We start from the raw sequence: 144,179 nt of genomic DNA, 5'->3' as shown, positions 1-144,179 counted from the left end.
TCTTCATATTTAGAACCGGATCAATTTTTATGGTATAAAGGGTTTTGTTCTCGTAAAAAACTTGTTACGTGGTCAATTCTCATGGAGGAAATGATAGCACATTATGAGGATACAAAGAGCAACACCTTCTTTAGAGCAACACCACAACAATTGGAAAGAGTAAAAGGGCTTTGTGACATATTTGAAAGTAAAATTATGGAAACAAGGAAGTCTACCCCTCACAACTATAAATATGGACGTGTTGTTCCTCCTAGCCTTCCACAACCTACAAGGGTTACACCACAACAATTGGAAGAAAAAAGAGAAAAAGGGCTTTGTTACAATTGTGATAGAAAATGCACTAAAGGTCATAAGTGTGTTGAGAAGAAATTATTTTTACATAGAGTACGAAGAGGAGGAAGAAAAGGATCAAGAAACATCAAAAGAAGAGGATATATGCCAGGACCCGACCCCAGAGAAAGAAGAAATGAATCAGAACATATCTTGTAAACTATTGGTAAGAATGACCACTCCTCAAACTCTCAAGATAGAAGGAAATATCAAGAAGAAAAAGGTGCAAGAAGTGAAAGATCACATCAAGAAAGAGGAAATGAATCCAAACATATCTTGTAATTCACTGGTCGGAATTACCACTCCTCAAACTAGCGAGACAGAAGGACACATCAAGAAGAAAAATGTTCAAGAAGTGAAAGATCACATCGAGCGTCAAGAAATGAATCCGACCATATCTTGTAAAGGATTGGAAGAAATTACCACTCCTCGAAATCTAAAGATAGAAGGACATATCAAGAAGAAAAAGGTTCAAGCAGTGAAAGATCACATCGAGCATCAACAACAAGTTCTCCAACTTTTAAAGGATAGCGCCACTTCGGTGCAAAATCAAATGAAACAACAGGTAGATCAACATCATAGTGAAAAATGTTTTGATGTAAGTGATTGGTTATTTTTACTGCTACATCAAAAGCAAGCTATTTATGAGAAGGAAACATTGGCAATACTACATGCACTTAAAAAATGGTGACCTTACCGAATGGGAAGACTCTTCAAGGATGAGGATGTGGAAGCATTGTTTTGTGCTATTTCTATTATCCAACCAGATTGGATAACGAAGCAAGGGATGAATGGAAGAAGGACAAAGAAGTATGGCCACTTATTCAAAACTTGCAAAAGATCCCAATTCAAACAATATTGCCAGATATTGAAAAGGAAGGAAAAATCATATTGGAACCTGGAGCAGTCACAGAAACAAGAACCCGACAACTACGAAATCGATCAATTTCAGAGTATCTCATCAAGTGGAAGAACTTACCCGCTGAAGGTTCCACATGGGAGGACAAGAATTTTATACAGAAGCATCAAGAACTACTCAAGCGTTGAGGACAACGCTTTTTGAAGGAGAGGTGCATGTTAGGCCCCTATACTACTAGTGATTACGCCATTACTATTGTAGTTATACCCCTTATTTATATTGTTGGGCCCCTATTACCCCCATATTGTTACTTCTGTGCCCCATAGAATCCCTCTATTGTTATTTTTGTGGCTTTATATTATTATTGTTAGGTCGGATGGATTATATTGTGACTCCTTAGACTCCTATATATAGAAAGGAGGTTTTGTCATTTGAATCATCCAAGAATTGTTCGTTTATGTAATGTAAAGGAGGCTGCCCCCTCGAAGAGGCTGAATTCTAAGGCGTTGATCTATATTTTATATCTTTTCTTGAGCTGGTTTCATAACATTCTTTCCACATAACTGGCAACAAATATTTATTCAGTGAACTAGACGAGAAAGATCTCAAGATGCATATTGAGATGGGTGATGATGGTAAGTATAGTGTTACTAGTGTGGGAACTATTACTTTTCAAAGGGAGCATGTGGATCCAATCACCTTTAAGAATTTTATGCATGTACCTGGACTGATAAAGAACTTGGTATCCGTTTCCATGCTTGAGGATATAGGCTATGATGTGATCTTTTCGAAAGGAAAGGTGTTCCTTTGACACATAGCCACAGGTCAAGTAAAGAAGATAGGGATTCGATTTCATAATCTCTATAAGATAGCGGTAGAGAATTATGCTGCTTTGAGTTCAAAAGTGGAAAAGATGTTGAGCCAAGATGTCAGTGAGTTCTGGCACAGGCGATTAGGCCACTTGCATCATGTGGCTTTGAAGATATTGCAGCAAATCTCTACCGATCTTCCCAAAGGTATGCTTGAGAAAGTTGATACATGAAAGGGTTGTACTTTGGGAAAATACACTAAGTCTTCCTTTGGAGATAGAGACAGTTGAGCAGAGTCTATTCTAGAGAGAGTCCATTCAAATGTGTGTGGACCATTCTCGACAACATCCACGGCCAAACACAGGTATTATGTTATATTTGTTGATTATTATTCTCGTAAATGTTGGGTATTTTTTATGCAAAAAAAGGATCAAACTTTCACAAAGTTTTGTGAGGTCAGAGAATTGGTAGAGAAAGAGTCTGGCAAGAAGGTTAAAGCTCTACAATGTGATAACGGTGGTGACTATATCTCCAATTATTTTAAGAACTTTTGTGCAGCAGAAGGAATTAAACGAGAGTTTATGACACCCCATAAACCTCAACAAACTGGGGTTTCCAAGAGGAAGAACATGAGCATAGTAGTGGAAGCAAGGGTGATGTTGCATGATCAAGGCCTACCACTACACTTGTGGTTGAGGCATGTAACACAATGGTTTAAGTTAAGAACTGTAGCCCACATCAAATACTTGAGATGAAAACACTAGAGGAGGCTTATTCCGGTAAGAGGCCAGATGTTGGTCACTTTAGTATTTTTGGGCCATCGTTTTATTGCCATGTGACCAAAGATGTATGGAAGAATCTTCAGGCAATAAAAAAGTTGGGGATCTTTGTGGGGTACACTGATACACCCCACAAATATCAGGTGTACATGCCAACTATTCGGATGACAGTGGTTCGCAGGGATATCAAGTTCGATGAGGAGGAGGCCATGCAAGTATCCTTTGAATGGGAGCTTGAGCTACATGTGGGTGAGGAGCTTTTAGATCCTAAGGTTGAGGGACCTCATATTGATGTGGAGCAGCAACATGCAGAGGTTCAGAGAGTGGAGACATCCACTCAGGCAGAGTCTTCAAGAGAGGGAAGAAAGCGCACTAGAGAGGTTGATAGATTGTTGGATGATGCACAGGAGAATGTGCGAGCACCCTCTTCTCAGTGCAGATAGAGGAGGTCACCAAAGAGGTACACTGGATACATGGCACTTATGGGTGCATGTGTTTTGTCAAAGCCATCTTCTTTTCAGGAAGGAGTGCAACAGTCGGTTAGGGTTGATGCAATGGTGGAGGAGTGTGACTCCATAGTTCGAAACATTGTTTAGGATGTGGTCTCGAGACCAGAGGACAAGTCAATTGTGAGCTCCCATTGGCTTTACAAGGTAAATCAAGCTGCAAATGGTAGTGTGGAGAAGTATAAGGCCAAATTTGTGGCCCGTGGCTTTTCACATGTAGAGGGGATTGACTATGATGAGACCTTTACTCCTGTTGCAAGGTACTCGTCAATCAAATCTATTTTGGCACTATCCATCAGATGGATGTGAAGACTGCCTTCCTTAATGGCATGATTGAGGAAGAGGTGTACATAGAGCATCCTGAAGGTTTTGAAACCTTGGACTGTGAGTCACATTTGTGCTGACTCAAGAGAGCGTTGTATGGACTGAAGTAAGCACCTCGTGCTTGGTACACGAGGATAGATAACTACTTCACTTGGTTGGGCTTCACAAAGAGTGAAGTGGATGCGAACCTGTATCACATAGTGGTGGAAGGTAATTTTTTTATCATTATACTTTATGTAGATGATCCTATACTGACAAGTGATGAGAATCTCATCAAATCTTGCAAGGATAACCTTGCAAGAGAGTTTGAGATGAAGGACATGGGGCTCATGCATTACTTTCTTGGCATGGAGGTATGGAAGGGAGATGGGGAGTTTTTTGTATCTCAGGGCAAGTATGCCAACGAGATACTCAAGAGATTCTGCATGGAGAGAAGTAAACCCATGGAGACTCCTCTAGCTAGTAACTGGAGGAAGGCAGATGCTACTTCAAGGGAAGTAGTGGAAGCTATTGTTTACATGCATCTTGTGGGTTCACTCAGGTACTTGGTGAACACACAATCGGATAATATGTGCTATGCATTTAACCAGCTTAGTCAAGTGATGGTTAGGCCTACCAAGATGTATTGGAAGGCGAAAAAGCATGTATTGAGATAACTCAGGTGCACTACTCAGTTTGGTTTATGGTACAAATGGATAGAGGGAGTGAAGCTTTAAGGCTTCATCGATGCAGATTGGGCAGGGAATCCATCCAACAAGAAGAGCACATCAGGAGGGATCTTTAGTATTGGGTCAGCGACAGTTTCTTGGTACAACAGGAAACATATATCGTTTGCACTTAGTTTGGTAGAGGCAGAGTACATGGCTGCAAGTCATGCAACATGTGAGGCTATGTGAATGAGGAAGATCTTGGTTGGTTTGTTTGGCCAGAAGATGGATCCAATAGTGATTTATTGTGATAATCAGAGTTGTATCAAACTCTCTAAAAATCCAGTCTTTCATTATCGGTCTAAGCATATTGATATTTGGTATCATCATCTCAGAGATTATGTATCAAGGCATATCATGTTGTTATATTACATTCCCACAAAGGAGAAATATGCTAACATCTTTACAAAGGCATTGTCAAGATGTAAATTCGAGTTTCACAGAGATAGGATTGGGGTAGTTGATAATCCCTTTCTTGTTGAGAGGGAGTGTTGAGAAATGGCAACAAGAAATTCTAATTTAATTTTTCCTTGAATTAAATTTGTATTCTATTCTCATAGAAACTTAAAATTAGTTAATTAAGTTTATTAAACTTACTTAACTGAGGAAATTCAAGTTGGAAGTCTTTATGTCGTCATGTGTAAGTCCTCCCTACTTTTTAGGAGTCCAATGTGAGTTAATTGTGACTTGTAAAATAGAAGACTCAATTTCATGAGTCAGTTCAGTTAAATTAGTTCTCAAACTAATTGAGAGAACTAATAATGAGTTAACTTTAGTGGTGTCAGTAATGAACTCCACCAATGCTACTCTAGTTAACTGAATATTTACTCATCAGAAACTCATGCATGTCGATTCTGAGAAAGACCCAGTTGAGACTAGAGTGCAGGGATAGTGTACTATTTCTTTTAGATTTTTCTGAGTTGCACTAACAATACATGCATTCAGGAACTGATCCTTAATGGATTGCACAGTTTTTAGAGGCTTTATTTCCCTTTAAATACAAGCTATCCTCCATAGGAATTATGCATTGGAATAGAGACTTAGAGAGCTTATGAAGAGGCTAAGCTTTGGCCTTAAGATTTCTTATGAGTTGGAGATTGAATTTGTTGAGTTTTGGGATTCTTCTAGAGAGAACAAGCATTGTAATTTCATCTTGATTTTCCAGATTAATACAAGACAGATAGTGGGGTTTTGAGTTGTTGATTTCCCCAGATATTTATTGTGTTATGTGCCTTTTATGCTCTTCCTCTATTGATTTTTTTTTTATGGGCTTCCGTTATAAAGAGTAGAAGTAGATTCTTGTCTCTTGCTTTAGCAAATTGCATTAGCTTGTGAATCTACAGGATTTTCTACACAGTTGAATGAGATGGGGATCAATCAATATTTAACCTCCCAATTATGTCAATCAAATCTCTCAAAGTGTCATCTTGATCAATGGTTGGGGCTTCATGTGGGGGAGAGAGTGCTTCATAAGGAGATTCCACAAATTGATCCAGTATAGGGATCACCCCTTCAAGATGTGGAATCCCATTATCAAACTCTTGAAAATATTTTTCATGTATGAATCTATCCAAGAAATCAAGTTCCTGCTCAACAACATTGTTAGTCTTGGAAGATTCAAGAAAGATCACATATCTAGATATTATAAAATTATTTTTAACTTCATCATAGAAACGGTATGCTTTGGAGGTATTTGAGTATCCCAAGAAGATACATTTGCAACTCCTTGCACCAAGTTTTTTTCTTTGTTCCTTAAGTATCAAGGCATAACAGGTGGAACCAAAAACCTTGAGATGTTGTTAGAAATTAATTAATGGAGAAACGAAATACACAAAATATTGCAAAAACACATATACAAAAATGCATAGAACAAGAGAGACACAAAAATATGTGGTTCACCCAATTTGGGCTAAGTTCACGGAGAAACAACCTATCCTTCCTTTTATATTATCTAACCAAATGAAGAGATGCAACCTACAATAGATATGTTGTAATTTTCTGTTCGCTCTCACACAATCTCCTTTCTCTTTCTCACTCAGAATAATAATGCATGTCCACAATACAATTCCCTCATATAAACTGATGGGTTTCCTTCTAGCGCAAAAAACCATAAATTAAACATAAATTCTTCCGTAAGATCATTTTCCTAATGAACGGCCCAGATTGACTACGAAATTACATTATTTTACAAGGCAATTTTTCATCTATTTTTAGCTTCGGGGGCGTTTCCCCCGAATCCCTGCCAGGGGGGTCTCCAAACATGCAGTCCCCCCCCCACCCCTTGGACCCCCCAGGCATCAATAGTGGGGGGTGGGGGGGAGGAGAATCCCCCCCACACCCCCAAGTCAAGGATTGGGATCCAAATGTGGTTGAAACAAGACCTTTGAATCAGGAAGATAATCAAGCTCCAAATCCAACAATCTCCCACTTGGAGACGGACTATATCAACTCCATCATTCCTTCAATTTCTCGACAATGCTTCCACTTTGAACCTGGTTGCTTCTCATCTTCACCATCATACTTGAAGACCAATTGAAACTGCGAAGAATCTCAGTTTATCCCTCGTTACAACTTTTGTTAACATCTCTGTAGGATTCTGGCTAATGTGTATCTTTTCCAGCTTCAACTGCCCATCTTCCAACACTGACAATATGAAATGGTACTTGAGTTATATATGTTTAGTCTTGGAGTGAAATGTTGAGTTCTTTGCAAGATGAATGGCAATCTCGTTGTCAATGTATAACCTTCCCATCTCTTGCTTCTTGCCCAATTCATCCATAAACCTTTGTAACCAAATCATTTCTTTACTAGCCTCTATAGCAACAACATACTCTTCTTCCATTGTTGAAAGTGCAACAATGTTCTGCAATTTTGAAACCCAACTGAATTTTCCAACAGTAAGTGAATTTTCCAACTTTCCTTTTAGAAAATTTATTCCTACATGTTAGACCCTACAACAAGCATGTCCTCTACATACAATATAAAATATAAAATAGTTTCCATCATTTTTCTTTCTTAAATAAACACAATGGCGAGAGTGACATCTAGTATAACCTTGTTCAGACATAAACTTGTCAAATTTTAGATACCACTGCCTTGGAGCCTATTTTAAGCCATGCAAGCTCTTCTTCAATTTTCACATTAACTTCTCCTTCCCTTTGACCACATACCCTTGTGGTTTTTGCATATATATTTCCTCCTCTAAATCCTCATGGAGAAAGTTTGTATTTACATCTAACTGCTCAAGATGCAAATATTTTGTCGCTACTAGACTAAAAATAGTTATGATTGAAGTCATTTTAATAATAGGAGACAAAATTTCATCAAATTATATATTGTTCTTTTGTGTAAACCCCTTCACCACAAGTCTAGCCTTATACCTCAGTTTACCTCCATCTTATTCCTTCAACCTGTAATCCCATTTATTCTACAATGTTGTTTTACTTGCAGACAACTTGACTAAGTCCCAAGTTTGGTTATGCATCAAGGAGTCCATCTCTTCTTCCATGGTTTGCTCCCACTTCTTCCTGGTTTCTACCTGCATTGCTTCTCAATATATTTTCGGTTCACCATAATCAATCAACGATACATAACATAATGGACGAGAGTATCGTTCAGGGGGTATACTTATCCTAGTAGATCTTATAACACCACTTTAGGTTTTTGAGGTGTATGTTGTTGTTGTTGTTGTGGCTGCTGATCATTATGATTTTCAGGCACCTTTACTTTTTCAGTGATCTCATCAAGCACTGCGCATTTTTTGTTTTCTTTTCTTGTTTCTTTCCCTGCATTTGAACCTTATATAAGACATTTTCATTGACTATGAAATCTCTACTCCTAATGATTTTGTGATTTTCATAATCATATAAGCGATAACCGACCTTGTTTACACCATATCCAATAAAGGTACATTTCTTTGATTTTGCCTCAAGATTTGTTATGTTTTCTTTATTGATGTGGACAAAGGTTTCACAACCAAAAGTCTTCAAAAATAAGTAGTTTACCTTTTTACCTGTCCATTCCTCCTCTGGAATACCACCATCCAATTAACTTGAAGGCCCTCTATTTATTAGATAAATAATAGTATCTACAACATCTGCCCAAAATTGTAAGAGAAAGCATGCCTGTAATCTCATGCACCTTGCACGCTCCATGATTGTCCTGTTCATCCTTTCTGACACACCATTTTCCTGTGATGCTCCTGGAACTATCTTCTCTCTGTGAATTCCATGCTCTAAATAGTATTTATCAAAATCTTTGCTACATTATTCACCTCCATTGTCTGGTCTGATACACTACAACTTCTTTCTTGCCTCATTCTCAATTAAAGATTTCCATTTCTTAAAAGTATAAAATACATTAAATTTATTTTGAATACAATAAATCCAAGTTTTCCTAGTTGCATCATCAATAAAAGTAACTTAATAGTGAGATCCACCAAGAGATGAAACATGAGCAAGTCCCCATACATCTGTATTCACAAGCTTTAATTTTTCGCTCTAATTTTCCTTCCCAACTCTGGTAAATCTTACTCTCTTATGTTTTCCATAAACACAATTTTCAAAGAAATCCAAATCAACATGCTTCAAACCTGGAAAGTGAAGAATCCACATCCCCTTCTCACTAATGTGGCCAAGCTTATGATTCCAGAGTATCATATCTACTCTTGTGGAGGTTAAAGCATTAACATAATTAGAAATACTATTGCATAAATACAATGTACCAACATTTTCTCCTTTTGTTATTACCAGGGCTCCTTTAGTGACCTTCCATGTTTTGTCTATAAAAGTAATTACATAGCATTCACTTCCCAACTGCCCTATTGAAATTAAATTTTTCTTAAGATCTAGAACATGCTTTACCTCTTTCAATAGCCATTGGTTTCCATTCTGTTTCTTTATAAAAACCTTACCCATTCCAACAATTTTAGAGGGTTTATCATCACCCAGACGAACCTATCCAAAATCTCCTTGAACATAGTCATGAAAATGTTTCCTATTAGGTGTGGCATGGAATGAGGCCCCTGAATATAGCACCTAAGCATCAATAATATTCTCTAATGAAATAATCAATTCATCTTGCAACACATCACCTGTAACATTCACTTAATTATTGTTCTCGTGTTGTCCATCTCCTTCTTTTCCCTCTAAGATTTACAGTGTTTCTTCAGGTGTCCTTACTTCCCACATTTCTAGCACACTATCCTTGATCTGGATTTGGATTTTTTTTTCTTGACTTACTGCAAATTCCTAGGCTCCTTCCTCTTTCCATTTTTATTCCCCTAGTCTCTGCAATCAAAGCACTATCTGATGTCTCACAAGATCTTTGCCATCATATTTCCTCGCTAAGGATGGCACTAAAAACATCATCAAACTTTAACATAATAGATCCAAAGATAGAGTTGCTAATAGCCATAAACAGGCCATTCCAACTTTCTGGAAATGAGCACAGAAATAACAAAGCCCTAACTTCATCATCAAAATTTACCCCTACAAAACTTAACTGATTGGTAACCATGTTAAATTCATGATCAGCAACAAATCCATCTTCTGACATCTTCATATTAAATAGATGCTTCATAAGAAAAACCTTATTTGAGGCTGAGGGTTTTTCATTTAGTTTGGAGAATGTCATCATTAAACCTTTTGTTGTCATTTCTTTTGAAATGTTGAATGCCACCCGCACTGCCAGACACAGTGGTATTGTTCCTAGTGTGTTTCTGTCGAGAATCTCCCATTCTGCATTTGTCATACTCATTAGAATATTTGATTTTCCACTCAATGGTAGGTACATATCTTTTTAATACATATAATATTCCATATGCATCTTCCACAGTTAGTAGTTTTGGTCGTTAAATTTCTCGACCCTAAACCTACCATCTTCCGCCATTTCTCACACTCGAACTAGGAACCCTTGTTTCCTGCGAGTTTATCAGCCAAATAAACCTTGAACTCTAATACGAGTTATTAGAAATTAATTAACAGAGCAATGGAATACATAAAATATTGCGGAAACACAAATACAGAAATTCATAGAACAAGAGAGACACAGATATACGTGGTTCACCTAGTTTGGGTCGCGTACATGGAGAAACAACAAGTCTTTCCTTTTATATTATCCAAAAAAATGAATAGATACAACCTATAGCAGATCCACTTTAATTTCCTCTTTGCTCTCACACAATCTCCTCTCTCTTTCTCCCTCAAAATAATAATTCACATCTGCAATACAATTCCCTCATATAAACCAAGGGGTTTCCTTCTAGGACAAAAAACCATAAATTAAACAACTTCTCCTATTAGATCCTTTGTCTAATGAATGACCCGGATTGACTATTAAATTACAATATTTTACAAGGCAAATTTTCATCTATTTTTAGCTTCAGCGGCGCTGCCCTCGAACCCTTGCCGGGGGGCTCCAAACATGCAACCACATGCCCTTGGACCCCCCAGGAATAAATAGTGTGTGGGGAAGCCCCCCCACACCTCCCCACCCTTAAGGGATTGGAATCCAAAAGCGGTTGAAACAAGACCTTTGAATCAAGAGATATTCAGGGTCCACATCCAACATATGCCTTACCGAAGGATCGTGGCCATACCACATTTCATAGGGAGTCTTGTTTGTATAGCATGATATGGACACCTATTATATATATTCACAACACATAGAACTGCATCAGCCCAAAACATCAACATAACACTCTTGAAGAACATAATTGAATGTACCATATTTAAGATTGTCTTATTTATTCTTTCAGCTACTTTGTTCTGTTGGGGATTATAAGGCACAATTTTTGGATGTTTGATCCCATGCTGGCAAAGATAGTTTTCAAATTCATTTGAAGTATATTATTTTCCATTATCAGTACAAATAGAGCTAACATGAGATTATGCATCATTTTCAATCCATGCATGAAAGTTCTTGAATGTTTCAAAAGCTTCATATTTTTTCATAAATAAGCCCAACACATTTTGGTGTAGTCATCAATAAATGCCATCATATATTTTACCATTTGCAAAAGCAACAAGAATTGAGCCACATAAATCAGAATGAATGAGTTCAATTTTTTTATGTGCTCTAGAGTGAGAATCATGAACTTAACGGATTTTTGTGCTTTCCTAAGATACAAGAATCACATTACTTAAGTTTCCTAGGAATTGCAGGCAAACTAGTAATGCCATTTTTATTCAACAAACAAAGGCTTTCATAGTTCAAATTTTCAAACCTATCATGTCATAAAATAATTGATGGAAGTCTACCTTCATCATAGTGATAATTGTACGAAATTTATTGAGCACTAGTAGAGGTTCCTTGCAGCTTCAAAAGCCTTTCTTCTTCTATCCCAGTCACGATGAGTGACCTGATGCTTTTCTAACCTCAACCTTGCCATCAAATATGTGAGTGGAGTGTCCTTGTTGGCAGATGTGAACCAAATACAAAAAGTTTCTCCTCAACTCCAGGAGTTATAGAACATCATGTAGAAGAAAGTCTGGAAGACAATGGAGTTTGACCCTGATGGTGCCAAGCCCTGATGGCTTGAGGTTTGACTTGCTGCAAGGTAGACTGCTCCATCAACATTTTCAATAATTCTTCAAAGAAATATCTTCTGAAAGTCATGTTACAGTTTGCTCCTAAATCAAGCAACCTATCATCTTTCCATGAAGCAAGTGAAGCATTGAATAAGTCTTCAGTTACTCCAATGTTGCAATGTGCCACAATATAATGAGTGGACTCAGGTGCTTTTCCTTCCATTTACCAGGTTTTTTACCTTTTTATTCATTTATTTCTTGCTCGATTCTCTCCCAAGGTAGCTTACATGTGGAAGCATCATGTCCATTTCTATTGCATCCTATATAATTAAGATCAGACCTTTCTCCTAGGAAATGTCTACCCCCCTCCCTCTAAAATTATTCCTTCCTCTACCTCTTTGGCCACCTCTTCCTCTAAAAGAATCATGTGCATGATTATCCTCTTTCTTTGCAAGGCACATAACTTCATCAGAAGTCTGAGGAGTTTTCTTCTTCCCAAAATCCTTCTCTCCTTCTGTAAACTTATTCTCAAGGGAGTCAAAGGAAATCTCTTTAAGTTTTCCACTTGCTTGCAATGACTCAAGATAATGTGAATAAGTAGGATATAGTGCCTTGACATAGGTTATGAGAGGAACATCTATTTCAACACCAATGAATTTTATGTCATGCATAATGGATCTTATTTATGATCCTAAGGCAATAGGGCATCATTTTTCAAATCAAGATTGAACAATGTGATCATCAATTGAACAACTTCGAGTTCAAAGTGCAAGTCATATAATTCCTTTAACTTCTTTAAGGCTTCAAAGGCATTTGAAAATGGAAAAATGTGATGACTCATATCTTTATTTACTGACGCTGCAATCAAGGCAAAGGCCTTGCTATTTTTATTTTCCCAAATGGAAAGCTCCTTGTAAGAAGTAGGATTTTCAGGTGCATTGTATCCTTCTCCTTCACAAATTCCTTTCCACAACTAATTAAATATCAAGGCGTGCTTTATCTTCCAGGACCACTCATGGTAGTTCTCTTTCTCAGCGAGAACTACTCCCACAATAGAGATTAAGGAGTGCATTATGTACAAAAAAAAAACTCAATTCAAAGGTAAAAAATATGATCCAACTCTCACTACACCATATATTAAACATATCCATAATATATTTAGGGCATACATGTGGGGTTCATAATGGGAGAACTTGTTATGCTCCTATACCAATAGGTGTCATATTTCATGACTGACTTGATGAGCTCTATAATATGTTCATACCTTTTCTAGTTGTAAAGGTTTTCCATATTATGACAAAATCAAAAAATTAAAAAATGTAAAGATGGTATACCCTAAAAGAAAAATCAAAGGGTGAAAAAATAAAATGGTCAAAAGAAAAAATGAAAAGAAATGAACCCCAAATAAAAAAGACCAGGAAAGTGTGCAAGTCCAAATGCCACTACTATTTCATTTTCTGTAAATAAAGCATCATGTACAACTTGTTGAATGTTTTGCTACAATTGATGAATGGCCAAATAGCTTAATCTTGGCTAGTTCATGTTTGAATTTCCTGTTTTAGAGATAGAGAATAAAATCTGACCAAACTGTTTAAAATTGGCAGATAAGTAGATAGGCAGAGAAGCTAAGAAGCTCAACTGTTTAATCTAGGCCCTTGGATGAAATAAGTGTAGACTTAGGTAGGCTTACCATGAAAAGAAAAGAAAGTTGAAGAGGGTTTTCCAGTCTAAGTGCACCCAAATGTAAAGAAGAAAAAATGTTAGGCAAAGTAGGCTGGATCGGTAGATTGCTGTTGCAGAATGAGACTTGTGATTAATTTTGTCTCTCGGAGTGTTAATTCTACCTCTATCACAAGTGCCATGGCAAATATTTCTCTTGGAGCAGCTCAAGCGAAGGCATGACTAACACCCCTTCATCCTTTTTCCCAGTCATTTACTAATATCCCTCTTGAAGCCACTCATTCCATTTTTCATTCATTGCCTAAGTAAAACCCTACTTTACTTAGGAAATTGACCATATTCCTTGTAAAGACCCCTTTTTTCTCCTTTCTAGCCTAAGGTTTAAATGCCAAAAAGCATGTTAACTTAGCACTTTTCTATTTTTGAATTCATATTAACCATTAACTTTATTATATTAGCTCCCGGATAAAATCATTTACCAATCCCCGTATTGTATAAATATAATAAAAAACCCCATGTATTAATATCCCTGCCCCGGTTAAAATATAACCGTAGTCACTGTATATAAAGCTGGGTTAATAAGTTCATTTGGAGCTTATTAATAACCATTCCCCGTGCACATGAGGGATTAATTAACCCCATGTTAATTAATAACCTACACCCCCCCTCAAAACAATAGAAACGCACCCAAAAACCATTATATATTATATTGGGCCCCCGCGAATTAAACCTCCTTCACCTCCATTAACTGCCAACCATCAGATCAATGGCCCCAAATCCAACGACAGAGATCCATTTTGCGAACCCTTCGCCGCTGAACTTTACCGCCCGGGGAAATGGTGGTATTGCGCCCATACCATGGACGCGTGTCAACCGCCCACGGTGTTCGCTGCCCCTCTGCTCGAAACCGCCCTAGCCCATAAGCGGTGTGGGGTAAACCGCTTACCACCCTCCGCTAAATGACAAGATGTCCCATCGCTCTGACGTCATCCATTCAATAAATGCCAAAAAATACCCGCCAAATCAATTTTCGTTAAATAAACAATAAAATGTCATTTTCACCCTGATTCTCTGCAAACTGTGCTCCATGCAAAATATGTCCAGTCGACTGTCCGAGCAGTTAGCCCATCACCCAACCAAGAAACTCTAGTGTCATGCTCTGCAGTCCGCCATTCGACCTACAAATACACAGTTTACCTCTGTAGTTTAGGTATTTATCCGTTTTTGCCCTGCAAACCTGCAATTTCGCTTTTCCACTGAAAATTCTATCTGAGAAAGCCAAATTCAAGTTAAAAACAGTCTGTTTAGTCCATAAAAAGACTCCTAAACCTGCTGTTTAGTCCAATTTTCCACAGAAATCCCGAATTCCAGTTTGAAAACACAAGAACCAAATATGGAAACCCCTGCAGCTCTGAATGTCGCACCCATCAATGCTCCCCACAAAGACTTAGATTATCTGCCTCTTGCAGATAAAGATTTTCAAATAAAGGACTTAACCACTGATTATAATCACTTAAAAACCTTTTGCCAAATCAGAAACAGTTATCTGAATAAGTCTGATATTTTTGGACTATGGGAATCTAACCTTCCCATGTATTTCCTCTCCTCAGTCCATGTTTTCCCAGACCTCATTCATCAATGCTGTGCCAATTTTGACCCTGTCCAAAGAACAGTGTCCAAAGAGCAGTTATGTCCCCATCCCAAACTGTTCTTTTTCCCATAATTGCTAACTCTATTAATGAAATGTTACAGTTCAATCCCACTCAGCCCCTTTTTCCTCTTTCCATGGGGTATTTACTCGAAAAATCATCTCAATTTTCCACATCAGATATAAGCCGTATTTCTCAGACTTTCATGCTACCAGGGTTCCAGCCAAAAGGCCCACCTCCTTATCTGCACGCTTTTTTCACTAACACTGGCAGACTCATTGTTGACATGATATCCTTGGTCATGGGATTTAAAACAAGTGAATATGTTGATGATATCACCTTAGTTTTACTATCAATCTTTACTCCAAGAAAACCCCCTGTTGTTGAGATTGCAACAAGATGATGGAGCTTAGTGAAAAGAGTCGCCTTCACTAAGTGGGCCCGCAGGAAAATTATGGCGCAATTTCTATTTTTGGATCCCAACAGGGATGATCACAGCAGGAGTGACCACAATAGGGATGATCACAGTAGGAGTTATCACATCAGGAGTGATCACAGTAGGAGTGACCACAGCAAGAGTGATCACAGCAGGAGTGATCAAAGTCTATTTTTAAACTGGCTGTCAAAAATAGAAAAGTCAAATATTATTGTCTCATAATAATATTTGGACTATAAACTTGATCTTGTTCTCTTGGAGCACTTCAGTTTGAGCTACAGATGTGGCCCATGCAGCTGTCAGAAGGAAGTACGCTTTTCTTATGAGTCAGTTGAGTTGTTGCATGCATGACTTCAGTTAGAACTCAATCAGTTGAGTTTGGTGGAGTTGATTGTGGAGTTGATGGAGTTGTGTTCAGTTTGAATTTGTTAAACTAGTTGTAGTTAGTTTAACTGCAAATAGACTAATGATGAGTTGTTAAAATAATTATTAACTCATAATGCAACTATAGAATACATCAGTTAACTCAGTTTCATGTCAGTGCATGTTCAGTTCAGCAGGGACAGGTGTTAGAGAATCAGATTGCTATCAGTTGTGACTATAGTTGTGCATCAGATCTTGCACAATCAAGGGATTGAGTATGCCAATGAGTTTGCTTATGTTTTTGCCCAGTATTATAGCCTCTGCTCACGTCTAACACAATTTGAGTGATTCTTTGGAGGTGAAATACGAGTTTGGTAAACCATTCTCATTCATTCTTGAGAAGGTATTGAGTAGTGGAGGCAGGCAAGCAGTGGAATAGATTTGGAGATCAGAGCTTAGCTGTATTGTGTGTAACAGGTGGAGTTGGTACTGGATTGCTTTTGATAAGCATTGTACTTTGTAATGTTACATGGTCTCAATCATTAATATACAGATAGTGAGGGTTTTTAGCGAGATGCTTTCCCCGGGTTACATACTTTGTTAATGTGTGAATGCTCTTGATGTTTTATTGTTATTAATGTTGCTATATTGATGATCAACGTAGAGGAGCTTATGTATTGTCTATGTATTCCGCAATAGTACATGATCAAGATAATCTCCATTGAATATGTGTTAAATTATTCAAAATTTCTACATTATATAAGAGCTAGATGATTTGTAGAAAAAGTTTCTACATGGTATCAGAGCTGTTGATCATCAGATCTACTATTCAGGAAGTGTTTACATTATATTTCTTCAGGCAGAGTCTGTAATCGGGCCAGGTAGCCTCTAGATTCATCGTTCCTTTGGAAGGTGAGATATCCGGTGAATGCCCATACAGTCAATCTCTGTACGAGAAATATTGTGTTCTCACGAATTTTAGATCGGAAGCGGTTGAGTTTGAGCTGGTGGAAATCGAATTTGCAGCAATGTTGTTGAAATGTCTTTCAACGGATTGCAAATGTTATTCCAAAGCAAGAGCGACCTGGCGCTCAAGGATAAACTCAGAAACAATAAAGGTGAGAATGGATCTTCATCAAAGGTATCTGATGAAGAGAATTGCGCTTTGGCTGCCAAAGCAAAGAAAGGGAAGAGCAGGAAATCTTCTCAGTCTGGTGCGAAAGGCAAGAAGCAGGATATGTCCAAGGTGAAGTGTTTTCACTGTCACCAACACGGACACTATGCCACTAATTGTCCGCAGAAGAAGAAGAACAAGCAGGCTGCTGGATCTTCAACAGGAGAGGCTCTAACCTCACAGTTTGAGCTTGATTTTTCATTGATCGCATGCTTGGTTTCAAGTGTTATGGGATCAGTGTGGTTCTTGGACAGTGGTGCGTCTTTTCACATGACGGGAGATAGAGATTTGTTCTCTGATCTGGAGGACAAAGATCTTGGAGTGCACATCGAGATGGGCAATGATGGTAGATACAGTGTGACCGGTATCAGTACCATTTCCTTTGAGAGGGAGTCTGGTAAACCCTTTGTATTGAAGGAAGTCATGCATGTTCCAGGATTGAAGAAGAATCTTATCTCAGTGGCGAAGTTAGAAGACAAGGGGTATGATGTTGTTTTCAACGAGGGAAAGGCCTTCCTGCGCAGCAAGACAACTGGTGAGACCCGGAAGATAGTGGTTCGAGTGAGGAACCTTTATCAGTTGCATGTAGATGGATGCGCAACAATGGCAGGCAAGGCAGAAGGATTGGTGAACCGAGATGATGGCGAGTTGTGGCATAGGAGATTGGGTCACCCTCACCATGGAGCCTTGAAGATACTGCAGTAGATCACTACAGGGCTTCCTAAAGGCACTCTTGCGCAGTCAGATCAGTGCAAGGGGTGTACTTTGGGGAAGTTTGTGAAAGCCACCTTTCATGAGAAGGATACTCACGCCACGATGATCCTTGAGATAATTCACACAGATGTGTGTGGACCTTTCTCAATTGCTTCGACATCAAAACACAGTTATTATGTGATTTTTGTTGATGATTTCTCTCGTAAGTGCTGGATCTTCTTCATGCAGAAGAAGAGCGAGACATATTCAAAGTTCTGTGAATTCAAAGCACTGGTCGAGAAGGAGTTGGGGAAGAAGGTGAAGGCTCTTAGGAGTGATAATGGTGGTGAATACATCTCGGAAGAGTTCAAGGGTTTCTGCAAGGCAGAAGGGATTCGTAGAGAGCTCATAGCTCCCCATAACCCACAGCAAAACAGGGTAGCTGAGTGGAAGAACAGAATGATTGTGGGTGCTGCATGGGCAATGTTGCATGATCAAGGCCTATCCCTTCACTTGTGGGTGGAAGCATGCAATACAGCAGTTTATGTGCAGAACCGTTGTCCTCATAGGATACTTGGCATGAGTACACCCGAGGAGGCTTATTCTGGTAAGAAGCCTGATCTTTCTCATTTGAGGATTTTTGGTGCTAACGTTTACATGCATGTGATGAAGGATGCTAGGAAGAAGTTGGAGCCGACCGCAAAGGTTGGGATATTTTTGGGGTACACTGATATGCCCCACAACTATCGTGTGTATTTGCTAGACAGTGGTAAAACTGTTGTGCGACGGGATATAAAATTTCAGGAGGAGAAAGCCATGAAGTGTTCGCTTGAGAGGGAGCTACACTTGCATGCAGATGAGGAGCTATTAGTTCCTAAGGATGAGATTCAAGATGTGGATCAGCCACAGGACGAGGTTCATGGAGTGGAAGAGACCACTCATGCAGCGCCAACCATCAGAGGGAGAAAGCACTTGATAGAAGCTGAGCGACTGGCTCAAGATGCAGAGAAAGTTGTAGGACCACCTACAGGCCAACGCAAGCAGAGACAGTCACCTGATTGGTATACTGGATACATGGCTCTTATGAGCAAGTGTGTTGTGACTGAGCCATCCTCTTTCTAGGAAGTTGTGGAGGATCCTGCATGGGTAGACACCATGGTGGAAGAGTATGATTCTATTGTCAGAAACAGTGCATGGGAGATTGTTCCTAGACCATAAGGGAAATTAGTGGTGGGTTTGAGATGGATCTACGAAGTTAAGCAGGTAGCTGACGGGAGTGTAGAGAAGTACAAGACAAGATTTATTTTCCAAGGCTTTTCACAGATAGAGGGGATTGATTATGAGGAGACCTTTGCACATGTCGCAAGGTATTCTTCCATACGGACGATTCTTGCTCTCTCAGCGCAGATGGGATGGCACATTCATCAGATGGATGTGAAGACTGCATTCCTCAACGGAGTCATTGAGGAGGAGGTGTACATTGAGCAACCCGAAGGCTTTGAGGTCTTCAGCAGCGAGTCGCATGTGTGCAGGCTCAAGAGAGCGTTGTATGGGTTGAAGCAAGCACCACGTGCTTGGTACACTTGGATAGACAACTATTTCACAGGATTTGGATTCTCCAAGAGCGAGGTGGATCCTAACCTATACCAGATTGTGGTGGAGGGTAAGTCGCTTATCATTGTACTGTATGTTGATGATTTGATTCTAACGGGTGATGAGCTATTGATACTGTCATGCAAGAAGGATCTTGCTACAGAGTTTGAGATGAAGGACTTAGGCCTCCTTCACTATTTCCTAGGATTGGAAATATGGCAGCGTAGTGGTGGACTGTTTGTTTCTCAGGGCAAGTATGCTCGGGAGATACTGGAGAAGTTCAACATGCATGGCTGCAAGCCTGTTGATACTCCTCTTCCTGGAGGTTGGAGGAAGGAGGATGCCACTGTTTATCGACAGTTGGTGGGGTCGCTGATGTATTTGGTTAATACACGATCCCATATATGCTATGCAGTTAACCAGCTTTCACAAGCTATGGTTAAGCCTACCAAGCTCTTCTAGAAGGCGGGCAAGCATGTATTGCGCTACTTGAGAGGCACATCGGGATATGGATCTTGGTATAGACAGGGAGCTCAACGGATGACATCAGGACCATCATATCAGAGATTTTGTGCAGCGGAGGATCATGTTACTTTCATACATTCCAACGGAGGATCAGGATGCTGATATTCTGACGAAGGCTCTCACCAGGAGCAAATTCGATTACCACCAAGGAAGGATAGGGGTTGCTGATAATCCATATCTTGTCGAGAGGGAGTGTTGATATTGCAACAAGATGATGGAGCTTAGTGAAAAGAGTCGCCTTCACTAAGTGGGCCCGCAGGAAAATTATGGCGCAAGTTCTATTTTTGGATCCCAGCAGGGATGATCACAGCATGAGTGACCACAAAAGGGATGATCACAGCAGGAGTGACCACAGTATGAGTGACCACAGCAGGAGTGATCACAACAGGAGTGATCAAATTCTATTTTTAGACTGGCTGTCAAAATAGAAAAGTCAAATATTATTGTCTCATAATAATATTTGGAATATAAACTTGATATTATTCTCTTGGAGCACTTCAGTTTGAGCTACAGATGTGGCCCATGCAGCTGTCAGAAGGAAGTACGCTTTTCTTATGAGTCAGTTGATTTGTTGCATGCATGACTTCAATTATAACTCAATCAGTTGAGTTTGGTGGAGTTGATTGTGGAGTTGATGGAGTTGTGTTCAGTTTGACTTTATTAAACTAGTTGTAGTTAGTCTAACTGCAAATAAACTAATGATGAGTTGTTAAACTAATTATTAACTCATAATGCAACTATTGAATACATCAGTTAACTCAGTTGCATGTCAGTGCATGTTCAGTTCAGCAGGGACAGGTGTTAGAGAATCAGATTGCTATCAGTTGTGACTATAGTTGTGCATCAGATCTTGCACAATCAAGGGATTGAGTATGCCAATGAGTTTGCTTATGTTTTTGCCCAGTATTATAGCCTCTGCTCACGTCTAACACGGTGTGAGTGATTCTTTGGAGGTGAAATATGAGTTTGGTAAACCATTCTCATTCATTCTTGAGCAGGTATTGAGCAGTGGAGGCAGGCAAGCAATGGAATAGATTTGGAGATCAGATCTTAGCTGTATTGTGTGTAACAGGTGGAGCTGGTACTGGATTGCTTTTGATAAGAATTGTACTTTTTAATGTTACATGGTCTCAATCATTAATATACAGATAGTGAGGGTTTTTAGCGAGATGCTTTCCCCGAGTTACATACTTTGTTAATGTGTGAATGCTCTTGATGTTTTATTTTTATTGATGCTGCTATATTGTTGATCAACGTAGAGGAGCTTATGTATTGTGTATGTATTCCGCAATAGTACATGATCAGGATAATCTCCATTGAATATGTGTTAAATTATTCAAAATTTCTACAACTACTGTCAAATATGACTATGCCACTTTCATTGACAACAAAATTCATGCTCAATTCATGAATTTAGATAGAGAAGGAGTCCTCAAATACACATCTTTCATATACCATCTTTTGTTATGTCATCGGCCAGACAACTTTCCTTTCATAATCAAGAAATTAAACTCAAAAGGAAATCAGAGGTCTGTGATCTTTTAGAGCTCAGTCTTCCATAATACCTATGAGTGCCCTTATACTTATAACGAATTCATTGACTGGTTTGTACATCCAGCATCCACTTTCCTGATAGGAGCTTCCCCTCCTAGGATCACTGGTGATATGAAGAAGATTCTGCAATTTTCTAAACAGTACAGGATAGGTGACTAGTACCTCTACCAGAATCACGCAGAAATCAGAATGTATGGATGTGAACTTTGCCCTTTCAAGTTGCCTAGATATGTGCCCATGAGGTTATTTGCATTAGAATATTTCAGGCAGATCATCAATGCAGACTTAACCCAATTTTGTAATGCAAAGAAGAAGGCTCAGCTGAGAATAAAAAACCAGTTAAGCCCTTATATCATCAATTCTAGGGATGCATGGGAAGATGCTAAGAAGATATTAGAAGATCACCTTAGATTGAAGAAGAGTTTTCGGTGGGTTCCATATGATCCAAATAGTTTCATAAGTAATAGAAGGGTAAGAAACAGGCTGTCATTTTATATACATCATAATATCCCAGAAATTGAACATTTTGCAAATCAAGATGAATGGGTAGAAGGGACTTTAATAGAAGAAGTTAGTGAGCAAGAAAAGATGGAAAATGCCATGAAAGATCTTGAAAAAACCCTTGACCTGGACTCTTTTGGACAGGTATCTTTCAAGCTGCCTCAACAATTAGGAGTTGGTACATCCTCTGCTGGAACTTCTCAGCAGCCTGTACAGGAAACCAGTGCACCAGTTACAGGAACTTCAAAGGGCAAAGAAGTGGCAAACATAGAGCAGCCTGCAATGACATATCAGCAAGAACAAATTCCTTCAGCCCAAACTAAAGCAGCAGGAATTCCAACATTGCAAACTCCTCTAAATGAGAAAAGAAACAGGAAGAGAGACAGACAAGCCACTCCCCCCACAGGTGGACCTGCAGAATAACCAAGTGCAAAGAGGCAAAGATTGAATCCTCCATTAGAAGATGAAATTATCGAAGAAACCACAGATGGACAGAGGAAAAAAAGGGTAGTCAGCCAGTAGACTTCCCCAGTGGTAGAAACATCAACTCACTCACATAGGCAGGAGCTAGAAACACAGCACAGTGTAGGAGTATCATCTACCAGGCCACAAAGAAAACAGGCCTCAGACATTAAGAAAACTTTCGTAGAGATAAAGGCCAGGAATGATCCCGTGAGAATTGAAATCTATAATCAATACTTGAAAATGGCCCCCTTAAACCAGCAAAGGTTAATGTCTGCCTATGACATTAAAGAAGTCAAAATGTTAATGAGTTATTTTAAGCCAAAGGTACATCAACCCCAATCGGTAGCAGATTACATCAGAACAAACTTGGAGGTCCTGGCCAAAGGCATTCATCCAATGGACCAGATTGAGCTTCACAAACAGACTGGGGAAATGATTTATTCCACACTAACTAACAAAGTAATGTTGGCCCACCAGTTACAAAGTTCCTTAGACAACACAACAACTCAGTTACATTGGGAGCAAGCTTCTTCTTTGGCCAAGGATAACAGAATCAAATCCTTAGAAGAGATCATCATGGAACTGGGACATGACCCCAAAGATGCTAAAGGCATAAAGGCACTAATCAAGAAGAAGGAAGAGGACATTGCTGCCCTGAGGAAAAAGTTGAAGCTACCTCCTTCAAGGCACCCTTAAACTGCAGAAATTATAGAGTAGAAATCAGAGGAAGACATGATGGACCTGCTCATGAAACTCAATGAAAAATTAACTGATACAGAGCAGGCACTGGAAAAAGCATTAAAAGAGAAGCAGGGAGAGTCGACCTCCAGCCACCTGAGGTAATCCCCATAGTCTCAACTGCAGTCCCCTCCACACTGGGAACATCATCAGCTCCAAATGTCCTAGCAGCTACAGCAGAGGCAATTACAGGTACATCAATAGCAGGAACAACACCAGCCAGCAGTATAAGTATGAGCACAGAAGAATTGATAAAGGCCATGGAAGAATTGAGACTCCAAGTGTCAGAATTAAAACGAGTGAAAGAACAATTGGCAAAAGTAGAAAAGAAGTATGATAAATCCAAAATAAGTGTGGTAGAGAAAATAAGGGAGGTTAAAACATTAGAGAACAAAGTAAGAACATTAGAAAAGCATCTCACTCTTGATAAGCCTATGGCAAAAATCAAAGGAATTCTTTGGGCCAACATCACTCAATCCATGAGTGATGTTTGGCCATCCATCCAAGTTATCTATGAGCAGATTGACTTAGTGAATGCATCACATGGAGAAATTCAAAAATCAAGAGCTTTATTAGGACAAATGCCTGATCAAGACAACCAGCTCATACATTTTTTAAATAACAGAAATAGGGAAAAATTGGAACAACTCGGCATCCCAGACAGGACATACATCATTTTGGAAATCAAAAGAGTTCTAACCAAGGGAAATTTAATGCAGAATTTGGAAAGAAGATGCCAGGATATGCAAGTAGAAATTAATTCTTTCATGGAAAGGTTTACAATTTTTCAGGATAAAGGGCTACCAAGTCCTTTAGGAAATAATAATCGATTAATGAAACACACAGATTATGTACACAAATTGAATAAATATGCTGCAGATCGAGCTAGTGCATTGACAAGTTCTTCAGGAATAAAAGAACCCCCCATAGGACAAATTCTCTATGATAACTTAGAGAACTTATTTTATATTGAGCATGAGGTAAAACATCTGTTTCAGTGCCAGCTTAATTTTTTCAGATATACAGAAACTGATGAAACCCTGAGGAAACTTCAGAAGCATAAATTTCCAGAGAAAAAATGGTGGGAAGACATGTTGGGGATTTTGTAAATTTCTCTTAGGTGAAACGTAGATTTCGGGCTATTTTTCCATGATAAGATAAACATAGATAAATGAGGTTCAACTGGGTCGAAGTGTACCTGATCAGGGACAAAGAATATCCGACAAAGACGGAGTAGCTAGCACAGAGTATCAGTGGAAGACAGCTGTAAACCGACTCACAGAACCTACCTCCAGTACATCCGATAAAGATGGAACAGCCAGCACAGCATCAATTTATCTTTTCCCTGTTTTCGAGACTATTTGTCTCTATCTTTTGTAAAAAATGGATTAGTCATCACTAGATATTATCTCCATCAGATATTTTGTAAGATATTTTGTATAAATACCCCCCAAAACGAAGTATTTGGGGTTGGTGGGCATTCCTAGATTTTGCTGTAATACTGAACCTTTGGAATAAAAAGTTGTTGGAACCATCTGTTGTCTGGCTTACTGAATGAGGAATTAATGCAGAAGACTTGTCACAAAATTCTTGAATCAAACTCCAGATCAATAAGTCCCCTGTATCTCATGTTTTACAGTTTTCTCGTTTGCTATATCATCTGTGTTTCATAATCTGAATGGTAAAGAAAATGATTAATTCAGAATTTGCTTAAACTGCACTCCGTTTTCAGTCTTTATTATTTTCTGTGTTTTCTTCAGAATTAATATAATCAATGAATTCTTAATTGCTCCTGCTTCCTAGTTCTTTCATGTTGTCTATTTGCTAAGGAATTCTTAACTGTTGCTTAACAGTAATTATCCATTTTCCCTCTTTCAATATGTTGAAGGATTCTTAACTGCCCTTCAACCATTTGAGTCCATTCCATTTGATTTCAGCTTTAATTTGTTCCATGTTTGACTACCTTGCTCTGTGATGTCATCCTCTGTTAAGAAACCAAATCCAGCAAGCCATCCTTCTTCAACTCCATCATGCCCAATGCACTGAACTATTTTGTTTTACATCTCTGTTCTATTGAATCTCACCACCCAAACTCAAAACAAAACCCTTGAACTTCATAACTAGCCTAATATCCTTAAAAAACAAAGCTAAAACATAAAGAGAGAGCCCTCTCTAGATACAGATTGGCTAGATTCTGTATCTAAAAGATTGGTCTGTGGTTACCTCAGCCGTATTCCCTTTCTCACAACTTTTGGGAACAACCTGAGCGATAACATTTTGGCGACTCCACTGGGGACCTGAATAATTTGTTTGTTACTGCTATCTACTTTATAAGTTACAGACAGAGCTTGAAGTTAGCCAGGTAGCCTTTGAAATGCTTTTGCTTTGCAATGGCAGAAGTAAATAAATGCTACTTCAGTTTATCTTCTGTCTAGCTTATAGATTGAACAGTTGGTTTCAAATACTTGATCAGTTCCTCTCTTATAAGTCTTTAAGAAAATTCACAATTCCCATATCCAAAGTCTCTTAAATAAACTGTTAAAGTTGTAGGGTCAAACCCATTTACAGAAAAACCAATAATACACCTAGAAGCCTGGCTTCAGAAAGGATTTGTTACACCAGATCAAATCCTGACCCAAACCCCTCGCCTGTGTTTGAAAATCCTAACCTGATTCCTAGGATTTTTAGAAGACAAGAGAGCGAAGAAAATTTTATTATTTCTAGGCCTCTATTGAGATCAAAATCCTATCCTGTGAGGTGGGTCCACCATGAGGCGAACCTTTTACTAGCTATTTTGAAGCTCTCCGTTTGTGACCTTCTCGGAATCTGGGTTAACCCACACAGTTCAAGATCCAATATTCATTGAAAATTTGCAGGTTGAAGTTGTTACCTCACATCTTGATAGATATCTGCAGAACTCCATCCCATCTTAGCTTACCTCTCAAAAAGTATCAATTTTTTTTGTGATTACTACCGCTTCTCCAACTTCACCATCAACACCTCATACCTCCCAACCTCAAGCTACCCCTTCCACTCATCCATCTAGGATCCATATTCCCATTGTCGTTCCTACTGCACCAGTTGTCACATATATTCATGCTACCATGGAAAACCGGTATGCTCCTCTGAACTTACCTGCCAATCTAGGGGCTATGCCCCAAGACTATCAAAGTAAAATCACTCCTTTTGATGGCACAGGCACATTTATAGCTCAACAGCATACTAAAAAAATGAGAGATTACTTTAAAATATATGAAGTTGATGATGATGATGTTAGAATGAAAGTATTTGTTCAAAGTTTGACTGGAGATGTTAGAACATGGTTTAGAGTCCTCCCTGCAAATAGTATAAATGACCCACAAGCTCTTTATCAGACCTTCTTGAACGGATGGGAAAATAAGAAAGATCCTCCCCACATTTTATCAGAATATGAAGGCTTAAAGAGAGGTACCCACGAAACTGTCGAAAATTACTGTACCAGATTCAATATTGTCTACAATGTTATTCCTCAAAATCTCAAACCTCCTCCAAATTTGGCCTTGATCAAATTCCCTGATGGATTCGACTCTAATATGGCATACCAACTTAGGAAAAGAGCTCCTCGAGACTTAGAAGAGATGCAAAGTATAGCTGTCAGCGTTGAGACCAACCTGATTTCTAAATGAGCTCGAGCTAGCACTGAAAGGAGGACGCCTTTCAAAGAATAACCTTCTACATTTGAACAGAAATTAGACGCTATTATTAAAGGAATGGATAGACTTGGTGATAGAGTAGAAACAATTGAGAGGAAATCCCCTTGGGATGTTCAACTGAGCAATACTGGGAGAAATCCAAATTTCAAAAAAAACCAAAACCCTAATACTGGAAATACTGGGCCTGACCAAAACATTAGACCCCTATTCCAAGAAAATTATGTTGAAAGCCTCAAATTCTGATGAACCAACAGAAGACACTCAAATTAACTTAATGGGCATCAATAATGAACAACAAGTTTTCTTGACCCAAGAAGACCAAGAAGCTCACACTCTTAAACAATTCCAAACTCAACCAGGTGAATCATTTGATTTTAGGGATGGATATGATACAACCATTTATGAAGTCCACAAGCAATACAATCTGAGGAGTAGAAGAATAGATGTCCCTGAGACCAATAAACATAAAGATACCAAGAAACCTAACAAAGCTAAGATCAATAACCCCCCTATACAAGCCCTTCTTAGAATAGGTCCTAACCCAAATAATCCAATAGTTGAAGATGTGTCAGACAATCAGCGACCTAACAGACAACCTTCCACTTCCATTCCCCCCAAAGGAAATGTGAAAGAACCTCCAGAAATTGACTTAGACGCAACTTCAGCCCATAACACCACTCCTGAGAAAGAGAAAAACACTGAAAATACAGCAGAAAAAGAGAATTTCACTGTCCAAAATACAAAAACTCAAACTAAAAAACCTTTCAATATTGAGATTGAAATAGGCAAATTAAAGATAGCCATTTCATTGTCCGAATTGGCTAAAAATGATGTCTACAGAGGTCAAATTAGTAGATCACTCCAAATTTCGGTGAATAAAGATTCAGTAAATCTCTTTGATGACTAGCCTGAATTAATTTCTGGCCTTGAGGTAAACGGAAAATCAATAGATGGAGGGGTCCCTCCTTTCTATGTGAGTCTAAACATACATGATAAAATACTTCACAATGCCATGTTTGATTCTGGTGCTTCTCATAACTTAATGCCTAAATCTGTAATGGGGAAGTTGGACTTAGATATTACCAGGCCATACAAAGACTTATTCCTCTTTGATTCAAGCCAAGTCAGATGTCTAGGATTGATCAAAGATTTATGTGTATCATTAGTTCAATACCTCACCAAGACCATTTTAATGGACATAGTGGTAGCTGACATTCCACCAAAATATGGCATGTTGTTGTCTAGATCATGGGGTGCAAAGCTCCAAGGTTCTTTACAGTTAGACATGTCCTATGCTACTATTTCAGTATTTGGTCAACCAAAGCAATTGTACCGGGAAACTTTAATGAAATATGTGGTAAGTAGCCAGGAGAAACCCCATAATTTTCCCATCTACTCCATGCACTCTGACATGGACTCCTTCATCCTCTACAATGTTGAAATTGATCCTCCAACTGATGTCAAGGTTTTAGCAATTGAACAAGAAGAAATTATAAACGAAAAATCTAGTGTTCAAATTCAAGAAATTTCCGAGAAAAATGATATATCAGACACTCGAGAGAAACTAGATGAAACTAAAGAAACATATCTTTCTATCAAGCAGATTATTGAAACTCCTGATACCAATTATGAACATGAAATTCTCTAGTACTTAGAATTTGATGGTTCAGTTAATAAACTAGGGGCAGAAGCAGGGATTTGGGTACACAATATAGAAAATGATCATGGTGAAGGGCATGCTTACAGATTAAAATTTAGATGCACCAATAATATGGCTGAATATGAAGCCCTGTTGTTAGGACTTAAATTGATCAAAACTTTAGGGGAAATTAGGGTATCAGTTTTGGGAGACTCTGATTTAGTCATTCAACAGATAAAAGGGAACTTCCTCACAAATGATCCCAGATTAAGATCTTACAGAGGAACAACGATTGAGATCCTTAATACATTTCTGGAAACACAGATTGCCAAAATTCCAAGAAAACATAATCTGCATGCTCACAACTTGGCAACATTTGCCAGTACTTGTAAATTACTAATTGAACTCAATCATCAGTTTACAGTTGAGATTAGACACAGGCCAGCCATACCTGACAATATAAAGAGCTGGCAAGTGTTGGACAATGATATTCAGATTAACAATTTCTTGACCCTAGAAGAAGAGTTTTCTAGCACTAATATAGACACGGACACTGTTAGTGAGGTTGATCAAATAGATAAAATTGAAACAGACATTTCAGCAGAAAGTGCAACTCAAATGCTTCACCCAAAAAAATTTACCAATAAAAAATTGCAAGATCTTAAAGAAGTAGACATCAATGAGATTATCAGAGGAGAATCTGAAGTTATTAATTTAAAAGACAATTATTTGCCCAAAGGATTAACTCTTTTGGAAGATTTCTTTGATTCTAATGATATCCCAAATAAACCCAAAATGTAACCTCCAAAAGCAGACATTGAAGACTGTAACATAGGAACTGAAGAAAATCCGAAAATGATAAAATTATCCAAAACTTTGCCCCCTGATGAAAAACTTAAATATGTTGAACTAATCAAAGAATTCCAGGATGTTTTTGCCTAGAGCTATGAAGATCTGAAATCTTATGACACCTCTGTAATTCAACATACCGTACCCCTCAAGGAAAATAAAAAACCATTCAAGCAAAAGATCAGAAGAATTAACCCTGTACTACTCCCCTTAATTGAAAAAGAAATAAAACGAATGTGTGAAGTAGGGATAATTGCCCCTATCAGGTTTTCAGAGTGGGTGACTAATTTAGTATCTACTAGGAAGAAAACAGGAGAAATCAGATTGTGTGTCGATTTAAGGAATGTAAATAAGGTTTCTTTGAAAGACCACTACCCATTACCTAAGATGGACCACATTTTACAAAGGGTAGTAGGTGCCTCTAGGATTTCACTTTTGTATGGGTTCTCGGGATTTAACCAGATCCTAGTCCATCCTGATGACCAGGAAAAGACTGCTTTTACAACACCATGGGGAGCTTTCAAATATTTTAAAATGCCATTTGGACATAAGAATGCAGGGGCAACCTTCCAACGAACAATGGACATAGCTTTTGCAAAAGAAATTCATGATTTTCTGGTCATATATCTAGATGATCTTACTGTGTTTTCTAAATCATATCAGCAACATTTAGATCATTTGAGACAAGTGTTTTTAAAATGCAGAAAGTATGGTATTTCATTAAATCCTAAGAAGTCGTTGTTCGGTCTAGAAGAAGGCAAACTGTTAGGCCATATCATCTCCAAAGATAGCATCAGAATTGATATTGATAGAATAGAAGCCATTTTACAAATACCCCACCCCAGAAATATCAAAAAGCCTCAAGCTTTCCTAGGAAAGATTAACTTTTTAAGAAGATTCATACCTAATTTGGTTGAATTAATTAGATTGCTGAACAATATGTTGAAAAAAGATTCCAAGGTTAAATGGACATTAGAAGCTAAACAAGCATTTGAAGAAATTAAAATGGCTTTGACCAGAACACCAGTCCTTACAAGTCCAAAGTTTGATAGAGACTTCATAATATTTTCATTTGCATCAGAACACACCATTGTTGTTGTTTTACTACAAAAAGATGATCAAGGATGTGAAAAACCCATAGCCTTTTTTAGTAAAGCACTTAGAGATGCACCGCTAAAATACCCAATCATGGAAAAACATGCTTTTACACTTGTGAAAGCTATTAAAGACTTCAGAGTCTACATATTGTACTCCCATGTAATAGCTTATGTACCAAGTGCTGTTGTCAAAGACATCTTGACTCAAGATGGAATTGAAGGCAAACGAGGCAAATGGATAGCTAATATATTGGAGTATGATATTGAAATAAAACCTACAAATCTTATAAAAGGACAGGGATTAGCTAAACTCATGACTGAGACAAACTTTCAAGCCCTGGATATCAATGAGCTGGATAACGAAAAGGAGATGGCGACTCCAAAAATCAGCCAGACCTTCTTAGAATCACCTTGGTATGCTAATATACTCATGTATTATTAAACCTGCAGGCTCCTCCAGGGTTATCCAGAACAAAGAAAAGGTTTTTAAAAATGAAAGCTTCAAAATTATGTATTTTAGATAATGCTCTTTTTGGAAAAATCACAAAGGTATTCTATTGAATTGTTTAATAAGAAAATGAAGCTGACAAAATTCTCACAGAATTTCATGCAGGGAACTGTGGTGGACATCTTTACTAGAAATCCACTATAGACAAAATCCTGAGGGCTGTATTTTATTGGCCAACCTTGTTCGCCGATGTAAATAAATTTGTCACCGCTTGCCATAAATGTCAAATTTTTGAAGGCAAGAGGAAACTTTTACCTCTACCCCTTAGACCAATTTCCACTGAAAGCCCCTTCCAACAATGGAGTTTGGACTTCATTGGGGAAATCCATCCTCTCTCTTCTGGTCAACATAAATGGATCCTCATAGGTGCAGATTATTTCACCAAATGGATAGAAGCCATTCCTTCCAGACAAGCCAATGATACAGTGATTATAGAATTCTTAGAAACCAACACACTGTCTCGATTTGGCTATCCTGAAAAGATCATAACTGACAATGCTGCCGCTTTCAAATCCAAGAAAATGATAAGTTTCTGTAACAAGTACCACATCACCTTAGGCCATTCCACAACCTATTACCCTCAAGGTAATGGTTAAGCTGAGTCCTCCAATAAAAGCTTGATTAATATTATTAAGAAAGTGTTGGAAGAGAACAAGAAAATCTGGCACAAGAAACTTACCAATGCACTATGGGCAAACAGATTAACTACCAAGAGATCCATTGGAATTAGCCCCTATGAATTAGTTTACGTCATGGAGGTTGTATTTCCTTCACCATTAGGGGTCCCTATAATGAAATTACTGCAAGAAGCTCAAGTGGAACCCAATGACATTCAAAGAAAAATAAATCAGACCATCCATTTGCAGCAGACCAGAGAAGAGGTATACCAAAGATCCCAAGTGTTACAAGAAAAACTCAAGAAAATATTTGATAAGAGGACCAAGGCAAAAGATTTTTACCTAGGGGAGAAATTTTTAAAATGGGATTCCAAGAGAGAAGACAAAGGAAAACATGAGAAGTTTGACTTCCTATGGAAGTGACCTTTTATTATCCAGGCTTCACGGGGGAACAATACTTACTTTTTGAAGAACCTGGATGGTTCAAAAATAGAAGAAGGGCCAGTTAATGGTCGGATACTGAAACACTACTTTGATCCAACCTCTTGATGAAGGTGAAGCCCGAAGAGAAGGCCCTCAGCCTCATAAGTGTAACTGTCATATATAAAATAAAGCAACCAGCAGAAGGAGATTCCAGAGCACAGTCAAAGTTATGGAGAAGGCCATCTGACCTGTTGTCCTTGACTTTCCACCAGGAAAAGCCACCCCCAAGTAGAGCCAGTGTTATGCTCCTATACCAATAGGTGTCATATTTCATGATTTACTTGATGAGCTTTGTAATATGTTCATACCTTTTCTGGTTGTAAAGGTTTTCCATGTTATGAAATAATCAAAAAATTAAAAAATGTAAAGAGGGTATACCCTAAAAGAAAAATCAAAGGGTGAAAAAATAAAATGGTCAAAAGAAAAAATGAAAAGAAATGAACCCCAAATAAAAAAGACCAGGAAAGTGTGCAAGTCAAAATGCCACTACTATTTCATTTTCTGTAAATAAAACATCATGTACAACTTGTTGAAAATTTTGCTACAATTGATGAATGGCCAAATAGCTTAATCTTGGCTAGTTCATGTTTGAATTTCCTGTTTTAAAGATAGAGAATAAAATCTGACCAAACTGTTTAAAATTAGCAGATAAGTAGATAGGTAGAGAAGCTAAGGAGCTCAACTGTTTAATCTCGGCCCTTGGATGAAATAAGTGCAGACTTAGGTAGGCTTATCATGAAAAGAAAATAAAGTTGAAGAGGGTTTGCCAGTCTAAGTGCACCCAAATGTAAAGAAGAAAAAATGTTAGGCAAAGTAGGCTGGGTAGGTAGATCGTTGTTGCAGAATGCGACTTGTGATTGATTTTGTCTCTCGGAGTGTTAATTCTACCTCTATCACAAGTGCCAAGGCAAAAATTTCTCTTGGAGCAGCTCAAGCGAAGGCATGACTAACACCCCCTCATCCTTTTTCCCAGTCACTTACTAATATCCCTCTTGAAGCCACTCATTCCATTTTTCATTCATTGCCTAAGTAAAACCCTACTTTACTTAGGAAATTGACCATATTCCTTGTAAAGACCCCTTTCTTCTCCTTTCTAGCCTAAAGTTTAAATGCCAAAAATCATGTTAACTTAGCGCTTTTCTATTTTTGAATTCATATTAACCATTAACTTTATTATATTAGCTCCCGGATAAAATCATTTACCAATCCCCGTATTGTATAAATATAATAAAAAACCCCATGTATTAATATCCTTGCCCTGGTTAAAATATAACCGTAGTCACTGTATGTAAAGATGGGTTAATAAGTTCATTTGGAGCTTAGTAATAACCATTCCCCACACACATGAGAGATTAATTAACCCCATGTTAATTAATAACCTACATACCCACTCCCCCCCTCCCCCCGAAACAATAGAAACGTGCCCAAAAACCATCATATATTATATTGGGCCCCCGCGCATTAAACCTCCTTCACCTCCATTAACCTCCAACCGTCAGATCAACGGCCCCAAATCCAACGGTGAAGATCAATTTTGCGATCCCCTCCGCTGTTTAACTTTATTGGCCGGGGAAATGGTGGTATTGCGCCCGTACCATGGACGCGTGTCAACCGTCCGTGGTGTTCGCTGCCCCTCCGCCCAAAACTGCCCTAGCCCATAAGCGGTGTGGGGTAAATCGCTTACCACCCTCAGCTAAATGACAATATGTCCCATCGCTCTTACGTCATCCATTTAATAAATGCCAAAAAATACCCGCCAAATCAATTTTCGTTAAATAAACGATAAAATTTCATTTTCACCCTGATTCTCTGCAAACTGTGCTCCATGCAAAATACGTCTAGTCGACTGTCCGAACAGAAGCCCGTCACCCAGCCAAGAAACTCCATCATCGTGCTCTGCAGTCTGCCATTCGACTTGCATTACATAGTTTACCTCCGTAGTCCAGGTGTTTATCCGTTTTCGCCCTGCAAACCTGCAATTTCGCTTTTCCACTGAAAATTCTATCTGAGAAAGCCAAATTCAGGTTAAAAACACTCTGTTTAGTCCATAAAAAGACTCCTAAACCTGTTGTTTAGTCCAATTTTCCACAGAAATCTCAAATTCGAATTTGAAAACACAAGAACCAAATATGGAAACCCCTGCAGCTCTGAATGTCACACCCATCAATGCTCCCCACAAAGACTTAGATTATCTGCCTCTTGCAGATAAAGATTTTCAAATAAAGGACTTAACCATTGATTATAATCACTTAAAAACCTTTTGCCAAATCAGAAACAGTTATCTGAATAAGTCTGATATTTTTGGACTATGGGAATCTAACCTTCCCATGTATTTCCTCCCCTTAGTCCATGTTTTCCGAGACCTCATTCATCAATGTTGTGCCAATTATGACCCTGTCCAGAGAGCAGTTATGTCCCCATCCCAAACTGTTCTTTTTCCTATAACTGCTAACTCTATTAATGAAATGTTACAGTTCCATCCCACTCAGCCCCTTGTTCCTCTTTCCATGGGGTATTTACTCGAAAAAGCATCTCAATTGTCCACATCAGATATAAGCCGTATTGCTCAGACTTTCATGCTACCAGGGTTCCAGCCAAAAGGCCCACCTCCTTATCTGCACGCTTTTTTCATTGACACTGGTAGACTCATTGTTGACATGATATCCCTGGTCATGGAATTTAAAACAAGTGAATATGTTGATGAGATCACCTTAGTTTTACTATCAATCTTTACTCTAGGACAGCCTGCTACTGTCAAATATGACTATGCCACTTTCATTGCCAACAAAATCCATGCTCAATTCATGAATTTGGATAGAGAAGGAGTCTTCAAATACACATCTTTCATATACCATCTTTTGTTATATCATCAACCAGACAACTTTCCTTTCATAATCAGGAAATTAGACTCAAAAGGAAATTGGAGGTCTGTGATCTTTTGGAGCTCAATCTTCCATAATACCTATGAGTGCCCTTATACTTATAACAAATTCATTGACTAGTTTGTACATCCATTGTCCACTCTGCTGATAGGAGCTTCCCCTCCTAGGATCACTGGTGATATGAAGAAGATTCTGCAACTTTCTAAACAATACATGATAGGTGACGGTACCTCTACCAGAATCACACAGAAATCAGAATTTATGGATGTGAACTTTGACCTTTCAAGTTGCTTAGATATGTGCCATGAGGTTATTTGCATTAGAATATTTCAGGCAGATCATCAATGCAGACTTAACCCACTTTTGTAATGCAAAGAAGAAGGCTCAGCTGAGAATCAAAAACCAGTTAGGCCCTTCTGTCATCAATTCTAGGTATGCATGGCAAGATGCTGAGAAGATATTAAAAGATCACCTTAGATTGAAGAAGAGTTTTCGGTGGGTTCCATATGATCCAAATAGTTTCATAAGTAATAGAAGGGTAAGAAAGAGGCTGTCAGTTTATATACATCATAATATCCCAGAAATTGAACAGTTTGCAAATCAAGATGAATGGGTAGAAGGGACTTTAATAGAAGAAGTTAGTGAGCAAGAAAAGATGGAAAAATCCATGAAAGATCTTGAAAAAACCCTTGACCTGGACTCTTTTGGACAGGTATCCTTCAAGCTACCTCAACAATCAAGAGTTGGTACATCCTCTGCTGGAACTTCTCAACAGCCTGTACAAAAAACCAATGCACCAGTTATAGGAACTTCAAAGGGAAAAGAAGTGGCAAACACAGATTATCCTACCATTATAGATCATCAAGAACAAATTCCTCCAGCCCAAACTAAAGCAGCAGGAATTCCAGCATTGCAAACTCCTCTAAATGAGGAAAGAAACAGGAAGAGAGACAGACAAACCACTCCCCCCAAACGTGGACCTGCAGAACAACCAGGTGCAAAGAGGCAAAGATTGAATCCTCCATCAGAAGATGAAATTATCGAAGAAACCACAGACAGCCAGAGGATAGAAAGGGTATTCAGCCAGCAGACTTCCCTAGTGGTAGAAACATAAACTCACTCACATAAGCAAGAGCTAGAAACATGAAAAAGTGTAGAAGTATCATCTACCAGGCCACAAAGCAAACAGGCCTTAGACATTAAGAAAACTTTCACAGAGATAAAGGCCATGAATGATCCCGTGAGAATTGAAATCTATAATCAATACTTGAAAATGGCCCCCTCAAACTAGCAAAGGTTAATGTCTGCCTATGACATTAAAGAAGGAAAAATGTTAATGAGTTATTTTAAGCCAAAGGTACAACAACCCCAGTCGGCAGCAGATTACATCAGAAAAAACTTGAAGGTCCTAGCCAAAGACATTCATCCAATTGACCAGATTGAGCTTCACAAATAGACTGGGGAAATGGTTTATTCCACACTAACTAACAAAGCAATGTTGGCCCACCAGTTACAAAGTTCCTTAGAAAACACAACAACTCAGTTACATTGGGATAAAGCTTCTTCTCTAGCCAAGGATAACAGAATCAAATCCTTAGAAGAGATCATCATGGAACTGGGACATGACCCCAAAGATGCTAAAGGAATAAAGGCACTAATCAAGAAGAAGGAAGAGGACATTGCTGCCCTGAGGAAACAGCTGAAGCTACCTCCTTCAAGGCACCCTCAGACTGCAGAAATTATAGAGCAGAAATCAGAGGAAGACATGATGGACCTGCTCATGAAACTCAATGAAAGATTAACTGATACAGAGTAGGCACTAGAAAAAGCATTAAAAGAGAAGCAGGGAAAGACGACCTCCCAGCCACCTGAGGTAATTCCCATAGTCTCAACTGCAATCCCCTCCACACTAGCAACAACATTAGCTCCAAATGTCCCAGCAGCTACAGTAGAGGCAATTATAGGTACATCAATAGCAGGAACAACACCAGCCAACAATAAAAGTATGAGCACAGAAGAATTGATAAAGGCCATGGAAGAATTGAGACTCCAAGTGTCAGAATTGAAACGAGTGAAAGAACAATTGGCAAAAGTAGAAAAAAATTATGATAAATCCAAAATAAGTGTGGCAGAGAAAATAAGGGAGGTTAAAACATTAGAGAAAAAAATGAGAAGATTATAAAAGCATCTCTCTTGATAAGCCTCTGGCAAAAATCAAAGGAATTCTTTGGTGAGCAGATTGACTTAGTGAATGGAGCACATGGAGAAATTCAAAAATCAAGAGCTTTATTAGGACAAATGCCTGATCAAGCCAGCTGGCTCATACATTTTTTGTATAACAGAAATAGGGAACAACTGGAACAACTCAGCATCCCAACAGGACAGACACCATTTGGGAAATCAAAAGAGTTCTAATCAAGAGAACTTTAATGCAGAATTTGGAAAGAAGATGCCAGGATATGCAAGTAGAAATTAATTCTTTCATGGAAAGGTTTACAATTTTGCGGGATAAAGGGCTATCAAGTCCTTTAGGAAATAATGATCGATTAATGAAGCACATAGATTATGTACACAAATTGAATAAATATGCTGCAGATCGAGCTAGTTCATTAACAAGTGCTTCAGGAATAAAAGCACTCCCCACAGGCCAAATTCTCTATGATAACTTAGAGAACTTATTTTATATTGAGCATGAGGTAAAACATCTGTTTCAGCTCCAGCCTAATTTTTTCAAATATACAGAAACTGATGAAATCCTGAGGAAACTTCAGAAGCATAAATTGCCAGAGCAAAAATGGTGGGAAGACATGTTGGGGATTTTGTAAATTTCTCTTAGGTGAAACGTAGATTTCGGGCTATTTTTCCATGATAAGATAAACAGAGATAAATGAAGGTCAACTTGGTCAAAGTGTACCTAATCAAGGACAAAGAATATCCAACAAAGACGGAGTAGCCAACACAGAGTATCAATGGAAGATAGCTATAAACCAACTCGCAAAACCTACCTCCAGTATATTCGATAAAGATGGAACAGCCAGCACAACATTAGTTTATATTTTCCCTGTTTTCGAGACTATTTGTCTCTATCTTTTTTAAAAAGGGGATTAGTCATCACTAGATATTATCTCCATCAGATATTTTGTATAAACACCCCCCCAAACGAAGTATTTGGGGTTGGTGGGCATTCCTAGATTTTGCGGTAATATTGAACCTTTGGAATAAAAACTTGTTGGAACCATTTGTTGTCTGGCCTACTGGATGATGAATTAATGCGAAAGACTTGTCACATAATTCTTGAATCAAACTCTGGATCAATAAGTCCCATGTATCTCATGTTTTATAGTTTTCTCATTTGCTATATCATCTGTGTTTCATAATCTGAATGGCAAAGAAAAGGATTAATTCAGAATTTGCTTAAACTGCACTCTGTTTTCAGTCTTTATTATTCTCAGTGTTTTCTTCAGAATTAATATAAGTAGTGAATTCTTAATTGCTCCTACTTCTTGGTTCTTTCATGTTGTTTATTTGCTAAGGAATTCTTAACTGCTCCTTAACAATAATTATCCATTTTCCCTCTTTCAATATGTTGAAGGATTCTTAACTGCCCTTCACCCATTTGAGTCCATTCCATCTGATTTCAGCTTTAATTGTTCCATGTTTGACTACCTTGCTCTATGATGTCGTCCTCTGTTAAGAAACCAAATCCAGAAATCCATCATTCTTCGACTCCATCATGCCCAATGGACTGAACTATTTTGTTTTACCTCTCTGTTCTATTGAATCTCACCACCCAAACTCAAAACAAAACCCTTGAACTTCATAACTAGTCTAATATCCTCAAAACATAAAGTGAGAGCCCTCTCTGGATACAGATTGGCTAGATTCTGTATCTAAAAGATTGGTCTGTGGTTACCTCGGTCATATTCCATTTCTCACAACTTTTGGGAACAACCTGAGCGATAACAAAACTCAATGTATGGATTTAACGTAAAATAATTATGTATAGTATATGATCATAATAATTGACTCAATTTACTTGTTTTCCGTATCATACCCATCATATTTTCATACCATATAACCTACTTTCATATTTCATGTTCACCATATATGCCTTCATAAATGTTTACCGCCTTCATAAAAGTATACGACCTTCATTCATGGTGATTATTAACATCACACATAAACATATTCCAACCGCTCATATGAAAAAAAAAAAATTAAAACTTCAACAGAGCACATGGTTTTTCAATGGTCAACACACATCTACTTTCATACACAACATTCTTTTTTTTGGGCCCTCAAACAACTAGTTCAATCATACAATGTAGTTTCCAACATATTATAGTCTTAAAAAAAAATCAACATTTCTGAAACCTATTGCAACATATACCATACGTCTCACCATGAGAATAGACCAGTGTTCAGGTGTAGAAAATGTTTCGACCAGCGTTCGCTAGTGTCCAGATGAAGAGTCTTCAACTCATTGCAATGTTTAGTCCTGCAAAAAATTCAACACAACGTATACACAGTGCACCATTCAATTCAAATCTTGCTCAAATCGATGCACCATGGAGTCTAAGGGGCCAAGGGCACATGGGCTTAATGCATGCGTGTTGGCTCTCAATGTTAGGCATTGTTCAATCCAATATCAAACACAATCCAACACTTCATAATTTCAATGCATTCAACACACATCAACATAGGGAATTCAAATTTATTCAACGCATAAATCCAACGCTCAAATTGACCATATCACCATCGCACCATCTCCCTTCAATGTTGCTTCTTTCAATAAGATATATGTAGATGGAAGGAGAGCAGAGGGAAGAGAATATGGTAGAGAATGCAGGAGTTACTTGCATAAAGAAATTAAATTTGGGCCTATGCCCTGATACCATGTTAGGCCAATTTTGTAACTCTGAATCAATTTGTGTTTTGCACTAAGAGAGAATATGAATATATACAAGGAGAGGAAGACTATTGGGTTTCAACTCCCAATGTCTCTTTGTCTTCCAGCTTCTTTTATTTTTCTATTTACAATATTTACATAGATTTTCCTAATCCCAAAGATTAGGTGTCAACAATGGTCAATATTTCAGTTTCTCTGAACTTCTCTTTTCCTTCGTCATATGTAGGTTTCTTAACTTTTCCTTGAACAAGATCCAAAACTTTATGCCTAGCTAGGATAAGATCTAGCTTATTCTTCCATTACCTATAGTTGGAGGCTCCTTCTAGCTTGTTTTCAGACTTCATTATCATGTCTTCTTTTCTTGATATAGATAGTAGACTTTCCTTCTTATTATATGATCCTTCTTTTGTTCCTTCCTCCTTAACCCTACTTTCAATAGATCTTCAAGCTGCATTTTTCCTTCCTCCTTCAAATTAGCCCTAATACCGTGTTAGAAAATAAAAAAGATAGAAATATTTTCTTATGTTTATAATTACTTGTGTTATTCTTGTATTCTTATTATCTTCTTTACATTCTTCTTTTATCTTCTTTTCATCAAGAAATCATCAAATCATAAAACATGAACATCAACGACATCAGATGTAGGCACTCATCCCGAGCTAAAACCCCTCTTTAGGGGAAAACCCAGTCAAACTCTTCCACTAATAAAATTGAGATAGACCAAGACCTTAGACCTAACCAATAGAACTTCTTCCTCCACCAAGTGATCCTTCCAATATGATTCAACAACCTTAAGTAGTCTCTTCTTGTCCAATACCTACATCCCAGCGACAACCCAAAATTTTTGCCCCTAATAACTCTAGAATTTTGACCCAACTATGGTATTGCAATTTTGGCCCGTCCAACAACCTAACAAATTCTCATGTGTGAGATAAAGAGAGAAAATTCGACTTCTTATGCTTGAAAAATACCTCCTTCTTCGCTAGCATTTCCTTCTTCTTCCTTGAATTTCACACCCTTTTATGCCTCCAAATATTGCAGATCAAACTTATTGATGATGTCCACCAAATCAGGTCGAGTTGTTTTAGGTCAGGTTGAATTCCCTTGATGAGGCCGACTTGTACTTCTTTAGGCTGACTTGGTAGAGGAGACCTAAAATACCTACTTTACATTAAAATAAATTTCTTTCTTAATAGATGAAGCCAAAGAAGGGTCTTTAACATGATGACCAGGACTAGGACTCTTGAAATAAACCCTAGAAGCCTAAAATTGTAAAAATTTCTCATTTCCCACCCCGGTTTTCAGTTTCACCTTATTTCTCCATAATAGTTAAATTCCCTTTCCCATATCCATACATTTAACAACTGAAAAATAAATTTTGCTGAAAACACAAATTCTGGAAATTTTACAGAATGTTGGAAAATGCAGAAATATAAAAATCAGCACATACAAACAGTCATTTAACTCATTTAAACACAGTGATTTTTGGTCAAGGGGACCTTGGAAAAACCCCCTACAACTCTTGGGGAAAACCAGTTCGAGAGTTCTTTCGTATTTCTGGAAAATGCTTTTTACAGTGAAAAATATTCAGCAAAAATTAGCAAGTAAACTTTTACAACTTATCTCGTTTTCCATGCCTCACAGCCAACTGGAAAAACTTGCAAACAACAAAATCTGAACAGCAATAAATGTTGTACGTCCTCCTCGATTTTTGTGCCAATTTTCAGCCTTAAATTCTACTCTACGGCCTGCCTAGAAAATCTTGCAAGTTGCCAGAAATTCTGCTGTACGATTTCCTCGATTTCTGTGCCGAAAACTGCTGTACGACCTCCTTGAAAATCAGTTGTACAGCCTCCTTGAAAATCATGCCAGCAAACTCAGATTTCTGCTCCTCGATTTCTGTGCAAACTGTTGTACGGCCTCCTTGAAAATCGTGCCAAAAAATCTGCCTTTCACTGTATGCTAACTTAGTTATATGGACTTGCTGGAATGCTACCTTGGAATGTGTGCCAAGCTGCTACCTCCTTCTCCTCCCTGTCCAGAAATCTCCCTTGCTCTCTTGCTCTCCTTCTCCCAATCTGCTCATGAAAGAATGAATGACCTTTTCCTCATTTTCCTCATTTAATCTAACCCTAAGTGATTTTAGGGTGATCCCTAAATCCAATGGCTGAAATAGATTGAGATCTAGGGCTGAGATTAAATGCTCATTTAAATCTCACTTTCTATTTTTTAATTCACCCTACTTTAATAAAGACCCACTTAGTCATTTATTTCCAAAGTCACTTTTCCCTTCTAATTTGACATTGACTTTATTAAAGTCACTTTAAAATTAGACTTTAGTAACTTTATCACTTAAAGTCACTTTTAAATTAGAATTGACTTTATAAAAATTATAAATTCACTTTAGGAGAAAAATTAAATTCTTTTGGACACTTTTCCCTAGGCCAAAGATCAAAGCCTTAGGGAACCACCTGTCCTCCGGTACCAAATTTCAACACTCCCTCTTACTGAGGAAGGTGTTCCTCACCACACCCATCTTGTCTCTAAAGTAGTCATGCTTGCCCCGTGGTAAGGCTTTGGTAAGAATATCTGCAACCTAATCATCAGTGGGAATATACTCAAGCTTCACAACGCCCTTCTGAACACAGTCTCTAATGAAATGATATTTGATCCTGATATGATTTGACCTGTCATGAAATACTGGATTCTCCATGAGTTTAATGCAACTTTGATTATCACAGTAAATCACTTAAGGTCTCAACGGCTGACCAAATAAGCCAAACAACATCTTGCGAAGCCAGATGGCCTCACAACTAGCTAGACTGGCTGCCATATACTCTACTTCCACTGAACTCAATGCTACTGACTGCTGCTTCTAGCTGAACCATGACACTACTGTTGAACCCAACCCAAAACAGCACCCTGAAGTGCTATTCCTATCAGAAGCACAACCTGCCCAATCAGAATTAGTATAACCTGCCAGTCTCACTCCATCCCCCTGCCTGTAGTTCAGACCATAATCCACTGTCCCCTACAAGTACCGCAAAATTTGTTTTGCAGGAACCCTGTGAACCTTCCTAGGCTTACACATAAACTGACTCATCGTGTTGACTGCAAAACAAATATCTGGTCTAGTGTTGACCAAATACATCAAGGAACCAATCAGTTGCCTGTACAATGTGGGATCCACCAACTCGGAATCCGAAGCATGAAGCTTCTTCCAGTTGGTGATCATCGGTGTCGACATGGGTTTACAATCCTCCACGTGGAATTTGCAAAGGACGTCCACAATGTACTTCCCCTGGCCCAGGAAGAAATGCCCCTCCTCCTGCCACACCTCCAAACCCAAAAAGTAATGCATCAAGCCGATATCCTTCATCTCAAACTCTACCGCAAGATCTCTCTTGCAGTGCTCTATGAGTCTCTCTGCACCTATAATGACCAAGTCATCCACATACAGCACCAGAATGAGAGGCTCCTCACCTATCACAATAAAGTAAAGGTTCGGATCTGCTTCACTCTTTCTGAAACCCATCCCCTGCAAGTATGTATCTATCCTGGAGTACCAAGCTCTGGGAGCTTGCTTCAGGCCATAAAGGGCCTTCTTCAGTCTGCACACATGGGACTCCTTCCCATGCACCTCAAATCCCTGTGGCTGCTCAATGTACACCTCCTCCTGTATGAAGCCATTGAGAAATGCAGTCTTCACATCCATCTGGTTGATCTTCCAACCCAACTCTGCTGCTATCGATATAATGGAGCGGATCGAAGTATATCGAGCCACGGGAGCAAAGGTCTCCTCATAATCAACTCCCTCTACCTGGGAGAACCCTCTAGCCACAAACCTCGCTTTGAATTTCTCAATGCTGCCATCTGCAGCATGCCTTACCTTGTAAAGCCGTCTGGAAGTAACCACGGATTCACCCTCAGGCCTCAGCACCACCTTCCAAACATCATTCTTCATGATAGAAGAATACTCCTCCTACATGGCCTCTCTCTAGACCTGCTGGCTAGCTGCCTCCTCATAGCTAGAAGGCTCAGAGTCAAGGATGCTGGTAACCATTGCCATATAGCTACAAAACCTCTCAGGTGGTCTACTCTCTCTGACTGGCCTCTTAGGCTCATCAACAGATGTGGCATATCTCAGGTGTCTTGAAGCCACTTGGGCTTCCTCTTCCCTGAGTGCACTTCTCCCATTGGAGAATGAAACTCCTCCACCTCATCATCATCAGGAGCCTGAACTCCTGACTCTTTGTCTGTTGTCATCATGCATGCACCTGAACCTGTAGAAGCTGAGGTACTGTGTGAACTGTCCATTAGTGGACTCCCTAGTGAACTACTCTGCATGTTGCCCGGAGCACCACCCCTCTAGCTCGGCAAGCCACTGCTCACTGACGGACCTGACATCCTCATAGATGTACCTCCGAATCCTCTTGATCCCTACCCACTGTATCCCTGTGACTGACTCAACTATTGTTGAGGGTCGAGCTGATCCAGATACTCTAAGTCCCGTGACCTCCTAAAGGCCCTGTCCTCCTCGAACTTCACATCCCGCCTGACAACAACTTTCCTATGTGTAGGAATGTAAATCCGAAAGGCCTTTGAGGTCTCACTGTAGCCCACAAAGATACCCTTCTCTGCGGTGGGCTCTAGTTTGATCCTCTTCTCCTTGGTTATGTAGGAGTATGTAATGCATCCAAAGATACGAAGATGACAAATATCAAGCTTCTTCCCAGAAAAAGCCTCCTCCGGAGTCATGTGCCCCAAGGCACGATGCGGACTCCTGTTCTGCAAATAAACAGCTGTGTTGCAGGCCTCTGCCCACAAGAAGAATGGGAACCCCTAATCATGTAACATGGCTTTGGCAGCCCCTACGATGGATCTATTCTTCCTCTCCGCAACCCCGTTCTTCTGGGGGTTGTAAGGAATAGTGAACTCCCTCCTAATGCCTACCTCCGCACAATAGTCAACAAACTCTCCAAGGGTGTACTCTCCCCCATTGTCTGACCTCAGGGACTTGATCTTCCGACCTGTCTGTGTCTCCACAAGAGCTCTGAACTCTTGAAACCGTTTGAAGACCTCACTCTTGGTCTTCAAGAAATAAATCTAGGTCCTCCTAGAGTGATCATCAATGAATAAAACATAGTACTCATATCCACTCAAGGAAACATGAGACATCCGACCGCTCACATCAGAATGAATCAAATCAAGGATCCCAGTCGCTCTGCTGTCACTGCTAGGAAAAGGGGATTTGGCAAACTTGCCCATCGCACATCCTCTACAAGTATCAAAGTGATCAATACTAAAATCTGGCACACCTGTAGTGATCTCCCGCAATGTCCTCAAGGCTCCATGATACATATGCCCCATCCTGCGGTGCCAAATCTCACATAGCTCAGAACTGCTAGCTCTAATGTCGATACTACTGCTCGATGCCAAAAGGGGCTGGAATGAAAACTTGTACACCTTTGCATGGCATACACCTATCACTCTAGCTGAATCAGCTCGAGTGCCTCTGGGATACATCAACACCTATCCTCCCCTGAACAGTACCTCATATCCTCTGTACTCCAAAGCTGAGACGGATATGAAGTTCTTCCTCATCCCTGGCACATAAAGAACATCTGACACCTTCAAGAGAGGTTTGGACTCCCTCTAAAATGTCAGTGTCCCCACCCCGACTGCTCTAACAACTCTGTCATCACCGAGTACTAGCTCTATCTCAGTTCCACTCTCTGAAAGCTCTGAGAAGTACTCACAGACTCCTGTCATGTGACGTGAAGCCCCACTGTCCACATACCAGATACCCAAAGATGCTCTGCTAATCGAGGGAACAGCATGCTCCCTCTGAACCTATGTGGCGGGTGATCCTACACTAGAGGACTCATATGCAGTGAACCCAAACTCCCGGTCAAAACGAACTGCAAAGTCCTCAACCTCTACTGAAGCTGCCACACTCTAATTCTTCCCCTTCTTCTTCTTCTTCTCCGGACATACAACTGCATAGTGTCCCATCTTTTGACAATTCCAACACTTCACCTTGGAATAGTCCTTCTATGTGTTATCTTGTTTACCTTTACCTTTGCCTTTGCCCCCACCATTGCTTGTGGAAGTCTGTTTCTTCCCTTTTCCTTTCTTGCCTCCTACCAACAGTGCTACATCCTCATCCTACTCAACTGGCTTGGCTGCCCCAAGCTGACCTTTCCTTATCTCTGTCTGAATGCAATCATCCCAAAACCTCTCCCATGTGGGAAGGGTCTCACGAGCACAAACCCCATCAGCAAAGTTCATCCATGAATGGGGAGGCCATTCACTGCAATCTGCACCAACTCAGTGGGTGGAATGTCCTCCCCAACTGCTGTCAACTCATCTCTCACATTAGTAATCTTTGTGAGATATCCAGCTGCACTATCATTACCCATCTTAATAGTCTTCAGCTTCCCCTTCAAGACCATTTTCCGGTTCTCGTTGGTACTCTAGTAGAGATTGGACAATGTTGTCCACATCTCATGGGCATTTCTCTTTCCTCTCACATGAGGAATGCAATGGTCTTTGACTCCGTCTAGAATCAGTCTCTTACCCTTGTTGTTCTTTTTATTATACTCAGCCAACTGAGTAGTATCAGTAGGCACAACAACAGGGTTCTGTGTGGCATGCACCATGATGTCACAGAGTTATGCCTCCTCAAAGATACTTTGCATTCTCTCCTTCCAAACGTTGTAATTTATATGCCCATCCAGCCTATCCTCCACGCTCAATCCCAATGACATCCTGCTATCCTAAAACTGGAAAATAGCACTACTGTAGTAAAGATAAAACAACTGTTTTTGAAAAATCAGCTTGCTGGAATTTTCTGAGTGAAAAATCAGCAGGCTGTAATTTTCCTCCTTGCTGTCCCAAACTGCGCTTCAGCACTCATGCTCTGGTACCATGTAAAAATTTCTCATTTCCCACCCCGGTTTTCAGTTTCACCTTATTTCTCCATAATAGTTAAATGCACTTTCCCATATCCATACATTTAACAACTGAAAAATAAATTTGTTGAAAACACAAATTCTGGAAATTTTACAGAATGCTGGAAAATGCAGAAATATAAAAATCAGCACATACAAACAACCATTTAACTCATTTAAACACAGTGATTTTTTGTCAAGGTGACCCTGGAAAAACCCCCTACAACTCTTGGGGAAAACCAATTCGAGAGCTCTTTCTTATTTCTGTAAAAATTCTTTTTACAGTGAGAAATATTCAACAAAAATCAGCGAGTAAAATTTTACAACTTATCTCGTTTTCTGTGCCTCACAGCCAACTGGAAAAACTTGCAAATAGAAAAATCTGAACATCAATAAATGTTGTATGTCCTCCTCGATTTTTGTGCCAATTTTCAGCCTTAAATTCTATTATACAGCCTGCCTAGAAAATTGTGCAAGCTGCCAGAAATTTTGCTGTACGATTTCCTCAATTTTTGTGCCAAAAACTGCTGTACGACCTCCTTGAAAATCTGTTGTATGGCCTCCTTGAAAATCGTGCCAACAAACTCAGATTTCTGCTCCTCGATTTCTGTGGAAACTGTTGTATGGCCTCCTTGAAAATCGTGCCCAAAAATCTGCCTTTCACTGTATGCTAACTCAGCAGTATGGACTTGCTGGAATGCTACCTTGGAATGTGTGCCAAGCTATTGCCTCCTCTTCCCTGTCCAGAAATCTCCCTTGCTCTCTTGCTCTCCTTCTCTCAATCTGTTCATGAAAGAATGTATGACCTTTTCCTCATTTTCCTCCTTTAATCTAACCCTAAGTGACTTTTGGGTGATCCCTAAATCCAATGGTTGAAATAAATTGAGATCTAGACTGAGATTAAATGCTCATTTAAATCTCACTTTTTATTTTTTAATTCACCCCACTTTAATAAAGACCTACTTAGTCATTTATTTCCAAAGTCACTTTTCCCTTCTAATTTTACATTGAATTTATTAAAGTCACTTTAAAATTAGACTTTAGTAACTTTATCACTTAAAGTCACTTTTAAATTAGATTGACTTTATAAAAATTATAAAGTCACTTTAGGAGAAAAATTAAATTCTTTTGGACACTTTTCCCTATGCCAAAGATCAAAGCCTTAGGGAACCACTTGTCCTCTGATACCAAATTTCAACAAAAATGGAGGATTTTACCTAAAAACAATTGACCCAAGTGGTGGGCCCCAGTATTGCAGCAATAATGCTGCAACTCCTGGAACTCCCTTCTTTAATTTTATCAACCCGGTAGTTCGTAACAAACTTGGAAGCGACGGTGCTATATGCACAAGTAGTAGCTCTTGCCACAGCTGTCACTTGGTCAGCTGGAACAAGTCCGCTAGGAGCTTAAGCCAACTTCTATGAGCTCTTAGAAGAATCTTTTTAACTGATGAATGGAAGCTAACTCAAAGGGGCTAAATTACTTGCAGAAAGAAACTGGAAAGCGGAAAGGAAATGCAAACCCTAGCAAACCCTAATTTTACCAGCTAGCCCTACTGATGCGAAAAAGAAGATGCAAGCTACTGAAAGAGATGTCATTGACTTCTAGGAAGGTAAAATGCATGTGTCTAAGTTATCACTATCTGAAGAAAACATCTTTTGTATTTTTGAATAAGTTATTAGAATTATCATGCATGTGCTTTTAACTGTTTTTTACTGTGCAGAGGTGGATTGGCAAGAAGAAATGCTTGGAGGAGGTCAGGAAGGCTCAGAGAGGGCCTAAGGGGTCCCTAACACCCTTCCAGAGAGTTTCACAAAGTTTGGCTATCAAGAAACCTCATTCGTGAGCTTCTACAGGAAGTCTGCAGGGGTTCTACAGGATGTTTCAGGAATTTCTACAAGATGTTCAGAAATTTATACAGGATGTTTTAAAATTGGATTTTGGAGGATGGGTGAGTGAGGGAAGATGCATGAATGGATATGGAGGTAGGATAGGGGTCTGAAGTGGCCCAGGGACTGGTGGATGGAGTGGTGAGAGGGTGTAGAAGGCTGACTTGGCTTAAAGAAGGCTAAGACAATGATGGAGCAAGAAAGTAGGGTTACGTGGGCAAAAGGACAAGTGTAAGTCGAGGAACCTAGCTAGGAGATGGAACAGCTAGCTCTGATGAAGCTTAGGTGGATGAGAGAGTGGTAGAGATGCCCTGCACGGTGTACATTTAACCGAATCAACAAAGTCTTACAAATAATCAAAGACCTAGCTAATCTAATCTAACTGTCAATAAAACGAATGAACGACAACTTTATTTGGAAAGAAAACCATGTACATCAATCATGCAAAGAAACATTTCAGAGATCTGAACCCATAACTAACTTCTACAAATGAAAACAATACATTAAGGATTGCATGGTCAAGCAAACTAGTATTTTTGTTGGGGCAGCACTGTTTCTTCAATTCCAACCCCAGATCCAATACGGATGAGGTGAAACTGAGAGTGTTTTTGACCCTTTTCTTGGAGCTTTTTTCTGTTATTATCCTACCAATCTATTTTAAACATAAAAAGCTACTTTAACGATCAAAAGCTATCTAAATAACAAAGCAAGATTTAAATCTAAATAGCAGATTTTATTATAAGAATGCAGCAAAGACACATGAAAGTAAACAAAGGAGGTACTGGGCACTTGAGATGGGCCCAACCCCAAGAGCTACAACCTCCTAAGAGAGATTTAGAGCTGGTGCAAAGCTGGATTCATCTTTATTGAGCAAGAAATGTTACATTCCAAAAACTGTCCACAAGGAGAACTTGAAAATGTGCTGAAAGCAAAGCTAATCTACTGCCTAAAAATCGAACTACAGAATGACTACAAAATGAATACAAAAATGACTAACTACTGGCTAACCCAAATGAGGCCATAAGCCTTCTTATTTATACAAATTGAGGACCCCAACAGTCCTCCTAAACTTTAGGGACTCGGCTGCCCAAAACTTGCAGTTAACAGCAGTCCTACTTGACTTGCTTGGCTACCCTTGTGTTAATTGATTTGGTGGCCCTTGAACTCCAAGCTGATGGTGGAGAATTCGAGGTAAGGGCCCATAAATGAAGGGGACACCTTCCTACAAATCCTCTCCCTTGTTCTCCCACGAATTTGGCTGCCAAGTGCTCATTTACACCTTTGATTTTGTCTCCAAATTGACCAAAAAGGCTACACAAAGCACACATTAGACTTGTTGGCATAATGACTAACCCAATTCACTCTATTAGCATAAATATAATAAAAAACATGCAATAAACTAATGAGAATGGTGGATTAAGTCGAATTAGGAGGTTGAATGAGCCCAAATAATTATCCATTTTTGGGGCTCATCATCACCCCCCTACTGAAAGTGTTGCTCATCCTTTGAGCAACTAATCTATCTCCTCATCTTTGATGGCCTTGGTGGCCTCCCTGTCATGCCAAACTTTTGAAGTGATGTCCTCTTCTCAGTCATGAAACCATGCTTTTCTCTCTGCTCCTTCCCACTGCATGTGCTTCTTTTCCTAGAGAATTCTCAACTTCCTGTAGAACTGTCTCAGCATCCTGTAGAACTGTCTTTAAGTCCATTATCTGAATTCTCTCTCTCCAAGTGAAGCTTTTGGCTTTCTCCTTCATAGGTGATGGACATCCTTGAAGGAGGCTCCTCCTTTTGTTTAGCCTTTGTGTCCTCAATGACAATTTTCTCCTTTGTCTGTGGTTTGGGTCTGCCCACTTTGATCCGTGTGCTCCTTCTCACCTTAAAATACATGGAATGCTCCCTCTTTCATTTCTCCTTCTTCTTGGGGGATGTGCTTAGGGTGGCCAGCACAACTACTGCCTCCCTAGCTAAAATCTCGGCCAATTTCTCCTTCTGCTGCCCTTTCCCCAGACTTCCTGTAGAAAGTCCTGTAGTGGCCGTTTTCTGGCTTCATGTAGAAGCAGTTTTCTGTCTTCCTGTAGAAACAGTTTTCCCTGATTTGCCTTGCTTGGCTGGGGGTGCCTTCTATTCGACTTGTGTTGTGGTTGCCTTGGGTGTGCCCTTACTTGTTTGGACTTTTTTCAGTCCTCTCTGCTCTATTCTGAAATCTTTTTTCTTGGGTGTTTGTGCCATTGTTCCTCCCACAGTTTTAGGCTTCAGCAATTTGGCCTTTGCCCCTTTTCCTCTCTGTTCTTGCCTTGCCTGAATGTCTTGCGTTTCTTCGTCATTGGTTTTCTCATATTTTTCAATGTGTTCTTCTTCCTTGCCATCCTTTATTTTTCTTCAGCACTTCCACTAACTCATCAACATTAGTTCTTTGAGTATCCAGCCTTGTCCTCCCCCTCTCGCTTTTATTTGGCTCCTTGTACTTCTCTTGATCATGTAAAAGATCCCACCTATTCATTGTATGATTGTACTATGACAAGACACAAACTTACTGTTCCACCTTACACTTATTTCATCTCATTAGTCTTATGGTCAATTTTAAGTCGCACCAATGTTTTCTAAACCTTCATTTGTGCAATTTTGGGTACCTTCAATTAATCCTTCTTGTTGTAGCCGGTTGTCAGCTGCCAAGCCTGATCCGTCACAGTAAATAAATTTTGCATTCCCAGCCTAATCACTTTTATAAGCACTCTCAAAGTATTGTTCCCTTGTTCTCGATTTAGACAGCTCCAAACTAGCTTGGATCTGTGACATAATCTTCATGTCTCTCCTTTGATGTGAGACTCTAATTCCATTCTCCAAGTCCCTTACCAACTTTAAGATTTCCATCCCTTTACAATCCTGGATCACCTGCATCAAATTCTGATAGGATACCTTACTCTATTTTAACAATTATGTTCATGCATGCAAAATACCCTAACCAAGTTTTTTCTTCGGTTCTCTTCTTTTTTGGTAGAAAGAGATCTCAAGGACATTAAAAATTATTCAGCTATCTGGTTATGAGAGGAAGAGTTTTGCTTCTACAGATAGAGGACAGAGACCAAGTTTTATTCTCAGGACACATTCAGATATGCAAATTTTAAAATTTTCATCCACAGGCTGGCTCTCACAGCTGCATATGCCTTCCTTATAAGAGAATTTTAGACCGGAAACGTGGAGAGATGCAGAAAAATTGAGAAATTCCATGCAACACATAATCACACTGTTATTTTTGACTTACAGGCAAACTGGTCTCTAATACTCCTGCTCCAGACAGTTCAATTCACCACCTTTCAAAATATATATCATGCATGGAAGAGTGTTTTCGAGCCTACCCTTCTCGGAACTCCAAATCTGACGAGGGAAAGCTCAGGTTTCTTTGTTCCAGAACGTTGTGCCATACTTCCTGTAGAAGACCCCCCCATTTCCTGTAGAACGCCCTTGTGTAGGTGGGCTTAAAAAATGGTCGAGAAAGCTTGGTTTGCTGCTATGGGGCTGGTATGGAGCTTGTTGCAGCTCCAAGGACTATGATAAACTGGAAACAACAACGGTGAGAGTTTGATTGGTTGTTTATGAAGATTTTCGTTGATGGAGGGTGAGCTGGCCAACTACACGTTGGCCCCATGCAGACTGTTGGTCCCCACTGCAGTGTTTAACTGTTTGTTCTCTACCTGTAATCTTGTCCATCAATCACGCTGAAGTTTAACTGGTCATCACTACCTGTTTTCCGATTTCCTCTTGAGATGGCTGAGTGCACGTGTCTCATTCACCCACCGAGCGCTATTGAACTGGATGACGGTGGTCAGTTAGCTGGCCACCGATTTTTTTTTAATCTCATCCATCTCATTGCTCATGTTGTTTCCGAATTACATTCATGCAATCAGAGGAATGAGTTTTAGTCACGTACCTGAAGTCAAATGGTTGCTGTGAGGTGCTTTTTGCTGCTACATGCATCTGTTTCGGTGGTTGCATGATGGATCCTTTGTGCTATAAGCTCTTTGTTGTCTGATGTGTGGTTATTTTGCTTGTGCAGGTATGCTCTAGCCAGATCTAAGCTGCAGGAGTTCGTTTCCACGTTTAGATCTGCACCCTCAAGCTGCTGCTGCTAAATTTTCACAGGGCCAAAACTTGTTTTCGCCATTGCTCCCGAATGATAGATCGGATCAATCTGAAACTTTTTGAGCATGTTCCTATCATCATGATGCACCTCCCATAGCAAAATTGAGATCAATGGATGCACAAATTTCGAGAAAAATGGAAAATGGCTGAATATTTCAGAGATCAATTTCTTGGAAACTGTGCATCAGAATCAGCTGAAACTGCTTAGGTAGGTTACTATCACCCATATGCATCTCCCCATGAAACAGGTTTTGAAATGGATGCACGGATATGGAGAAAATGCAAAAATGGCTGACGGTGATGGAGGCAGATTTCTTGGAAACCGTGCATCAGAATGGGCTAAAACTGCTCGGGCATGTTTCCATCATCCCTATACAATTCCCCGTAACACGGTTTTTCATATGGATGCATGGTTTTCAATTTAGGGCAAAAAAAAATTTGTTCTATGTATTTTTTTCTTCAAAGCAGTCTGCAAGTTTTTGCATGGAAAGAAAAATTGAGCTTGGGTTGTGATGCAGGCATGGAGATGATGGAGGAGGAGTTTGAAAAGTGCAGGAGGACTTCTAAACCCTTGAGGAAGCTACCATGTTCGCCAAACTACTTTTTTTGCAATCCATTTTTAACTTCTTGTAATTTCTACAGGAAGTTCCTGTAGAAAACACAGTTTTCATAAAAGAAGCAAAATAAGGTGGAAAAAATGATGGAAAAGGGTGAGGGATGGAAGCAGAGGTGCTTGCAAGCCTAACCAACAGATTCCCACCATCAGATTCCCTTTTAAAATTTAATTTGGTTCGTCCAAAGGTTCTACAGGATGTTTCCTGTAGAAATACAGAACTTCCTATAGAAGGCACAAAAACTCCTTTGTCTTTGTTTTGAGTGATCCTCCTGACCTGCAATGTCCTCCTTGCAACCTGTAATTATTCAATGGAAATTAGCTTTATTTTTCTTTTCTTTTTCTCTTTTTTTTTTTTTGGAAAACAACTAGGGCGCCTCATGGAGGTTTTCACCTTAATTGCCTGCCCTGGGCGCCTCCAAGGGAGGTTTTCACCCAGAGATCTTATTCTCTTTTTCTTTTCTTTTTCCAACCCATTGACTGCCTCATGGAGGTTTTCAATCAATGAGCCAATCTAAGGCGCCTCCGAGGAGGTTTTCACCTTAGATTTTTATTTTTCTTACTTTCATTTTTTTTCTTTTTTCCTTTTTTCTACCCTACCCTACTTGAAAAACAAAATCATTTTCAAGTATAAGAATACTTCCAATGGAGCCATGTGCACATCGAGATTAGAGACAAGATGATGTGAAGGCTCGAAATGCATGCTTTGACAGCTATCCAGATTTCAGAGACAAAATGATCTGACTTTGAAGGGATCAAACATAGCTGAGGAAGAGAGTACTGTTGCAACTTAGTGACTGTCTGGAACCATGTCCCAATATAGCTTTGATATCCTTGGTCCTTTTGCTGATCTGGATCATTCTTCATGTCACCTTCTATCATAACCTTTTCATCTTCCTCTTTTTGTTGATATTTCTCTTGAGTACATGGAGGATTTGATGGTAACCCTGAGGGAACTCTCTCGATCTCTGATTCTGATCTCTTCTCTTCATCAAGTGAAACCCATGGTTCTTTGATCTCCTCTTTTGAATCTTCTTTTGCCGGATGTGGTCCTTCAATGCTTTCAAGATAATCTCTTTTTTGCAAGGCTTTTCCTGAGCTATGGTGAAGATCATTAAGCTCAAGAGGAGTCATTTGGACATGTTGTGCCTCAGCTTTGCAATTAGGTTGAGCTATTCCAATGTGCGGGTTTGGAAATGGTGGTATGGGTAGTTCAGTGGGGTGTATATTTGAGATGGATGTGGATGGGGTTGTGGTTGGGCAGGCATTTGGGGTTGCCTTGGTGGAGCGGGAGGAAATGGTTATGGATGAGTAGGTGGTGGAGGAAAAGAAGCGGGAGGAGTGTTGTATTAGGGCCTCCACCCCTGCTGAGGTGCATTCCAATGAGGTTGTGGCTGAGCATAAGAGTGAAACGAATGAGCAACTGGTTGGGAATAATATGGATCTGTGAAGGAACAAGGAGGAGGTGTGAATCAGAAGGATGAGTAGGGGGACCCCAAGAAGGCATGAAAGTGGCTTGATAGGGGTCATAATAGGTCTCGGTTGTCCCTTGCAGTTCCTGCTGGTAAGATCTAGGTCCATGTTGCCTCCTTTGGTTCATATAATAGAGTGATTCAGTGGCTCCTTTGGCTCTCTGATATGCAGCTTTGATTTTGGGTAAGGAAGGGCACTGATCTGTAGGATGGTATTCTTCACAGACAAAACACACTTCTATGGAGTACAATGGACATTCATTCCTAGGATGCTTTCTAGTGCACCAAGGGAAAAAAATGTCCAAAACACTCTTGGCTTCTTCTTGCTTCCTTTGGATCCGCAAGGTATCTAATTGCATGGCAAGAAACTGCCTCATATCACTCTTGAAATCTTCCATATGATTTTCAAATTCATTTTTGAACAAGATACTGCTCCCAACATTTCTGCTTGTAGCCATTTGCCCCAGAGGAATGTTTTCTTCTTCTTCTTCCCTTGAGGTTCTTCAAATATATCTTGCTGTCCACCTAAGGGTTCTTTACTCACAGCCATCGAACAAGAGAGAAGGTTGGCTGTGTGAAGCAGTGGGGGTGTTGTTCAATCATTTTTCTAAATTATCTCTACTCCTACAAGGCATGAAAGGAAATATTTTTGGTTGATTTTTGTTTCTTTTTTTCCACTTGTACCTGCAAAAACTAAAATAGATTGAACTGCAACAAACTAACTTGCTGAAATGAAAATGCGGAATTGAAATGAAGCAGGAAAGGACTAATCTATTTTGCTCAAATGAAATTGCAGGAATGAAATGCTAGGCTACGCTTGCGGAATTGAAATGCTACTCTACACTTGTAGAAATTAAATTGTGGAATTGGAATGTTAATCTATGAAAGCGGGAAATACTAATCTACTTTTGCAAAAACGAAATTGCATAATTGAAATGAAATAAGCTACTTAGCAGAAGGTTGCAGTAGAAAATAGAAGAAAGGCAGCAATCACCAATACTTTGACGCTTCCCTGGCAACGGCGCCAAAAAGATGGTGGGCCCCAGTATTGCAGCAATAATGCTGCAACTCCTGGAACTCCCTTCTTTAATTTTATCAACCCGGTAGTTCGTAACAAACTTGGAAGCAACGGTGTTGTATGCACAAGTACTAGCTCTTGCCGCATCTGTCACTTGGTCAGCTAGCACAAGTCCACTAGGAGCTTAAGCCAACTTATATGAGCTCTTAGAAGAAGCTTTTTAACTGATGAATGGAAGCTAACTCAAAGGGGCTAATTTACTTGCAGAAAGAAACTAGAAAGCGGAAAGGAAATGCAAACCCTAATTTTACCAGCTAGCCCTACTGATGCGAAAAAGAGGATGCAAGCTACTGAAAGAGATGCCATTGACTTCTAGGAAGGTAAAATGCATGTGTCTAATTTATCACTATCTGAAGAAAACATCTTTTTGTATTTTTGAATAAGTTATTAGAATTATCATGCATGTGCTTTTAACTGTTTTTGACTGTGCAGAGGTGGATTGGCAAGAGGAAATGTTTGGAGGAGGTCAAGAAGGTTCAGAGAGGGCCTAAGGGGTCCCTAACACCCTTCCATAGAGTTTCACAAATTTTGGCTATCAAGAAACCTCATTCGTGAGCTTCTACAGGAAGTCTACAGGGGTTCTACAGGATGTTTCAGGAATTTCTACAGGATGTTCATAAATTTCTACAGGATGTTTTAAAATTGGATTTTGGAGGATGGGTGAGTGAGGGAAGATGCATGAATGGATATGGAGGTAGGATAGGGGTCTGAAGTGGCCCAAGGACTGGTGGATGGAGTGGTGAGAGGGTGTAGAAGGCTGACTTGGCTTAAAGAAGGCTAAGACAATGATGGAGCAAGAAAGTAGGGTTACGTGGGCAAAAGGACAGGTGTGAGACGAGGAACCTAGCTAGGAGATGGAACAGCTGGCTCTGATGAAGCTTAGGCGGATGAGAGAGTGGTAGAGATGTGTTGTGGGGAAAAGTATCCGACTCGGATGACCCTATCCCTACTCTAAGGGTGACAGTCCTTAGCAACAACTGAAAGTAAAGCTTTGATATTTTCCTTTATGAAAGTACAGAGAAGGAAGAAAAGATTAACCAACCGGTGTCTTTCGCTTTTGTCGATCCTGTCCTTTCTCTTTGTCTCTTGTTCCCAGCTCCTTGCTCCCTTTGCCGGTCCAGCTACACCAAGATCCTGCACAAACAAGAGAGGGAAAACTACAAGAAACATGTACTCATAACTGATGCATGGATTAGAGTGAATCAGATATACAAGTAAATACAATACATCAATGCAATACCAGTATATAGGAGAACATTCAAAGCTTTATTGATAGAAGTAAAAGGGTTCTGAGAAGGTTACAACCATCAATGGCTCCAATCCAGCAGCACCTCCCCAGCAGCAAGAAATCTCCTCTTCACCTCTATAAAAGCAATCACCCAATAGCTCTAACTGTAAACCAACAGCACTTCCTTGCTTTGCACAAAATTCCAGCCTCCTTAGACCTCATAGAAGAGCTCTATATATAGGAGAGAAGAAGAGAGGATGAGTCAGCTTGAGGCTGGCATGAAGCTGACTAGTGTCCTCTCCCTCTTCAGTTAAACTTCAGTTCTTGAGTCCACTTGGAGATCCTTGCTTACACATGGAGATCAAGTACCTCTTACTCATCATAGGGCGAATCCCTTGAACCAAGTGTCAGTTTGGAAGCTTCCTGGGCAATTGACACCTTGCAGAATGACTGTGCCACTTGGCCAATCTCGCCCAGCGCAGGTAGCCTTCATTAGATTTGACTTTCAGCGCAGGTACAAGGAGGAGCAGTTGCATTCCAGCGCAGATGCTCATTGGAGCAGCTGACATGATCCAAAAATAGACTGTTTTTGAGTGTTTTCAGGTGCAGAACTGATGGGAAGTGCTGTGGTTTGCTGACCTTGTTCTTCTAGGGGTAAGAACAACATGTTTAGGGACTGAGGATCCCTGTAATTATTGACATTTCATGCTCCATGCTGCGAGGCACAAAAATGTCTATAACAGTTGCCCCCTAAAGTATGAGGCCGTTTATCGGGTGAAATGCTTTATCTAGAGGGTCCGAAGTTCATTCCAGTGCTGAGGAGGCACCCTGTAATACAATACAATACAATACATTATTTTTCATTCTGTTTTCATGATCTAGCTGAGGCGGGCATTCCCATGCTCAGCTTTATAAATACATTTTGGTACATAGAACAGACGATCGTCTGATAGTAGACTGATAATTCTCTGCTGAAATTATCATCCTTTGAATAGGATGATCATCTGCTGCAATGATGTACATGACAAATGCTTTTATATTTCCTGAATATGTATCGCAGCCCGGATGGATGAAACCAGATCCGGGGTCTTCAAACTCGTTCGATCTTCACTCTAAGTACAAGTCGATCCATGTGAGAATTTCGCTGAAGTCGAACATGGAAAGACCTCGCTTGATTACCGGCCAATAATGAAAACCGTTAACAAGCGCGAGAGGAATCACCGATAATGATAATGACCCTCAAGGTACCGCAGTACAATTCACGTGGCGTGAATAAAGGACTTGGCGTCGAACGCCACGCAAAATCTTCTGGTCGAAGGTCATTGATGTATACCTGTCGCCGGAAGTGAGAAACTTGCCATTGAGGCATGCAAGCTTCAAAGTACTGATGGGGTTGTTCCTAGATCAACTTCTTGGATAATGAGCTGAAGTCGACAAGAAGAGATCCGTCAAAGGAGGGTCTTAATGAATCCCACATCAATGACACGGAATGGAGCTAATGATTTTAGTGGAGGTAAAAACAAACTGTGATATATGATTCAGGGTGGCGATCATGAATGGATGAAGGATAATGTATGGCAGTGGATGGGACACGGTTGACACTTTCAGAATGACCTCTCTTGAACATATAACGACACTGATGCGATGGATCGGTAGCATTACCCCAAAAGTGGACGGTTTGGCGAAGACCATGGTGATGAGACCGGTGAATGAAACAACCCAACCCGATGTAGTACGGAAGAAAAGTGTCATGTTCAAGAGCGACTTGCTACCATTAAGCTTTGATGTTCTCCCAATTTTTCCCCAGTCATTTCTGACCAGTACCTCTTTATTTTTGTCAAGCTTGAGGAGGATAACATATGCTTGTTCTATAACCTGCCCTTCGGGCAAGCCCATCGCTATGATTTAACGAGCTTAACGATAGGGAAACTCGTTCTCGTCTAAAGACAAGTTTGTCGCTATTTAATCATTTTAACGAGTCTAACGACAAAGAAAACTCGGTCCTTTTCATCTTTAGAGAGTCTGAAAAGGTACAGAAAGTTAACTCCATAATTCCTTTTTCGTCATCTAATCCCTTAAGTCCGAAAAAGTATAAAACAATACAGAAGGGATGAGTTTTCGATTGCTTTAACGAGCCGAACAAAACAAGCGCTCGATCTTTTTGTGCAATAATCCCTCAGGTCCAAAAAGATTAAAATCTAGAGGAGGGATAGCGTTCCGGTCGTTTAACGAGCTGGAAGGCCAAAACTCGACAAACTTTTCATATTTTACGAGTCAGTGAAAAGAGCTCAAAGAAGACTCGTCTTTTGAGGAACGAGTGATAAACAGGGATAGCAGCAGATTCCAGGTACAGGTTGGAATTTTCCAATCACGGCAGTGTCACAAGGATGGCTAGGTGAAATCACTCTTCGCAGTTGTTCCTCAAAATAGGTAAACACACAAATGGAAGTGAATGATCGGCCAAATGACGGTGGAGGTGACGGTGCACAAACACGACCAAGGCTTTTATGGCTGATGAATTTACGATCTCAAAAGGGTATTTACCGGTTCATTTTTTCTGAATGAGCTTGAACTCTAAAGGAAAGCCTGCTCATAAACTTATGTTTATTTTTTAACGAGCATGAACTATGCGCTAAAACTGCTCGGATCTTGCGTTTATTTTTTAACGAGCATGAACTATGTGCTAAAACTGCTCGATATACCAGTCATAATAAGAACGCCTCCTGTGAGATAGCTATTTTTTAAGGAGCTTTATCTCACGACGCTATGCTCCAATTTTGGCAAGTTTTTACCTTTGCCCCACAGGCTTTCTTCATGCAAGGTCGGAAACGGCTAATCCTACGAGTTTAAAGGGTTAGACCTACGGGTTTAAAGGGAGGACCTAAAAATTTAAAAAACAAATAGTCGTCCCTTGCTTACATTCCAAAAGTTTGCATGCCCCCAGGTGTAGGACAGAATTTCGAGGTTGCCCCACCTCTCCCCTACTTCTGCTTTTCTTTGGGTGTTCACAACTACTTGTCATCTTGCCAATCTAATGTTAACGATACTAGTCTTCTCGTTATTTTAGGGGGTCTTATGCAGTACTCAGGCTTCCCGTCGGCCCAACTTTTAGCGAACAGCTATTTGTGACAGGAGAAGGACACTACTCAAAGACAAAACATTGGTATTATTGAGGGAGGCTTGCCTCTTTCTTATTATCCGAAGAGGGTTCTATTTGCTGCCGCAAATCAATCTCTTTCTTCGGCGATGTCTATTATCAGGTTACTAAAGATGGCGACCACCTGTTGCAGCAATAGAATCTCTTTCTTTGGAGGCTGCCCCTACTTATCCTTCAAAACATATGTTTTAATGGGTGAGGCTTGTCTTCAAAGATGGTTACTACTTGCTACCGCAAATGGTCCCCTTCCTCGGTATCCTGATTATTTAGACAAGGGGAGCGAGAAGCTGATTATCTCACTCACATAACTTTGACAAAAGAATATTATTCTAGAACAACCCCTCTTCCACCGCCGGACGGGGTACGGACTAGTCTATTCTTCTGCGGAAATTCTTCCTTACACCTAGGGTTTCTTCTGCCCGAAGCAGACCAGGGTGCATGCCCCCTGGGTTCCAGTCTTTCCTTCTAAATCACTCGCACTCATCGGGAAGGAGGACTGGGGGTGGAGGCGAATCTTGAGTGAACAGACCATTTAGGAATGGTATTTGACTATTTGCGATGCGAGATCCCGGAAACGAAAGTTGGTCTACGAGCTTGACCACCCTTCCTTCGTGTGGAAAACACATTACTCTAAAGAGTGAGGAGACTATTGCTCCCATGCAATAAATATAGTCGCGTCCAAGGAGTAGGTTATAATCCAAGGGTCCTTGGACGACCATCACGTTCAAATTAACGGTCTTCCCTTTCAACGTGACAGGCACATTGGGGAGGATTCCTAATGGTCGACTGGTTCCTTTATCAAAACCTGAGAGATTTCTTAACTCAGGTAAAAGCGCCGGGGAACCCAGTGCTTTCCAAGCAACAGAGGAAAGGATACTCACAGACGCCCCTTCATCGATGATAGTACCAGCCATGATCATTCTATAGATCTGGACAATGATTCTGAATGGTACACTGGCTGGTAACCGGGGTCTGCCTAGTTGATTCCAATCAAAGGATACAACCAGGTTGCTTGGTGGTGGGACCGAATATACGGCCGGATATGACCCTGATGATGTTCCTTCCTGCGATAAAGGAATGGGCGCATTGCCCTGACGCTCATCAGAGTCGGTGCTGATGAAAAGAACTTGGATGGTGTCATCCTTATTCTCTTCAGTGAGGGTGTCGCATGAAGATGACTCTTCGGCGACGATGTCATTTGAAGATGAAACTTCTGAAGGTAGAACCGGGTCAACTGCCGTATCGACCTTTGGACTTTCGTCCGGTCTGGATTCAGTAGGTTCATTTTCAGTGACTGACGCTTCAGCCGACCACTTGAGCGGGCCAGCTGTATTTTCAACTATCGAGGGATTAGGCACGAGTTTTTGGTATCCAGGAGGAAGTCGTAACGGTGATACCGGACGATCTTCCAAAACTCTCTTCGCCTCATCTAAGAATGGACATCGGTGAATGGCGTGATCGCCTTCACACAACATACAAGGTGATCTTGGTCTCCCTTTTCGTCCTTCACTCTCGCTAGTTGATGGACTGCAATCAACATGACTACCAGAGGTTGATGCTACCGGATTGTGCAACCTGGGGGACCAGTCCCTTAGTATCCGGGGAATACAAGGACAATCACGATGGAAGTGGGTCCCTTTGCAAATGACACATGGCGATTTAGGCCCGGTCGGTGCAGTGTGTGGGTTTTTTTCAGCTGTCTTTTGCTTGCCCCCAGTCGCCTTCGCCATAGGCCCCTTCTGCTTCTTTTCTCTCTTCTTCTTTTCCTTCTTCTCCTTGGGAGGCTGACTTTTGCCAACTCTACCTTGCGAAGAGGAAGGATCAGAGGAAGTATTGTAAGAAGTGGAAGGCTGGTGGGTAGTTCTAGACTGTTCTGACTGTTGATTCGACTGCTCAGGATTAGTGGCGATCTGGACTACATTAGTTGAAAAGAGCCATACAGGGAGGCCGATTGTCAATCCTGGAAGTGACAATGTTGCCATATGAGGCGCACCAACATCTCCCCAAGAGGAGAAGGGATTTGGACTTCCGCCAAGGTTGCCTCCTTGGTTGGTGGGCTCCATACTTTTCAACTGAAAGATCAACGTGGGAATAACAGGTGATTTTGTTCCGCTTAAAATAAATTTTATTAACGACGCTTTTAGACACAAACTTGCTTTTTCATGTTTTAAGAGTCGAGAAAAAGCTAAAGATGACTCTAGTCGCCTTCGATGTTTTAACGAGCCCGAAGTGACAAATGCTCGGTTGGACTTTTTCAGTTATAGAGTTTGAAAAAGGCCAAAAGAAACTACTCAGGAGATCTAGGCAGAGGGTGTGCCAAACTTTTCGTGAAACCACAGAATACGTTTTACGGTACAGGTGGTCGATCTTCGTGAATGCTGTGTTCACTGCATCGTGATTAGTAGGGCGGCCGACATGGCTTCCTAAGGATAAAGGATAAATGCCTATAGGGGTCTCCCAATATACGCGACGGTACGCGGGAGCACAAGTCCGTATTAGTGCCACCGACTCTCAGGAGGAATCACCCACCTTCGTAGAGATCGACAGTCACTATGTTTAACGACGCCGGAACACGTCTCTACCTAGACCTCTAGATTTTTGCGTTATGTTACAAAGCGTTGTTATGTAAATTGGGTTTATTTTAATGTTGATCTTGCTTAGCAGTTTGCCTTTAAGGATCACCACGAGATGTATATATACAACTTCCTAAATGCAATCTAAGATGAGAAGCAAAACTTTTCAATCTTTCAACTTTGAAAACCTTAATCTACTGAGGGAAAAGAAAGACACAACTTTTCGCACAGATCATAGAACACACACTAAAATGCAAATTTTCCTAAATCGTCAAGCACACAGTCAAATGCAAAATGCACAATGCAGATATTTCTTTTCTTTTTCCTTAATGTTGATGTAAGACAGAAAGGAAACTGTTGTATAATTTCGAATCTAATTTCAAGCGAAAATAAACAAGCTTGTCCAAAATCAAAAGACACCTTAAGATCGACTTGTTTAGACACTGGAAATGTATAGATTCAAACCATAAAATGAAAAACAAACAAACTCAAACAGCCATGAACAGTAATAAAACTAGCTCTTAAGATCACAAAGACACTTTTACAGTTCAGGATCTAAGAGGCCACAGCTATACTGGTTCGCTTTTCACAATGGGAAACTGTAACTGAAACAAGAAATACTGAAAGAACAATCACAGTTTCATCACACAACTGAGGCGGAATAATGTCAAGGAAAGTTGGTTTACAGCAAGTACAAATGACAAGCAATCAGCAGCAAAATAACAGTGAAAACAGGGCTCAGACACAGTGGGAAACCTCAGGAAGACATAGCCTAACTGGATCAGCGCAGGCTCTGGTCTGTCAAATTGACTCTCAGCGCAGTTCCCGAAGGGAGTACCTGCGCTGGAATGCAGACTGCCTGTGGACAGCCTGCACTGAGACACGAGAGTTGCGTTTACAAGGATTTCCGGGTCATAAAAAGCTCAAAAATGCACTGTTTTTGCTGAAATAAAAAGCTATAGGTCAAGTACAAGCTAAGGGATGATCAAGAGGATGAAAAGCTATCACAAAGAGTACAAGAGTCTTTTGTAGATCAGCTCTTCAAATCATGAATCTGCTCAAAAATGAGCAAGAGTAGCAGCCCCTCTACTTCGCTTTTGATATAGTCAAAAGCTTTTCGATTTGGTACTCTTTGGTTCAGGAAATGAATAGCAAAGATACTACAAACACCAACAAGATACTAGGCTCCCCAGCGGAGTCGCCAGTTTGTTGTGGGGAAAAGTATCCGACTCGGATGACCCTATCCCTACTCTAAGGGTGACAGTCCTTAGCAACAACTGAAAGTAAAGCTTTGATATTTTCCTTTATGAAAGTACAGAGAAGGAAGAAAAGATTAACCAACCGGTGTCTTTCGCTTTTGTCGATCCTGTCCTTTCTCTTTGTCTCTTGTTCCCAGCTCCTTGCTCCCTTTGCCGGTCCAGCTACACCAAGATCCTGCACAAACAAGAGAGGGAAAACTACAAGAAACATGTACTCATAACTGATGCATGGATTAGAGTGAATCAGATATACAAGTAAATACAATACATCAATGCAATACCAGTATATAGGAGAACATTCAAAGCTTTATTGATAGAAGTAAAAGGGTTCTGAGAAGGTTACAACCATCAATGGCTCCAATCCAGCAGCACCTCCCCAGCAGCAAGAAATCTCCTCTTCACCTCTATAAAAGCAATCACCCAATAGCTCTAACTGTAAACCAACAGCACTTCCTTGCTTTGCACAAAATTCCAGCCTCCTTAGACCTCATAGAAGAGCTCTATATATAGGAGAGAAGAAGAGAGGATGAGTCAGCTTGAGGCTGGCATGAAGCTGACTAGTGTCCTCTCCCTCTTCAGTTAAACTTCAGTTCTTGAGTCCACTTGGAGATCCTTGCTTACACATGGAGATCAAGTACCTCTTACTCATCATAGGGCGAATCCCTTGAACCAAGTGTCAGTTTGGAAGCTTCCTGGGCAATTGACACCTTGCAGAATGACTGTGCCACTTGGCCAATCTCGCCCAGCGTAGGTAGCCTTCATTAGATTTGACTTTCAGCGCAGGTACAAGGAGGAGCAGTTGCATTCCAGCGCAGATGCTCAGTGGAGCAGCTGACATGATACAAAAATAGCCTGTTTTTGAGTGTTTTCAGGTGGAGAACTGATGGGAAGTGCTGTGGTTTGCTGACCTTGTTCTTCTAGGGGTAAGAACAACATGTTTAGGGACTGAGGATCCCTGTAATTATTGACATTTCATGCTCCATGCTGCGAGGCACAAAAATGTCTATAACAAGATGCCCTGCACAGTGTACATTTAACCGAATCAACAAAGTCTTACAAATAATCAAAGTCCTAGCTAATCTAATCTAACTGTCAATAAAACGAATGAACAGCAGCTTTATTTGGAAAGAAAACCATGTACATCAATCATGCAAAGAAACATTTCAGAGATCTGAACCCATAACTAACTTCTGCAAATGAAAACAGTACACTAAGGATTGCATGGTCAAGCAAACTAGTGTTTTTGTTGGGGCAGCACTGTTTCTTCAATTCCAACCCCGGATCCTATAAGGATGAGGTGAAACTGAGAGTGTTTTTGACCCTTTTCTTGGAGCTTTTTTCTGTTATTATCCTACCAATCTATTTTAAACATAAAAAGCTACTTTAACCATCAAAATCTATCTAAATAACAAAGCAAGATTTAAATCTAAATAGCAGATTTTATTCTAAGAATGTAGCAAAGACACATGAAAGTAAACAAAGGAGGTATTGGGCACTTGATATGGGCCCAACCCCAAGAGCTACAACCTCCTAAGAGAGATTTAGAGCTGGTGCAAAGCTGGATTCATCTTTATTGAGCAAGAAATGTTACATTCCAAAAACTGTCCACAAGGAGAACTTGAAAATGTGCTGAAAGCAAAGCTAATCTACTGCCTAAAAATCGAACTACAAAATGAATACAAAAATGACTAACTACTGGCTAACCCAAATGAGGCCATAAGCCTTCTTATTTATACAAATTGAGGACCCCAACAGTCCTCCTAAACTTTAGGGACTCGGCTGCCCAAAACTTGCAGTTAACAGCAGTCCTACTTGACTTGCTTGGCTGCCCTTGTGTTAATTGATTTGGTGGCCCTTGAACTCCAAGCTGATGGTGGAGAATTCGAGGTAAGGGCCCATAAATGAAGGGGACACCTTCCTACAAATCCTCTCCCTTGTTCTCCCACGAATTTGGCTGCCAAGTGCTCATTTATGTTGAAAAGTGTGCAACAAGAAATTCTTGTTGAGATTGCAACAAGATGATGGAGCTTAGTGAAAAGAGTCGCCTTCACTAAGTGGGCCCGCAGGCTATCTTTGGCGCAAGTCTATTTTTAGACTATGTCTATTTTTAGACATATGGATCATGTCTATGTTTATGGATGATTGATCAAGTTGGGAAAAATAGATGGACTTCTATTTTTGATGAAAGTGTGAGTGATCAAAGTCTATTTTTAGACTGGCTGTCAAAAATAGAAAAGTCAAATATTATTATCTCACAATAATATTTGGACTATAAACTTGATCTTATTCTCTTGGAGCACTTCAGTTTGAGCTACAGAGGTGGCACATGCAGCTGTCAGAAGGAAATACGCTTTTCTTATGAGTCAGTTGAGTTGTTGCATGCATGACTTCAGTTAGAACTCAAGTGAGTTGAGTTTAGTGGACTAGAGTTCAACAGGGACAAGTGGTAGAGAATCAGATTGCTATCAGTTGTGACTATAGTTGTGCATCAGATCTTGCACAATCAAGGGATTGAGTATGCCAATGAGTTTGCTCACGTATTTGGCCCACATTTTAGCCTTTGCTCACGTCCACAAAGAGTGAGTGACTATTTTGCAGGTGAAAAACGAGTTTGGGAAGCCATTCTCATCAGTTCTTGAGCAGGTATTGAGCAGTGGAGGCAGGCAAGCAGTGGAAGAGATTTGGAGATCAAATCTGAGCTGTATTGTGTGTAACAGGTGGAGATACTTGTGAGAAGTATTATGCTTTGTAATGTTACATGATTCAATCAATATAATATACAGATAGTGTGGGGTTTTTAGCGAGATGCTTTCCCCGGGATACATATTGTGTTTATGAGTTTGATTGATGCTTCTATGTGCGCCTGTGAATGTTTCTGCTTCTGTTAATTGATGATCAACGTAGAGGAGATTATGTATTATACATGTTCCGCTTATAATTGTATGATCAGGATAATCTCTGTGAATATGTGTTAAATTATTCAAAATTTCTACATGGTATCAGAGCGAGATGATTTGTAGAAGAGGTTCTACATGATATCAGTGTTGTATTGATCATCAGATCTATTATTCAGAAAGTGTTTACATCTTATTTCCTTAGGCAGAGTCTGTAATCGGGCCAGGTAGCCTCTGGATTCATCCTTCTTTTGGAAGGTGAGATATCCGGTGAATGCCCATATAGTCGATCTCTGTACAAGAAATAATTTGTTCTCACGAATTCTAGATCGGAAGCAGTTGAGTTTTGTGCTGGTGGAATTCGAATTTAATTCCAAAGCAAGAGATAAAACTCAGAAACATTCAGTTCGAGAATGGAGATAGTATGCCCCAGTATCTCACGAGGTTCACTCAGTGTCGAGATGAGTTGGGAAGTGTGGGGGTTACTGTTGATGATGAGGATGGTGAGTCTAGGACACCTTGACCTTCCTAAGAGTTGGCATAGCTACCAGGACTCGGTGAATGGAAGGGAGAAACTGCCAAATTGGGAACGACCATGGTCAGATTTGATGCAGGAGGAGATTAGACGGAGCACCAGAGACGGTTCTTCATCCATGCAGGATGAGGAGAACTATGCCTTAGCGAGTAAGGCGAAGAAGGGGAAGGAGAAGGTTTCTCTTTTCGAATCTTGTTCTTCCAATGATGGGAAGAAGGTTGACAAGGCGAAGGTGAGATGCTTTCGTTGTCATGAGTTGGGTCATTATGCTACTAATTGCCCAAAGAAGAAGTCCAAGAAGGGATTCGGGGAAGGATCTGAAGGTGAGGCACTTGCTTCACAGTTTGAATTGGAATTCACACTCTTCGCATGCATGGTTTCATCCATGGTGGGAAGTGGTTGGTTTCTTGACAGTGGAGCTTCTTTCCACATGACCGGTGACAAAAATTTGTTCAGTACTTTGGAGGAGAAAGATCTCCAGATACTCATAGGGATGGGTAATGATGAGAAGTATAGTGTCTCAGGTGTAGGCACGTTTATTTTTCAGAGGGAGCATGGAGCTCGCCTTACCTTGACCGATGTCAAGTATGTACCAGGACTGAAGAGAAACTTGGTGTCGATCGCGATGTTGGAACACAGAGGATATGATGTGGTCTTTAGTAAGGGAAAGGTTTTCCTTAGACACATCATCACTAGACAGGTGAAGCAGATTGGTTCACGGGTCAAGAACCTGTATGCTCTTGAGGTTCAAGATGCATGCAAAGCCTTGAGCAGCAAGGCAACTGATGGAGACTTGGTGGTTGAGAGGGAGCGTATATTACCTCTCAACATGCAGAGCCAGAAGAAGTCTCAGACGATTGTGGAGGAGCCACGATTGGTGCAGCAGCTTCAGGAGATTGTGGAGGAGCCATAATAGGGGAAGCTGAGAGGAGATCGAGTAGAGACATCTACTCATCCAGAGACCTCCAGTAGGGGGAAACTTCAAGCCAGGTGGGCTGAGGGATCGCATGCATCCATACCTCCAGGTAGGAGGTGGGGTGATGTGGATTGATCATCCCAAGGAGGAGGGGCAAGATCCTTGAGGTACCCAACCTCTTGGATGAGACCTTGCTACAGGAGCCCCGATGTGTAGTAGCAGGAACTGACTAATTGGGTAGAGACAGATGCGGATGAAGCGGCAGAGAGAGCGACAGTGCAGGGAATCCCAGGACAGCGCATAGCTAGCAGGCTGTAGCAATGCGAGAGGCACAAGTGTTTTGCACAGTGCTAGGTGGCACAGAGAGGTGTGCAATGGTGCGAGATGCATGGAGATGTCGCAGTGGCGCAGATGTCAGAGAGGGAGCACTTGTCAGCAGCAGGTAGAGCTTCAGCATCAGAGGATGTTTCTATCCCAATAGGGAGGTCAGTTGGGAGGTGCAGTGCGGATGAAATGCTGGGAGATAGAACCAGTAGCAGCACGGATGCAGTCAGAGATCAAAGTGACAGAGGCTAGAGCAGTCAGATACTGAAGAGCACAGAGATGCAGAGTTTCAGTCGACAGAGGCAATAGCAGTCAGAGACTTTGATGACAGAGCAAGTGGACCAGCCAGATGTGTTGCATGGAGAACATTCCAGAGTTACAGGATCGGGTTTGAGAGGAAGCCTTTCTTGTTGAGAGGGAGTGTTGAAAAGTGTGCAACAAGAAATTCTTGTTGAGATTGCAACAAGATGATGGAGCTTAGTGAAAAGAGTCGCCTTCACTAAGTGGGCCCGCAGGCTATTTTTGGCGAAAGTCTATTTTTAGACTATGTCTATTTTTAGACATATGGATCATGTCTATGTTTATGGATGATTGATCAAGTTGGGAAAAATAGATGGACTTCTATTTTTGATGAAAGTGTGAGTGATCACAGTGTGAGTGATCAAAGTCTATTTTTAGACTGGCTGTCAAAAATAGAAAAGTCAAATATTATTATCTCACAATAATATTTGGACTATAAACTTGATCTTATTCTCTTGGAGCACTTCAGTTTGAGCTACAGAGGTGGCACATGCAGCTGTCAGAAGGAAATACGCTTTTCTTATGAGTCAGTTGAGTTGTTGCATGCATGACTTCAGTTAGAACTCAAGTGAGTTGAGTTTAGTGGACTAGAGTTCAACAGGGACAAGTGGTAGAGAATCAGATTGCTATCAGTTGTGACTATAGTTGTGCATCAGATCTTGCACAATCAAGGGATTGAGTATGCCAATGAGTTTGCTCACGTATTTGGCCCACATTTTAGCCTTTTCTCACGTCCACAAAGAGTGAGTGACTATTTTGCAGGTGAAAAACGAGTTTGGGAAGCCATTCTCATCAGTTCTTGAGTAGGTATTGAGCAGTGGAGGCAGGCAAGCAGTGGAAGAGATTTGGAGATCAAATCTAAGATGTATTGTGTGTAACAGGTGGAGATACTTGTGAGAAGTATTATTCTTTGTAATGTTACATGATTCAATCAATATAATATACAGATAGTGTGGGGTTTTTAGCGAGATGCTTTCCCCGGGATACATACTGTGTTTATGAGTTTGATTGATGCTTCTATGTGTGCCTGTGAATGTTTCTGCTTCTGTTAATTGATGATCAACGTAGAGGAGATTATGTATTATACATGTTCCGCTTATAATTGTATGATCAGGATAATCTCTGTGAATATGTGTTAAATTATTCAAAATTTCTACATGGTATCAGAGCGAGCTGATTTGTAGAAGAAGTTCTACATGATATCAGTGTTGTATTGATCATCAGATCTATTATTCAGAAAGTGTTTACATCTTATTTCTTTAGGCAGAGTCTGTAATCGGGCCAGGTAGCCTCTGGATTCATCCTTCTTTTGGAAGGTGAGATATCCGGTGAATGCCCATACAGTCGATCTCTGTACAAGAAATAATTTGTTCTCACGAATTCTAGATCGGAAGCAGTTGAGTTTTGTGCTGATGGAATTCGAATTTAATTCCAAAGCAAGAGATAAAACTCAGAAACATTCAGTTCGAGAATGGAGATAGTATGCCCCAGTATCTCACGAGGTTCACTTAGTGTCGAGATGAGCTGGGAAGTGTGGGGGTTACTGTTGATGATGAGGATGGTGAGTCTAGGACACCTTGACCTTCCTAAGAGTTGGCATAGCTACCAGGACTAGGTGAATGGAAGGGAGAAACTGCCAAATTGGGAACGACCATGGTCAGATTTGATGCAGGAGGAGATTAGACGGAGCACCAGAGACGGTTCTTCATCCATGCAGGATGAGGAGAACTGTGCCTTAGCGAGTAAGGCGAAGAAGGGGAAGGAGAAGGTTTCTCTTTTCGAATCTTGTTCTTCCAATGATGGGAAGAAGGTTGACAAGGCGAAGGTGAGATGCTTTCGTTGTCATGAGTTGGGTCATTATGCTACTAATTGCCCAAAGAAGAAGTCCAAGAAGGGATTCGGGGAAGGATCTGAAGGTGAGGCACTTGCTTCACAGTTTGAATTGGACTTCACACTCTTCGCATGCATGGTTTCATCCATGGTGGGAAGTGGTTGGTTTCTTGACAGTGGAGCTTCTTTCCACATGACCGGTGACAAAAATTTGTTCAGTACTTTGGAGGAGAAAGATCTCCAGATACTCATAGGGATGGGTAATGATGAGAAGTATAGTGCCTCAGGTGTAGGCACGGTTATTTTTCAGAGGGAGCATGGAGCTCGCCTTACCTTGACCGATGTCAAGTATGTACCAGGACTGAAGAGAAACTTGGTGTCGATTGCGATGTTGGAACACAGAGGATATGATGTGGTCTTTAGTAAGGGAAAGGTTTTCCTTAGACACATCATCACTAGACAGGTGAAGCAGATTGGTTCACGGGTCAAGAACCTGTATGCTCTTGAGGTTCAAGATGCATGCAAAGCCTTGAGCAGCAAGGCAACTGATGGAGACTTGGTGGTTGAGAGGGAGCGTATATTACCTCTCAACATGCAGAGCCAGAAGAAGTCTCAGACGATTGTGGAGGAGCCACGATTGGTGCAGCAGCTTCAGGAGATTGTGGAGGAGCCATAATAGGGGAAGCTGAGAGGAGATCGAGTAGAGACATCTACTCATCCAGAGACCTCCAGTAGGGGGAAACTTCAAGCCAGGTGGGCTGAGGGATCGCATGCATCCATACCTCCAGGTAGGAGGTGGGGTGATGTGGATTGATCATCCCAAGGAGGAGGGGCAAGATCCTTGAGGTACCCAACCTCTTGGATGAGACCTTGCTACGGGAGCCCCGATGTGTAGTAGCAGGAACTGACTGATTGGGTAGAGACAGATGCGGATGAAGCGGCAGAGAGAGCGACAGTGCAGGGAATCCCAGGACAGCGCATAGCTAGCAGGCTGTAGCAATGCGAGAGGCACAAGTGTTTTGCACAGTGCTAGGTGGCACAGAGAGGTGTGCAATGGTGCGAGATGCATGGAGATGTTGCAGTAGCGCAGATGTCAGAGAGGGTGCACTTGTTAGTAGCAGGTAGAGCTTCAGCATCAGAGGATGTTTCTATCCCAACAGGGAGGTCAGTTGGGAGGTGCAGTGCGGATGCAATGCTGGGAGATAGAACCAGCAGCAGCACGGATGCAGTCAGAGATCAAAGTGACAGAGGCTAGAGCAGTCAGATACTGAAGAGCACAGAGATGCAGAGTTTCAGTCGACAGAGGCAATAGCAGTCAGAGACTTTGATGACAGAGCAAGTGGACCGGCCAGATGTGTTGCATGAAGAACATTCCAGAGTTACAGGATCGGGTTTGAGAGGAAGCCTTTCTTGTTGAGAGGGAGTGTTGAAAAGTGTGCAGCAAGAAATTCTTGTTGAGATTGCAACAAGATGATGGAGCTTAGTGAAAAGAGTCGCCTTCACTAAGTGGGCCCGCAGGCTATTTTGGCGCAAGTCTATTTTTAGAATATGTCTATTTTTAGACATATGGATCATGTCTATGTTTATGGATGATTGATCAAGTTGGGAAAAATAGATGGACTTCTATTTTTGATGAAAGTGTGAGTGATCAAAGTCTATTTTTAGACTGGCTGTCAAAAATAGAAAAGTCAAATATTATTATCTCACAATAATATTTGGACTATAAACTTGATCTTATTCTCTTGGAGCACTTCAGTTTGAGCTACAGAGGTGGCACATGCAGCTGTCAGAAGGAAATACGCTTTTCTTATGAGTCAGTTGAGTTGTTGCAAGCATGACTTCAGTTAGAACTCAAGTGAGTTGAGTTTAGTGGACTGGAGTTCAACAGGGACAAGTGGTAGAGAATCAGATTGCTATCAGTTGTGACTATAGTTGTGCACCAGATCTTGCACAATCAAGGGATTGAGTATGCCAATGAGTTTGCTCACGTATTTGGCCCACATTTTAGCCTTTTCTCACGTCCACAAAGAGTGAGTGACTATTTTGCAGGTGAAAAACGAGTTTGGGAAGCCATTCTCATCAGTTCTTGAGCAGGTATTGAGCAGTGGAGGCAGGCAAGCAGTGGAAGAGATTTGGAGATCAAATCTGAGTTGTATTGTGTGTAACAGGTGGAGATACTTGTGAGAAGTATTATGCTTTGTAATGTTACATGATTCAATCAATATAATATACAGATAGTGTGGGGTTTTTAGCGAGATGCTTTCCCCGGGATACATACTGTGTTTATGAGTTTGATTGATGCTTCTATGTGCGCCTGTGAATGTTTCTGCTTCTGTTAATTGATGATCAACGTAGAGGAGATTATGTATTATACATGTTCCACTTATAATTGTATGATCAAGATAATCTCTGTGAATATGTGTTAAATTATTCAAAATTTCTACAATTTACACCTTTGATTTTGTCTCCAAATTGACCAAAAAGGCTACACAAAGCACACAGTAGACTTGTTGGCATAATGACTAACCCAATTCACTCTATTAGCATAAATATAATCAAAAACATGCAATAAAATAATGAGAATGGTGGATTAAGTCGAATTAGGAGGTTGAATGAGCCCAAATAATTATCCATTTTTGGGGCTCATCACCAAGTACGAAACCCATGCTTTAATAAGTCAATTTGTTTTATAATAAAAATTATTCTTCTTTCTTGTGACAAATACATTACATCATGACTCAAATACAATTATGAAGACCGGCACTAGTTACATTTTCAACAATATGTACATCATTGTTAATGAAAGTTGAATTCATTCCCATTCTGGTTGATTCCAAAAGTGGTATGAGAGCATGTGGAAATTTGAGATTGAAGATTCAAGAAGATGTCTAATGAAGATCTGCAAGTGGGGTGTTTTGTTCTTGGTTTGGAAAACTTTTGACCCTCGAGTGCTTGAGGATGCTCCTTAATGAAAAAGAATATGCACATGAAAATTTTTGCTCATGGAAACAAGTTAGAGCCCTTTTTTGAGAAATTGCAATGCAACCCCCTGTCACGGGAATGGGGCCTTTTGAGGTATGTGAGTTTGGGCATTGACTGAAACATGTTGAAAATTGTAAAAAAAATTATTAAAGCCTATTGCAACATTATCTTAATGTGGGATGAGAAATTTTACAAAGAAATTTAATTCAGTGAGAGATTTTTATTTCTAACTTTAAAAGAAGAAAAGATTGCCCAAGATTTAAATATCACAGTTAGCACAATATTAAAGGTGAAAATGCATAAATATTTTTTATTATTTATTATTGGTTTATTGGAATAAATGTGGTTAAACATTAAGTATGGAGTATTAGTAAGCTTTTGAAGTATTTTGTGGAGTAAATTATTAATTATCTTTGCAAGTGGAATGTATTTTTTATTTGGTATTTGAGTTTAATCCATATTTTATTGGTAGTTGAAGAATGTTGCAAGGTAGATGAAAGTGAAAATAGTAAAAAATCACAAGGTTTTTTAACTTTGTTTAAGGATTTGTAAAATTTAATTGAAAATGGAAAGTAAAGATGTTTTCCATAATATAGTATGTTCACTAGCAAGGTGGGTATATTTACTTGATTTTCTATATTACTTTCACAAGCAGCAGCTTTATGTGTGGGAATAAGTATAGTGAGGAGGAAGGGAAACAAAGAGAAGTCAATGCTAATAAGAGGAAAACCTTGGTCACATAATTTCCAAGTGAATAATGTGAAAGAAGTTTCCACACATCATGTGAATGGAAGTCACATCAAATTATGATTGAACATGAAAGGTATTTAAAGAACTATATTGACATTAAGAAAGTGAAATGTTATATTATTGACATAAAAAAGAATGGTGAAGGATAAGTGAAATGAGAAAGTAAAAGTAAAATGGTTAATTGTGAATTTACTTAAGCTTAGAGTTAAATGTGATGGTAAAAAATTCTAAGTCTAGTGGACTTGTATCAATTATTTTAAGGTTTTACATATTTAATGTGCATGAATTAAGAATTTATGAAAGTTCAGATTATTCACCTCAAGAAAGACTTCATTTAAAGAGATAAAGCAAAGAGGCATGTATGATCATGAGATTATTCACTTCAAATGTAATTTAAGGAAGACTTCAATTGAATATTGAAGAGTTAAATAAAATAGGTGAGGTGTGTATGGTCATAATATGTAAATGAGCATATGTAATGATTTTGTAGTTTGTTGAGTAGTATCATGGAGTAATGGTCACATTGAGAAGTAGAGAATCATTTTGCATGCTTGTTGTACCTCATTCAAAATGATGCAATGAGGTGTGTTATAATTGGGTGCATTCTCGGTTGAAGTCAACACCCTTAATTTTCTGAGCTTTAGTTATTATAAATTGGCTTGAATTACTAATGTATTAAGAGTTATTGAACACTATAATACTCTCTATTGTTCATAACATAGTAAAAATAAGCAAGGACACTCTCTCTAACATTGAACTTGTTTACAGAATGCAAAAGACAAGATCGAGTTTATGCAACTCAAATCCTAGCTACAACAACATGAATTACAAAAAAGAGTCATGATTCTGAATTGGTTCTTGTTAAGAACAACTCCCTTTTTTACTCTAACTCCCATCAACAATCAAATATTAATCATATTTTTGAGGCCATTTTAGGAGCATATCTGCATAAAAATGTAGAGGTTCAACATGCGCTTACTGAACCTAGAATTAGACCTTGGGAATAATTTTTTAACAACGAGAAGAGAACCGATATTGGATATGACAAAGATGTGTCCTTTCATACTATGGACTATTCCAAGCCCATCTAGTTTCATAGCGTTGGGTTTCTTCAAGATGATTCATCTTCTCTTGCTCCTATTCCATGACAACAATTTGTCAAATGCTAACATTGTGATAGAGTCAGCCATGTGAAAGTTCATGGTTTTGACCTTCACGTTTGTGAGCAATGTGGTATACACACTCATCATTCTGACAGATGTTCTAGAAACAATACTCCTTCAAGAACAAATATGAACCTTGGATGGATCGCTTCTTGGCAATAGTCTTCAACAACCAAAAATATATACTGGTCATACCACATGATTTGTTCTCAAGTATTGACTTGTCTTGTAGTGAAGATTTCATCTTCTCACCTTATATCTAACAAGGGAGGGAATTGATGGTTAGTTAGTAACTTCTAAGATTCATCATTCGATGATTCATCAAGTGAGCCTAAGCCAGCCAAAGTAAATTTCCAAATCCTAGAGCAAAGTCAATCTTAGTCAATTTCAAAGTTGTATCCAAAGATAGAGTCATGGTCCATGAGCATGCTTTTTGGTTGGTGGTATGCTTTAAACCACCACCTATAGAATACTTTGGTTTTTTATAATTTAATTTGTGGTCATACTAGAACTAACATCAATTTGTGGTCATCTTTAAACAATTTTTAGGGATCACTTCCACTAGAAGATACTTTAGCTTCTAGTAATATTCGAAATTGTTCCAGGAATTGCTTTAAGATTTAGTTCCAAATTTAGTGGTCAGCCTTAAACCACCATTGGTGGAGACCTTGAGTTCTCTAGACTAATTTGGTTTGTGATCTTCCTTAAACCACATTTTTCAGAGAGCACATTCAACCACCAGTTGGCATGAAATTTCACACTTTATCTCTCTACTTGGACTCTCCTTCAGATTAAAGGGGGAGGATTGTTAGACACCTAATTCGTTAGGGTTATAGTGAACAATTACTAGAAGTCCAAGAAACCTTGGAAGTTGAATCTAACGGTCTCAACTTTTTATTTGTGTGTACATCATTATTAATGAAAGTTAAATTCATTCAATTTTGATTGATTCCAACATCATCACACTCATTCAACATGACTTTCACTCATTTAAGAAAATCATCTAAGCTCATGATAGTAATAATTACCTTAGGCTTTAAAACCAAGTCAAAATGTACCTCCTCTTTTTTTACTTCTTATAGTAACTCACATGTAACTCCTTTACACTCATTAGCAACACGCTAGGACCAACTTATTCCTTTTCTCCTTCATCTTGCAAAAGTAACAAGACATATTTCTAACCATTCTTCTCAATAGAGTAGGTGTTCTTCCTCCCATCATGAATATCCATTTTATCAACACTACCATGGTCTTCCAAACAAAATATGAAAAATATCCATGGGAATTATGTCACATAATACCTCATCCATATATCTGCCAATTTGAAATTCCACCTTACATTATTCATTCACCAAAATTTGATCTCCTTTTTGCAACCATGATAGTTTATAAGGAGTAGTGCGTGTCCTCCTATTTAAATCTAGTTTTTCTACCATTTTAATAGAAACCAAATTATTTGTACTACCACTATCAATCACAACTTTATGACACTTAACCTTTAACTTACACAATCTGAATAAGCTTTTCCTCTAGGCTAGCACTTTTCCTCTAGGCTAGCTCTTTGGCTTCTTTCTCTAATTTAATCTGAACTCTTTTCATTAATAGGAAATATCTCGCTTTATGAATTTCTTCGGTTTCCAATGAATTCACACTTTCCTCATTTGCATATGCCACATGTGCACTTATCTAACTTGTTGGAATATTCTCTAGACATTCCCATGACTTGTTGGTAGTTTCTATCTCTACCTTTTCCTATTAGAAAAAATTATTTCTCAAAAGTCTATGTGTGGGAGTCGTGGTTATCATCTTTAAGTTGAAGTTTAAATTCTAATCATACTCTATTTAAATATGAAACCTCAACTATGTGTAACACAATTTGGAGATCCAAATGCTCCATACCAATCCAGATATTTCCCCAACTAAGCAATGATCCAAATATCTTACACTTAGATATCCTTTGTTACTTTGAATATTAAATATTCATATGCTAATGTTTCAATCCAAATATCTGGCATCTGCTCCTTGATGTAACTTAAAGTTACTTTCGAACCTAGATATCTTGCGTTTCAAATATGTAAATTGATCTAGAATCCAAATGTTGGTTATAGCTTGTGGTAGGGTCCACATTGAATAGTTTAAAATCTAAATCATAAAAATTCAATTTGGAATTCGGTTGACAACTTCACTCCACAAACTTTTGTTGAACTAGATATTTTGTAATCTAGATACCTATGATCTACTAACTAATCTATCCATCATTTAAATCAAATGTCTCTACACTTTAGAATCTAAACTCAAATTAAAATAACCCCAATTCAATTTTGGATGATAATTATAATTTCAATCCTAAAACAATTTACATATAACACTTAACTCTTCTTGAAACAAATAAAGAGAACTCATTCTCCCCATCCTCAAATAATCATGATCATCATAAAGATATGAAAGAACACACAACTAATATATAGTAATTTATGTAATATTTTTTTTTGTCAGTCAAAGGAGCTTCCATTATATTATAAAAAAAAAAGCAGAGTACATGGTGATAGTCTACAGCTCTCCCTGCTTCATTCCGATCGGATTTGTTAGCAAGGAGCGTGGATAGTAATGTAAACCATGTATCCATTCATTCCTATTTCCCAAGGAAAAAATAGCCATACAATCCAAAAAACACGCAAAACTAGAAAGCAACCAATATTTCTCATGTTAAGGACGAGGAGGAAAATCTTTGCCACCCAAAGCTGCTCGAGGACCATGGACTTCATGGAAATGGAAGTCTATGTGAGCCAAACATGCCTTAATTTCATTCATTCTCTCATTTGTCCAACACTGACTGCATCTCACGGAGCACTGTTTCTCTAATATCTCATTCTAGCTATATTGAACGTCAATGATAAACGTTGCAAATTCATTTCGATCGTCATATCTATGCTCATGGAGGATTTCTAGGTTAGCTTGGATATCCCTCAATTGACCAACAATTATGCCAAGTGAGGGATGTTTAATTATGTGGACCAGTGAGAGGGAATGGCCCTACACAATTTCTCCCTCCATTTCCAAACCACCCTACTCATCGTCGCTAATTTCCCCTACCGTCTCAACACAAACTCCTTGGTTCCCCCTATGGACACCTCCTCTATGAGGTCAACCATGCTAGTAGGTCACCGTACCTGAAACACCAAACACCGAGACTATACGCCTAGGAAATTTCCACACATGTTGAAAACTCTCTATGGAAACACACATAGGTTTTCAAGCCCTAGGCTTGGCACCAACTTAGAATCAATGAAAGGTTTTTAGTGAGCCCCAAAGGACCAGAGCAAGTAGGACTAGAATAAGTGGACACCCTAAGTGTATTCACCACCGATGAAGGGACACCATAACCAAATGACAGTAGCACCTTGAGTCACTGTGGTCCGCTTATTTCCTTAACACCCACTTAAACAAAAAGAAGCCATAACCCAGGTGATTCATTGAGGAAATACCATTCTAAGTGGAGGGGTTAAACCCCACCACCTTTTCCACGCACGACAAACCAGAGGCCACTCAAACACCTGATCCACCCATTCATAGACCAGAGCACCAAGGTCACCTAAACAGATAAATTTCACCGCCGCATAAGAAAATCAAAGACAACAACTCCACACTTAGCCTATAATAACATGTCTACCTCTACGAAAACTTCAGTGATGAAGAGATGAGTCCACGGTACTGGAAGACTACCAAGTATGCCATGGATGGCCTCAAGGCTAACAAACATCAACAAATATTGATATAACCTTTAGCCTAGATCCCAGATGAACACTCGAGCTACTCATGTTCACAAATCTGCATGTGCTTTCCAACCTTCACCAACGTCGTGACGCCTTCTTGGCTCTCTAGAGGAGCCCTCCAAGCAAACCAAGCAGGATAAATTTCCTAAAACACAATTTTTCATTTCCTAGCTGATGATTCTAGTCACCACCTCCATCACCAGTTGTATTAAAACAACCACATCCTCTAGCGGGCCACCCAACCTGGTGTACACACCTTCTCTAATATTAATCACCATCGCGTGGGAGGGGATGAGTACTGCAAGATGACACCGTTACCAATTTATTCACCCCCAACAGGGAGGATTTGTCTTGTTCCACCAATCGAGTAATATTTTCTATGTCTCCAAGGTCTAAGTCTGAGGAGCTCATGACTGAATGCCAACAAGTGGCAACATCTTGGTGGCTATCCATAGTTCCCTAGTTTTCTAGCCAATGGGAAACCTTGTTCCCTGACCTCCTTGTATGTGATGTGATTACACATGGGAAAATAAGAATAAGATCCATGATTCTTGAATTCTGGGTTTCTAAGCGCCAACTGGTAACTAATTTTAAAGAGGGAGTTCCATTGGTCAACTTTTGAGCCAGTTGAATGACGAGGCTTGAATCACATGATAATTGGACATTAGAAAATGTGAGCTTCCGAGCTAGGAGAAGCACTTTTTCAAGAGATATTAATTCATCTAGATTGTTTTTCATAGATCCATAGTATCCCGTGAATATGCCCAAATTATTACCTTCAGAGTCTCTGAGGATTCCACAATATCCCACCGCTTCGGGATTCCCTTTAGAGGCCCCATCAAAGATGATTTTAACATAACCATTTGAGGGTGATGAAAATGGAGGGTGATTTATCTTAGGAACCCTTTTTAGAGGGAGGAATCCCAACACCAGCACCTAGGCTTTGTTGACAATTAGATTTTTAAATAGAGCCATCCTCCATTGTTTGATCGTGACAACCAAGTTGTCTCACAGGTGATCAAGGTGGCCAAAGATGATTTGCACTTTTGTCCATAAGGTTTTAGCTTATGGGCATGTATTTAATAGGTGTTTTGTTTTTTCCTCCATCATTCTACAAGTTGGGCACCTTGATGGACCAACATACGTTTTTTTTAGAAGACGGTCCCAAGTTAAAAGTTGATTAAACCGACTAACCATAAGAAATGTGAAACCTCTGGCCAAAGTTTCGACTCCCAAACTTTTTTCCATACCTTATTTTGAGGTAGGTAAGCGTGATTCACTAGGATATGATATGCCTCCTTGACTGAGAAGGATCCTAATGCTTGATATCCCCATCTTATTTTATCCAGGGAGTTGGAAATGGGGACTCTTCATTCCCACAAGATTCTATTAAAGGTTGGGTAGCTCTTCGGGGTTTCATCCAAATGCCAATCCACTTGAGATTTCCAAACTTTTCATTCATCTTAAGGGTTGTTGTCTCTCCATGATCCAGGGGATCAGTAAAGTGCTCAAAATCCAAAGTGTTCAAAAGTGCTCGAAACTTGTTCCAAAGTGTATATCTCGATGACCTTAATCCTCGCAACTTGAATCGCTCAAAACTAATATCGTATGTTCTAGATATTGCGTTCTGGTCATTTTCCAAAATAGATAAAACAAAATGTAGGTTGGTTACAGGACTGCTAACTGGGCAAGATGACTGGGTAAGGTGACTGGGCAGGACGACTGTACAATTTGGGCCAATGGTAGGCTTCCAAGTGTTCTACTGTGATTGGTTTAATTTTTGTGGGTTTTGATTGGTGGTTGAATTTGTTATGTGGACCAATGGTGGGATGTCACATGGCCCAGTCATGGGCTGCCACGTAGCACCCTAGTGTCAAACAAATTCTGGCAAGGGGCCGACCAAAGGCATGATCAGAATCGAACACAAGACCTCCGAAGAGGCAACACAATGCCTTATCACTAGGGTGCATGGTGTTACTTAACATGTATTGTGCCAAACATTTATTTAAAGTTTTTGCATTTTGTTGTTGGGGGATGGGGTCGGGGCTAATCCCTGACCCTCAGTCACCTTACTGCCCCGAACCACATGGTGACCATGTAACCACAGTGAAGTCACAATGGAGTTTTGGCATCGGCATGAATAATAAGGGAGAAGGCCGGATTTTATGGCACTCATGGAACCATTTCCGAAGAGCCATGGGCTATGGCAATGGGGATGGGCAGTTAACCCCAGCCCTAGGGCACACGGTGCCATGTGGCCCAGTTTTTCTGTCATAGGACTTATATGGAATTTAAATTGAGCAACAGAATGCACCTAATTCGGTGTGAATCTCATCGGTGTTGGGTGAAAATTTTGCTCCACACGCCCTGTAAAGGAGGAATTCATAGAACCATTCGCAGTTCAATCCAGTTTGTAGATTAGTTAGCAGAGAAAATTTGTTGAGAGCATAATGTCTTCATTTTTGGCTAAATTGAGCCCATAAAGAACCTAGCTAGGGGTTTTTTTATTGTTATGAAGCCATTGGAGACATAATATTTACATTCTGAGCACTGTAAATCCATGTAAACACAAATTTGAGCACTTAAAGAAAGAGGCCCAACATTGGAACTTGGTCCAAGAGATGTAGCCTAGGAGGGGTGAAATACTTTATCATATTTGTGGTTATGTGTTTCTGATATGGTATATTTGTCTCTTTTTATTTTATGTGTTTTGCAAAGTGATCCATTGCCCAAAATACATAAAATTTGACGTGCAACTTTTCTATCACCTTCAAGTTTTCATTACAGATCAGTTTGGTATCGGAGCTCGAGGTTATTTTCAAGGTTTGATTTTGTTTGCAAGTGTTTTCTAATGCTTATAAGGTTGAAGCTTAAAAGAGGAGAAGGAGAACTTGTGGAGCCAAGGTCTCAAATTGTTTCCTGGAGAACACTCACACCTCAAGCTTCACTAGTCATGGCACATGAAGAAGGTACTGAAGGGATGTCTGAACATGAAAGAACTTTTAGAAAATCTGTCTTTGAAATGTCTAAAATGGTAAAAGCTCTTTATGAGGAGAGGAACTCAAGGTTGCAAGGAGAGAGATCAAAGCCTCCAAAAGGAGATGGAGGAAAAAGAGACGAACCTCCAAAAGGGAATGGAGGAAATGGTGACGAGCCACCACCTTCACCTCCATCCTTATCCTCACCTTCATCCTCATCTTCTTCTACTTCTGCTACACTTTCACAAACACCTCCAAATTATCCAAAGGGACATGGTAAAACTCCTTTGTTAAATATTGACATAAAGTTTGAATTGCCTATGTATGATGGAGAGGTAGATGCTGAGAACTTAGATAATTAGATTCGTCAGATTGAAGTGTATTTCAGGGACAAAGAATCAAGGATGATGAGACCCAAATTTAGATTTCTTCTCTTAGGTTGGAAAGTGCAACACTCGTTTGGTAGGAAGCCAAAACTCAAGAGGACATGAAGAAACATAGTAAGGTTTTATCCTCTTGGAATGATTTTGCTTTTGCAATAAGAAGACAATTTTATCCATTAGCATACATGCAAAAGGCTATAATGGATTGGAAATATTTTAGACAAGCTAAGGGTCAAAATGTGCAAAGCTATACTCAAGAATTTATAAAAAGAGATTTGATTTTGGGTATATATTTGTCCTCCCAAGACACTCTACTAAAATACATTGGAGGTTTACATAGTTATTTGAGACACACAATTCTCATGTTTAACCCTACAAAACTAGATGAAGTTTGTGTACAAGAAACTCATTTAGAAGCAAGAGGGAAGAATGTTTTTGAAGAAACTAGTGAGAAGTCATTTAAGTCTGGAGACAAAGGAAAAGGGAAGTTCAAAGGAAAGGATAAAAATAATGCTTCAATCAAGAAAGAGGGAGAAAAACTCACATGTAAGCATTGTTCAAAAGAAGGCCATGATGAAGACCACTGTTGGAAACTTCATCCTGAGATGAGACCCAAAAATTTTAATAACAAGGAGAAAGAAAAGACAGTTTCAACTACACAACAAGATCTAGGATCCGATTCTAGAGATGAAACAAAAATCACAACCATGGGATTGAAAGGTAAGGATTAAATTGCAAGTACTAGTTCTTCTAGCAAACCCATTGAAACTCAAAATAAAAGAGAAATAATAGAGCTTTTCAATATTAGAGTCATCACAAACATAACAAAGTAGATACTTTGTTTGAAAATGGATCACAAGAAAACCTTATTTCAGAAGACATTGTCAAGAAGCTAAATTCGGAAACCATTCCTCATCCTAAACCTTATCCTTTGGGTTGGGTATGTGACAATTTCAAATTGCAAGTCACAAAAAAATGTATACTTAAATGTACCATCACTACAAATTTTATTGATGTGGTAGAACTTGATGTAGTACCACTTGACATTTTTGGGATTGTTTTGGGAAGCCCATACTTATATGACAGGAAAGCCATATTTCATCACCATGAGAACAAGTATCATTTTTTTTTAAATGGAATTGAGTACATTGTTAGAGCACATCACAAGAAGTTGAATTTGTCTCTTGTGAATGCCGGACAAATGAAGAGGTTTATTAATGCTAGCCATAATTTTGCATTATTGAAGATTAAACATAAAGAAGTTGAGGAATTTGAAGCCTTCAAAGAATGTGATGCAACATTAAATTATGATTTAGTTGAAGTTGTTAACACATGTGATAATATGTTTTAGGAATCTGACATGTTTCCTCCTAAAAGAGGAAAACAACATGAAGTTCATTTGCAATAGGATTCATCACTTTTAAACATTGGTTTGAACAAGATGCCAATGTTAGAGAATGCAGGAATCAAGAAGCAAATGCAAGAGCTACTTCACAAAGGGAACATTAGCTCTAATACATCTTCTTGTGGGTCTCCTAGTGTTTTGGATTTGAGGAAGGATGGTGCAAGGTGATGGCAATCACATTTGGTGAAGAGTCAAACCAAGTACAAGGCGAAACATGATAAGCATTGTGTTGACCACAATTTTCAGGTTGGAGATGAAGTAAGGATTTGCATCAGGAAAGAAAAACTTCGAGGTGAAAAGAAATTGAAATTGGGTAAGCCTCCTTTGATTGAAGACCTAGGAGAGAATGTTCAAAATTTTTCAATAGAATTTTTCCCTCTTGAATATCTTGAAGAATTGTAGCAAGATCTTATCCTTGATAGAAAAATAAGAACTTCAAGAAAAAGTAACAGGAAGCACCTTCATATAGGGCTCAAAGGTACAAAACTAGGGAAAGCCAAATGGATTGAAAAGGGAAGGGTTAGGGAACTGTACCCTCATCTTTTTGTTGACTAAAAATAGTCTTTTAGAGGTCCACAAGCTTCCAGTTGGGAGCAGTGATCTAGGGGATCAGAAAGTGCTCAAAATTCAAAATGTTCAAAAGTGTTCGAAACCTATTCCAAAGAATAGATCTTGAGCTTATCCCCACCCCATGGTTTCAGCATCTATAGACTTTAACAACGAGACCGCAGCCATAACCCAAAACGCCAATAGTTGAGGCAGGGCGGAAATTTAGGGACCAGCACCAGATCACGTGGCGACCATGTAACCACAATGAAGTCACAATAGAGTTCTGGAATTGAGCACGAAGAATAAGGGATAAGCCCGAGTTTCATGGCACTCATGGAACTGTTTCCAAACAGCCATGGGCTATGCTAACGAGGGCAGATGGTTAGCCCCAGCCCCCAGGCACATGGCCCCATGTGGCCCAGGTTTTATGCCATATGCCTTATAGGGAATTTAAATTGAGCAATATAAAGCAACCAATTTAGCGCAAATCTCACCGATGCTGAGCGATATTGTCACTTGGCGTGCTCGGGAAACGCAAAATTCGTAGAACCATTAGCAGTTCAGTCCAGTTTGTAGATTAGTTAGTAAAGAAAACTTGTTGAGAGCATAACTTCTTCATTTTTTGGCCAAATTGAGCCCAACAAAGCCCAGCTAGGGGTTTTGTTACTGTTCTAAAGCCATTGGGGACATAATATTTACATTATGAGCACTATAAATCCATGTAAACAATCATTTGAGCACTTAATGAAATATGTCCAACATTGGAAACTAGACTAGGAGATGTAGCCCCAGAGAGGGGTAAACTCCTTTATCATTTTTGTTAGTGTGTTCTAATATGGTATATTTGTCTATGTTTATGTTGTTAACTAAGTTTAGAAACCATTATTTTATGTGTTTCTCAAAGTGATCCATTGCCTAAAAGACATAAAATTTGACTCACAACTTTTCCATCACCTTCAAGTTTTCATTACAAATCACTCTAGTAGTATGCTATTGTCTTTGCATTTTGATTTATTAGGGCTATTTTTATCACTAAAAGATCATTGACCTTGTCTAGTCTTAACATTTTTTGCCATGAGTCCTCCCAGAAGTAGGCAGAGGTCCCATCTTGAATTTCCCAGAAGAAGTTATCTCTGATGAGATGGATATTTGTTAATTTTAGGTATGTTTTATGCTAGAGAAATTTATTTTAATTTTCCAGATTAGCAATCACATCAACATTAAAGTAAACTGTAGATAGAACATAAATATAAATCGCAAAAGACATGCCAAGACAAGAGGACACAAGATGTGGCGCTAGCCAAGGACAAACCCCACAATGTGTGGGGAAACCCTTGATCAATTATTCTTTTATGTTCTTCAAAGTTCACCAAAGAAAGTGAGAGAGATAGTACATTTACATCAGAAGTCAATACTTTGAATTATATAGATCTGAGCATAGATCATCTCCTATAACGATGATACATGAGATCAGTTGAATACATTCTGCTTCAACTGATTCTCCTAGGTGACGGCTTCACCTATCCATTTCGTTCATCTGTTGCGCCTTACCATGCATCATCATGTTGCTCATGATCATTGTGCTGCCCATACATCAAGTTGTCCATGACCTCATACTTCATGTTGCCTGTGTGTCGTGCTGCTTCATGATTTCATCATACTGCCCATACTTATGATTACATTTATCATGATATTGTCCATGCTCCATGTATCATACATCATGCTGCTCATAATGTTGCCCATGCTATCCTTCTGTTACTTCATTATGGATTTATTACACATATCATCCTTAACTGCTTGCTATGGCTTGTAGCCTAGTAAAGCAGCTAGGCTATCCTCCACGTAGTCCCATTATTTGCTTATTACTGTCAATATGACCAGCGTTCTTCATAACCATGCTGGACTGCAGTTATGACTGAAGCAGATTATATATGCCTGACACAATGAAGCATATATATGACCGCTCCCATAATATATATGACCGTTCCATGATGCTGTATTCTTGCGTATGATGACTGTGTTCTTGCGTCCCATGATGTTGCGTTCCATATATCATGAAGCATATATATATATGACTGAGTCTAGATGACTGTGTTCCATACAACGTAGCGTCCTATGATTGCTGCGTTCCATATATCAGATTGTCTAGCGTATCATGACTGTCCAGCGTTTCAACTGCGTGGTATATCATATGACCTACGTGGTATTATCAGTGTCCAGCGTATCATCTTCATTGCCCCAATGTATGTGTCTCTGCCTGCGTGTTATACTGTGCATATATATTTCCATCTATGCATATATTATATGGCCAGCATAATGCTATGCATATGGCCAGCGTATAGAGATTCATTGTGAGCAGCGTATAGGTTTGCACTGACTGTAATTGAGGGCATTATCTGCGTGAGAGCTAGGGCATCATCTAGGCCATCGTATTCTCATGTTCTCTCCTTCTCCAAAAACCCAAGACGTGGAGAGGAGATCACCTCAAGAATACATATCTGAAATGACTTCAAGTCCTTGCCAATTTATACTAAAATGTAAGTGATGAATAGGCATGTCTTTTGGGCTTTTGAGCCTACTCAAGTTGCTAGTCGGCTAGATGATAAATCCATAATCAAAATAAATTCATATCTTCATGAATACTTATTGGAATCTGATGATCTTCAAATCAATCCTACACCTCTCGACGAGAGGGATCCAATAAAAATATCAGCTGCCATAAATAAGCTGACCCACATGGAGTTTGGCCCTAGTTGCCAATTTAACACTATTCCATCGAGCAAGGTTCCATAACGTCGATCCCATTGGTAACTCCATAGATCTCAATATTTCTATTAGGTTCTAACCTTAACCATACTTCTTAGTCCATGTGTTTCCACAGTTCATTGTCGCATTAAATCCAACACCACCATAATTTAGCACCCATGACATTGTTAAGCAACTTAGGATCCACCATGCCCAAGCCCCCACAAGCTATTGGGAGGAAAATTTTATCCCACACTACAGGTGTGCACTTCTTCTCTATGTTGGAGCCCTGCCATAAAAATTTGTGAAAAATAGAAACGATCTCGTTATAAATACTTTTGGGAGTGAAGAGAACCAACAATTTGTATATGGGGATTGCTTGGAGAACTGCCTTCAGTAAAGTGGCCTTGCTCACTATATTTCATCGAGAGTGAATTTATAGAAAATCCCATAATGCGAGCCAGATGGTGTTGAATTGGGTTAGAAGTACTAAAAAATATAGATTTGATTTTTTCTTTATTAATGATCATACCTAAGGCTTCTTGAAAATTCTCAAAGATATTGCCTAGGGCGTTGGCTTCATGTGTCAATGGCTCTCCATATAGCAAGTTGTCATCCACAAACTGTTGATGAGTCATTGTGAGCTCAGAACCCGAAACTCTCAGACCTTTTAGTTGTCCAACGTGGGTTGCCCCCTGATGAGCCTACCCAAACCCTTAACCGCTATAATGAACATCAAAGGAGAAATGGGGTCACCTTGACGTAGCCCTTGGAAGACCTAAAGGTACTCATGGAGGATCCACTGAAGAGAATATAGAAAAAGGGGGTGGATACCAGCAATCTAATCCAATGGATCCAGTCTTTTGTGAATCCAAAATCCTTCAAAGTGCATGTGAGAAACTTCCAACTCAGTCAGTCATAGGCTTTGGAGAGATCCAGTTTAACCAACATTCCCGATTTTTTATTACCTCTCAAAGAGTGGATGATCTCGTGGGTTGAAACTATCTCGTTAAGAATTTGTTTATCCTCCACAAAATCGGATTGCTTAGGACTAATGATATTGTGCAAGAGGGGCCAGTCTGTAGACTATAACAGAAGAGAGGATTTTATATATCACGTTGCAAGGTGCGATGGGGTGATATGCATTGGGATCGTTGGCCGCATTTGTCTTCGGGATCAAGGTGATGAAAGTCACATTTAAGTCATACCAAATATACTCAAATTGTGGTACTCTTCCGCCAATCCCACTACATCCACTCCAAGGAAGTTCCAACAGGCCTTGAAGAATTCGAATCTAAATCCATTTAGGCTTGGAGATTTGTTAATGGGCATTTCCTTTACTAATGATTATATCTCCTCAAATGAGATTTTTCTCATCAACACCATTTTCTGCTCCCCTGAGATTAAACAAGGGATGGGATTAGCGATATGCTCAATGGTAGTTGATCAGTCCCTGATTCCTTCCAACATAAAATTGGAGAAATGGGAAATCAACTCTTAAGCCATGTCCTAGTGGTTTTCCACCCTAACTCCCTCCTTAGAGGTGATAGAGGAAATCTTGTTATTATGTCTATGGTTAATCATAGAGCGGTGAAAGAATTTGGTATCTCTTGAATCTGTCTCCCTCATGTAACCATTGGATACGTGATTTTTGTCTCTATAACACCTCTTCTTGTTGGCAACACTCTTTTAAATCATGTACAAGTCTGCCTTCCTCCTTTGCTAAGGCTTCTGAGTGACCTTCCTTTATGATTTGGCTTTGGACTGATTCCATTTTATCTTCCAACTCTTTCCTCTCTATGAAGATGTTGTCAAACTCTTCTATGTTCCAAGTTTTAATTTTGAGCTTTAGTTCCTTTAACTTGTGTTGGAAATTTTGCATCTTATTCCCCTCTTGCACCTCTATTTCCTTCTCCCAATGTTCCATTTTTTCCACAAACCACAGTTGGCTAAGCCAAAATTTCTCAAATATAAAGGGTCTATTCTTTGGTGATTTCTTGAGATATACGTTCAATCTAATAGGCCAATGATTCGATAGCAAAATCGTAAGGATTATGGCTTCCATAAATTGATCCTAGAGAATTAAGTCTTCCAAGATGAGGAATCTATCTAGACTACTAGCTATTTGGTGTTTTCCTCCCCTCCTATTGTTTTATGCATATATTCCATTGCAAGTCTCTACATCCATGATTTTCATATTTAGGATTGTGTCATTAAACATTTCAGAAATCGGATCTGTTCGCCGCACTCTTCCCTTGATCCATACTAAAAAAAACTACAACATTGTACTATCACCTGATCCTAATCTATTTTTCTTCTCTTCTACATCAAGAATTTTGTTGGTATGTATGAAAACCTCCTTGAACCTGCAATCCTCCTCCAAATCCTCTGGTGTTTTCGTCTTGGTTGTTGGTCTTTTTATGCCTTTGTTCTTCTACTTGTCCACATCCATGAGTTGTAATGTGAATTGCACCACTTGGTTTTTTGCATCACCTATTTTGTCCAAATCACCCAAAATTGTAAAAGGGTTTTCATCCATAGTGTTTTGTGATTTTGTTGGAGCCACAGCTAATGTCATGTTTCTTTGGCGGGTTGAGCCGCACATTTTCTTTGTTGGGGCTACTGATTCTGGCATTTATTTATCTTCTTGTACATATCGATTGGAACCCTTCTTCAACCTTTGTTGTCATATTTTGTTGCTCCTTATCTATTGTAAGCACACGGTCCTTAAAGAGGTGGTCGTATTAATGGCCGACGACATTTGAATGGTACATGCTCGTAGTCAAGGCACTGCATCCAAACTATGTCATGGTATTCCAACTATTGACTCAGGAAGACACTGAAAAATGTTCATGTGAAGACAAATCCAAGCATAGGTTGCATGTCTTCTCTGCTTTGTGATCTCCGAGATCTTCACAAATTATCCAATCACATTCCTATCCCTTTAAGAATATTAGGCTCCCAAAAATCTTCCAACAAGGAGAAGAGGCGAACACACACTGGAGCTACCAAAAATTGTTCCTTTTCAAGATTGCAGCACTCTTCCCAGAAACAAATAAATAAGCCCATGTTATTCATAAAGTATGGACCATTCTCAAACACTCGTTTATGATCTTCCAAATCTACAAAGATCACTGTGAAGAAGCCCTTTTTGCTCGGATCCACAACACAATCTCATGTTCCTACAACTAGAAGTCTATGAATTTACAAATTAAGGCATAATCCTTCATGACTTTGCGGATTTTTTCTAAGCAGTTATTGGGAATCACAAATTTTGGGTTTTTAGTTGCTTTTGACAAACATTACCCTCTCCCTCTAGCTTGCCATTAGGCACCCATCACTAGTAATTATGTTACATTAGGGACTCATAGGAAAATCCATTCTCATCGTTGGCATCATTCTTCGAACTGTTTACGATATTCCTATAGGAGGGCCTACGAGGGACCACTCATAGGACTCCCTTGTTTAACATCTACCTTGCGTTACTCAATCCTGTCACTTCAATCACCAATTAAACTACCCCAAAACAATTTATGTAATGCTAATAATCACTTTAAATTTTATAAAATTATTATTATATATATATCTTTCCTATCACCTTAATATATCCCAAGTGATTGAGAAAATGATTATGAAATCATTTATATTAATATTAATATTTCTTTCCTATCATCTTAATTTATCCGAAGTGATTGAGAAGATGATTATCAAGTCATTTATATTAATATGAATCATTTTTCATATCCAGGTTATTTGTTATCCTTTCACTAAGTTTATAAAAACACATTTTGGCATTTGGCAATAAAACTGGAAAAATAAACAGCCCCTGAGATTAAAAAAACAACATTTAACATAAAATAAAATATAATATTCTAATAATAATTTACGAAGGTAATTGATTATAACGGTGAATTCGATATTCTCTAGGTGCGGATCTCATCTCTACAATGTTTCCTGTAATTCCTTATAATCTATACTTTCTCATAAAACAGTATGTAAGCCTCGCTAGCGAGAACTGCTGTGGAGGATACCTTCCTAACAAGAGAATCACTAATATTAAACCATTGACAGACAGAGCCATCTTGATCACCTCTAACATATGCAACATAATGACCAAAATCCATGGTGCCTCCATGCTCAACCACTCCAATTAATCGGTAAAGACAGTCATCTTTGTCTGGAGAGCTGCATGAAAACAGATGAATTAAAAACTGTTCAGATTGTAAAGTGAATAAGCAGACAACAACGCTGGAAGTGAAATCCACTACAGTCATCCAGGGTGAACCAAACATATGGTGCCCACTGTAACATAGAAAAAGAGCAATATAAAACAAACATGCTTTAAAAGACTGGTAATTACCTGGAGTCCATATACGGCCTGAGATCAAGGGTCTCTTGAAAGGCAACATGACCTCTCAACTTATTTAAGCTGCCAAATGAGCCATGCTTGAACCTTTTTAAATGGATGGTTAGAACAAGAGGAGCCTTGCTGATCTGATATCCTTTGGTTGCTTCCTGTGATATGCCATTAAAATTGGTTTCATTCTCTATTGTCTTTGAACTTTTTTTCTTCAGTCCATGTGTCTCTTCCTCTTCACTTGCTGTAAATTTTTGGGATTCCAAATCCCATTTTCCCAAATTTGCAGATGTTCTGATACCCTCTTCCTCCGAGCTTGTGGATGAAGGCCTTTCAGCATTATTTATCCCATCAGTTTCTGACCTCTCTTCAACCGCGAAAGTTCTTAAAACAATTTTGTTGGAATGACCCTCTGCTTCCTGCGATATGCCATTAAAATTGGCTTCATTCTCTATTGTCTTTGATCTTTTTTTGTTCAGTCCATGTGCCTCTACCTCTTCACTTGCTGTAAAGTTTTGGAATTCCAAATCCCATTTTCCCAAATTTGCAGATGTTCTGATACCCTCTTCCTCCGAGCTTGTGGATGAAGGCCATTCAGCGTTATTGATCCCATCAGTCTCTGACCTCTCTTCAACTCCGAAAATTCTTAAAACATTTTTGTTGGAATGACCCTCTGCATCACTGCATGAAACCCCCTGTGCAGAGGAATCACATATTGATTCTCCATTCAACCTGCCATTAAATCCCTCACCCTGCTCTCCCTTTGCTCTTGCATTTTCCAGATTATGAGAACCATTAACAAGCTTAGAAGCACAATTTGGACATCTCCATTCATTTTCTCCACTAAGGGTTTCTGGGCTCGTGAACTCCACCAAGCAACCTTCAACAGATATTGGAATAATTGCGGGCTTCGTATCTTCCAGGGTTTCAGTAATTAAAGGCATAGCCTTAAACAAATTATCTCCATCGTTTCCGCCATACAAAGGGCTTTCTGATTCACAAACATCTATATTTTTTCCCTCAACTACACAGCTTTCTGCTGCTGGTTCCTCATCATCATCATTATCAGAAAGATGCAAAGTATTATCATGTGAATAAGGGTCTACAATTGATGAGGAACTGACGTCTAATTCATTGTCTGGCCCATTATCAGTGTTCAACTCTACAGACGTTTGTGTTACTTCAAACTCATCACCGGCAACAGAATCCATTGCTTTGCAAAGAAGAGAAGACTCACAACCACCAAGCAAACCAAAAACAGATTTAGAAGTAGTGGCCTCATCATTCTTCAATGTGGTTTTGGAGGATGATGGGTCATTTTGGCTAGGCAATGAGATTTTTATGTCCTCTGATTTACTTGGAAGGGACAGTGACAAATCATAAAATGGCTCGTATGTCACCGAACGGTAACCACATTTTGAACAGCAAATTGTGCTACACAGCTGACCTTGAAACACACGATCCACCAAAGTTGCATTATTCCTCTGGTTCGAGCATTCATCGGTGTTGCCCTCGGCTGCCTCTCCATCTCCACAATTAGTGGACTTTGAGTTTCTTAAACTCACTAATTCTTCATAGTCCAAGTTGTCAAGTAAACATCTGAGCAACTCATGGCTATCCTGCTGCCTCAACCCCCTAAACTGACGAACCTTGGCACAAATTGCACTAAAAAGAAACTCGGGATTGACTGCCTCATTTCCTGTACTCCACAATGTAAATTCACAGTCAACATTATCTGCTTGCTTCGATCCGTCTGAACTTGTTTCAACATACAACTTTCTCAGAGCTGTAGTGATTGAGCCTTCGGGAAATTGTGGAGGTTTCATGAAATGATCACGAAACAAATCCACCGCAAGCAAATTCTGCATAACGGAGTTGAAGAAGCAAGTGTTGCCAATATTCCTGAGTCCTTTGACTATGCGCCTATTGAAGGTGCCCCCATCCTTCTCACTCCTGTTTGCATCCATTCGTTGTTCTTCTTTCCTGCAAGCCATCTCGCCAGAAGCCAAATAAAACCTTTGAAAATCGGAACTGAGGCGGCCCTTCCCCCTTTGCGAGGTGACCGAAATAGTTTCCTCGACTCTGTAAAAAAAACTTGGTACTTGCTCGAACTGTGTCCAAATGAGTCTCGCTCCTTCGCTCGTACTGTCGTCAAAGGATTTAATGTCAACGTCCGAAGAATTGATATCGGATTCAATTTGGTTTCATTCAAAGAAAAGAGGAATGGTTTTTAGATATACAGTGGAATAGTTTCAAATTCAAATACTTCTGCTGGATGAATAAAGGTATCGTCGGTTTTGAATAGAAAATGTTTTTATTGATTAATAATAAATTTATAATTATATATTGATTATATTTAATTTCTAATAGGGATAAGTTATGAGTTAATACTTAATTAGTGTAGATTTATTTTGAATATGGATTTATCAGAGTGTAATTTGGAATGAAAATGGATCTAAGTTGGTACTTTTGCATGAGATTTCTTATAGAATTGTAAATCATTATTGTAAACGTATTAAATGACTAATTCAAACTTATTTTAAGGATTATTATTTTTTTAATTTTATTTTTATTTAAAATATTTGATTGAGTAAACATAGCATAGCATTACATTACATAACTTTTTACAACATCATTGACATATCAAGCTATAAGCTATAAAATGTCAATAAAAATTAATATGGAAAGATTGGAGGCTACCAAGAGAGAGATGAACACTTCATATACACGGATGTATGTTTATATGAATGTCTCTCAGTCTCTTCTAACCTCCATAGATGATTACTATCAAGGTAGTGTTTGAAAGTAGTCTCTAGATGTTATCAATACAAGCAACTTATTAAGGACTCTTCAATGAATGCCATGGAAATGTTTGAATAAAATCTTTCTCAAAAAGTGCCAGAAGATTTGAGAAAATTACACCAAAGAAGCATAAGCTTGAGTCCCCATGATACCTCAAATCTTGACCAGATCTCTAAATCTGAAAATAGATTTGAGTCTCTCTTCAAAGGAATCTCCAGAGCAACTCAACATTCAATCAAGTATGCAATCAGCATAAGATAAATCCTAGAACCCTACAAAGGTTGTGCAAAAATCTCTTGAAGTGCATTAGCAAAATCCATTACCACAAGAGATTATTAGCTCCCCTTCGGAAGAAGCTAAAGTAGAAGCCTACTAGAAGATATGGATATGGATAACCCGTGACTATTTCTCTTGCAGAAGCATGGCATGCAAAAGACATGATGGACATGCCAACTCATGAGGCTAGGATTTTGTATAAGGTCTATCTTTGAAGCAAGCAATTGAGCTCAAGTTCCTCATAATCCAGACTTAGGGTCTAGATGATGGATTTCAAGGTGGTCTAGAGGAAAGACAAAGAAGCTAAAAAACAAGTTTGTAAGAACAATAAGGCATGAATCCAAAAAGATTGTGAACTATTAGTCAACTCAAAAAAAGTCATACAAATGTCAAAAACATTTCTTACCTTCGAAATTTTTAATCCTGAAAGAATTTTTTATGTTGTTATGATTATTGTAGCAGTGTTTTTATTGTTTATTTTTTGTAAGCAACTTATTAATATTCAGGTATTTCATAGATTTTAATTCTCTCTTGTAAATTTAAACTTTTTTTAATGTTCTGCATTTAAAAAAATTCTTTTATCTCAAAAAAAATAAAAAAAAAAAAAACTTATAAGTGTAAATTAAATATTTAATATTATATTGATAATTTTTTTATAATTTATATTTAATATTTATCAAAATGTTAATTTATGTTTTTGGTTTGTGTTAAACTAAATTATTTTTTATATTAATATTAATCCCTATAAGATCTCCTCACCAATCAACTTAAAATGATATGTCTCTAGTCAACCTTTATATGAAGAATGAGGGGCATTTTCTTTTGAGTTAATATTTTAATATTAAGTTAACATACTTTTCATTGGATTTCATATTTGGAAGTAAATAAGCATGGATGATCAACCCTGGAATTTTGGAATCAATTCCCTTTTTAAAGAAATTATTTCGTGCTTATTAGTAGGAAATAGGTGTGCTTATTAGTAGGAAATCTTAGATAACGCTCTATTTTCCAAAATGGAAATCATCAGCATTATATGAGGAGAAGGTATTTAGAGACAAAAAGGAAAGTATTATTTTAAGAGGGTTTTTATGTTTTAAGATTGTGCAAGTTCTCAATTAAAAGTTTAGGCAAGCCATTGATGCATCGACAACACCTAGAACGAAATGGAGCATCTCAAACTTTATTATGGAAAATAAAATCTCATTTAGGACGATAATAAAAAGAGAATTTATGGGGCATTCAAATGTGTAATGTGATTAAGAAATATAGAATTCATAACGTAGCGAGCATTTTAGAATATATACATTACATAATAATAATAATATTCTCACCAGAAATAAATAATCATATTTTTTTCCTTCATAAATAATCATATTTTTTAAGCCAAAATTTGGATTGAAATTATACAATTATCTAAACATGAGATACAAAGGGTACAAAAAAATAACATAAATTTTTAAGAAAAATCTTAAAACATATATTTATAACTAGGTATTTAAGAAAATAAAATGCATAATACATCCAAAAATGGATTCAAACCATGTAAAATATTGAATTGAAAAGTTTTTGAAAAAAGTATTAGTAGAATAAAACATGATAAAATATAAGGTATTTAAAATATTCATTTTATATTATTCTAATTTAAATTTTAATCCAAATGATCTTAAGTGAGATAAACAAAAAAATTTCCTCATTCATTTTTCAAAATTGCATGTCAAAATAGGGGGAGGTAGGAGCAGATGGGGTCATATCCCGATGAAGAATTAGAGTCAAAATTTGCTTGGGTTATGATGGACAACAAATAATCAAGCGAAAACATTAGCCTTTTGGCAAGGTATGAAGATTGCATTAGCAAAAGGCATTCATCAAGGATTAGTATTTGGAGATTCAATGATTATAATCCAAAAGTTCTGGAAAGCTAAAAATCCCCTCAAAAAATATTAGTCGCCATTGATTATGAGAATATAGATGCCAATCCAGAAGTTTGAATCCATTGTCTTTTATCACATCAAGTGGGAAGATATCAAAGTACAAACAAGCAGGCTAACAAGGGAGCAAATTTAGATCAGGGTTGTAACAACCCCGGTTAAAAATCCATGTAATAAAATTAATAAAGGAAAAAAATAAGACCAAGGTCATGGGACATGTATTCCAAGATGAATGTTGGGAAAAGACATAGTAATGGGGATCACTGGTGATTAATTAATGACCATGGAAGTTGGCAAAGGCATTGGCAAAGGCAAAGAGACATTTATTGTCATTTTATTTATGAAATAAAAGAAATTAGGAGAAAAGGGAGATGAAAGGTAACAGATTTGCATGTGAGAAAAATTGAAGAAAAAATAGAGGAAAATGAAGAAAATAGAGGCATCAATGATAAAAAAATCTTCTAAGGAACATTTCATAGATTTTGTCAGTTTTAGCTTGAAGCTCTCTTGTTGCTCTCTCTCCCTCACTCTTGCACACTTAGAGAAATCTTGGAGCATTCTTGGAGCACATTGGATTTTGAGAAAGGAGACAAAGGAAACCAAGAAAGCGCAAGTGGACAGCCGTATCAGCAGCTACAACTGGATTGCTTTGCACGTACCGAGTCATATGTATGATATACTTGCTAGTTTTGGCATGCATGGTGTATGCATGTGGTTATTTGGTTATGATATGTCATTGGCATGGAGAATTTTTTGGATTGAAATGATTTTTCCTAGCCTTTCCATTTCCTAGATAGTCATGGTGTTGTGGGTTTTCCCATTTGTTTTCTGATTGGTGCTCGTGTTCCTTATGCTTTTGGGTTGAGTTATTAGTTCCTGGAGCCTTGGTTGGACAAACTCTCTAGAAGCCTCGGAACAACTTGGGTTGAGTTACTAGTCTTGGAATCCTTGGTTGGACAAGTGCTCTGGACCCCTTGGTGGGCTGAGTTACTAGCCCTGGAGTCCTATAGCAATTGTGGGTTAAGTTACTAGTCCTGGAGCCGAGTTGGAACAAATGCTTTGGAGCCCTGGACGGCTTGGGTAGAGACCAGTCTATTGAAGTTAGTGATGTCCAACCATGAGGTGGAATCATTGGTTGAGGGTTGAGGTGGTTTGGCCTCTGAGCCATGGTTTGGTTTTGCTTGGTTTATTCCATGAGATCATGCATTCATGATCGCAATATGGTGCAGGACTGATTGGCTGAAATAGAGATTTGGTTTAGCCCAATCTATGGTCGGGTGGTATGTGGAAGTCCCTAACTTGGTTGGATTTTGCATATGTTAATAAGATATATTTCCTCTTATATTCTATGAGTAAATGTACTTGTTATGATGTGACTTTGATGGTTGTTCTATCATTGTTATTATGTTAGTTATATGTTGGTTATAAGCACGGTTTCATGATAGATTCTAGTTGTGGTTTTTATCATGTTTTGATTGGTAAATGATTGCCTATTGAATGCATGATCTAATAAATGTTATGGCAGCTATTATGAAAGGGCATTAGACCTTCTTGATGATCCAGATAAGTATCACACCCCTATGTTCATATATGCATTTATTGTTGAAAAATGTGTAGCTAGGTTCAGTCTTCATAAATATGAAATGTACTTTTGATTCTTGTAAATTGTAAAATGAAAGAAAAATATTATTATTATTTTTGGAGCATGGTTTTCATGCTCAAGGTCTTTTACTTTATAGGTCAAGCACCCATTGAGTGCTTCTAGGGTTTGTCCTAGATCAATAAGTCAAAAGAGTCATTGTCATAAGTTGAAGACCCCTTTGAGCACATTATAATTTGTAAAGAAAATTATTTTTGTCATTAAAAGTGTCAAAATACCCTCCAAGGACAAGTTGGCTTGGTAGCTAGCAATTCAGCCTAAAAGGAAGGGCCACATCAACCTTAAAGAGCCTATATACAGGAGGAAACTCGTCCTCCTTGAGAGACATTCATTCATCACTCATTCTAGCGAAGAAGGAAGAGGGCAAAGAAGACTTTTGTTTGGGCTTTTTCTCTGTCACATGTGCTAAGGAGGAGTAGGGGTTTTGCAACTTTTCTAGGTTTTTTATCGATAAGTTCGATCTTGGAGAAAAGAAGGCAAGAAGGTCAAGTGAAGGTCACCAAGGGTCATCATCAAGCTCCAGAAGTCAGAGAAAGGAAAGCAAAGGTCAAAGGAAGGCTTATAAGGAAAATTGAGGTTCACATGTGTGGTAGTAGTAACTGTTGGGGGGTCGAAATTCTGCAACTGGATATTAAAGAAGTGTTACTGGAAGATATTTAACTAGGTTTGACTGGATCAAGGTTAGCACATCATCTAGAGAGGTTGGTCTTGGTATTGGATGGTATTGGTTTCAGTCTTAAGGTCTTGGAATTCGTCAATTGAAGAATCTACAAGAAAGATAAGAGATTTGCGGGTTTTCCTCTCAAGTGGAGAGGTTTTGGCCCTGGCTTGCAACCTATATCATGTGTTCATGTTCTTCTTGTTTTTGGTAGTTGTTTGATGATACACACACATAATAATAAGAAACAAACCTAATAAGTAGAAAGAGGTCACAAGCAGTTATCAAGTAAAGAGAAATCACTCTAATCATTGTCCTATAGATTTCTCAACATGGTATCAGAGCTAAGGTTGGCTAAGGGCATTATGAAGATCTCCACTACATTGAAAAATTTCCCCAAGAAGTGTTCAAAGGTCGCAAGTCATTTCAATAAAGGAATCAAGGAAGCATGTAATCTTCTATTTACTACAAAGAAGGAGTTAATCAAGACAAAGGATGAATGTCTCTTCTCAACACTCACTGGCACATTCCAAGATGAGAGCATTTGGGTAATTGATAATGGTGCATCTAGACACATGATTGGTCATCAAAAACAACTGAAGACATTATCAAAGGGAAAATATTCTTATTTAGTGGAACTTGGAGATAATAAGATATATCATGTAAAAAGAATTCGATCAACCTCTATAGAGCTGGAAAATGGAAGCAACATTCATCTCAACAACATCCTATTTGTTCCAGGTTTGCATAAGAACTTGCTTTCCATTTCAAGTTTATAATATAAGGGTGATAAAGTAGCTTTCGTTGATGGAAAATTTATAGTATGGAGTAAGAACTCAAGCATAGAGAATGATAGAGTAATTGGTATTTGTGAAGGAAGACTTTACAGCTTGATATCTCCTCTTGCACAAGCTTTAGTTCACATTGAAATCATCCCATGTGAAATTTTTCATAGAATATTTGGCCAACTTCATTTCAAAATCCGTCCAACTCTAAGTTATATAGTATATGGGATCCCCAAATTGAAAGAAGATCGGGAAGGATTATGTAAGGGATGTGCATTGGGTAAGAACACCAAGAGACCAATTGGAAGCATTGATTCATGGTCAAAAGAAATCTTTGATCTTATTCATTCCGATGTTTGTGGCCCTATGACTCCTAAATCACTTGGAGGTCATCTTAATTATGTCACATTCATAGAAAATCATTCAAGGAAAAATTGGGTTTACTTAATAAAATCCAAGGATGAAGTATTTACCAAATTTCAAGAATTCAAAGCTGAAGTAAAGAGCCTTACAGAAAGAAAAATCAAGATACTGAGATTCAATAATGGGGGAGAATATACATCAAAGGAAATCACATCCTTCTATAAGGAGTCTGGGATTGAGAGGGAGCTAATAATTCCATATAATGATGAACAAAATGGATTTGCAGAATGAAAGAACCGATCCATTGAAGAAAGTGTAAAAGTAATGTTGCATGATCAAGTTCTACCGAAATTTATGTGGGGAGAAGCTACGAAGACAGTTGTATATATTCAAAATTGAAGTCCCCGCAGGTCACTAGATAACATAATCCCTGAAGTAGTATTCACTGGGAAGAAACCAACTGTGGATCATCTATGAATCTTTGGTTTCCCTATATATATTCATATACTGAAGGACAAAAGAAATAAGTTGGACCATTCAGGCATGAGAGGAACATTTATTGGCTATAGTAACTCTTCTAAGGCTTATAGGATCTACATAAAGGAAGGACACCATATAGAATTAAGTCGATATGCTATATTTGATTAAAGCATCGCATTCAATAAATCTAAGGAACTTCCCATGGACTCTGATGATGAAGAACTTCCAGTGTTTTAAGAAGAATTTGACAGGGAAGAAGAAGAATCTCACCATGAAGATGAACGTCCCAGTGAACCTATTCAACTTGTGGTCATCCTCGAATCAAGAAAGAGACCTAACTGGTTGAAGCCTACAATACTTGATGCAAAAAGTCATGGAGTTGCTCAAGGCACATTCAGGGAAAGCAAGAAGCCCAAACGATATTACGGGTTTGCAGCCTACATGAAAAACTAATACAAGTAGAGCCATCCACTTTTGAATAAGTTGTCAATCATTAAGAATGGAAGGATGCCATAAATGAAGAATATATATTTATAATAAAGAATGGAATTTGGGAGATCATGCCTAGGCCTGAAGATAAATATGTGGTAACTTCCAAATGGATTTATAAGATCAAACATGCAACAGATGGAAGTATTGACAAGTATAAGGCAAGACTTGTGGCTAGGGGTTTCTCTCAACTAGAAGGCATTGACTATGAAGAGACATTTGCTCCGACAACAAGGTATACAACTATACGTTCATTGGCTCTTTGGTAGCGTCGATAGGATGAAACATCCATCAAATGGATGTCAATACTGTATTTCTGAATGGCACAATTGATGAGGAAGTATATATAGAACAACCCTTGGGATTTGAAATTAAAGATAGAAAGGCATATGTTTGCAGATTGAAGAAGGCATTATATGGCCTCAAGCATGAACCAAGGGCATGGTATGTTAGGATGGATGCATACCTACATATATTAGGTTTCAAAAAGAGTTCCATTGATCCAAACCTTTATATTAAGGTTGTTAAGGGAGAAACGATAATAATTCTTCTGTATGTAGATGATCTTCTCTTGACAGATGTAGAAGGTTGAATTGAAGAATGCAAGAAGCAACAAGTAGTAGAATTTTATATGAAGGATCTAGGGCTTATGCACTACTATTTGGGACTAGAATTATAGCAAGGACCTGATGAGATCTATTTAATTCAAGGAAAGTATGTGATCAAGATGTTGAAGAAGTTTGACATGTTGGATTGAAAACTAGTGACAACCCCGATGATCACAAACGTGAAAAGACTAAGGAGTTCTGAATCAAGCCCTGTGGATCCTTCCAAGTATAGACAACTAATTGGCTCACTGATGTATTTGGTGAATACTCGACTAGACATATGATTTGCAGTAAATGTTCTCAATCAATTCCAAGTGGAGCCAAAGCATGATCATTGGATAGCAGCAAAACATATTATGAGATATTTGCAAGGAACCATCCGCTACTTCCTAAAGTACGATAGGAGGAAGATGTCCACCTCATTGGGTATACAGATTTTGACTGGGGAGGCAGTGAGCAATATGGAAGGAGCACTACAAGAGGATGTTTCAGTCTGGGATCCTCCATGATCTCATGAATGAGCCTAAAGCAAGATACAGTTGCTTTGAGTAGTGTTGAGGCAGAGTATATTGCAACTCATGAAGTAAGTAGAGAAGAATTTTGGTTCAGGAAGTTTTTATCCGGCCTATTTGAAGGACCAATGGACCCTACAATGATACATTGTGATAACACAATTTGTATATGATTGTCTGAACACCCGGTGTTTCATGGAAAGACAAAGCATATCAACAACAAGTATCACTACATTCAGAAACTAGTACAAGGTGATGTGTTGTAGCTATAGTATATCTCCACCGATGAGAAGGTAGCTGACATATTAATAAAATCTATTCATAATAAGAAGTTTGTGTATTTGAGAAACAAGCTTGGTCTAGTTGATGTATCCTCCCTAGTTGAGAGGGATATATAGGCACATCATTCTTGTCTTCACTTGGGAAGAAAGAATGGAGGATTGGGTAAGCATTTGGCATTCGATACTCTTTGAGGATGAGGTAGGACATCCAAGATGAGAGTAGTCGTGGACCAATATTCTTTGAGGACTAGCTATCCAAGATAATAATAGTCCAAAGAAGGCCATACTCTATGAACACCCAAGTAGAGTATGTACCTTGAGAGACAATGATGATGGTGTCCATAAATCATTGGTCTCGCCAGCATTGTGCTTTGATCTTGTGGAGAGATAGAGTTGTTATTCATGGCCTTGCTATGTGACAATGTTGGTTGGTATGATACTAAACAAATGGGTTACCAATCCGACTCTTATTATGAGATCTCTTGATTGAAAATGTCCATGTTCCATTTATGAATACCTCCCTAGTTAAGAGGGAGTGTTGAAAAATGTGTAACAAGGTTCAATCTTCATAAATATGAAATGTAATTTTGATTCTTGTAAATTGTAAAATGAAATAAAATTATTATCATTATTTTTGGAGCATGAGTTTCATGCTCAAGGTATTTTATTTTATAGATCAAAGCAAACATTGAGTGCTTCTACGGTTTTTCCTAGGTCAATAAGTCAAAAGAGTCATTGTCATAAGTTGAAGACCCCTTCAGGCACATTGTAATTTGCAAAGAAAAATAGTTTGTCATTAAAAGTGTCAAAATACCCTCCAAGACCAAGTCAGATTGGCAGCTCACAAGTCGGCCTAAAAGGAAGAGCCACGTCCACCTTAAAGAGCCTATATATAGGAGGAAATGTGTTCTCCTTGAGGGAAATTCATTAATCACTCATTCTAGTGAAGAAGAAGGCATCGAGGAAAGAAGCAAACTATGAAGACTTTTGTTTGGGTTATTTCTCTCTCACACATGCTAAGGAGGACTAGGGTTTCTACAGCAGATCTAGGGTTTCTATATATAAGTTTGATCTTGGAGAAAAGAAGGCAAGAACGTCAAGCAAAGGTCACCAAGGGTGATCCTCAAGCTCCAGAAGTCAGAGAAAGGCAAGCGAAGATCAAAGGAATGCTTAGAAGGAAAATAGAGGCTCACACATGTGGCAATGGCAACTGCAAGGGGGGCGAAATTTTCAGATTTGCAGTGGAGGCTGAAATTATGTAGTTGGAGGTCGATGAAGTGCTACAGGAAGAGATTTTACTAGGTTTGACCGGATCAAGGTTAGCACATCATCAAGATAGGTTGGTCTTGGAGAGGTTGGTCTTGGACGGTATTGGTTTTAGTCTTAAGGCCTTGGAATTCGTTAATTGAAGAATCTATAAGGAAGAGAAGAGATTTGTGGGTTTTCCTCTCAAGAGGAGATGTTTTGGCCCTGGCTTGAAGCCTATATTTTTTGTTCTTGTTCTTCTTGTTTTTGGTAGTTTTTTGATGCTACACACACATAATAATAAGTAACAAACCTAATAAGTAAAAAGACATCACAAGCAGTTATCAAGTAAAGAGAAATCACTCTAATCATTTCCATATAGATTTCTCAACATTTATGACCTGTAAAGTACTATGTACACAAAGTGTTTGTAAAAACCAATAATTTGGACCTCCAACTTCCAGGGGTCATAACTTTGGCGTATGATCTTTGTTTGACTATCATAATACCTCATTTTGAAGATCTCCACGAGGAGGCTAAAAACCAAGAGGGAAACGTGTCTTAAACTTTTGTAGTTTCTATGTTTTCCCTGAAAATGTTGTTTAGGCCTTCAAAACAACCTTGGAATTTTAGAACCCGAAAAAATGCCAAAAATAGAAAGTTGTGTTAAATTTAAGGAAATTGAAGAAATTAATGTGTAGATTTGTAATTGCTCATGAAATTTACTAAATCACAAGACTCGAGGCTACTCTAATGATCTGCGGAAGTTAATTCACCCTCTAGAACACAAATCATAGACATGGAAAAAGAAACGTCACACATGCACATGGATTAATCTAGGGGAAGCAACTATTCAAAACCCCTTCCTATCTGTATTGCATTAATCTTAGAATAGAGATGAATACATATTATTGCTCAAGTTTGAGCACAACGTACAACTGTATATTCTATCCCTCTGTCTAACTGACTGACTTTGGCCAACACTTAGCCAATTTTCAAGCCCTCTAACCTCCTATTTCCTTGTGTTGTTCCTTGAGGAAATTAGCCCCTATTATTTAGCAAATTCCCTCCATTGGATTGCACAATTCCTCTAGGTCCTTCCTCTGACTGCATGCACTAGCTATACACATTGGAATAGTCTACAATTGATACTACACTACCTTGGAATCTCCATCTCAAATGGGTAACTCAAATTCTCTGCATGCATCAATTATTTTGGGCTAATTGATTAGTTAACTGGTTGATCACTGAGTGTGGTTGAAGTTCCACTTCCACAACTTGACTTCCACTAGTTCTTCTCATAGTTAGAACGAGTTTTACTGACCATAACTCAATTTAACTGAAATGGATTGCTATAGAAATCAATCCTATTGAAATAAGATCAAGCTTCCCCAACACGAATTAACTAAGTTAACAGAGTGAAAAGTGCCATGTCACCTCAATTAACTACCTCCAAGATTTCTGTTGAAATGGAAATTTGAATTTTCTCTTGTTTGACCAAGGCAAAATCAAACTAAGATTTTCTTACTGCATTTTCAACACTCTCTCTCAACAAGAAAGGTATTATCAACCACACCTATCCTACACCTATGGAACTCGAACTTCCCTCTTGACAAGGCCTTTTGTAAATTGTAAACATCTTGTTCCTCTATCATAATGTACTACAACAAAATTATCCGCCTTTACACACAATCCTGTAAATGGTGATACCGGATATCTATATGCTTGGATCTATCGTGAAAAATTGTATTTTCAGAGAGCTTGATGCAACTCTGATTATAATAGTAGATCATAGTTGGATCCATCATATGACCAAACAATCAAACGAGTATCTTTCTCCTCCAAATCGCCTCACATGTTGCTTGACTTGCAGCCATGAATTTTGCTTCTATCGAGCTAAGTGCCACAAATATTTACTTCTTTCTTTACCAAGAAACCATTGTAGACCCAACACTAAAAATTCCATCTGATGTACTATTTCGGTCTGATGGACTCCCCGCCCAATCTACATTTGTGAAGCCACATAGCTTCACTCCCTTTGTTCGTATGTACCAAAGTCCAAACTAGGTAGTGCATCTAAGGTACTGTAGAACATGCTTAGATGCCGTACAAAATAGTTTGGTTGGCCTAACCATAGCTTGGCTCAGTTGGTTGACTACATAACACATATATGGTCATGTGTTCACAAGCTACATTAGTGAACCCACCAACTATCGTTAAATAGTAGCATCCACTTCCTCACCTGAAGTGGCATCCTCTTTTCTCCAGTTTATCGCTAGAGGTGTCCCCATGGTTTGCATCTATCCATGTGGAACCTTTGAAGTATCTCTTTGGCATACTTGCCCAGAGAGAAAAATAGTTCCCCATCACCTTTCCATACTTCCAATCCAAGGAAGTAGTGCATGAGACCCATGTCCTTCATTTCAACTCTCTTGCAAGATCTGATCAACTGCTCGTCCCCAGTTAAAATCAAGTCATCAACATATAATACGATAATCAACAATTTACCTTTTGCATCTTCTTCACTTTTGGTGAAGCCAAAACTAGTGAGATAGTTATCAATATTAGTGTACTAAGCACAAGGTGCTTTCTTGAGATCGTACAACACTCGCTTGAATCTGCACACATGATACTCTCGATCAAAAGTATCGAAGCCTTCTCGTTGCTCAATATACAACTCCTACTTAATAACTCCATTGAGGAATGTTGTTTTCACATCCACCTGGTGGATCTTCCACCCCATTTGTCCAGATAGTGCAAGGATTGATTTGATGGATGAGTACCTTGTTACAGGAGCAAAGGTCTCCTCATAGTCAATGCCCTCATCCTGAGAGTACCCCTTTGCCAAAAATTTGGCCTTATACTTTTTTTGGCTTCCGTCTACTGCATGCTTCACCTTTAAGATCCATTTCGAACCCACAATTGATTTGTCTGTTGTTCTTGGGACCACTTCCCAAGCATTGTTGTTTACAATGGATTCGTACTCCTCCACCATTACATCAACCCATACAGGTTGCTCTATTTCTTCCTCGAAATAGGATGGCTCAGTATTTACTAGCTCAGTCATTAGAGCCATGTAGCCACTGTACCAATATGGTGATCTTCTCTGCTTGTGTTGATTTTAAGGAGCACCCACATTCTCCCTCGCATCTTGCACAAGTCTCTCGACTTCACTAGTCCTCTTCCTACCCTCTCTAGATGGTTTTGCTTGAGTGGTTGTCTCCACTCTCCGCCCCTCAACTGGTGATTTCTCCACAACTTCTTGAGGTTTCTCGTTTGGAGATAAAATCTCCTCTTCTGGTGGGATCTGAAGCTACCTCTCAATAGACCACCTCAAGGATTTGTCTTCATCAAATTTTACATCCCTTTGCACAACTGCCATTTTGAGGGATGGCAAGTACACACAGTAGTTGTTGGGAGTTTCTATGTAACCCACAAATACCCCAAACTATGGTGTTGGCTCTAGCTTCTTCCTTGATTCTTTGGAGACATGGCACTAAATAGAGGCTCCAAAAATCCTGAAGTGCGACACATCTAGCTTTCTCCCAGAGAAATCCTCATTTGGTGTAATCATGCCAAGAATCAGAAGAGGACTCTTGTTCTGCAAATAGATCGTTTGTTGTATGCTTCATCCCACAAGTGTATAGGTAGGCCTTGGTCATGTAACATCGCCCTTTTCACTCCCACAATGCTTCAGTTCTTCCTCTCATCCAACCCATTATGTTGTGGGTTGTGGCATCTTGTCAAATCTCGTCAAATGCCTTCTTTTGCACATTTTATTTTTAAATTCATTCAACATGTACTCACCTCCATTATTGCTCCTAAGATACTTCAACTTCTTGCTCGTTTCTTTCTCAACCAGTGCTTTGAACTGTACGAACTTGGATAATTTCTCATCCTTCTTCCACATGAAGAAGATCCAACAATTCCATGAGAAGTCATCAATGAAATGACAAAACATTTGTGCCTGCCCTATTGTCCTGATCATGGAAAGTGGCTTTTGTGTACTTCCCCAAGGTCGACTCTTGGCATGTATCCTTTTACTCTAGTTCTCCTCTGGGAAGGCCTGTGATTATCTGCTGAAAGATCTTCAAAGTTCCATGATGCAAATGGCCAAGTATTTTATTCCAAAGTTCATCGACAGTGCATCTTTGTACCTTCTCTGCCTTTGTGCTCAATGAAGCACAGTCTTCCACATCTAGCTTGTACAGGTTCTTCACACGAACCCTTATCGTCTTCACTTGTCCTGTGGCTATTTGTCTCATGAATGCTTTTCCTTTGTTGAATATCACATCATAACCACAATCTTCCAAAACTACAACAAAGACATGATTTTTCTTTAGAACTGGAACAAACATCACATCCTTGAGTCTGAGAGGGAAGCCAGACTCCCTCTAAAAGGTGACTCTACCAATCCCAGTCGTGTTGTACCTTCCATCGCCTCCCATATTTATGTGCATCTAGAGATATTTATCCTCCAAATCACTGAAAAATTATCTATTCCCCGTCATGTGGAGCGAGGCACCACTTTCCAAGTATAACACGCTCCACATCACTGTGTTTGTCATGCATGCTGATGAGCCCCAAATTTGGTAACTTGTTGGGCTCATTTGGCCTAATTATCCTTGTTCAATCCTTCATTTTTCATAGCTTATGCATTATTTTTCATTATGTTTATGTCATTTGTACGAATAAGGGTAGTCACTCTTCCTAGGTGGCTAACACGTGCTCATTTCAGGTTTTTTGACACATGTTGGAGCAAGACTGAGAAATCATGGGCTGGAAGACAGCCAAGCTTGGGGTGAGGATTCGTAGGGGGGTTTTCTATGCATTAAATAGCCTTCCTCGGGATCTTCACCCCCAAATCCGAGCTCCAAAGGCCACCAAAACTGGATCTAGAAGGCAGCCAAGCAGATTTTGGAAGAAGCTGTCTACTCACAGTTTGGGCAGCCAAGTCCCATAGATTTAGGAGGCCAGCTAGGGCCCTCATGGTGTATAAATGTTAAGGCCTCAGCCTTCATGAGGGACTTTTGGAAACTCTTGCATACTTTGCACTACAGTGCTGCTAGCTTCATTTTGTTCTCTTGTAGCCATTTTTGGCATAACTCTTGACTTATGATCATGTTTTGATAATGAGAAGCAGTCTGATTTTATACCAACTCTGAGTTTTCTATAGGAGCCATAGTTCTCGGGGTTGGGCCCAACCTGAGAGACTAGGCCTTCCTTCTTTTTACTATTACCTTTTCTTTATGCATCGTGATTTTCCTTTTATGCATTTGAAACGTGTTTCTGTTGAGCAGATTTAGTTGTGTTGGTTAAATAGGTCACTGGTTATGAATAGAATTGCTTCAGATGTTTAGAATAGATTGGTACTATAATAACAGATAAAGCTCCAAGAAAAGGGTCGACAACACTCTCAGTTTCACCTCATCCTTATTGGATCAGGGGCTGGAATTGCAGAAACAGTGCTGCCCCAACAAAAACACTAGTTTGCTTGACCATGCAATCCTTGGTGTACTGTTTTCATTTGTAGAAGTTAGTTATGAGTTCAGATCTCTGAAATGTTTCTTTGCTTAAGTGATGTACATGGTTCTCTTTACAAATAAAGCTGTTGTTCATTTCTTTCATTGACAGTTAGAGTAGATTAGCTAAGACTTTGATTGTGTGCAGGACTTTGTTGATTCGGTTAAATGTACACCGTGCAGGGCATCTCTACCACTCTCTCATCCGCCTAAGCTTCGTCCAAGCCAGCTGCTCCATCTCCTAGTTAGGTTCCTCATCTCACACCTGCTCTTTTGCCCACGTAACCCTACCTTCTTGCTCCTCCATTGTCTTAGCCTTCTTTAAGCCAAGTCAGCCTTCTACACCCTCTCACCACTCCATCCATCAGTCCCTGGGTCACTCCAGGCCCCTATCCTACCTCCCTATCCATTCATGCATCTTCCCTCACTCACCTATCCTCTAAAATCCACTTTTTAAACATCCAGTAGAAATTTTTGAACATCCTGTAGAAATCTCTGAACATCCTATAGAACCCCTGCAAACTTCCTGTAGAAGCTCACAAATGAGGTTTCTTGATAGCCAAACTTTGTGAAACTCTCTGGAAGGGTGTTAGGGACTCCTTAGACCCTCTCTGAACCTTCCCAACCTTTTCCAAGCATTTCTCCTCCTTGATCCACCCCTGCACAGTAAAAAGCCAGTTAAAAGCACATGCATGATAATTCTAATAACTTACTCAAAAATACAAAAAGATGTTTTCTTCAGGTAGAGGTAGTCTAGACACATGTATTTTACCTTCATAGAAGTAATGGCATCTCTTTCAGAAGTTTGCATTCTCTCCTTTGCATCAGTAGGATTAGCTGGTAGAATTAGGGTTTGCTAGGGTTTGCGTTTTCCTTCAGTTTTTCAATCTCTTTTCGCAAATAGATTAGCTTCCTTCGAGTTAGCTTTCATCCATCAATTAAAAAGCTTCTTCTAAGAGCTCATAGAAGTTGGCTTAAGCTCCTAGTGGACTTGTGCCAGCTGACCAAGTGACAGCTGCGGCAAGAGCTAGTACTTGTGCATACAGCACCGTCGCTTCCAAGTTTGTTACGAACTACCGGGTTGATAAAATTAAAGAAGGGAGTCTCAGGAGTTGCAGCATTATTGCTGCAATACTGGATCCCACCATCTTTTTGGTGCCGTTGCCAGGGAAGCGTCAGAGTATTGGTGATTGTTTCTTTTCTTCTATTTTCCTACTCTCGCCTTCTGCTAAATAGTTTATTTCATTTCCATTCTGAAATTTCAATTCTGCAAAAGTAAAGTAGATATTCCCTACTTTCATAGATTAGCATTTCAATTCCGCAATTTCAATTCTGCAAGCGTAGATTAGCGTTTCAATTCAGCAAGCGTAGACTAGCATTTCATTCCTGCAATTTCATTTGAGCAAAATAGATTAGTCCTTTCCTGCTTTCATTTCAATTCCGCATTTCCATTTCAGCAAGATAGATTAGTTGCAGTTCAATCTATTTTAGTTTTGCAGGTACCAGAAGAAAAAAAAAAAACAAAAGAAATCAAAAGTCTTTCCATTTCATGCCTCGTAGGAACAGAGATAAAACCGACAAATTCTTACCCAACACCCCCACCACTTCACCGAGTCACCCTTCTCTCTTCTTTGGTGACAGTGATCCAGAAGAACCTATAGGAGAGCCTCCCGAGATATACGAAGATCCTATAACAGAAGAAGAGTTAGAGAACACTCCATCTGAAGCCATGGCTAAAAATCGAAATGGTAGAAGAGAAGATGAGAGAATAGAAGGTGCCTTTCCCATCCGAGAGACCAATGGAGACATGAAAATGAAGAACATAAGCCCCTCCGCTTTACCTCACTTCCATGGATTGACTACTGAAGACCCTGATACCTTCCTGTTTGAGTTTGTTGTCCTTTGTCGAACCTATGACTATACAGAAGATGAGCAAAAATTGAAACTCTTTCCCTCTACCCTCAAGGATGCAGCATTACACTGGTTCATGGGGTTACCTGGAAACAGTATCACCACTTGGGATCAGATGCAGCAAGCTTTCAATACCAAATACTGGGACTACTGAAGGTCTAAGGAAGCCAAGGGAGAAATCTTTCGGATGACCATGGGAAACGATGAGTCTTTAGAAGACTACGAGGAAAGGTTCCAGCTTAGCTATAAACGGGCCAGGTGCACACTTGACCTCGAATCTCTAAAGTTGGTCCTGCTCCGAGGAGTCCCTGAAGATCTTCTAGATACCCTTCACATGCTATATGGAGGAGATATTTACCAACTACCTTATGAGGATATAAAGACTGTGTTTAGAAACCACTCTAGGGCAGCCTGGAAAAGAGGTAGGGGAAACCCACTTTCAACTAGTACTCCTTTCTCCAAGCATGAGTTTTCTAATCAGCTGAAGGACCTCAAAAGTGAGGTGAGACGGACCATTTCCATGCAACTAGATACCTTCCGAATCCAGCAGAAGAAAGAGGAAGCTGAGAGGGCTTTGGCCATCTTCTGTCCTTGGTGTACGAGGAAGCACCCTAAGAACGAGTGTCCATTACACTCAGTAGAGGTATGTTTCTTTTGTGAGGAGGACCACCCCACAAACCAATGCCCAACCTTACTGGGATTTAAGGCCATATACCAAGGGACTGAGGCACCCACCAAACCTCTCTACTTCCTCAACCAAAGGAGGTCGCATGGACCTAGACCTTACCAGCAGGGGTTGTAAGGGACATCCCAAGCTTATTATAGCCCCAACCAATCTACTCCTATGCCTTCTTGGGGTCCCCCCGCTCATCCTTCCTAGTCTGCACCTCCTCCATGGTCTTACCCACCTCAATACCATACTCAGCCCACTACTCATTCGTTTCACTCACATGTCCAGCCACAGCCTCAGTGGAATGCACCTCAACTGGGTGGAGGCCCCAGTACAACACTCCTCCCACCATTTTGCCTCCACCACCGGCTCAATCACAACCATTACCTCTTGCTCCTCCAAGACAGCCCCAAATTCCTGCTCAACCGAACTCGAACCCCAACAACTGACAGGCCCAGCAGGTATATACTGGGGAAACAACATGCCCTACCTATGCTGTGGAAATCCAGGAGATCAACCTGCGATCCGGGAAGACTCTTTCGGATCGCCAACCTCCTCCCCTAGAGGATGAGGAAGATAAACAGGAAAGTGAACCCAAAGCCATTCCACCCTTTCCTGAGAGACTAACAGTAACCACACAACCCGACCCAGAAGAGAATGAGCTTCTGGGAGAACTCAAACAGTTGTGTGTGAGAATACTACTTCTCCAAGCCATCAAAGATGTACCGATATACAACAAATTGGTTAAGGAAAAGTGTTTCAGGCACCCAGGCAAGCGAAAAAGAGATGCCTCAACTATCGATGTCATAGGACAACTGTCTGATCTTATGTTGGGGCAAGTAATCTGTCCAAAGTATTTGGATCTTGGTAGTCTTGTAGTTGATGTCCACATCAATGGCACCATCATACCCCACACCTTGATTGATTTAGGGGCTGCCATTAATGTGATGACCTGGGACACCATGCTCAAACTCAACCTTCAGGGTTCCTTAAGGAAGACCTCGACAGTCCTGCAGTTGGCAGATCGCTCCACCGTGACTCCTGAAGGGATTGTGGAGGATGTTTTGGTCTCTGTTGACTCTTGGGAGTATCCTGCGGACTTCTTGGTCCTTCAACCAAAGGCAAAGCTTACTAGATACCCCCTTATTTTGGGAAGGTCTTGGTTAGCCACTGCGGATGCTTACATAAGCTGCCGAGCAGGAAACATGACCATCAAAAATGGTCCTATGTCCAAGCAGCTAGTCCTATACCCTCCTGCCCAACCTCTGCTAGAGCATGACTTACCACTTTGGTTGGAAGAAGGAGAAGAGGATGAGGTATACTATTCACCCTTGTGCACCTTAGAAACCACCAATGGAGGTCCTCAAACCGAGGATGATTTGATTGAGACCTTGATTCAGAATCCGCCTCCCAGTGCATTGTCCTTAGAGAAATTGGTGGAGGATACTCAAGCCAGCACCTTAGTGGACCTCTGTGTGACTGATCCAACCTCTCCCAGAGTTAAAAACGTGGAGTTTGGCCCCAAGAGAACGTTAAAGATCAGCTCCTCCCTATCTCCTTCCTAGGAAAAGGAGCTGTATAGCCTGCTGGCGAGTCATCTAGATGCTTTTGCTTAGAGCTATAAGGAGATGAAAGGAGTCCATCTTCGGTCTGTACCCATCACATCTACATTAAAGAAGATTGTAAACCGGGCAGGCAACCTCAGAGGAGAATGAATCCAGCCCTTAAGGACTTTGTCAAAGAAGAATTGAAAAAATTGTTGGATGCAGGATTCATCTACCCCATCTCAGACAGCGAGTGGGTTTCCCCTATGGCGTTGGGATCCAAGAAAAATGGGAAGTGGAGAATCTGTGTGGACTACAGAGAACTGAACAAAGCCACCAAGAAATACCACTTCCCTCTGCCTTTCATAGATCAAGTGTTGGATGGATTGGCGGGAATGAAGTTTTTCTCTTTCCTAGATGGGTTCAGTGGGTATAACCAGATCCAAATCAGCCCGGAGGACCAAGATAAGACCACCTTCACTTGTCCTTGGGGTACCTTTGCTTACCGAGTCCTTCCCTTTGGGCTATGCAATGCTCCTGCCACTTTCCAAAGAGCAGTATTGAGCATCTTTTCTGAGCTGGTCCATGATTCGGTGGAAATCTATATGGATGACTTCACTCCTTATGGGTCCAACTTCCAGGAAGCATTGTCCAATCTGGGAAAAGTTCTAACCAAATGCATTGAGATGAACATGTCCCTTAGTCCTGAAAAATGTGAATTCCTGATGACTGAAGGGACCGTGCTAGGACATACCATTTCTCGCTAAGGATTACAGGTGGATCCTAATAAAATTTCTCTCATAAAAAAGGTTCCACCTCCTCAGAAGGTAAGAGATGTTCGGAGTTTCTTAGGCTTAGCGGGATATTATAGAAGATTCATTAAAGACTTCAGTAAGCTAGCCTCGCCATTGTTTGGCCTCTTAGAAAAAGATGTTGAGTTCAAATGGACGGACGACTGTCAGAGGGCTCTGAATGAATTAAAGAATAAGTTGGTGTCCGCCTCGATCTTGAGAGGTCCAAACTGGGCCCTACCTTTCCACATCCACGCTGATGCCTCGAACAAAGCCATAGGGGCAGCCTTAGGACAGGTTGAACAAAAACTCCCATATGCCATATACTTTGTCAGCAAAAACTTATCCAAGGCAGAAATGAATTATACTGTAACTGAGAAAGAGTTCTTGGCCGTGGTCCATGCCCTGAACAAGTTCCAACACTACATCACTGGCTATCAAACATTTGTACATACTGATCATGCTACAATTAGATATTTAATGAATAAACCTTATGTGAATGCTCATATTATTAGATGGTTACTTTTGTTGCAGCAGTTTGATTTGACTATCGTTGACAAACCAGGTAAAGAAAATGTTGTTGCTGACTTCTTATCTAGACTGGATTTACCTACAGGTGAAGATGGAACAGTGGATGACCAGATGCCAGATGAACATCTGTTTGCTATCTCAGTACTCTCTCCATGGTTTGCTGATATAGAAAACTACCTGGTCTCAGCACAATTCCCTCCGCATCTATCCTCAAAAGAGAAGAGCAGATCATGAGAAAAGTGCCTCATTCACTTGGATCGAGGGTAACCTGTTCAAACTTGGCCCCAATCAGATCTTAAAGCGTTGTGTAAGGGAGGAGGAAGTCTTTGAAATCCTCCTAACCTGTCATGATGGGCCTTGTGGAGGACATTTTGCAGCCAAGAGGACTGCCTTCAAATTCTACAGGCAGGCTACTATTGGCCCACGCTTCATCCAGATGTCAGAAGATATATCAGCCAATGTGACCGATGCCAAAGGATGGGGAAGTCGACTCCAAGGGACGAAATGCCTCTCCAACCTCAAGTGACTCTTGAACCATTTGAGAAGTGGGGTATGGATTTTGTGGGTCCTATCAACCCTCCTTCAAGGCAAAGGTCTTACATCATTGTGTGCACAGACTATCTGACAAAGTGGGCAGAAACCAAGGCAATCAAAGCAGCGATAGAAGAGAAGGTGGCTGAGTTTTTAAGAGAAAACATCTTCTACAAATTCGGCTACCCAAGAGAGTTAGTGACCGATCAAGGAAGCTAGTTCACCTCCAACTTAATTGAAGACTTGCTCGCTCATCACAAGATCAAGCATAGGACTTCCACCCCATATCATCCTCAAGCAAATGGGTAGGTGGAGGTCACCAATAGAGCATTAGAAGGGATTTTGACTAAGGTGGTGAGCAGTAGTAGAAAGGATTGGGCAGATCACCTGGTTGAGGCCACTTGGGCTTAAAACACCACCTGGAAGAGCACAACCGGCTTCACACCTTATGAGCTGGTCTATGGGAAGAAAGCTTTACTGTCAATCAAATTCGAGTACAACACATTGAGGATGGCAGCTCAGCTAGACCTAGACCTCAGCCATGCTCAACAGGAAAGGTTATTGCAACTGAATGGGTTAGATGAACACTGAATGCAGGCCCTCCTTCACTCAGAAGTGGTTCAACTTCAGAGGAAGATATGGCACGACCGACAGATCAATGACAAACAATTCCAGCCGGGAGATTGGGCGCTGCTGTATGATTCCAGACATAAGGATTTCAAGGGGAAGTTGAGGACAAGATGGCTAGGACCATATGCAGTGGAGAAGTGTAATGAAAATGGTTCTGTCCTTATTCGAACCATTGATGAAGAATCCATCCCCATGCTCGTCAATGGGCATCGACTAAATATCTACAGGAAACCTCTTTTGAGGCAAGAGTTCATCAAAACTGTGGAAAAATCAGTGCTGGTCATAGAGAAGGGTTCTGCCTCTGTTTTGGGCATACCCTGAGCATCATAAAAAATAAATAAATAAATAAATAAAATGCAAATAAAAAAGATCCTTGGGTGAAAACCTTTCTGAGGCACCCAAGGCAGATGGTAGGGGTGAAAACCTCATTGAGGCGCCCCTGCTGTCTCTCTGAAAAAGAATTGGAATAAAAAGATCCTTGGGCGAAAACCTCTCTGAGGTGCCCAAGGCAGATAGTAGGGGTGAAAACCTCATTGAGGCACCCCTGCTGTCTCTTAAAAAAAAAAAAAGAGAGAGAGAGAGAGAGAAAAAGAAAAAAGAAAAAAGAAAAAGAGAAAGAGGCAGAAACAGAAAGAGGGATTCAATGCAAAAAGGAGGCCTCTCAACTCAAGGACAAGGGTCCCTACCAAGCTACCAGGCAACCTCACAAACACTCCCTCCATGAACACTCATCTCTTCCAAGGTTTGGACACAATCTGGTCATAGTTTAGCCTTCGACATGAAGCTACAGGACTTTCTACAGGAAGTTCTGTATTTCTATAGGAAACATCCTGTAGAACCTTTGGGCGGGCCAGAACCGATCATCAAGAATAATTTGAAGCTTGAAGTCCGTTGAGGAGGCATGCAACCACTCTTTTCTTCCATCCTCCACTTGTTTCACCTCCTTTCACCACCATTGCTGCCATACGGTCAAAATATACCTGCACAGTCATACCAGAACTTTGTTTTCTCAGATAAAGGAATTTTTTTTGGGAAATAAACGCATGCAGAGGCTCGCTTACTTTACCTGTCAAGGCAATCTCAGGACCCTGCACCTGTGAACGTGACTCAATTATTTTGGCATGCACCCCAGGAGGAGAGACAGCTACAGGATGTCCTACAGGAATCCTGTAGCAGCTGATCCGGCTAGAGCACATACCATGGAGACACCCGCAGCTCATGAAGCCGGTGCATGCAGCATTCACCGCCAGGAAATCGGGTCTCAAGGTCTCGTAACCAGCAGCAGCCAATGAAGAGGAGCTCCAGTGCCTGTGCACGAAGCAGCAGCAAGCGGATCCATCATTCCTCGTTCTGAAGCCTGAGAAAACTCATGTCCATGGCCGCACAGGTAAGTGCCTAACCTTATTTTGTCAAATTACATAAGCTATACTCTAAATGTGCATGACTGTGAGAATGAACGGATTGAAACAGTCGGGTAGCCATTCAACTGGCCACCACAACCAGTCTGACGGCCTCGTCGGATCCGAAAGGCTTTGGTTATGTCGGAAGGACAGGAAATGGACATGTGGGAAGCGTCCAGTCGGAGAGAAGGGCAGTCTAACAGGAATGGCGGCGGTAAATGCAAAGGGAAGGATTCGGCGGTCAGGGACATGCCGCGGAATGATAGCGGTGACGTCGGCCAATGGGTCGACGAGGATAGCTCACCCCCGCGCCATGAATTCCGCAGCAATTCAAATCGGTCGGCTAAATCACTTATGATGCACTGCAGTTATTTACTCACAACCGTTTTGCAGCCGAGTATGCGTCCTCAATCCTCTGAAGGTTGTTAGCCCGAGTTCTCGGTCTGTTCCCATGTCCTGTTGCTGCGCAGAAAGTCCAGAACCACTGAAGCGTTCCCCAGAAGCCGTGCACGATTTCTACAGGAAACTACGCTACAGGGAGCCCGGCATTACGGAGGAGTTTGGATTGTTCACGTCGAAGGTGGCAATTCTGGAATAAGGTAGGCCTGAACATAACTCTCCCATGCAATTGATTCAAAAGGTGGTGAACTCGACGTGTTGAAGGGGTAGGAAAATGTGAATAAAAGTTTGTTCATGAATTTACAAGATGTTTTCTTATCGCTGCATGAGAATTGTCGTCGTAGTCTGTATGCGGGATTTTCTCCGAGGTTTTGAATTACAATTGAGCCACTGTCAAGGCTCACTGGCAGAAAGTTGTGAATTTTATATAACTGTGTGCATAACAGAGACATAGCTCTGCGCTATGTCTAGAAAATCCCGAAGCTCTACTTTTGTACACGAGCAGGCAAGCTCAGAACAACAAAAAAAGTTTTTTACCATGCCGAGAGGGTTCATTATAAAAGAGCCTTCGGACTCCAAGAAGTTACGGGAAACCCCTGAGGTGGTGGACTTGTTTTCCCGTGCACACTGGATGTCATTCTGTGACAAGCTTCAAGGTCACGATGACGAAGTTGCAAAAGAATTCCTAAGGTCCTTGAAGCCAAAGTCAAAGACATTGGTCGTTGTCAACTTTAGAGGATTGACCCTCAAACTCACCCCACAGCTCATTAGCAGAGTAACTGATCTACCGATGGGGGTACCCTAGGATAAGGAGGAGAGAAAATTGGGTCAGAAAGCTAAAAAGGATTTCTTCTTGCCAGAGGAAAAATTTTCAGAGGACAAGAATGGAGTTAGAATAACCAGCCTACAGTCATTCTGGAGTGAGGTCAGCCTCCAGATTATGAAGTATATTATGTGTGAGGGGCGATTTAGCATCGTGTATGGCTATCATTTCCGGTTGCTCACAGAACTCAGGCACCGAATGGACCTACCCTCAGAGCAAAAGTTGAGCATTCCTTACTTCCTCCTGCAATCCATGACTGAGTGTGCCACCAAACTGAGAGAGGGAACGCCAGACCAGCTAGCCCATCATGGGCTCATCAAGCTCCTCATGGAAGATTCACTCCACACTTACACCGTCCCTCTCTCCTGGGGAACTTTTCGGAATATGTCTAAGGATGATGACATCTGAATTTTGGTCGAGGAGCTCACTTCCTCCAGCAGCGAGGAGAAGGAGCACATTCAGACAAAGGAGGAAGATAAAAGACAGGAAACCCGGGGCACAACACCGAAGAAAGAACTGAAGGGAACACAAGGAAAAATCCAAGCTGCCAAAACAGGGGGTGATAAACCCACACCAACACCCAGGGAGAAAAGACTACAGAGCAGGGTGGAAAGGACTGAAAAAGTCCGCGCCAGTGAAGGCGCCTCTAAGGCAGCCTCAGCCAAGCTAAAAGAAAAAGCACCCTCAGCCAAGCAGGCTAAAATGGTGCCGTCTGCTTCTACAGGAAGTTTAAAAACGGCTTCTACAGGAAGCCAGAAACTAGCCACTACAGGGCTTTCTACAGGAAGTCCTGAAAAAGGAAAACAGAAGGAGAAATCGACCGAAATTCTAGCTAGGGAGGCAGCAGCTGTGCTGGCCACCCTAAGTACCTCTCCCAAGCCAAAGGAAAAACGAAAGAGGGAGACTCCTCTGTATTTCAAAACAAGAAGAAGTGTAAGAATTAAAACCGGCAGACCCCAACCTCCATCCAAAGACCCAATTACCATTGAAGACACCCCTTCCTCGCCAAAGGAGAAGTCCCCCTCCAAAGCATCAGTCACTTATGAGCGGGGGAGCCCGAAGACATCTACCTGGAGGGAGAGAATGGAAAGATTGGCTTCAAAAACCTCTCTACAGGATGTCGAAGCTGTTCTACAAGAAACATTGGCCAGGCTCAAGGAGATCGAAAGAATGGAAGGGGAGGCAGCCAAATCACCACAAAAGGAAGAAGAGGTAGAGCACATTATGGAACCTATTCCCCAGCCCAGCTTGGGCTCTTATTATAACTTTTTGGAGGCCGGAAAAATCATTCCACAAAAATTCAGAGTGCCGCTTTTCGTTGCACTAGAGTAAGAAAGAGTGAGGACCCACACATCGATGAGAATAGCCAAGTCTAAAGGAGTAGCAGATATAGGCCCTTTGGAGGAACAACTCAAGGAGGCAAGAAGAGAATTGGCTATGGAAAAACATGTGGGAAACTGCCAGCGAGTATTTCTGCAGGAGGAAAATGAGAAGCTCAAACTACAGCTACAAGGACAGAGGAAAGAAGGGGACACAACACCAGAGGACACCACAACAGAACCTCAAGAAAAAGAAGGAATGCAAGCTGATCTTGAGGAACTAAACCAACAACTACAGGAAAGAGAATTGCAGGCAAGCATAGAGATACAAGCTCTAAAACAGTAGGTGCAAGAAAAGGAGGCGCAACTGGCCTGCATGGCTAGTTGGGCAATGGACGCTCTGCAATGTAGGCAGCCGGCCAAATCTTATGGCCTATACCTACGGGACCAGTGGCTGCAATTCCAAATTAACGCATTGGCACAGAGGGGTATCTCCCAAATCCAAAACCCCCAGCAGTTCACGGAATTATGTAACAACAGTTCAACAGAGGACAAGGCCAAGCTATCAGAGTTCTACCTTCATAATTTGGCCCTTCCAAATGTAACCTCATGGGACCCCAACACAGCCGTGGGAGATATGCAGCTGATGGCACTGACCTCATGGTTAAACCACGAAGAAAAGAGAGCAGCAGAGGTCAAAGATGTCATGAACCGAGAGCTACATGAACCACTGCTGATTAGAGCAGAGCCAGGGGACCCCACCACATTGATATCAGCCCACCAGCACCTAGCAACCAACTCACAGGCTTTATTAGAATACATGGATCGGCGGGCTCAGGCTATAGCACACTTCGAGGATATGGAGCGATTATTAGGGGACGATTTTGTTCATGCTTGCACCCGTACGTGGAACACATTGTCCCACAGCATCAAAATCAGGGAATATCAAACTCCAACTAGAATGAGGGAGGCCCTGGCACGGGTGCCTCTCTACAAGAAGTCCATGCAGAACCTCCAAGCTAGCTGGATCGGCCTCAAGCTAAGCCCACCTTTGCTTTTGGGATTGTTAAAAGGAAGAACAGAAAAAGACGAGCATAAGCAGTGGGAAGAGGTGGAAAGGAAGGCCGGATTCCATGACAGTGAGGAGGATACTACTTCAGAAGCCTGGGATGTGAGGGTGGCGATTAAAGCAATGAAAGACGAGGAGCTGGACTAGTTTCTCAGAGGATGAGCAACCATTTTAGCAGGGGGCTGATGATGAGCCCCAAATTTGGTAACTTGTTGGGCTCATTTGGCCTAATTATCCTTGTTCAATCCTTCATTTTTCATAGCTTATGCATTATTTTTCAGTATGTTTATGTCATTTGTACGAATAAGGGTAGTCACTCTTCCTAGGTGGCTAACACGTGCTCATTTCAGGTTTTTTGACACATGTTGGAGCAAGACCGAGCAATCATGGGCTGGAAGACAGCCAAGCTTGGGGTGAGGATTCGTAGGGGGGTTGTCTATGCATTAAATAGCCTTCCTCGGGATCTTCACCCCCAACTCCGAGCTCCATAGGCCACCAAAACTGGATCTAGAAGGCATCCAAGCAGATTTTGGAAGAAGCTGTCTACTCACAGTTTGGGCAACCAAGTCCCATAGATTTAGGAGGCCAGCTAGGGCCCTCATGGTGTATAAATGTTAAGGCCTCAGCCTTCGTGAGGGACTTTTGGAAACTCTTGCATACTTTGCACTACAGTGCTGCTAGCTTCATTTTGTTCTCTTGTAGCCATTTTTGGCATAACTCTTGACTTATGATCATGTCTTGATAATGAGAAGCAATCCGATTTTATACCAACTCTGAGTTTTATATAGGAGCCATAGCTCTCGGGGTTGGGCCCAACCTGAGAGCCTAGGCCTTCCTTCTTTTTACTATTACCTTTTCTTTATGCATCGTGATTTTCCTTTTATGCATTTGAAACGTGTTTATGTTGAGTAGATTTAGTTGTGTTGGTTAAATAGGTCACTGGTTATGAATAGAATTGCTTCAGAAGTTTCGAATAGATTGGTACTATAATAACAGATAAAGCTCCAAGAAAAGGGTCGACAACACTCTCAGTTTCACCTCATCCTTATTGGATCAGGGGCTAGAATTGCAGAAACAGTGCTGCCCCAACAAAAACACTAGTTTGCTTGACCATGCAATCCTTGGTGTACTGTTTTCGTTTGTAGAAGTTAGTTATGAGTTCAGATCTCTGAAATGTTTTGTTTGCTTAAGTGATGTACATGGTTCTCTTTACACATAAAGTTGTTGTTCATTTCTTTCATTGACAGTTAGAGTAGATTAGCTAAGACTTTGATTGTGTGCAGGACTTTGTTGATTCGGTTAAATGTACACCGTGCGGGACATCTCTACCACTCTCTCATCCGCATAAGCTTCGTCCAAGCCAGCTGCTCCATCTCCTAGTTAGGTTCCTCATCTCACACCTGCTCTTTTGCCCACGTAACCCTACCTTCTTGCTCCTCCATTGTCTTAGCATTCTTTAAGCCAAGTCAGCCTTCTACACCCTCTCACCACTCCATCCATCAGTCCCTGGTTCGCTCCAGGCCCCTATCCTACCTCCCTATCCATTCATGCATCTTCCCTCACTCACCTATCCTCTAAAATCCACTTTTTAAACATCATGTAGAAATTTCTGAACATACTATAGAAATCTCTGAACATCCTATAGAACCCCTGTAGACTTCCTGTAGAAGCTCACAAATGAGGTTTCTTGATATCCAAACTTTGTGAAACTCTCCAGAAGAGTGTTAGGGACTCCTTAGACCCTCTTTGAACCTTCCCAACCTTTTCCAAGCATTTCTCCTCCTTGATCCACCCCTGCACAGTAAAAAGCCAGTTAAAAGCACATGCATGATAATTCTAATAACTTACTCAAAAATACAAAAAGATGTTTTCTTTAGGTAGAGGTAGTCTAGACACATGTATTTTACCTTCATAGAAGTAATGGCATCTCTTTCAGAAGTTTTCATTCTCTCCTTTGCTTCAGTAGGATTAGCTGGTAGAATTAGGGTTTGCTAGGGTTTGCGTTTTAATTCAATTTTTCAATCTCTTTTCGCAAATAGATTAGCTTCCTTCGAGTTAGCTTTCATCCATCAATTAAAAAGCTTCGTCTAAGAGCTCATAGAAGTTGGCTTAAGCTCCTAGTGGACTTGTGCCAGCTGACCAAGGGACAGCTACGGCAAGAGCTAGTACTTATGCATGCAGCACCGTCGCTTCCAAGTTTGTTACGAACTACCGGGTTGATAAAATTAAAGAAGGGAGTCTCAGGAGTTGCAGCATTATTGCTGCAATACTGGAGCCCACCACATGCAATGAGAGTAAATTCAAGCTTGAACTATGAAACAAAAGCTTCACCTGATTCTCCTCCTGAGGTATTCTTGTTTGTCTTATTGTGTGGACACTTAGTGGCATAGTGCTTGAATTCATGACAGTGAAAGCAATTGATTATGGACAAGTCTTTCTTCTTGACCCCTTGACTAGATTCTACTTTGGATTGGGATTTATTCCTTTTTCCCTTCTTTGCCTTTCCATCCAAGGAAATTTTTCTTCATCCTTGCCCTTGGATGAAGTCTCATCTCTGGTATTATTCCTTATTTCCTCCTGTACCAAATCAAACCATAGGCATTTCTAATTTGGTAGTTTCTCCTTCCCATTTCACCAAATCTTGGTAACTTTTCCAGCTCTTGGGAAGGCCTAGAAGGGTTAGGCTTACCAAATCATATTTTGCAATAGTAACACCAACTTGACCAAGTTCATCATGACATTGGGTGAACTTCTTAGGTACTGTAGAATAGTCTCGTTCTTCTACATCTTTATATTTTGAAGTCTATCCTTGAGTGCCAGCTTCCTGTGGTCACTACTATTCTGGAACAAATCTATTAGTTCTTTCCACATTGCATATGGAGTCTCTTTCCCGTGGATATTTGAGAAAATGTGGTCTCATACTCCCTCCAATATGATTCCCCTTGTTAGGATATTCCGACACATAGGAAATAGTTAAGTTCAACTTGGTCTAGTATAGAGTTAGGTAAAGTGTGTTTCTTTACCGTTGTACATTTTGTAACTTACAATCCGACGGTCACGATATGTAGTGATCCGACGGTTCACTCTCTCCTCGGTATTACCGACACTTGATCCGTGGCTTGACACCCGATTGGTCCATGAGTTCTATTTAAAGCGCATGGAGGGTCAATGTTCGGGTAATCCGTGCATGAGAGAAGCTTATGTAAATTTTCATTCTTTGATTAATAAATTGCCTGTAGTAGCCACGTTGGCGCAGGCCGTGGACTGTTTCCCTCTTTGAGGGTTTTAACCACGTCAAAATACTGGTGTATTGATCTGTGATCTGGTTGTGAGCGGTGTCCTTTTGGTGTTCTTTTTGAGGAACTTACCCTGTAAATTCCTACATGGTATCAGAGCTATTTGAGGGTCGCGTCCGTTGGTGATCCAAATCTGAAGCCGGTAGAACTGCATCCGACTGTTGTTTCCTAGATCTGCTGTTTCTGACTGCTTTCGGGCCGAGAGGACTGCTCTGTTGTGTTCGGAGCATCTGTTCCAGTGAGGAACCCCTTTCGTTTCACGCGAAAAGGTTTTCGGTAGCCCTAGCTACGTCTTTTTTAAGATCTGGAGGTATACAGTCTTTATTTGCAGTTTATTGTTATTTTCTCTCTGCTTATATCGGTTTCGGTTTATTTAGCTTTTTTTTTCTGCGTATGCTCTTTGCCCTGCAACTCTGTGCGATCTGGGCAAATCAAAAACAGAAAGGAAGGATTTTTCTCATGCGTATGCTCTTTTCCCTGCACCTTAGTGTGATCTCGGAAAATCAGAAACATTGAGAAAAATATTTAGTTTTTCGGCTAAAGCTAACTTTGAGCCGCAAGGTTCATTTTTTAAAATATCTAGTTTTCTAGCTAAAGCTAACTTCGAGCCATAAGGTTCGTTTTCTTTGCATGTCCGTGTTGGGTTTTTTGTTTTGTGTTTTGCAGGGAAAAAGAGCTTTCTCAAGGCAAGCACGCAAACCAAGGCCCCCCCCCCCTCTCTCCCTCTCTCTCTCTCTCTCTCTCAAATTTTTTGTATAGATCAATTGGTTCAAAGCTATTTTAAGAGAGTAGAGGTCTTGGGTTCAAGTCTCCATTTTGTGGGGGCGGATTTTTTCATTCCCGCACATTCGCGCACTTTGCCGGCAACTTCAACAAATTTTTTTCAAAAAGCCATAACTTCTTCATCCGGAAGCCTTTTTCAGAGCCGTTTTTTTTAAAACAGCCTAATTTTTCGAGATCTATCCATTGGAACACTTACTTTCAGCATCTTCAGCTTTAGTTTTTTTTTTTTAAAAATGGAAAGTTCATGCCAAGTCATTCTTGACAGCACTAACTACTTCCAATGGATATCCTACATGGAAGATTTACTTAGAAGTAAAGGTCTCTACAGAATAGCCACAGACCAAGAGAAGAAACCAAAAGATGAAGACAAGGCTGCAAAATGGGAAAATAGACAAGATCAAGCACGTGGTTTGATAGGGATGTCTATTTCTCGTGATCTTAGATTCCATATTGCAGAACTTGAGACTCCTCATGAAGCATTGGAACAAATCACTAAAGTTTTTGGGATTAAAAATGAAATTAGAGCCCATCAACTTGAAAATGAGTTGCTTACATTGGATCCTAATAATTTTTCTTGCATTGAAGATTTCTTGTCCAAATTCAAGACCCTTAGATATCTCTTGGAAGGTGTTAAGGTTAAGAAAGAAGATAGTAACCTTATTTATTCCATCCTTACTAAGTTGGGACCAGCCTACTCTGTATTTGTTTCCACCTTCCATTCTACAAGGGAAGCTTTCATTTGTCAGGGAAAAGACTACAAGGCCCCTTCCTTTGACTCTTTTTGTGATTCTTTAATAAGAGAACAAGAAAAACTCTTACACCTTGGTCTTCTTAATCTTGGAAACTCTTCCAAGAAAGCATTAGCCGCCCAGCAGCAACCACATTCAAAGAATCCTAAGAAGTCATATCCTAAAAAGAATGGTCCTAAACCAAACAAGGGTCCTAAGCAAACTCAGCCTCAAAATGAAAGATCATTTCAGCAAAATGATAATACCAATAAAAACAAATGGAAGAAGACTGATAGACATTGTAACTTTTGTAATCGAGATGGCCACTTAGAATCTAAATGCTTTAAGAAGATGGAAGCCTTGGAAGCCGCAATGAAGAAACATAACATCCATGTGGATCATTCTTCAACTTCAACTTCAACTTCATCTTCAGGAATGGCACTTTCTGCATGTCGTTGTCAATCATCTCAGTCTGGTTATGCATTAAATGTATCTTCTTCTTCTCATTCTCATGAGTGGCTCATTGATTCTGGAGCCTCTTATCACATGGCCAAAAACAAAGCCATGTTTTCTTCTTTAAATGATTGTAACACCAAAAATATATATGTTGGTGATGATAGATCTCTTAATGTTGTAGGGACTGGAACTGTTCATCTAGACAATGGTCAGTTTAATGATGTATTATGTGTTCCAACCTTATCCTGCAACCTTCTATCTGTATATCAGATAACTCATTCAGGTGAAGGTAAAATTGTTGAATTTTCACCTCATGATGTTGTAATCAAGGATCTAAGAGATCCTAAACAGATTCTGGCTACTGGTATTGCTGATGATTCCACAAGGTTGTATAAGTTTCACAACTTTGGGTCATCAAATCTTCCCTCAGTATTTGTTGCTCATAATGATGAAGTGAGCAAACTTTGGCATGAGCGATTTGGTCACTTAAACTATCGCTCCCTTCAGCATCTATGTAAAGAAAATATGGTGACAGGTCTTCTTATGGTATCTTGCAGAGATGGTGTTTGTTCCGGATGTGTACTCGGAAAACATCATCGGGACAGTTTTGAAAAGCGTGCCTCTTGGCACGCCTCAGCCCCTTTACAGCTTGTGCACAGTGATTTATGTGCTCCACTTCCTGTTGCTTCATTCTCTGGCTGCAAGTATTTCTTAACTTTCATTGATGATTTCTCCAGACGCACTTGGGTATACTTCTTAAAACTCAAGAGCGAAGTATTTAACACATTTTTGGCCTTCAAAGCCTTTGTTGAAAAACAATTTGGACATCAAATTCTTAAGCTAAGAACTGATAATGGTGGAGAATATGTTAAAAACACATTCATCAACTTTTGCACCGAAAATGGAATTCAAATGCAACATACTGTTCCATACACTCCACAACAAAATGGTGTAGCTAAAAGGAAAAATCGCACCTTAAAGGAAATGGCTAATTGTATGCTGCAATCTAAAGGACTCAGTCTTAGTTTTTGGGCCGAAGCAATTAATTGTGCAAACTATATAATCAATCGCCTTCCTACTAAGGTTCTAAAGAATATCACTCTAGAAGAAGCTTGGAGTTCCATTAAACCAGATGTAAGTCACTTTCGTGTTTTTGGAAGTGAAGCATGGGCCCATATTCCAGATGAAAAGCATAAAGCTTTAGAACCTAAGAGTGAGAAATGTACTTTTGTTGGATATTCTGAAGATGTAAAAGGTTATAGACTTATTCCATTTAAGTCCAAAAATGTTATCATTAGAAGAGATGTAAAATTTGATGAAAATAAATCGGCCTGCGAGCCTAGTCCGGCGGATGTGCCACCTCTTCCTATCTCTTCTACTTTTGAAAACATTTCTTCTTCAGATGATGAAAGTGAGGATGACAATCCTCCCCCACCTTCTCAGGATCCTGAACTTCCAAGATGGGTCCGCGCTACTTGGGATGCAACAGGTGATCTTGCCGGTGATCCTACAGATCAGCAACGTACACGTTCTCAGTTTGAAAGAGCCTCTTCTTTACTGGCTCAAGCTCCAGTAAATCATGATCCTGACACTTTTGCAGAAGCTTCAGGCCATCCACATTGGGAAGCAGCTATGAATGAAGAATATCATTCATTGTTGACAAATGATACATGGGATCTTGTTCCTCTACCAAAGGGACGCAAACTTGTTAGATGTAAATGGGTTTACAGAACCAAGTATGGACCAGATGGGAAAGTTGATAAACATAAATCTCGTCTTGTTGCTAAGGGCTTTTCACAGGTTGAAGGCATTGACTACACTGAAACCTTCTCCCCTGTTGCCAAAATGAACTCTATCCGCCTTGTTCTTTCCCTTGCTGCCTCTTTAAAATGGGAAGTCCATCAGATGGATGTTAAATCTGCGTTCTTGCATGGGGACTTGCATGAAGAAATCTATATGGAACAACCCATTGGCTTCATCCAAACAGACTCCAGCCTTGTATGTCGACTTAAGAAATCTCTTTATGGTCTCAAGCAAGCTCCTCGGGCTTGGTATGCCAAAATGGATAGCTTTCTTTTAGAATCTGGCTTTTCTAGGTGTTATTCTGACAATACTGTCTACACCAAGAAAGTGGGCAACTCTCTTATCATCCTTGTTCTTTATGTTGATGATCTTATTCTTACTGGTAGTGATCCCAACCTTATAAACCATGTGAAGTCCAGCCTTAAAAAGAAATTTGAAATGACAGACTTAGGACACTTACAATATTTTCTCGGTCTTCAAGTCTTGCAATCCAAGGAGGGTATTTCCCTTTCCCAGTCCAAGTATGCTTGTGATATTCTTCGTCATTTTCACATGGAAGACTGTAAGCCAGCCCCTTCTCCCTTTCATTCTGGAGTCAAACTTTCAGTCTCTTGTACTTCTCCTGAAGTTGATGCTACCTTATACCGTCAACTTGTAGGAAAACTCTTGTATTTAACCCATACTCGTCCCGACCTTTCCTTTGTTGTTGGCCTTGTTGCTCGTTTTATGCAAAATCCCCGTGAAAGTCATTGGAAAGCAGCTAAAAGAATACTTCGTTATGTTCGAGGTACAGTACAGTTTGGGATTCATTACAGTGCCAAAGCAGCTCCTCTATTAGTTGGTTTCACTGATTCTGATTGGGCTGGTGACCCTGATGATCGGAAGTCTACAGCCGGTTATGTCTTCACTCTTGGTTCAGGACCTATTACATGGGCTTGTACGAAACAGGCTGCCATTTCTCTTTCGTCAGCAGAAGCAGAGTATCGTGGTGCCGTGGAAGCCATTAAGGAAGCCTTGTGGCTTCGTCAGATCCTATCAGAGTTTGGCTTTGAGCAGCAGCATCCAACCACACTTTGGTGTGATAATCAAAGTGCCATTCAGCTATGCAAAGATCCAGTCCAGCATCAGCGCAGCAAACACATTGAACTACACATGCACTTCATCAGAAAGCTCATTCATGACCATGTTCTTGAAGTGCAATATTGTTCAACAGATGATCAGGTTGCAGACATCTTCACAAAGGCTCTCACAGAGGCGAAGTTCACTAAACTTCGATATATGCTTGGAGTTCAGGAAGTTGTCACTAAGGGGGGATAGGCTCTAGTGCCTCCTCCCTTCTCCTATTGTGTCATATTTGTAAATCCTTCAATCCTATCCCAATTTGTTCTTAAGGGGGGATGTTAGGATATTCTGACACATAGGAAATAGTTAAGTTCAACTTGGTCTAGTATAGAGTTAGGTATAGAGTTAGGTAAAGTGTGTTTCTTTACCGTTGTACATTTTGTAACTTACAATCTGACGGTCACGATATGTAGTGATCCGACGGTTCACTCTCTCCTCGGTATTACCGACACTTGATCCGTGGCTTGACACCCGATTGGTCCATGAGTTCTATTTAAAGCGCATGGAGGGTCAATGTTCGGGTAATCCGTGCATGAGAGAAGCTTATGTAAATTTTCATTCTTTGATTAATAAATTGCCTGTAGTAGCCACGTTGGCGCAGGCCGTGGACTGTTTCCCTCTTTGAGGGTTTTAACCACGTCAAAATACTGGTGTATTGATCTGTGATCTGGTTGTGAGCAGTGTCCTTTTGGTGTTCTTTCTGAGGAACTTACCCTGTAAATTCCTACACCCCTTTCCTTGGCTACACACTTCTTCCATTCTACTAGATCCTGAGCATCAATTGTTTTTGGTTTTGGGATGTCATTATCGATGAATTCCTTCAATCCATTATCTTCCAACATTGTCTCCATGTGGTCCTTCCAAGCAACATAATTTGAGCTTCCCCCAAGGGCATACTCGAGTCTTAGTCCATATAAAGCCATCCTTATTGATCTGAAGAATTGATCCTGTAAATCTGATCCTCCTACAAGAACAACTTTACAAATTTTTCTCTAATATGAATCCTACTCTGATACCATTTAGATCTTAATGTGTAGATTCGAAAATGCTCATGAAATTTACTAAATCACAAGACTTGAAGCTACTCTAATGATCTGTGGAATTTAAATCACCATCTAGAACACAAATCATAGGCATGCCAAAGGAAAGCAATTGCTCAAAACCCCTTCCTATCCTTTATTGCATTAATCAGAGAAAAGAGACGAATACATATGTTTGCTCAAGGTTGAGCACAACCTGCAAGTATATAGTATATCCGTATGCCTGACTAAATGACTATGGCCAAAATTTAGCCAATTTTGAAGCCCTCCAAGCTCTTATTTCCTTGCGTTGTTCCTTGAGGAAATTAAACCCTATTATTTAGGAAATTCCCTCAATTGGATTGTGCAATTCCTCTAGGTTATTCCTTTGACTGCATTCACCACCTATACACATTGGAATAGTTTACAACTAATAGTACATTGCCTTGAAGTCTCCATCTCAACTGGGTAACTTGAATTCTCTGCATGCATCAGTTATTTTGGGTTGATTGATTAATCAACCGGTTGGTCACCGAGTGTGGTTGAAGTTCCACTTCCACAACTTGACCTCCACTAGTTCTTCTGATAGTTAGAACTAGTTCAACTTACCATAACTCAATTTAATTGAAATAGATTACTACAAATTAGCAATCAGTCATACTAAACTGAACTCAAGCTTCCCCAACTAGAATTAACTAAGTTAACTGAATGACAAGTGCCATGTCACCTCAGTTAACTACCTCCAAGATTTCTGCTAAAATGGAAATTCCAATTTTCTCTAGTTTGACCAAGGCGAAGTCAAAATGTGATTTTCTTGTTGCATTTTCAACAAAAACGAAACTGAAAAAAATAGTTTTGTGTCAAGTTAGGATGATAACAGTGTGATCATGTGTCACTAGGTGCTTACACTCAGTTTTGTACACGTGGACCCCATTTTCCATAAGTGCATCTTGGAAATTGGATCTCTCATATTAAGTCCCATATCATGTTTACCTTGGAAAGCTTGTGAATTTAGGTAAATCTTGGAGGAGGAATTATAGAGTGGTATCACAACTCTCAGGTTCAACACTTAGGCTGGATGGTTGAAATGTGTTTTTCATACATGCATGTGTAACACCATCCTCCCATGTCTACCCAAGTAATTAGCCAACCAGGGTAAACATGAGACGAGAGGCTATTATGATTGGACTCAACCTCCTATGTGACCTTAAGGAAGTGGAATCAATGGAAACATCACACACTGTCATCCAACATCAGCTTCAAAATCCTCAGGAGACAAGTCAGCTACTCAGGCAGCCTATCCCTGGGTCCCACTGATGTTTTGGACATCTTATGCCTCAGACGTTCCCATGATATGGGCAAGAGAGCGTCCATAAACCCAAATTCGCTCTCACAAGCTTGCCTGCCACCTACCAAAGACTAAAATTTCCAGTTTTGTGCCAGCGACCCTGGGATTTAAGCCACTTTTCAAGCCCAGAGCCCAGGTCACTGCCCATAATGGATTGATAGCTTAAAATCAGTAAAAGTACAGGGAAACAATGATGTCAAAGCAATAAGTTTAACAAGAACTTAATCAGACCCCTACTAGCCATGACAGGCATTTCGTTAAACATATCATCAACATGTAACCTACAAGTAGGTGTAAACAACATAATTAAGTGTAGGGATCTCATACTTATATGAGAATCACTATGAACCATTGTTCCCTCATGTCATTCGCTGCATTATCATCTATTAGCCCATAGATACATTATCCATTCATTCACAAGTAAAAACACGCTGAGATCCATACATAGATATTGCCATAAAACATACATATAGCCATCATAATAGGGACAAAAATATCGTAAGCATATCAGCCATGAAATCCACATATACATCAGTACATTTACACATGAAAATCAAGGGAATGAATTTCTCGTTGCCTCACTCCGACTGGATTTTTTAGCAAGGAGAGTCAAAAAGTAATGTAAAATATGTATCCATTCATTCCCTATTTCCCAAGGACAAAATAGCCATACATTCCAAAAAAATCCAAAAATAGAAAGAAACCAATATTTCTCATGTAAAGGACAAGGAGGAAAAGCTTGGCAACCCAAAGTTACTGGAGGATTGTGGCCTTCATGGACATGGTAGTCTATGTGAGCCAGGCGTGCCTCAATTTTGTTCAGTCTCTCAGTTGTCCGACGTTGGTTGCATATCACAAAGGACAATTGCTCTAATGTCTCATTCTGTCTATATTGAACATCATTGATAACAGTTGAAACTCATTTTGATCATCATATCTATGCTCATGGAGGATGTCTAGGTTGGCTTAGATATCCCTCAATTTATCAACAATTGTGCCAAGTGAGGGAGGTTTAATTACGCAGACCAGTGAGAGGGCATGGCCCTACACAATTTCTCCCTCCATTTTCATACCACCTTACTCATTATCTCTCATCGCCCCAACCCTCTCAACACAAGATCCTTGTTTTCCCCTATGGCCACCTCCTATACCAAGTCGATCGTGCTAACGGATCACCCCTACCTAAAACACCAAACACCGAGATTGTACACCAAAGAAATTGCCACACCCATTGAAAAATCTATGTAGAAACACACATAGGTTTCCAAGCCCTAGGTTTGGCACCAACCCAGACTCACTGAAAGGTTTTTAGTCCTCAAAGGACCAGAACAAGTAGGACTAGAATAATTAGACACCTTGAGTGTATTTACCTTGAGTCATTTCGGTCTGCTTATTTCCCTAACACCCACTTAAATAAAAAGAAGCAATGACCCAAGTGATTTGGTGAGGAAATACCACTCTAAATCGAGGGGTATAAACCTGTTGTGATATTCAACAACCCCCCATTTATTAATAGTAGTAGTTAATATTACATTAATAAATGGGGACCCTTTAAAAAATTATCCAAAAACTAAACTTAGCATTTATGCATTTCTTTTATTTTTGGAATAAAGCAAGATATCAATCAAACCCCCTTTTTTTTCAAAAGAACTACTAAATGCTTGCCTTCTCACATACATCATGATTAAGCATCATCAAATACCATTCTAACCCACCAAATCTAGTAAAAAATGATTAAAAGAGGACTCTATGCTTTATACCTCAAAACTATCATATTTTTGACACAAACTAGGTCCTTAAGCTTTTCTCCTCAAAGACAAGTCTCGCATAGCATATTGCTATTTATAAAGAGCATGCCTTAAAAGGTTATCTCAAAACAAGCGAGATGTGAAATTGCGATGGAGTCATAACCTTTATTGCATCGCATTTCGAGCATTCAAAAGAACACCGCAAACTTACCATCAGTCAATATTGCGAAACATGATCAAGACCTAGACCCACTCCTTAAATATATCACGAACAAATGTTTAGGTCCGCCACTCATTAAAAAAGGTCTTTACATAGAAAAACCTGACAAATAGCTATGTTTTGAAACAATAAATGAGCAGCTCGCATCTCGCATTTCGCAGAAACACAAGAGAAGGTAAGAAAAGCGAAAAGGAATAATGCGATATTGCGATCTGCGATATTGCTTCGCAAATCACAAAATCGCCATTATCGCAATTCAAAGGCTCGCCACCCTAGAATCTTTCTTCCCGATTTACGATGTAGACATTTATGAGCATCAAATCTAAGGGATAACAAAGCATTAGTGGGCATTTAGATAAAATAGCACACACTCAAAAATATTCTATTATCTTGCATCAAGGAAATTACACACATATTTATACAGGCAAAAGTCTCAAGATAGGAATTCTATCTTAGACGTACAGTAGTGTGGTTGTGAGATTCTCTCAACCACACACTAAACTAGGAGAAACTATATTCTAGCTAATTCCTATTATGTAGAAACAAACTCCTCAAATAGAGAATTACAACCATAGACAAGTAGGAATTAATTATTTCTAACTAAACTAAACTTAGCATTTAGGCATTTCTTTTATTTTTGGAATAAAGAAAGATATCAATCAAACCCCATTTTTTTTCAAAAAAACTACTAAATGCTTGCCTTCTCACATACATCATGATTAAGCATCATCAAAATACATTTCTAACCCACCAAATCCAGTAAAAAACGATTAAAAGAGGACTCTATGCTTTATACCTCGAAACTATCATATTTTTGACACAAACTAGGTCCTTAAGCTTTTCTCCTCAAAGCCAAGTCTCGCATAGCATATTGCTATTTATAAAGAGCATGCCTTAAAAGGTTATCTCAAAAGAAGCGAGATGTGAATTTGCGATGGAGTCATAACCTTCATTGCATCGCATTTTGAGCATTCAAAAGAACATCGCAAACTTACCATCAGTCAATATTGCGAAACACGATCAACACCTAGACCCACTCCTTAAATATATCACGAACAAATGTTTAGCTCCGCCACTCATTAAAAAAGGTCTTTACATAGAAAATCCTGACAAATAGCTATGTTTTGAAACAATAAATGAGCGGCGAGCATCTCGCATTTCGCAGAAACACAAGAGAAGGTAAGAAAAGCGAAAAGGAATAATGTGATATTGTGATCTGCGATATTTCTTCGCAAATCATGAAATCGCCATTATCGCAGTTCAAAGGCTCACCACCCTAGAATCTTTCTTCCCGATTTACGATGTAGACATTTATGAGCATTAAAGCTAAGGGATAACGAAGCATTAGTGGGCATTTAGTAAGAGATAACTGCATTTATGTGTGAAAAGTCATTTAACGTGATATGATATCTTCTTACGTGTGTTTGAATAAAACTCCTTTTATCACCTTTACAAGTTATCCACATTATTTCATTTCACATTCATTATCATCTTTTTGTATCGATAACTGTTGTTTTTCACTTTCAGGGAAATCCACAGAGCAAATCGTTAGGAGCAATGGTGAAGAAAGGCAAGGCAGTCGTCTCTGAGAATTCAGAAATGACTCCTTTGTTTACAAATACTACATGAAATAGAGAGGGAGGAACCTCTACATGGGAGGCCATGTATAATATACTAGAGGAAGAGAAACCAAGGATTCTGGAAACGAAGGTTACAGTTGATGGACGTGATTCCTCAGACACTTCCATGTTTGAGATAGCATGCTCATTTTTGCATCGCATAGCTGTGCACCCGAAGATAATCCCTTATACAAACATGGTTAAATGGGTTATTGATGAAGCTGACATCTCAGATAAAGAATTCAAGACAAGAAGCCAAGAGGTTATGGGATCTTTTACACCAGACAACTTGCAGCTTATGTACCACCTACCTGAGCCACAAGTCATCTACAACAGGCAGTTCATCGAGAAGTTTTCCAAAGAGAATGAGGATCCAGCAGACTGTACCTGGACCTGGTCAAATAATGAGGGCAAAATCAAGAAAGACAAGAACGGTATGTACACTACTGCATCTATTTGTCCCCCTCATAGTTTTGCAACGGCTATGCTATGTAGACTATTTGGAAAACCCAATAGTACTAAATTATCCCCATAATGGTTGTCATTAATAGAAGCAGTTGTTAATGCAACTGTAATGAATTAGGCACAAATTTTGTCTAACAATTTAGCAGGAACAATAATGGAGTATAGAAGGAAAAGAAGTGTTTCTTCAAGGGTTTACCCTCTATTTTTTATGAATGCCTATGTAATGGATGCAATTTGTTTCGGTTCGAAATTTCTTGTCATGGGATGGAAGTGGACTATTCAAAATCCACTTCCCATTCACATATACCATAAATACATGTGGGAATCTAAGTTTCAACCACATTTTTTCAAAATTTTCCATGGAGTTATGCTCCCTATCCACAAACGGCTTTATAACCGAGATGCCCCCAGGTTTTCCCAAGAATTCGAGGTAGATATCCTCCCAGTGGCCGGATGGTTTGGGGAGGAGACATTTACGTATATCAGGGTATTTGGCAGCATTACCTCCCCCCATGTCCTCCCATACTATGTTCTGGACAAATTGTTGGCTAAAGAGATAGCCTATCAAACAGCTAGTGAGGTAGGGGTGAGCAAAACATTAAAGGAAGCAATAAAGGCCACCTGGCCTACATTCCCTTTGCAGTGTGGAGAATTTGCATTACACGACCTACGGCGTGCTTTTAAAGAAGCAGAGATTATTTTATCTCTTATTACCTAAATTCCCTGGAAGGAAGTATGACCCGTTCGGCACTGTCAAAGACTTTACCACCATGGTGAGAATAAAAGTATTCAGTAATGAGGAACATGAATTTGATGACATCTTTTTGCAGAAAAACACCTTCATAGAAGTGAAGCATATGGCACAATTACTTTTTGACTGTGAAGATCTTGAAACCTTTTACAAGTATAGAGAAAGAAGGCTACCAAAGGTCCCACTGTACCAATTATTGGTTGAACCAATAAGGGAGCCTACTCCCAGTGTAAGTATAGAAGGTGACTCCAAAGAAAATTCTAAAACTGATTATGGAGCAGAATCCCAAGAGAAATCTATCAGGGAATCAGAGAAGTCATCACAAAATGGTAAAGACAGAAGCAGAGAGTCAGAAAAGGATACAACCCAATCTACAGAGAAGACAGTTGAGCAAACTTCAGCTAGAAAATAGGTTGAAATCCATGCCACCTCCACATAGCCAATAAAACCCCTGGTGATTGATTTAGAGGAAGAATGGGACAACTTTAATAAAAGGCTCAATACAGAGGAACAAACACCAGAGTTGCAAACTCCACAATAGAAAACAACTCAGAAAATTACAGCAGAGGAGACTGTAAATACTCAAGAGGTAGAACACATCCTTGTTACCCCCACCTCTGAAATTGTTTTGAGAATAGAGGAGATTCCCCCTCTAGATGTGTTTTATAGCCCACAACACAAGGCCATTGTTAAAAGACAAAGGAAGAAAATGAATTTGGATTCTACAGCTGTTACTACCCCTGATAATGAACCGATGGATGTTCTCTAGAAAGACTCACCCATCGACCTATCCACCAACCTTACTAGACTCTCACAGTTTGCAGGTTCCTATGCTACAATGACCATTGACAAAGAAACAAAGGTGCAAATGTTGCTTAAAGAAAAAGAAGATAAAATTTTGTCGCGTGAACAACAATTACAACAAGAAAAATCTAACCAACAGGTAGAGATACAGTTAGCTAAGCTACAACAAGAGTTCGAGCAGATGCAAATAAAACATCAAACCAGCTTAGCAGAGAAGGAAGCGCAAATACAAGGAATAACTATAATGCCATAATATTTCACAATGGAATTCTTATTGCGAAACAAGGGACAAATTGACAATTCAAGTCGTGGAAATGAGACTTGAATATGATGAAATCTTGAAAAAGGTCTCCGACTTCATCACCTAGCAAAATTCAGAAGATGGGAGAAAAGCCGACTTGCCTAAACTAGAGGAGTTGCATAAAGAAATCTTATTTGCAAACTGGGATTCTCGGCTTAAAGAGGCAGAAAAGGCAACAACAGATGCGGCAGCAACAACAAACAATGTCATCAAAAATATTAATGAAAATTTACATAGCGCCAACCTTGTGGCAGAATCCATTCCATGTTTTCTTCCTAATATAAAATAGCTTGAACTACAGTGGAGACAGGAAACAAAAGAAAAAGCAAAAGCAATTAGGCAAACGACCAGGTTAAACTGGGAAGCATATTGGCGACATTTGGTGAAACCTCACAGCCAGTGGATGACCCTGTGATGCCTAACCACTTCTATGGAGAAAATGGTGCCAGCACTGACCGACGTCATATTCATTGGATAGTTGAAAGCTGAAATCGGCCAACCGACACAGCTCAAGCCCATGACGTAAATTTGTGATCTAATTGATCAAATGCAGAACAGTTAGTCATCATGCTCATTTCTATTTTGGTTTTATTTTGTGTAATTTGAGGAAAGTCATTTAAACCTCCTCAACTATTTTTGTAATAATCTATTTTTAGTTTTATAGTTTAAGTATTTAAACCCCTCTCATGCATTTAGAGAGGGGTCCAAATTTTTTTTCAGAAAAAATCTTCAAAACATGCACTTCTGTCCCTTTAAGGAAGTTATGGTGAAATTAATGGAACAAGATTTATTTTTATCTGATCTACAATCTTCTACTGAAATTGCACTTTTGTACTCTTAGATGGTGTTGAATGGACTGAAAGTAGATCAATATTGCTGAAGCACATGAGTAGGACATATTATAAATGGTACTTTTATCTCGTAATTCTTTTTACTTATGTATCAAGCAATAATTTCTCTTCAAGTTGTTTATGTATGAAAGTTTGAATCTTGGTTGCCATTATTGCACTTCTGTATGATGATGATCTATATTTTATGCTAATTACATGAATAATTTCTTATGCGATATATTTTTCACAATCGTTTCGGCTAACTTTTTATACGAAACGATTATTGTTAAAACGAATTCATTTCTCATTGCAATTGAATGATCTTTATTATCAATTGCTTTTAGACATTATTGTAGATCGCATACATCAATTTACTCCCGGGTATAGTTATAATTAGATAGTGTTTAAATTAGGATAAAATGCATGTGATTATTAGTTTAGATTAGATTACTTCTAGCTTAAACATTACTCCAAAATATCACATATCACCCCATCAGCACAATCATAAAATAGATTTGGAAACTGGTCCCATTATCCCCAGTCAGAGCCACTACTCCAAACGGAAAAGGAGCTGCCAACCAAGGTTCAAATCGGGTGGTTTTCCCCCATGTTGAAGCAATGATTTTTGAGGCTTCAACAAAACCCCACCACATTGTCTACGCATGAAAAACTAGAGGCCACTCAAACACCCAATCCACTCATTCACAAACCAGAGAACCAAGGTTGCCTGAACAGATAAATTCCACCACCACACAAGAAAAACAAAGACAAGAACTCCACACTTAGCCTAGAATAACATGATTACCTCTACTAAGAATTCAGTGATGAAGAGTTGAGTCCACAGGACTGGAAGTCTGCCAATTATGTCATGGATGGCCTCAAGTCTACTCTCGTTCACAAATCTTCCCATGCCTTCCAACCTTCACCAACGTTGTGACGCTTGCTTGTCTCTCCAAAGGATCCCTCCAAGCGAACCAAGAAGGAGCATCCACCTAAAACCCAAGTTTTCATTTCCCAACTGATGATTCTAGTCACCACCTCCATCACCAATTGTATTAAAAATACCACATCCTCTAGAACTTTTGTCGGCGAGCCACCTAACCTGATGTACACACCTTCTCTAATATTCATTACTATCGCGTGGGAGAGGATGAGTACCCTTAGACGACATGGTTACCAATTCATTGACCCCCAACAAGGAGGATTGTCTTGCTCCACCAATTGAGTAATATTTCTATGTCTCCAGGTCTAAGTCTGAGGAGCTCAGGACTGAATGCCAATAGGTGGAAACATCCCAGTGGCTATCCAAAGTTCCCCAGTGTTCTAGCCAATTAGAAACCTTGTTCCCTGACCTCCTTGTATGTGATGTGATTACATATGGGAAAATAAAAACAAGATCCTGATTCTTGAAGTCTAGGTTTCTAAGCGCCAATTGGTAACTAATTTTAAAAAATGCAAGCTTCCGTGAAGATGCCCAAAGTATTACCTTCAGAGTCTAGGAGGATTCCACCATATCCCACCACTCCGAGATTCCCTTTAGAGGCCCCATCAAAGTTGATTTTAATGAAACCATCCGAGGGTGATGAAAATGGGGGAGAATTTAACTTAAGAACCCTTTTTAGAAGGGGTTTGTTGGATCATCATTGCCGGAGAAAAGTTCAATTTGTATAGGATCATAATTTCATCCTAGTCTGCTTTATAATTTTGGTCTATCCACCTATCTGCCAGTATGGTCTTGCGGATGTTTTCTTTGGATGTTTTCTTTGGTTCTTTGATTTTGTTGTAGCCTTTCCAAATGTTCCATAGGAGTAATCCCAACAATTGGTATATGGGGATCGCTTGGAGAACTACCTTTAGTAAAGTGGCATTGTTCAATTTGATAATTTCTTCGTGAGTTTATTGCAAATCTCCCTTCAGCATGCCACAAGGGGGGCCCCTAAATATTTCGTCGGGAGTGAATCTATAGAAAATCCCATAATGTGAGGCAAATGGCGCTGAATTGGGTTAGAAGTAATGAAAAATACATATTTGATTTTTTCTTTATTAATGATCATACCTGAGGCTTCTTGAAAATTCTCCAAGATATTGCCTAGGGCATTGGCTTCACATATAGCAAGTTGTCATCCACGAACTATTGATGAGTCATTGTGAGCTTAGAACCCGGAACTTTCAGACCTTTTAGTTATCCAGCGTGGGCTCCCCCTGATGAGCCTACCCAAAACCCCAGCCACTATAATGAACAAGAAAGGAGAAATCGGGTCACATTGACGCATCCCCCCAGAAGACCTAAAGGTACTTGTGGGGTATCCATTGAGGAGAATAGAGAAAAAGGGGGTGGATACCAACAATCTAAATTCTAATCCAATGGATCCAGTCTTTTGTGAATCCAAAATCCTTCAAAGTGCATGTGAGGAACTTCCAACTCAGTCAGTCATAGGCTTTGGAGAGATCTAGTTTAACCAACATTCCCGATTTTTATTGCCTCTCAAAGAGTGGATGATCTCGTGGGTTGAAACTATCTTGTTAAGAATTTGTTTGTCCTCCACAAAACTGGATTGCTCAAGACTAATGATCTTGTGCAAGAGGGACCAGTCTGTAGACTATAACAGAAGAGAGGATTTTATATTTCACATTGCAAGGTACAATGGGGTGATATGCACTGGCATCGTTGGCCGCATTTGTCTTCAAGCTCAAGGTCATGAAACGTGCATTTAAGCCAGGCCATATAATTACTTCATATTGTGGGACTGCTCCACCAATCCCACTACATCCGCTCCAAGGAAGTGCCAATAGACCTTGAAGAATTCAGATGTAAACCCATCCAAGCCTGGAGATTTGTTAATGGGCATTTCCTTTACTAATGATTCTACCACGTTCTTCTCCTTTGAGATTAAACAAGGGATGTGATTAGTGATATGCTCAATGGTCATTGATCGGCCTTGGATTCCTTCGGACACAAAATTGAAGAAATGGGAAATCAGCTCTTGAGCCTTGTCCTAGTGGTTTTCCAGCCTAACTCCCTCCTTAGATGTGATAGAGACAATCTTATTATTTTGTCTATGGTTAATCATAGAGTGGTGAAAGAACCTAGAATTTCTTGAATCCTTCTCCCTCATGCAGCCATTGGATACGTGATTTTTATCTCTATAACACCTCTTCTTGTTGGCAGCGCTCTCCTAAATTGTGTACAAGTTTTCCTTCGTCCTCCGGCTAAGGCTTCCCAGCAACCTTCCTTTATGATTTGGCTTTGGACTGATTCCATTTTCTCTTCCATCTTTTTCTTCTCTATGAAGATGTTTTCAAACTCTTCCCTATTCCAAGCTTTAATTTTGAGCTTTAGTTCCTTTAACTTGCATTGGAAATTTTGCAGCTTATTGCCAACTTGTACATCTATTTCCTTCCCCCAATATTCCATTTTTTCAACAAACCCTAGGTGCATACGCCAAAGGCTCTCAAATATAAAAGGTCTATTCTTTGTGGATTTCTTCATATCTATGTCCAATCTAATAAGACAGTGATTTGATACCAAACTCGTAAGGATTATGACTTCCATAAAGTGATCCTAGAGAATTAAGTCTTCCAAGATGAGGAAACTATCTAGACTACTAGTTATTTGGTGTTTTCCTCCCCTCCTATTGTTTTATTTGTATATTCCATTGCGAGTCTCTACATCCATGAGTTTCCGATTTAGGATTGTGTTATTAAACATTTCTGAAATCGGATATGCTCATCGCACTCCTCCCTTTTTCTCTTCCAAATTGCAAATCATATTGAAATCAACCCCCACAATCCACGCAACATCCCAAATGAGTCCCGAATTACATCTAACTATTGTAGGAATTGCTCTTTGATGTTGGGGATTGGAGGACCATAGACAGTCAGTATACTTATCCAATCCTTCAATCCAATGCACCTGAACTTGCTAGAAATCACATCTATAGTCATGGCTTCAATTCCTCTCCAACACTTTTGAAGGACCTTTGTCATTTTCCACTTGCAATTTTAGTCTCTTAAAGGAGCACTATATCTAGCTTCTCCTTGTTGATGTTTGTTTTCAAAGAACAAAGCTTACCTTTATTATTTAAGCTTACCTTTAGTCCTCTGGTCGCTTCAATCACCAATTAAGCTACCCCAAGACAATTTATGCAATGCTAATAATCACTTTAAATTTTATAAAATTATTATAAGCATTAATTTTATATATATATAATTTAAATTTTCAAAAAGAAATCTTAATCCATTATTAACTTGTTCTATACATAATTTAGAATGTTTTATTTAACAATGATATTAAACTTAAGTTATTAATATTAATATTTCTTTTCTATCATCTTAATTTATGCAAGTGATTAGGAATGGCAAATGATTAGGAAGGTGATTTGGTATCCTTTCACTAAGTTTATACATAATTTGATATTTTATTTAACTGTCTCTGAGATTAAAAAAACTAGAAAATTTATAGTAAAAATTTAAAATATAATATTTTAATTGGGAAGGTGATTTGTTATCTCATCTCTACAATGTTTACTGTAATTCCATATAATCTATACTTTCTCATAAAACAGTATGTAAGCCTCGCTAGCGAGAACTTCTGAGGAGGATACCTTCCTAACAAGAGAATCACTAATATTAAACCATTGACAGACAGAGCCATCGTGATCGCCTCTCACATATGCAACATAATGACCAAAATCCATGGTGCCTCCATGCTCAACCACTCCAATTAATCGGTAAAGACAGTCATCTTTGTCTGGAGAGCTGCATGAAAACAGATGAATTAAAAACTGTTCAGATTGTAAAGTGAATAAGCAGACAACAACGTTGTAAGTGAAATCCACTGCAGTCATCCAGGGTGAACCAAACATATGGTGCCCACTGTAACATAGAAAAAGAGCAATATAAAACAAACATACTTTAAAAGATTGGTAATTACCTGGAGTCCATATACGGCCTGAGATCAAGAGTCTCTTGAAAGGCAACATGACAGCTCAATTTATTTAAGCTGCCAAATGAGCCATGCTTGAACCTTTTTAAATGAATGGTTAGAACAGGAGGAGCCTTGCTGATCTGATATCTTTTGGTTGCTTCCTGTGATATGCCATTAAAATTGGTTTCATTCTCTATTGTCTTTGATCTTTTTTTCTTCGGTTCATGTGCCTCTTCACTTGATGTAAAGTTTTGGGATTCAAAATCCCATTTTCCCATATTTGCATATGTTCTGATACCCCCTTTCTCGGAGCTTGTGGATGCAGGCCTTTCAGCGCGATTGATCCCATCAATTTCTGAACTCTCTTCAACCCCAAAAATTCTTAAAACATTTTTGTTGGAATGACCCTCTGCTTTCTGTGATATGTCATTAAAATTGGCTTCATTCTCTATTGTCTTTGATCTTTTTTTCTTCAGTCCATGTGCCTCTACCTCTTCACTTGCTGTAATGTTTTGGGATTCCAGATCCCATTTTCCCAAATTTGCAGATGTTCTGATACCTTCTTCCTCCGAGCTTGTGGATGAAGGCCTTT

General features: G+C 39.7%; 2 protein-coding genes across 2 annotated transcripts in view; both read right to left on the bottom strand.

Annotated features, from left to right (window-relative positions):
• Positions 1 to 33,870: 33,870 nt before the first annotated feature.
• Positions 33,871 to 94,134, bottom strand: LOC149224710 (ubiquitin carboxyl-terminal hydrolase 2-like). The gene is made up of 3 exons (XM_089388259.1): positions 92,144 to 94,134; positions 91,815 to 91,968; positions 33,871 to 34,104 (listed from the first exon to the last, which is right to left on the bottom strand). The coding sequence occupies exons 1-3, from the start codon at positions 94,132 to 94,134 to the stop codon at positions 33,871 to 33,873; spliced, it is 2,379 nt and encodes a 792-aa protein (XP_089244385.1).
• A 49,070-nt stretch (positions 94,135 to 143,204) lies between these two features.
• LOC149224709 (ubiquitin carboxyl-terminal hydrolase 2-like) overlaps positions 143,205 to 144,179 on the bottom strand; it is a 2,374-nt gene continuing 1,399 nt past the window's right edge. Inside the window, exons 1-2 of the mRNA XM_089388258.1 lie at positions 143,594 to 144,179; positions 143,205 to 143,418 (exon numbers count right to left, since the gene is read on the bottom strand). The exon at positions 143,594 to 144,179 is cut by the window's right edge and continues 1,399 nt beyond it. Coding sequence (XP_089244384.1) covers positions 143,205 to 143,418; positions 143,594 to 144,179 — 800 coding nt within the window. The remainder of the gene's footprint in view (positions 143,419 to 143,593) is intronic.

Source organism: Pinus tabuliformis, chromosome Q (assembly GCF_031772625.1).
Source record: "Pinus tabuliformis cultivar Carrire ecotype Pingquan chromosome Q, CPIR1, whole genome shotgun sequence".
Lineage (NCBI taxonomy): Eukaryota > Viridiplantae > Streptophyta > Pinopsida > Pinales > Pinaceae > Pinus > Pinus tabuliformis.
This window is presented reverse-complemented; position numbering and strand designations above follow the sequence as displayed.

Coding starts and splice junctions, on each gene's coding strand:
- LOC149224710 (XM_089388259.1), bottom strand. CDS start 94,134: ATGGCTTGCAGGAAAGAAGAACAACGAATGGATGCAAACAGGAGTGAG. Junction 91,969..92,143: donor AGGCCGTATATGGACTCCAG/GTAATTACCAGT, acceptor GTTTTCATGCAG/CTCTCCAGACAAAGATGACT. Junction 34,105..91,814: donor GTGATTCTCTTGTTAGGAAG/GTATCCTCCACA, acceptor TGGCTTTCTCAG/ATAGAATTTTCAGTGGAAAA.